At 37.8% G+C, this 144179-nt stretch overlaps 1 protein-coding gene across 4 annotated transcripts; it reads left to right on the forward strand.

The window, feature by feature from the left end:
* Nucleotides 1-11945: 11945 nt before the first annotated feature.
* Nucleotides 11946-76653, forward strand: GRB14 (growth factor receptor bound protein 14). 4 transcript variants are annotated; one of them, XM_061343862.1, is made up of 15 exons: nt 11950-12792; nt 14454-14586; nt 42871-42982; nt 47032-47188; nt 53566-53687; nt 55605-55679; nt 63529-63666; nt 64698-64808; nt 64999-65094; nt 65677-65757; nt 67909-68025; nt 68142-68199; nt 68287-68374; nt 72282-72375; nt 76354-76653. In XM_061343862.1, the coding sequence occupies exons 1-15, from the start codon at nt 12288-12290 to the stop codon at nt 76498-76500; spliced, it is 2034 nt and encodes a 677-aa protein (XP_061199846.1). In that variant the 5' UTR covers nt 11950-12287; the 3' UTR covers nt 76501-76653. The 4 variants fall into 4 exon arrangements, with proteins under 4 accessions (XP_061199856.1, XP_061199846.1, XP_061199867.1 ...); XM_061343872.1 differs by lacking the exon at nt 72282-72375 and having other exon boundaries at nt 11946-12792; nt 76354-76473; XM_061343883.1 differs by lacking the exon at nt 42871-42982 and having other exon boundaries at nt 12511-12792; nt 47014-47188; nt 76354-76650.
* The last annotated feature ends 67526 nt before the right edge of the window (nt 76654-144179 follow it).

A 144179-nucleotide genomic window follows, 5' to 3' on the forward strand; every position in this document is an offset into this window, starting at 1 on the left:
GAGGGAGCAGAGGAAGCCTGGAGGTAGCTGCCAGGGTCAGCCATGAGTCCAGATTACCAGACAAGTGCATAGTGAACAGGAACTGCAGCTCAAGTAGGGACAAAGCATTAGAACCTCCGATCAAAAGCAGCTCCCAAGGAAATGGACAGCCCTGACTACAGTATCCTTATTGAGCTGTCTGAAGATCTCCTCCCAAGGTCACCAGCTGCGATGCCTGGCCTTGAGCTGAGGGAGCAAAACCCACAAGACGAGGGAAGATGTGCTTTGATACATCAGGGCCTTGATACCGAAAGTATGCCCTGAGTTGAAGGAGCTACAGCAATTTAATACTCAAGATATGCTAGAGTTCACTCCTGGAAAAACATTTTACTAGCACACCAGACCTAGCAGGAAAAGAAAGAAGTTACTACACTGCTGTGGTTTACTCATTGCCCATTGATTCCCACCCACAAAACTGAATGCAGTAGGCAGTCTGGCTATACTTCATAGTCCCGCTCCCCTTTTCTAAAGTTATATTTGCACTATAGTCAATAACTGTGCTGAACACTACTGTAAAGCACCAGCTGAATAGAGATCATGTGCTTGTATGATGGGCGCTTCTGCCTACAAAAAAAGTAGCTGTCCAGAAGTCTAGAACAGTGAGAACGTATTGCCTTTAATTCAAATATTCTTTCTAGTCTGGCTTGCAATCCAACACAGTGTTTTATCCTGAACTATTTCTGCTGATTCATTATCAACTTACTCTGTATTGCAATGTTAAAGTGAAATGTTTCTTTAACTCTCTTTAAATGAGCTACCTTTGTGGCAGTAGTTTTAGATGGATCTTTTGATGCCTTTTTAATGGTACATTAAAACTTAATGAATGCTGAGTAACAGTAGAATCCCTATGAAAGCACATATGGCATCTACATTAATACTGAATGAATGCATAATGATCAGTAAAATTTCCTTGATTTCCACATGAATCAACAGTGATGAGCCACTTAGTGTTACACTCAATTACATCATGTTTAATTTATGTAGCATTGTTTGGACATTATGTTTAAAATGTCTTCAGTAAATCATTGAGACTCTAATTGAGCCTCCATTTCAGTGACAAATTGCACTGTAAACATTAAATTCATTTTTTTTTACACAACACTTAATTTATGTTGAAGCCTGCTTGCAAAGGGTCAACAATTTGATATATTCTCACTACTACTCCCTGAAAAATGAAATCTTAGTGTGAAAAGAAATTGTACTACCTATTAAATTATTTCTGTTCCTTTACAATCATAGAGTGGTTTGGGTTGGAAAGGACCTTAAGATCACCCAGTTCCAACCCCTGCCATGGGCAGGGACAGAAGTTTTACGGCTCGGCTCGGCTCGGCTCGGCTCAGGGTAGAACCGAGGCACCGAGGGGGTCTGGGCAGCCCGGCAGCGGGAGGGGCGGAGTCGCGGCGGGCCGGGGCTGCTGTCCCGGGATGCAGCTGGGACAGTGTTTCCCTTCCCATCCCTCCCGCCGGAGGCACTCGTGTTCCCCGCAGCCGCTCAGTATTGCAGTCTCCAATGGCAAGAGAAGCCCGTGCCCTGGCTACTGTGTACCAGCACCCAGCAGAGCCTGATGCTTCTCTTAGCAAGTCCCAGAACCGTCGCAGCAGCATTCCTGGGAGAGGATTTTGTATTTAATGGAATTCAGGCTTTGGATGATGGGGGGCTCTTTAATTTTGGAATTGCTGAACAAGGGAATTCTGTTCTGGCAAATCTGAGTTTCAGAGAATGCTCTCCTGCCATCTGGGGAGCATTCTGCAGTTTAGCCCTGTCCAGCCCATCCCAACTCATCCCAGCCCATTTAGCCCAGTGCAGCCAATTTTAGTTATGCAGCAGCCCAACACCTGAAACACATTCATTCTCTGAACTCTGGAAACAATGGCAATAACTCATTTGCTCTATATGACTGCTGCCAAGCAGTTCAGAAGACCTTTTCGGGTCACAGTACCTTGTCCACATCTACGCAGCAGACTCAGGAGAGTTCTCATGATGCCAACCTCACTGTGGTGTCAACCTCCCTCTCCTGTATTTGTGAGGGCCTTCTAGTACATCCATGATCCTCTTGCAGTGCACATATAGCACAGCAAGGTGGCCCAAGAGCTTTTGAAGAGTGACTGTGCCACCAGTCTGTCAGAGGTAACCAAAGAGGTGGTGAAGGAACCTACATCAAATGCCAGTGTTCTCCCATCCCATGCAGGACCGGGAAGCAAACACTTTATTCCTATAGAGTTGGTTGCCTAACAGCCTGTGCAAAGGAATATAATATTGCCTTACTTCCAAAGCATTACAAAGGTGTGAGGACCCACTATCTCACTTCATCTCCCCTGTTCTACCTTGTGACACACTGAAAAGGGGCTGCTGGTTGCACAGACCCTGGGGTAAAGGCGGCTCTGTAAAAGGAGGACTACTGTCTGTAGCTGTAGCCCTAACTGCTGCAGCAACAGAATCTGGAGTGAAATAAGACAGAGACTTATCAGAGGATGCTGTGCTAGACTCCATCTTTCCGTATTGGCTCCACATGAAGGCTAGAGATATGCACATATCTGATCACAGTGAAAAATAATACAAGTACATATGCTTTGTAAGGGAAAACTGGAAATAAAATACACATACTTCAAACCACCCTAGAAACATTATATTTCTGCTTGGCTTTTATTTTTTCATGTCAGGTACTTATAGCAGATAAGCTCCTGACACACTCTTTCAGTGGGTGGCAGCTACAGCTGTTTTTGGAGATGTTCTAAGGCAGGTCAGTAAAGATTCATTCATAGATTAAGGCTGGGGTTGACTGTTTTCCTCAATGAGCTCAGTTACCTGATGAGCCATATGAACTTGTCTGACTTTTGGCAGAGAGGATACCCTCTTCTGCTACTCTAGAAGGGATCTTGCATGCTATTCTCTCAAGTTGGCCTTTCTCATTGGGAGTTCAGGCCAGCAAGGTCTTATCAAGAGCTTTTTTGACTTTAATATTCCTCTGCAAATAGCTGCTCAAAATACAGTAAACTTGAGAGGTCTCAGCTTAGGGGAGATTTTACTTCTGAGAGGCTGTGTAGTCCAGCTGTCTCAAAAAGAACTGGCAGGGAAGAGAACTGGGTTTGGAGACAAAACCCTCTCAGCTATTTACAAACAAATTTGTCAATATATTTTTAACTTCTGCAAATATCCTGCATTAGCTTACGGCAGTAGGCACTCTATCCAGTTACTTTAGTTTATAGAGGATTTACCATCTGTGAGCATACAAAATTATCATTTTAATTTGACATTCTTTTTGATCTACTATGAGATGATCTGATAACTGGCAAGGCATCTAACAAACAGCTGACCAACAACTTTGTTAGAAGACCTATAGACAAAGAACTTTATAATGATAATGATCATAACAATAGCTGCTCTCATTTCTCTGGATTGCTGAAAAATGCAAATTCAGACCTTTAATAATTGCAGCTCAGGCTTTAATTTCTGACAGCAAAGTGAGACAGAAAAAACCCTTTCTATCCTAAGAAGCTGTAAAAGAGGCTATCAGCTTTTTTTTTGTTGTTTTAATTATAACTCGCTTCATTCTTGTTAGAAAAATTTAATAAACAAGTATAAGAGAGTAAGAGAGGAAAGATTCTTATGGAGAACCTTTTCATTTTGCTTTAAAAAGTCCTTTTTTGGTTTATGTCGATCATTTTAATGATTCTGTTCTCATGATTCTGGAATTCTATGCTGTATTAACTCAGCTTTAATGTGAATTGAATAAAATATTGACTAGCTTGCTGGCTATGATGATTAAATGCATGTACTGCTTAAACTGAAAGTGTTTGAAATATAAAAAAAAAAAGACTCTGAACTCCACTTCTGTTCAATGTATGCCTAATAGACTTCGGTGATGTAATTATTTCTAAATTGTTATGTAGCTATATATTTTTAGAGCCTGCCATGTAAGAATATTTCTTAAAATTGGATGTAATGAGCTTATAATAGTACTATAGTCTTTGGAATAACACCAATATAAGAAACAGTACAAGAAAATAATCAAATGTATGCCTTGAGCTACACGATGACTGTACAAACAGACTTCATGGCAAATTAGATTTCCTTGACTAGTGTTGTGGTTACAGTGATACAATTCATGTTTCATAACTCTGAAGAAATAATGAAGACATTGTAACTAGAAATGTGTCAGTTTGAATAAATTTATTATGAATTGCTTTGGTTCTAAAAGCTCCCAATATGTTTTAATAGAAGCCTATGTTCTTTCTTGAGAGTCAGCCAAACTGTAGAAAATGTAATGGGGTTTTAACATCTTAACAAATCACTTAATGGTAGATTTTCCCTTCTAAGAAACAAAAGGAGAAATGTTCTGAAGGGACTGTGCTAATAAAAGAGATTGGAATACACCTTTCTTTTAAAGCTGCTTTGAATGTAAAATGTTTGGAAGCCTCATATTTAGATGGTGTCCTTTTACTCCCCATGGAAACTCAAAACGTTGTTAAAACTGTACATTCACTTTTATCTAAATCCAAGCAGCAATGAAGAAAAAACTTAGCCCATGCAACAATTAACTCTCTTCACCCACTGCTGAACTGCAGTTACATTTGTATTGAATGTATACTCAACAGGCTACCTCCAGCTAGTGCACAGTAACTTCTCCAACTAAAACCATGCAGACTGGCAGAATGTAAATTGGAATTTAGTTAAGGCAGCATCTAACACTTGCATGAAGTACAATTTATCAGTTAGGAAGCTGGAAATATCACCTTCTACCATACATTCTGCCTTTGATATCATTTCTTGGTCAGAGGCTTGGTATTGGCTCTGAGGCTGTGGCTTGACAACATACTAAAATGGGCTTGAGGCCTTGAAGAGTTGCCACAGGAAGAAGAATCCTAAAACTCAATTTGTTAATTCAAATTTGTTACGGTTTTCAATGGGTTGAATTTTTACCAGTAGGCTTTTTCCAGATCAGATATTGCCTGTCCTCCCATGGCCTGCATTAAGTCAACACAGAAATGTAAAGCTGATACAAATTCTTCATCGTGTGCTGTGGCTAACTTGACAGAAACGTGACTGTGCGCTTATTCCTTCTGTGGAATGGGCATGTCATCTTGAGTGATTCAGTAGCACAGAAATCTGGTCATTAGAAAGAATACAAACTTTTGTGTCTAATGTGTTTTTATAAAAACCTGGATGTTAAGAAAGGGGCATGTATTAGTCTGGAAGTTCTTCTTGGACGATAGGATGAAAGTGCAAGTGGGTTAGAAATCTGAAAACTGCATTGCTGTTGTTTCATAAAATAAGCCCCCAAAATGTAAAAACTGTATTGTTTTCTCATACTTGAATTCTTAGACAAGTACAGTGAATTGAGCTAAATTTATGGAACTGAAAATGAACACGAAAGGTTGAATTTAAAAGGGTTGAGTGGCTATAACAATTTTCCTGATTTTAGATGTGATCTCAGTTTGTACTCCTGCTTCCCAAATGCTTCAGATACATCAGATGTTAAATGTCTTTGAAGTCAGGTGTAAATTATTTACGAACTTGCTCAGTAGCCAGCGTTTTTCTCATTTCCCCTCCCACCCCAAGGGAATGTTGTAAGATTTTTTGACTTTTAAGAAGAATTTACAGGGCCACTATGTGTAACACAGTTGTCTGGAATTATCTTGTATGTTATTATTAACATATTGTGTAATGTTTCCTTTATAAATACACAAAAGTGAACTAGAAGGTTGCTTACATTCCATGTTATGAAATTGTTCTATTTGTCGTGCTAAAATTAGACTATTAGGAAAAAAAAAAAACCCTTTTAAAATTTAGTAGAGTATCTACTAAACATCTCCAGAGCACAGCTTCAGTAAATGTGAAACCAAAGGAAAAGGTACATTTTTTTTCTGCAGCTCAAAGGAAAATCTTTTGGACCAGATTTAAAGCTGACTTATTGTCAGGAGTATTGAAGTATTAATGCATTTTACCTTTTTTATTTTTAGAAACAAAACCCCTTCATTATAGTTACAATGCAGGATGGCCTGATTGAGTACTAATTTTGGACTCAAAGTTTGCATTCCTTACTCAGCCACATATTTCATTAGATCTTGAGAAAATCACTTAGCAAATTAATTGCATTGTCTAATTTTCAACAATTTTGATGCTTAATTCAGAAGACAGTTCTCCCTAGGTTTCCCATTTAGTCAGAGGAAACAAAATATTGTTCTGGAATGGTTGTCAGCACTAAAATCCCCTATGTGTTTTCAGCAGACCTCTATACCTATATGTTAAATGGCCAGCCTAACTTGATATAGTGTCTAAAGTCAGGTACTCTGAATACCCACATAGGGTTAATTTTTAAACAAATTCAGGCACATAAAGATGCAAACATTTACTCATGCATATGAAGGGAATAAATACATTAAAATGTTAAGTGCACTGACGTTATGATAATTAGGTTCATAGTAAGTACTGAGATTGTCATTGTTAGAAAGTACAGACATTTGCATTAATAACCTTTTAATATAATAACTTCCAAGTAGTCAGCACAATGCTTTTACAATATGAACGGTACATTGATTTTTTCAAAGCTTTATCGAATATCTCATTCCCTGAGTATATATTTCTTAGAAAAAACTCTTGAGACAGGGCAAATGCCCCTTCTTAGTGTAAACCCTGTGGGATGAAATCATTCCAAAGAATACAAAATGTGCTAACAGGTGATGTATTTCAATGGTGGCAGGTAGGTAATCATAAAAAGGCACTACCTTAGGAATTCCAGCTGGCCAGATAAGTGCTTGTTGGTTTCAATTTCTGTCATTTGGGGGGAATGTAATGACTCCATCACTAAGGTTCAGCAGAGCTTTCCATTTCAAAGCCCATTTTCAAGGCATTCTAAATTGTACATACAGAGGTAGATTGATTTGGAAATTGTTTGCTCTGTCAGGACTATGTCATTCTAGTGATTTTGAGAAAGCTCCTCCTCCCCTCACATGTATGCAGATATGCATACAACCACATTTCAAATTTCTTATTATTCCCAGAATTAGAGAAAAACCTCCTTAGATGAAAGGTTCCAAAACCCAATTTCACAATGCAGTATGTCTGAAGTTACTAGACTTTTAATTTCATTTCCTAAAGTCATGGATAGTTGATTATGAACTGTACGTTGCAGCAGCAGAAAAGAGACAATATGAATGAAATTCAGACACCTAAATACAAGTGTTTGGTGCTATTTTTCTGGTGTTATGTTCAAGGATATCTGAAACATCCGCACTGGGCTGTCCTCTGTGACACAGAATGAACAGGAAACCCACTTCTTAGGTCATAGTAGAATAGGTATCTAAATTAGTATTAGATGCCCACATTTAGGCAAATAAATCTCTGCAAAATAAAATAAATCTCAATTTTTCAAAATAGAGAATTAATTTCATCTTTAAATTTCATGTATCAGCTTTGTACTCTGATAAGAAAAATGGAATGCTGCCTGTCTTGATTCTGACTAGGTATGTTGTTTCTTTTTGCCCAAAATAACTATATCTCCCTTCCTCTTTGCATATATCTGGAGACTCTTACTGTTCTTTGTCTGGTATTATTATCCTTTGCAACAGCTCAGAAAGAGCTGAGACTTGTGAGTGGTGTGGCTGTTTGTGAGAAGTCATTTTAGCTCTCCATTTCTTGTTGAGTTTTGTTTTGTTTTTATGCTTGTATTTTTTTCCCCACTCTACAAAATGGCTAGTGTTAAAGGCTCTTGAATCTGATTCCCCAGCAACTCACGTTACGGAAACTGAACTTCTACGTGCTGAATAAACACAATGAGTACCAGATAGCATAATCATCTGCACCGTTCCCTTCATAATAATTACCTGTTTGTGTGCAGTATTCTGAAGGTGTATAAGGTCATAAATTATGTTCTTTGTGTAAGGTGGAGTTCCAGAAAAAGTGCTGTAAAAAGTATCAGCAGTACTCTGCTGTTGTGAAACACCACCTGTTTAATTTACCTAAATATTTTATCACTTCTGTGATGTTCAAAGTTGGCCACTCTTCACAGTAGTAACTTCAGAGGAACTAATAAAACATTAATTATCACAAATATTTACAAGGTATTAATAAGAACAGAGAAATGTATTAAAAGAAAAATGTTTCTTCCATTACAATAAGATCATTACAAATGTTTGGCACTGCAAAATGAGTTCCCAGAGACTTGCCAATTCATTTTCATAAATGAAATTCATTAAAGCTGTATATTATGCAGTTCATTCATCTGTATCTACCAAGCGGATTACATCTAGTCCAGTAGATTTAGACCCATTAGATGAAGACTAACCACTGCAATCCATACATATGTAATATTCACCCTGGACTATTACAGTTCTCTCTAGGAAGGAGCTTTGTGCCTTATAGAAGTTCAAGGTTGGCCAGTGCAGATCGCATCACCTGATGCAGAGTTTATTACAGATGCTGCTGAACGACTGATTTCATTCAGTCCTTAGTGCAAGGAAGCAGAAGCCAGTATGTCACACTGTCTGACCTGCATCTCACAAGCCCTTCATGCCATTAGCTCAGCCCTACACTGAACCTAATTATTTGGTTTTAGCTATAGTGACCTTTCAGAAATCATAAGCTCTTGATTTGATTGGATTGATTTTAAGGTATCATTCTTATTCTAAAGCCCTGCACAGGATTTCTCTTCTTGTGTTACAGTTCAAGGCAAAACTCCAGCAGGGAGATATTCTGGGCAGAGGACAAAGCTGACACAGGGAATCGCAGAACTTGCTATTGAAATAGCAAACACTTTTGTCAAAGCTAGCAATAAAATCCATTCCTCTACTCAATTTTCTTACCAAAGTATGCTAAAGTTTTCATGCTTTTTGTCAGGTAAAAATTCCCAAGCCCAAACCAAACAACACGAGAAAACAGTGCAAATATGCTTCTTGATACTAAGTGCATAAAAGGAAAATTAAGTTGGGGGAAACACCAGAGTATTACTGTGCTGTGGTGTGGGTAAGTACACGCGGAGGGAGTTTCAGATTAGGTTGAAAAGCAGCTTCTGGAAATGACTGAGACTGGTGTTACTGATTTAATCCTTTGGAACCTTTTCTCATCTTCAACAAAAGACACAGATTTTAACAGTCATTTAAACTGTGAGCTATAAAAATAGGCAAGAATCCTCACAAAACATTCAACCATAGATAATTTTCAAAGAGTTATGCACTATTGCAAATAAGCTAGCTAGTGATGCCTTTACTTATGTTTATTAGAGAAATTTGTCCCCCCTCACCCCCAAGGTACTGTCCAAGAAATTGGTCAGGTTTTGAATTTAAAAATGGGCATTTGAAGTGCTCAAGAAGCAAGGATGCACAGCTCATTGCAACAGGACCATATATATGTATTCAACATGTTCTATATACATTAAGATAATAATTAAGACATGAATTACCGGATAAATAAGTTTGGGGGTTTATTTTTTTTCCCTTAAGGTTATTCTTTTTTATCATTACATTTGATGCAATTTATTTTGGGCTGCTGGTAGAGAATGTATTGGGAGACAAGACTTTGGCTTGGTTATAGCCTTGCACTGGAAAAAAAAGCTACTTCTGTAGCTTCAGTCTAGTACTTCAGTAGAGACAACTTTTCCCTGCTACTGCAGTAGTGACAGAAGATGGTGTAAAGGTATGATATTAGTTCTCTTAGTGAAACCATCATTGAGCAATTACAGTGAAGCTTTTTATGCAGCCATTATACACATAAAACCGTAATGAAGACATCTTGATAAAAGCAAGGGGAGATGTGTGGAAGGGTGAAATAAAAAAACCAAACCAAACAACCGCCCCCCCTACAGTTTTCATAGATAATCACAGGGAGTTTGAATTTTTTAAACCTTCATTTTGTCAGTAATAACTGTGAAAGTTTACTCTAATTAAAAGCATAATTTTGCCACATTAATCAAGTGCCACGGTTCTAAATAGCGCATGGGCTTTTGAGACCTGGAGCGCTTGATTTCCTGGAAGTGGGGTGCATACTGAATACCTTGAATCCATTGGGGTTTTCCACAATATATATTTTTAATTTTACCTCATAAGCACCTGGACATGATTAGGTCTAACAAACATTATTAAATAGAAAACAAAACTACTCGGTCAACAACTGAAGAATGCTCAGAAAATCAGTTTCAGGGAAATGTTAAGCCTTAGAACAAGGAACATTGTGCTGCAGAAGCATAGCAAGTATCAAAAACCAGACTAGGCAGCTTAGATGTACTTAAGACAAAAGGGAAGCCAAATGACACAGCTCAACAAATACTTTGGTGTCAGTGCTTAGAAGAAAGCTGCTAGCCTTTTAGTATCAACACTATTAATTGTCCAGAGATTACAGGTTTTGTACTTGTTCAAAGGAAGAGTTAAAAAGGGTTACACCTGAATTGAGTCTAGGTCAAGCGCTCTCAGGTATCTAGCCATGCTCTTGCAATTTTTTTATCCTTGCAGTTGTTTGCAAAGACAGTAAGTCAAGAGAATCTTTAGTTTTGCATTCTCAACTATGCAACATTTCCAATGCTACACTGGAGCAGCCGGTGTAGGTCTTTCCCTGCCTCAGTTTCCCAATGACTGTAATTTTCTCATACAATGGTATTCCCACATAAAGTACTGAAAGCAACAAGCATCAGGACAGATGATAAGAAAAAAAAAAGTGTTTTTAAGACAATGTTTTTTAAATTACTACATTCATGTGAAATTATAATAGCATTATATTTCTTATTGATCTTTCTTACAAGTGGCATTTTTCCTGTCATGACCCATTAGAATCCTAGCAAAGTTATTTTGAAACATAGAAGTATTTATTTCCTAGTATGCTTTCTAATTGTGTTTTTTATTTGCCTGCCATTTTAGAACACTTAAATGACTAAACCAGAGACAGGAAAACATACCATGTGTGTCAGGTTGCAGGTATGTAACAAGTTGCACTGACTGGGTGAAAAGTCAAAGCATATTTTCTTTTCATGGCTGAACTTTTATAATGCTGATTAATATCAGCATACAATTGTCACTTGAAGGTTTTTATCTCTTCCTGACCTCAGTTTTCTACCTGGAGCATCCAGACCAACTCTCCTTCCTTCCATTCTTTTGAAGACAGTGAGGTTTAACATGCCACATTTATGACGGTGAATCAATTGGTCAAAAACTAGTGGTCTGATCTGTGCAGTTGTGTAAAATCATAGCTGTTCACAAACAGTGATCAAATCCAGTCAATCATCTGACAGTGTAATATCCCAGATGTTTGCCAGTCTCTGTATGTAAGAGTTGTTAATCAACTTGAGCTTGCACTGCGGCTGCCAGTGTAACAGAGAATGAGCTGTTCAGAGAAGGAATCCTTCATTTCATTGAAAATAAGCGTCCTGCAAAATCATCTGTGACTCAGCCAAAATGAAAACTGTGAGTATTGTTTCTGAATCAGAAAAATATTTTTTCAGAATTGAAATTTTGGTGTGTGTGTCACTATTTCTTTGGTGGCTTCAGGAAAACATCAAAGCACACGTCCCACGTATTTTCAACACTGACTTCACAGCTATTGGCCCTGAGCACGCCAAGTACAATCAGAAGGCATCTACCTTCCGCTGTTTTTGCCAGAGGCTGGACTTTAACTATTTGACTTTCTAACAGACTGGCTGATTTGCACACTTTTACCCACTCTGGTGCTATCAAACTGTTCTTCATACAGTGAGGGGGTCATTTTATTTGTCAGTGGCAAGAATGCTGATAAGGGCGGCCGTGGAATTGCCACGTAGCATTCTGTGTACATAAAGGACAGGAGATGGCTTCTTCAGCGGTGCAGGCTGCTGTGAAGGAGCCCAAGGCACAATGATAAACCACTTTCCTCTCTCATTAGAGCTGCTGCTGAACGCGATCCCTCGGCCCGGCTGGGAACCCAGCCTCCCCCCGAGAGCTGCTTGTTTGGCACAAACGTGCGGGTCTGTCCTCCTGCCTTGTTCTTTCCTTATTTCTCTAAGGCATAACCATAAATCCCCGACCTCACAGAGGGATGGGGTTGCTTCGTTAATGATTTATCAGGCTCTTAAACAAGCGCCAGGCCCCTCAGGCAGTGCGCGTCCTGGCCCCGATGCGCGCCCGTGTGCCAGGGTCGGCCCAGTCGGGGAGAAGGTTACCGGCCAGGCCCGAGCCAACTCCTGAGGAGTCAAGGGGCAGCGCTCCCCGACCTCGGCTGCCCTGGCGCTCTGTCAGGCCCGGCTCGACGCTCCGGACGGGTCGGATGACACCGCGGCCTCGAGTCCCGGGATGAGGGAGGGGGAGCCGCGCACCTGCCGGGGCCCGCCCCGCTGTGCCGCCAGGGAGCGGAGCGCAGGGTACCTCCCGCCCCGGCGCGGTGGCGGCAGCAGAAAGGGCACAGCTCGGCCCCCGCCCGCCACAGCGTGGAGCCGGCGGCCGCCCACCCCCGCTGCCGCCCGCGCACGTGTGCCGGGGAAGGCGTTCGGTGCCGTTCTCCGCCCGGGCGGCGCTTCCCCTCTCTCCCCGCCACCTCCCCCCTTCGCAGCAGGAGCGGAGAGCAGCCTCCGCCCGACACGCCCGGCAGCGCCGGGGCCGCTCGCCGACGTGCCTCCCGCGCGGGCGGCCGCCCAGCCAGGACGTCGCCTCCGCCGATGGCCGCCCCGCTGCCCGGTGTGCCGCGCGCCTCAGGGACGGTGGCGGAACCGGAGGGCGGCGGCCCCCACGGAGCAGTGGGCTCCCCCTGCCCGCTCCCCCGATCCCCCGGGGGGGACCCGCCGCCCTCGCCCCCCGACAGGTAAGGCCGGACCCCGGGCGGGCACCGCCGGCCCTGCCTGCTCCCTTGAGGGCCCGCCTGCCGCCGTCTAGAGGCTGACCGGCGTCCTGCGGTCGGGAGCGGGGCCGGCGGGGCCTGAGAGTGCGAGTGCCCCGCGGCTTGGTAGCGGCGGTGTGGGGAGGGGGCCAAGCGCAGGAGCGGGGCGGCCTGGCCCGGGACCGGCCCGCGCCTCCCTGGAACTCCAAAGTTGTCTCCCGGCCCTGAAGACTCTTCCCTGCGCTGCAGATGAGTGGCGTCCGCACTCCCACTCCCCCCCCCCCCCTCCCATCTTCTTTTTAGAGGTTTGCCAGTTTTAGGTGAAAAGAGACGATGTTGGCGAGCCTGCCTTGTCACACCGAACCGAGCCTCTACTTTCTCTTTGCAGTGTCTTGTCTTACAATGTTCGTGAGATAAAAGGCTTCACCGTTAGCGATGCCGCTGTAATTGCTGTCAGCGAAGTGCACCGTTTGCTACCTCTGAGACTGTTCTTAAAGGCACTGGTCTCTATTCTTAGTAAGGGAAACTGTGAGCTAGGCTTTTCATGAAGTGTCTGATCAGTTTTGGTAGACTGAAGTTTGCAGAATCTTAAAATACTGCATATGGGATTTTTCACTCCTTAATGCTAGATAGCACTTCAAGTGAATATTCAGTGAGGATTTCCAGAAAGTAAAGTGTCTTCATTCTGCATCGTTACCTTACTCTCATGGTTTTTCCCACATTGTACCAATTAGTATGTGAAATCTGGAATAATAACAGTAAGGTAATATAGCTAAATACTTGTAGTCATCAACTCACACATATAGAAAATATGTAGGCAGACTGGGTGCTGCTGTCCAAATGAAAGCAAGTAGACAAAGTGCTGTTGAGTATTTTCTGTGAGAAAACCATGCACTGTAATGTACACAGCCTCTAAACAGCCATGTTATTAAGGTGATACTTTAAATCAGTGCATAACTGAGCTCTTCAGCAAGTACAGGAGTGAGTATCTTCACTACTCTTGCAAACGCTGGTTGGTGATGCTTCAGACACAATCAGATTTAAGGAGTCAGTAACTGCTGAGATATTTATTTTGTGGTGGAGCTATGGAGAAACAAATACAGAAGTAATTGAAAACAGAAAGGAGTGTATTGCTTTGCAGTATTTTGCCTTGTCAGTCACTTTGATTCCTGGTGAAGAAAAAAGTTTTCATCCATTTAAAATACAGTTGTGGTGTACTCAAGAAGTATTACTGAGAAGTTACATGCATCCAGTGTTGTAATATGTGTACATAGGGAATAGCATGAACACAGGGACAACAAAATATTTACTAATGTCCTTAGGAGCCAATATAAATATAACTGTGCTCCTGCTCTGCAAAGACTTAAACATATTCAAACAACTTTATATTCAGAGCTGTATACTTGGATTGCTTTCAAGTAGTGTTAAGCACTGTATGTTAATAGATTCAGCCTACTGATTAAAAAAAAATAACTGCATAAAGAAGCTAATTGCTGCAACCAGGAAGTATTGTGGTATTGATGCCTTAGTATTTCATGCATTGTGGTTGGATACTGCAATTTTAACAGCAGTTGCTACAAATTGATATATTTGTATCAAATTGTAACAATTTGTTATGTTTGGTATTATGTATTTTGCTGAAATAGGAGAAAACAGAAAGATGACAATATTTTGGAGATCTCATCAATTCCAAACCCTTTTCCTGAGCTCTGCTGCTCTCCATTTGCATCAGTTTTGTCAGCCAGCCTGTTGTCCAAGGAAACTTCAAGAAAAAAGCAGGTAAGATTTCTAAATTATTATTTGACAAATTATAGATTGGTTTCATGAAAGCTTGAGGAAAAAGCTCAGTTACCTATTAAGTTATTTTTCTAATAAGGGTGCTCCATATTTCTGTAGTTTGGTGAAATTTTCTCTGTAGGTCACTGGTGATTGTAGAAAATGAGGGTTTGGAACCTGTGACTCTAGATGTGACTGTTCTTTCACAGAGCCTACATGTGACTGTGAAAATTTTTTGGGTAAAGCGGAAGCAGGGGCAGGCAGGCAGTACTTTATGTCCTTAAATGAGAAGTAAATGTCTTTTCTTCCCTTCCTCCCAACCTCCAATTACTGTCATCAGTGCTGTAGCATAGAGAAATTTAACAGCCATTGAGCAGCTTCTTTTGTCTGAAGGTCTAATTTTGGTGGGATAATTGAATAAAACCAAAATTGATGGGGAAGGAGCAAATGCTGTGTACATGGCATATATTTTATATGCATGTGTGTTTATTTGTCTACAGCTGATGTTGCTGTATTTCCATAAATACATTAAAGTGTAAACCAAGGGAAGTTCTGAGTGGGCAGACAGACCTGGCAGTGCTTTGTCTTAGTTCTATTCACACACAATTTAAATGTTATCCTGAGCAGGGGTAGAGATTAAAGAGGAAATTTCCAATTAATGGAAATTACTGGTGTTGAAGATCTTTCACTCTAAAAGCTTGGAAAGAGTTCTGACAAGGAACAACTGTAGCATTAAGGGTACCACATCCTTCACATCCTCGGTGGTCTGCAAGACCCTGTCTTAACAGTTTTAGGGGTGATATTAGAGGTGTATGAACTTACACTGCTGCTAGTTATTCAGTTTTTAGATTTGCATGAAGAAATTGTCTGGAAGTTGAAGTTTCTTGTAGTTGCATTAACTTTTCTGAAGCTGACCAGTCATGGCTGTTTCCCTGTGCCTGCCAGAGAACTTTATTGACAAAGTCCTGGCTGGCACCTTAAAGAGGAACCTTATCCCTGCTTCTCCAGTGAAAAACATGTATGTGACTTGGAAACTGTACTGATTCTGTCTTGCCATATTTTGTATGTTCTCTAGAAATAGCTGTAGTGTCCTTCTAAAGTACTTTTAATGCTTTTAGTTCTTTCTTACAATAGTAATATTAATCTGAAGAATTTCTGGTTGGTTTGTATCTAAACGTTGCTGAGGCAGTGGCTAAAATTGTGATAGTTTTGTGCTTGGGCAAAGTAGAAGCTTTGACTGTAGAGGCAGGAAAAACTGTACTGGTAACATCTTTCTGAACATAAGGACTAGAAGCCACATTAAAGAATTAGTTTAGATTACACATGTTGCTGGCCTAAGTTGCACTTACTGTAGTAACTTTCGTGCTTGCAGCTGGTTAGTAGATTTCCCAAGCAAGGTTTAATACACTAAGGTCAACTACCTGCTTTTATGGCCTGTCATGGTTAACATTACTGACTGGCTTGATCAGTTAAGCCAGCCAAGTGTTAGCTTCAGTCTTTCAGAAGCTGGAGTTCATAGCTTTGCTGATTTCACATCTGTTTCTTCATAAATGTTCTTGTCGTACATTTTGTGACAATTTCTGCTCATAGTCCTGCCATTTCTGTTGTTTTTCCATTTAAGAATGTAGTGTTCTCTCTAGTAAAAGTAGGATCAAGAGCAGCTCGTTTACTGACACAAGTGAGCTAAAATGATAATGGTGCTAAAATAAAAAGAAGGGCCTGATACATTTTCCAGTTACCAGAAGAAATGAAAGGAGGCTTCCTTTTATTTTAAGGAGGCATTTTAAGAGGACCATGATTTCTGTCAAAAAGCCTTTCACCAAGGTATCTGCTTATGGCCACTACAGGATAAATAATACTGGGCTAAGCAGACCTTTTGTCACACTCAGCATGACTGTTCTTAAGTTCTTCATTTAAAGTTATTGAAGGCTGAGGCCAAATGGCAACTGTTTGAGTTAAACTTTTATCTTTGATTCAGGTTGAAGTCTTCTAATATATTCATAAAATTAAGTTTGAAAAGGAGAGAGGTGTGCAAAGAGAAGTGAACTGGCTGTGGCTTTGACTTACCAAAGTTGTGGAGGTTGGGCTTGGAAATATATTTCCACCCCATGTATTTTATTTTGCCAACTTTGTAACAGCTCTGTCTGCAAATACATAATCCATATACAAAAATTTCATTGTATGCAGCCCCCAAGGTCATGAATATTACTGTTACAGTTTGACAGTATCTGAACTCCTAAGAGAAACCAGCTACATTTAAGCACTTTTTAAAACTCTCAATATTGTTGGCAGCTGCCAGATTTTTTTCTGTTGCTTCTCTGATGATCTACATGTTTTTCAGTGACTCTTCTTTTAGACTGCTTTCTTTCTTAGTTTTTTTTTTCCTGCTGTGTCTTTAGTTTCAGGCATAATAGAGAAAAATTACAGAGTGAATTTCTACTTATGTCTAATAGGTAACTATTATCAAAATAGGCTTTTCTAAAAGAAAAAAAAGAAGTTATGCCTCTTCTGTCTTGTTTTTCTCTCCAGAAAAGATTTTCTACTTCCCAGGAAAAAAAAAGGTGTCACAAATATCTATTCTCTTATTCTTAACACCTATGACATCTGAAATCTTTTCTCTCTGAATAGATAATTAGCATTATTTTGAATTCTTGATTTTTCTAAGATGGAGTTTTTCTGTATTCTGATGATCTTTTATCATAAGCCTCTCAAAACATTGAACACACTGCTTGAACAGCATGTTTGTTTGCGGGGTCATCTTACTGGAAATAAGTTTATAAAAGGAAATTGGTAAAAGCCATGTAGGAGACTAGTGAGTTGCCTCTGTGCTTGGGAAGGGGGATATCTGTGTGTCTGAACATTATTTGGTCTGCCTCATCAACACAGCTGTCCATCTTCTTTACCTTCCTGCAGTTTTGAAAGAATTTTGTGTTATATCCCCACAGACTCATAATCATGACACGGTGAGAGTAATTAGAACAAACCTTGAGAGGTGACCTTGACTGTTTTGTTCTCTTTTAATTTAAAAAACAGATGAGGAATGGTGGAGATCAAAATAAGGAGTAAAAGTACAGAGTCAATATAGTGACAAAATATATTATCCTAGAGAAAGGTTTAGAAGCTGGGAGAATAGAAAGAACAGGCTCACACTGAGCTGCTGAGAACTGCAGGCTTCTGCGTCAGATGAGCTGTTCTCAGTGGAGCATTTCCTGGAGTTGACCCTATGGAACTGGTGTTATGATATCACACCCATGTTTGGGAAGGTGGAACTTTGAGATGTTTCACAAGTTGGAGTGGGATTATGTATTTAATGTCCTCATCCTCAAGGGAATGATGTAGAGATGAAACCTGAAACTGAATTTAGGGATGGCAAGATTACTTTGTGGATTGTGTAATCCATTCAAGTTTGGTATCCGTGGAAGAAATCTAGGAGGGACTTGGGTGCTTTGGGCATGAATTATGTTATATTTGTATATGTTCAGGTAAACTGCATTTTGTGCTTCAGGGTGCAAGACTTTTATTTAAAAAGACCAAAATCCCAGCTTTTTGCTGATGTTCGGCACATCATGATCAACTAGATGCATGCTAGGAAATGTTGGCTGTGGAGGAATTGGTCGTTTGCTGTTACTAGGTGGAGTTTGTGAACTCATGTGGAATATCTAGTTGTGTCTCAGAGTCTGTGTTCTCCCAGAAGTGACAAGATGCATAAAATATAAAACACTTTGTACTTTTGTCTCTAATTATGATCAAAATAGATATTGGTAGGGAAAAAATATTAACTGTAAGTAAACCTGTTCTTTAGTATGCTTTTGGTTTTCTTTGGTCAAATGAACTAAAAAGAGGTTACTATAGTTTTATGAAGGCTTAGTTTTGAAGTCTTTCTGAAATCAAAACCTGAATCATTGGCACCGGAGTGATAGTTTTTGCCCTGATCAAGGATAAGCCAGAAAGTGTTTCATCACAAAAGTAGTTCAAGGTAATTAGTGCCTTGTGTCTTTAAATTAAATTAGAAGTGCAAAAATAAAACTCAAGTAAATCTCAAGGTGAAGAACACTCAAATCTTAGGAATTTTATCTTGCCTCTTTTATCTTTTTTGATGTTCTAAACAAGTAGATATTTTTATCATTTAGTATCCAAATATACTCCCACAATGTTCTTTCCAGGAAATCTATTGTATAAAGAGATCTGAAATACATATTTGACTGTAGTGGAATGTCACTTCACTTTTTTGCATTAACAAAGATTTTCATCTAAAGCTCTTTGGCAAAGAAGAACTGAAAACAACTTTATGACAAAGAACAGATGTTTCTTTAAATGTGTGCTATTCTAAGTGTATGAATAATATTTAGCACTGACTGTTGCAGTTGGAGTGCCATTTATTTTCTTATACAGCTGTAGTTCATGGTCTTCTAGTGTACCCACTTGAAACCTCATTCTTACACATTTTTCATATAATTTTATTAGCAGGCATAAATGGTTAAGTATCTGGTACTTAGATGTTTTTATGACAGGGTGTTGTTTTGTGTTTTTTTTTCTGAAATACCAGTTTTCTCTTGACTTTTAATGCAAAAAGATTTTTTATTTAAATGTAATCATTCACAAATTTTTAAGCAATTTCCACTAGCTGAAACATATTTTCTAACCAAAGATGCATTAATTAAATTTACTCTGTAATTCCAGTCTGTCAGTTTCTCAACAGATGCTTCCAGGTTGGACAGCATTGCACATATCCTCTTTTATCAGTCCTTAGTATTTCTTCCTTCCAGTTTCTAAGCATATATACGTTTCTTCCATGTCTTTCCCTAAATTACACCAAAAAAACCCCCTTAGAGTTTGAAAGGAGGAAGGGAAAGGAAAAGGTCTTTCCAACCAGTTTACAGATGAACAGAAAAATATATCCTGTACAGAACCAGTTTAACGAACTCAAGGTTTTTACATGAAATCTCTAATATAAAGACTTGATTCAGTTGGACTCCTTTTCGTGGTGTCTCACCTGGTGGTCTTCTGCTCCAGTTTCTGTCCCCTGTTCTTTTTTTAAATGGCTGTACCTACCCTCCCAGGAAAGATTTATTGCTATTACAGCAGATTAAAAATAGTTAGACCCCTATTAAAAGTTGCTGTTTGAAAGCATGTAATTTTGTGCTTTGTCCAGTTGCCTTAACACTGTGACAGAAAGTCACAGGCCTATATAGGTAAAAATCTGGAGGCAGTCGAACAGTTTTTCAGTTTAGCGATAAGGAATATAACCTTGTTTATTCTGAAGTGGCCTAGCACAAGCTATCTGATACATCAGTCTGGGGAAATTTCAGATTAATCACCTGTTTGTGACTTTTTCTTTCTATATTTTACTTTATCTTCTTTACATTGGTTCATTCATTAGTGTATCTTTCTTACAGAGGCAAGAAATTGCTTTCTGTCAAACTTCATATCAACCCTCCATGTTATTACGCATTAATCTTGTTACTTTGTTACTGTCCTAAAACAACTCGAGCAAAGACTCTAAACATTCTAATTTAACAAAAATAGCATGTATTTTTTTTTTCCCCTTTCAAATGAGCACAAAACCAATTTTACTTGAACTTTTCTGGTTACTACGATATTGCCTCTGCAAGCTTGTTGTTTAATTCACATCAGGAAAATGTTAGGCTTAAATTTTTACCAAAGCTGCAAAAGATTAAAAAAACCCATCAGTACTGTCAAAGATTCTGGTAGACATTTTGCCAATATTTTAAAAATTGGGATGATTTTAATCATGCTTTTGATTTTGATTGGTTTTGGTTTCAGCAGCCTGAAAATCAAACCTGAAGTTTCTTATCTTTTTTGTTAGGACTGTTTTATCAAAACAAGAAACTGCCTCTTCTGTGCCATTTGGAAGTTATATTTTGAGCAAGAAACCTCTGGTACATTGCAGTAGATCTAATTCTTTGTGTAGAAAATGTCTGTAAATTTGAAAACTTTGATTCTCCCCAAAAACAATTCTTTAACATTAGTCTCTTGAATTCTGAGTTGACTACCTAGTATTTTGGTCCTGTGGCACCTCTCTAGTGTTTTGTAACTATCAGGTGGCTAGAGCAGAAAATGGTAAAATCAGTCTCAATTTCTTTGAATATAAAGAGGATTTACAGTTAAAGCCAGCTGAAACTGCAGGGAACTTCTGCTCCAATGTTGCTGAGTCACTTTTGATAATTCACTTATATTGAGCTGGGCTTTAAAAGATTAAATTCTGATGAATGGAGCTTGAATCCTTATGATCAGTTAAGAAGAGAATTAGGTGTGATAGATACTAGCATTGGTTTTATTTATAGTTTTTCCCAGAAATGGGTGCATTTCTTTAGGATTAGACTGGATAACTGAGAATTTAAGGTCATTTGTAGCAGCTCCATATCTGCCATAGACAGATGCATGATTAAATAAATATTTTATTGCCAGATCTTTTTTCAGGTAGCTTCTCGTTGGTGGCATTGTCAGTAAGTGATACTGTGGTTAAGTGTGGGATGCAAGACATCAGTATTGTAACAGCAGAACACTATTGTCATCTTTTTTTACTGACCACTGTCTGAACTGTCTTTTGACCAAAATAGGTAAACTTTCCCATCTGACTTCCAGGGACACGTCTAGGTTAATCAGAATAGTGTTGAGCAACATTCATAATTTGTATCATTTATTTGAGATTGATGTTATCACTGATACAGCTTCCACTTGGGGACTTCTAAACTTTTCTAGCAGCTGATTATTTTTGTGACTGGATATATCTCTAGCAAGTGGTGAAATCCTGCAACGGTAAGTGGGAGATCACTGGCCATGTTCTTGTTTGTCTTCAGCATGTTTAAAGCTCTTACTTCTGAGGGAATTCACACGTCTCTGTATGACTGCCTTTAATTTGAGAATGAAGATAAAGAGAAACCTTCAAGATGGCGTACTTAAGCATGTCTCACATGTTAGAGTCCTTATGGGAGTCACCTCAAATGGGAAGATAAAAAAGAAAAAAAGGCTAATCAGGCCAAAGAAATTTTTTCAACAAGGGCAGTTGTGGGAGGGAAAAGAAATTAGACCTCTGCTCTAGTAAGAGTGTGAACTTTCTTTTCTCCTGTTTCAGTCACAGAACATTCATTTGCAGCCAATCAGCTCATATTTTAGCCCAATAGTGTACTTGATATTTAGTACTGAAGTATTGGTTATCTTAGAGGTGTGCCTGTGCTTCTAATTAGGATACAGATGGATTGTTCCTGCCTATTTCTGGTATGCATGTATATACTGCTAACCAATGTATCTATCTATTTGCTTCTTAACTGGATATTATGTGCACAATAAAACAAGATACAGTAGATTGCTTTTTGAGCAGAATTGGATTTTTCAATGACTTAGGCATTCTTAGGCTATAAATACCCTTTTTATTTTAGTTATGTTATGATAACTCCTGTTACTGATTACATTAAGATTTGGAGTTTATGAACAGCTGCAGGCACTTGATAATGGCACAGAAATGGTATCAACTGTTGAGAAACAGGCTGAATGTTTGCAAGAATTTGCTGCTATGTAGTGAGGGGAAAGCCCTCAATATGAGGGTTTTCTTAAAACTTGATAAAACTTTGTTATCAGTGTGCTTTCCAATCAGGCTTGAACCTACTGATGGTGAAAATGGGCATCTGAAAAGCTTTGCGAGGAGTGTGCATAACAAGGCTTTAAGATCCCACAGGTTTGTGAGGAGAATTGAAAGGAAAAGAATCGAAACCTGCATCATGCTCTTTGGTACTGCAAAATGTAGACCTGTGTTAAAGACTAGTGCTCAGCTTTTTGCCATTGTTCCTGCAATGTGAACCCTTCCATTATCATTGGAACGGAGATGATTAATCTGGTGAGACAGAAGAGTTTGTCCAGGCTCCTGTGATTTTCATTATTAGGCTTTTCTCTAACATCAGCCCCTCTGGTTAGTGTGTTGTAGCATTAGGAATAATCTCTTCCATTTTGGTAAACAGGCAGCATCTGCCTAGTTTCTGTCTAGTACAATAATTATTTATTAGGGCTAAAAGAAAATTGTCCTTATCATGATTTTCATACTTTAACTTAGTTCACATATCTGTAATTTTGACTGGTTGCCTTCATATTTATATCTGATTATTCTCATGAGATTATATTTTAAAGTTATTTTCTTTTTTTTTCCTCAAAGTGTAGGGTATTTGTGCATCTGACTTGTTCGGGAGGTAACAGCTCTCAAATTTCAGATTGTCCTGCAAAGCTGTTTTGCTTCTGATGTAGTCATGTAGATGATAGGCTCTAGTCCATGATTACTGACTTTAATAGTAAACTGATTTCAGTTTATTGTATTTACGTAACTTCAGAACAGGGAGTTTTGAAAGTACATTGTTGTTGTTCCCAGTGTTGTCTCATCTGGGAAACTCACTGAACAATGAGATCCATTTTTCCCCAGTGTCTTCATAACTACTCCTTACTATGATCTTAGGATAATATCCTTGTCATTCATGGACCTGAAGAGCAGCCATGAAAAGGCTATGCTGTGGGTTTTTTTTTTTGTTTGTTTGGTGGTGGTGGTTTGTTTGTTAGTGTTTTCTTTCCACTTCATGTAAGATCAGAAGCCAGTTGAAAAATGTTTTGAAAAGGATACCTCTTGAGTTATTTCTTATAACTTTTTATACCTTGTACTTCTGCCCATGAGACAATGACCTTATTAAGTAACACTGAAGGTTAGGCATTAATACTTTTTTTTTTTTTTTTTAAATGTTAAGTATACAGTAGGAGGTTTGTAACTTTGTTGGTTTTTAGCAGGTATTGGGCAAACACATAGGTATGAAAGATAATGTCAGTTTTGTGATGTTATTAACAATTTGGAGATAACTGGTGAAAGCTTACATTAGGAGTAGACTTAATGGAAAATTAGAATATGTACTTGCTGTGTCAACCAAGCCATACAGAAGACTTAAGATATTCAAAACTAACGGGTCTTTGGAGCAGCTGAATGATGAATTCACAGAATCAAAGAACGGTTTGGGTTGGAAGGACCCTAAAAGTCATACAGTTCCAATCCCCCTGACATGAGCAGAGACACCTTCCATTAGACCAAGTTGCTCAAAGCCCTTCCAAATACAGCCACTGAGACCGACAATCTTGTTTTAAGTATGATTAGGGGTCAGTTTGACCAAGTTATATCATACTATTACTGGGGAGAAGAAGGAAGCTGACACATGGGTAGTTGAAGGATAACATTCAAAAAGGGGTTCAGAGTTCATGTAGTACCTGTTTCTTGGCCAGTAAAAGGACAACAGTCTTCTGAGAACTATGAAATGACGTATTTGGAGATGGTAACTTCTCAGGGCAGGATTTGGGGTCTTGCTTTGAGTTATCTTGATTTGCCCTTGAACTGCGCCAATATGCTGTATTGTTTGGAGCACCTGGCTCATCCATGGGAAGGCTAGAAGGGGAAGAAGTGAAACTATGAATTGTATTGGTTCTTTTTGTGGTGTGTTAGTCTTATTATTAAATTTCTATTAAATGCTTTTATATGTGCTGCAATATATGCATGTCTAATATTCCTGTGAGTACAATTCCTACAGGATCAGGATCCGTTACCACAAGTTGTTTTCTTCCAGCAAAATTTTGAAGCTATATTACAGAATTTTGAGAACATGTTCCCATAGGAAATAAAAACTATGTGCCTGAAAGGTAAAAACCTAATTGCAAACACTTGACATTTATTATAACTGTCTCTAGTAGAAAAGGATGTTAATTCTGTAAGATTTGGAATGAACACTTTAAACTCGATCTCTAGAATAGATTTTGATTCTTCTGATTTCTCAAATTAGTCATTAGAGTTTTGGACTGGAGCTTAAGAGACAAAGATAGAAGTAAATAGATACACCTTAAACCTAGACGTTCAGTTGCTATGGATCTCTTGCGGCTATATACTCAATGTAAAATGAGTCAAGTTAAAACTGAACCTTTACTGAGCCAAGAAAATGGATAATATCTGCTGTATTTTAACTGGTTTTGTGGTTTTATTAAAAGCTCTTGTTTTAAAACTGACTGAACAAAGATCAAATGTCTATCTGTAAACAAGTTCTCTTTGTGACTTGACATCAGTTCCTTACCAGTTTTTTTTTTCCATCCCATGTGTCTCAATCAAGGACAAAAGATTTTGAAAGTTTAGGGAAGTATTTACTTCCTATTTCTTCAGAGTATTTTATTACTGTTTGGGAGCTGCAGGTAAAATTTGAGTTTTTTGGGAAGGGAGCTTTGTTCTTTTTCTGTTTATGGTGTTTGGTGTTCTTGTCATCAACAGAATTTACCTACGCTCTACTGATTTTAGGATTTCAGGAAAGTGATTTAGCATGAAAATAGATGCTTTGAGTCCATGGATTCTGAAGTGTTTTACTGGTGCCAGGGACTTGTTATGTAGTTTTTGCCACTTGAAAAATTACGTAGAATCACATTGTTTAACTTGCCAGTGTATTGACATTTCTTATGTCTTGTAGATAGCACTTTTTTCCCTAGACATTTTGGGGTTACTATAGAGTGTGCTCATCTCTAATGGCTGAGAGGGAAAATGCTATCAATGTGATCTAGTGAATTTTAGCATGGATTGTTGTACTGTTTGCTAAGTCAGTAATGAATGGTTCTAGGACATATACATTAGATGTGTGCTACGTGATAAAGTAACTTCCTATGAAACTACAGTAGTCTCCATATCTGATACATTATTGCTTGAGATGTTATGAATACTTAATATAAATAATTTTAGCAGAATGTCTGCAATTTTCACTGGTGGTGAGCAAACTGATGCAAACTGCTTGTTCAAGAGTTATAAAAGAAATATCAAATGTCACAGTTCCAGCATCTGTTTAACAATTTGGTTTACAACAGGATTATTGCTTAGTCATGCTGCATAAAAGCAAAAAACTTTTTCTGCTCTAAAGCACATTATGAGACCTTTAAAAAAGATTATAGCATTCTTTATTGTATAAGGAATGGAAAATTCTACTCTTTTTCCTGAAGAATTAAAAAAAGCATTACTTAGAACCACATTAATGAAACCAGGCTTGGTATGCAGGTGTTTGATACATAAAGTAAATAATGTAAGCAGGTTATCAACAATTTGAGTTCACAAAACAGTCTTAAATTTCATTCACTTGTAACATTTTCCTTGCCACATTTTCAGGGCTTTGTTGCACTGCAACGGTAGAAATTGTATTACTTTAAGTAAAAGATGGGGTTTGCTGCTGCTCTGAGTAAAGGCAGGTAAGAATCAGAATAAAACTTTATGGATACATCTGTTACGCTCAGCTACTTTCTTTAAACCTGAAGATAGAAGCACTGAAGAGTACTTTGTTTGATGGGACAAGACAGGAAAAAAACCCCAACACTGTAACCAGCCAGTATCAAATGCTAACACAGTCTTTAATCATTTGGGTTTTGTTTTTTGTTTTGATGGTGAAAACAAGGTTCTGAGTGATAGAAATGCATATTCTGATTATTTTTATAGCCAGACATATCAGTGTTGGCCTTTCCAAGGAGAGAAGATGAGTTTTCAAGCTCTTTGATTGTTTGATTTCCAGTTAGTCGTACCCCAGTGTCTTCTGTAATTGGTTTTGAGTGGGTGTCATTTACTACATTCTTAGTCTTTTCTTTGCACTGACTGTACAATATTTGGGTTTTAAGAAGTTAGGCTTCAAGAAACATTGCTAACTACTTTGTTCTGCTTCACGTTATCACTTTGAAGGATGGTGAGTATTGTGAAGAGCAGACATGAGTTTGTCTTCAAGAAGAGTAATACTGCCTGCAGTTATGCCAATAGCTCTGCAGAAAGGGGTACAGCATTTACATCAGTCTTATAATTCTGATTTTAGTATGGGTTGGTAATACATGTGCTTAGTGTAAATCATGTTTTAAATAAATATATTTAATATTTTTTTTATTTCTCTAGTGTAATAAATTATGTGAGGTACATATTTACACAACATATGTAATATATGTACATAAATACGTGTTCATAAATGAATTTGTTACAGTGGTTTTTTGTTACTATAGTACCTTATACAAGTTGATTTTGCTTATAGATTAATGTAGGTTTTAAATATGAAGTGTCATAATGGGATTTCAGAATGTTAATATATGCCTCTGTAGAAGGCTATGGTACCGTTTCTAATGGAGGATTATTGGAGCCTGGTTCCACGGGGTTTACGCCAGCCTTAAACACAAAATACTTTTTTCTTACCCCTGTTGGCTAGCCCATTAGTAGTGGATGGCCCGTTACGTATTTTGGGAATCAGGGTAACACTGGACGGTGTTTCTCCATGTCTGCTGTAGCTTCCCTTTTTATATTAACTCACTAAAAAGTGGAAACAATACAAAATCATTACACCTACATGCGCTAGGCTTGCCTAGTGTAACTCTATGCATTGGGAGTATCTGTGAAGTTAAAAATACACATGGAAGTGAAGTACGGAAATATGACTCTCGATTAAGGCAGATATATTAACTTCTAAGAAGTTAGTTGTAACAAACTAAGTAATTCATTAGTTCAATTTATTTTGTAAATGTGCAGATATTTTTCAAAAATTCAGTGCTGCCTAATCTGCCTGAATCACTCTTAATAAATTATTCTGTAACTCAGAGGCTTTTAATATACCACCAATGTGAAAAATGAAATTTCACTGTTTTAAATGGTTCTCATGAACAATTTTCACAGGACATAGCATATACTTTTTATGGTATTGGCATAAGTCCAGCAGGTCTAAAGTAGTATAAACATGTAACTCTTACTGATTTGGGATATATGTTATTCTTTTAGATTGCTTCATTGTTTGAGTTGGAGGGGAAGCCTGTGAACATACAATTTTAGTGTGGTTGATTGGTACAGCTTAGATTATATTACTAACTTAATGACATCATATACTACTTTTCTGGTATAGTAACTTCTCTTTCAGATTTAGACGTGTGCATGATATACTCTTACACAGTTTTATCCTAATAATTTGGCCTATCTGTGTTACAGTTCTCACAATTTTAAAAATTGTGGTTTATGTTGGTTTTTTTTCTCAGCTCTCATCCTCTCAATTCTGTGATTCCGTCCCCTTCCTCTGTTCCTCCCCCTAACACCCCACCTGGTCTCTAATCTTCAGTTGTCATAGTTATTTTATTTTTGGCTGTTCTTTGATTATTTGTATGTTAGAAAGGTCTTTGTTCTTGCAGTGTGTAGTTGTGCTGGAGTTCTCCCGTATGCATACAGCAGTACTTGGTGCTATGTGGGCGGGGAAAGATGTATAACTTTGCTCAATCTAGCATTCCTAAGGCTGGGAAACCCGATTTTAACTGAATTGTGTATTTTAATGGATTTTCTTTTTTTGCTGTTGAGAGATAGGCATCATTCTCCGAGAAAACTTATGGGTTTTTCTCTTTTGACAAATGCATGGTAAGAACATCTACTGTGCATTCTCTCCTATTTTAAAACAAATATTTTCACACTACTATCAAATTATCTGTCAACAGTTACTGGCTTTACTTGTCGTTCTCTGTGCACTTTGCAAGCCAAATGGCAGTAGCAGGAGGAAGCTGCACAGGATGTTGCCTTAGGTAGTTATTGGGTTACACACAGTTGCAAAAATTCTCAAAGGAATGTGTCCTCACTGAGGTCTCATTGCCAAATTTAATAGTCCTGTTTATGCTTGCGATGTTTTTATCTACACATATAGAATTCCTCCTGTAAGAATCTTCTCTCTATTCAGAAAGTGCTTTTGTTACTTCTGTAGCAATAACCTAATTTCTGAAACTGGAATACTGCAGGGAGGGAAGGTAGGAAGGCAGGCAAGAAAGACTTGCTTGTAAGGGCTAACAGTTGGGCATACATGTGCATGTGTAAACTTGGGTTTGTTTCTCATGGAGATTAGAACCTTAGACATCCCCTTTAACTTAAAGTAGAGCAAAATCAATTTTTTGTAATGCAGGAAGAATCTGGAAATGTAAAAATGTTGTGTTAGCACTGCATGGTCAAGAAGAACTTAAGCTTTAGCTTATAAAGTACTATTTTAGGCTATTGAACATCCCCAATCATTATTTCTTAAATTCATGGGATGGGTAATTGTGTAAGAAGTCTCGTTTTATTGTGGTATTTCTCCTCCCTCACAAAAGGTAAAAGTTTGCATTATCAATGTGCTCATCTGGCTGTTCTGCCAATTTCTTGAATATGTGTTTTTCTCATTTTCATTCCACATATGTAATGTGTCTTGTCTAAAGTTATTTCATACTTCTTTCTGGTTTAAAATAGGTACTTGCCACAGTTGATGTGTTTTATTCTTAAGTAATACATTTTTAACTGAAGTTATAGGGCCTCATTTAGTTTCCAAGGGTGTTTTTAGCACAGGCAGAAAAATTACTTGCTTAATAAACGTGGGGAATTACGCATATTGAGTACTATTACAACCAGATTTATAGTGTGTTGAGACTAGACATATAATTAATCCAGCACAGTTAGAGTAAATGTCTTCTTTATGTTTTGTGTGAATAATTTTGTGTATTTGTCTAAAATGTGTTTGGTTTGTTTTCTTTTTTTTTTTTTGTTTAAATTAGATTCTAAAGGTCACAATGGATTCAGAACAGTGTTTTACAGTCAGTTAAAGACCAATCATTAAATAAGATAACAAGTCTGGCAGACTTGTAGGTGTTTAAGTATAGAAGAGTACTAACACACCTGATGTTGGACACAAGGTGTATAAACAATGAGGGTTGTAGTTTTTTACACAGGAGCTGGGAACTTTATAGCATACTAGGTTACACGGTGTTAAAAAGCCTTGTGTACATAGGTGGTAGGTGGTAGGTATTGCAGCTGAATAATTTCCAGTCAAGAGATTGCATAGTGTCTTTTAAATAGAAGAAATATTGATTAGAAAATGAAGTTATGATTTAGACTGTGCAAGTCTAGGAATTTTATAAGCATGCAAATTTCAAGATTCTCTTGCATCTTTATTCCATTTATTTTTCTGGCCTGAAATCACATGCTGCTTTAATCAACACTTGCGCCTCCCCCGAGGAAAAAATGGTCACTTAAGCCAAATTGTACTGAAAATTAGTGATGTCTGTCTGCAGGCTAAGAGCGTGAAAGTAATTTTTCAGTTTTGCATTTGGGTTCCCTGATATGAAAGGCCAACGTGCTAATCCAGGAATTTTAAATAAGGCACTGTAAGTGACATGGTAATGGTGTCATTAAGTGGGTACCTTTTATAAAATTACTGAAGGCAGACAAAGCATTCATGTATGAAACATCTCTTTTTAAGGACAGTTTTAAAAACAGTCATTTAAAGATGCGTAAACGAGATTTGTGCCCTTTTTGTCTTTTTTTTACAGAATAAAAATAAGAGAAATACAATAATAAATAATATAATACAATAATAAAAGAAAGGCTAACATCCTGCAATGATTTGAACACAAATGAGAGGTTTAAGTGAGAGATAGGCTTGAGTGTGCTTTAAAGGCTTTAGGAACAATGTTCAGAAGCCCTGTGGTTGTCAAGGTGAAGTATTTGAATCACTGTAGTGACTTGTTCTTAATGGAATGTTTTGTTTTGTGACTTACTGGGAGCTCTGAGAGATGACAATGGGGATAACCACAGGTAAATCAGTAAGATGGGCCTAACTGGAAATTTGGTATAGAATTAAATCTTAGAGATAGATTACTAGGATAAAGCATCAGGATATGCTACTGCTGGATCTGCAGTTTGATACATACAGTAAAGGTATGTAAAGCCAGAACAAGAGTTGAGGAAGGTTGTGGAGGAGGAATATATATGGGAATGGGCAGAGACCCAGACTGAATTCAGGAGACTTGTAGTGTATTTTTGAAATAAGTTTGTGTTTAAAATTGCTAGAAGGCCAAGCTGCTATGTAGGCTCAAGGAAAAGTCTTGTCATTGTTGGTGTATCTGAGATAGCTGCATTTGGTTTGGGGATATATGTAATTCTTGCTTCCTCTTAATAATTCATTAAAGCGTCACAAAACTAGTTTTGGAAGTATCTACCTCAGATACCTGTTCAAGGAAGCATGCAACTTTCCTGTTAGCTGTGAAAAGATTCATGAACTGCCTAGAATTAAGTCATCTGTCATACCGTACTTGCAGATATTGTTACCTACTCATGGTAGAGGCTCAAGTGATGCTAGAAGTTCAGTTTGTGGATGATAAGGAAGAAGGAGAGTGGTAGGCAGACATTTTCTGTCATTGTGGAAGAGGTCTGGTTAGGTCCAGGGACTGTTCAGGAGTCCCTATTGACGGGGCCTCCTCAGGGGGTGTAGCAGTCATATGCCATTTGCCAGTCATTTCCTCCTTTGAATAACATGAAACTGGTAGAACTTACTACCATTTTTATCATGTATAAAAATGATCCCACATTTCATGTAAATGAAATCAAAATGGCACTAACTGTAGGAGTCCTTATGGTTCAGCTGCTGGAGTGGAGAGGGAGGATTTTTCTATCCTGCAACGTTCCAGTCTCTACAAGCAATCCAGTTTTACATAATATTTTATACAGAAAATGGTCAATGAGCTTGGAGTTTAAAATGTATAGTACCTTGCTGCATAGTTGCCATGAAGGTAGATAGGGATGCATGTGTGTGTGAGAGAGGGTGAGTAGTAAGTGCACAGAGCATTTTAAAAAGTCTTTTAAAATCTCAATGGTTTAATACACTTGGTCATTACTTGTCCCTCGTATAGTTTGACAAGGTTTAGTGGCACAATTAACTTTGAACTCTATCTCCTCTCTGTCTTCAGTTCTTGAACAAATCTTTGATATGTTTTATTTTTTTCAGTTTCTTCTTGCCTTCTTTGAACATCTAACATTCTTCATACAGTAACCAAGGAAATTGGCAGTGTTTAGTGCCCTGTTCTGCTCATAATCCTTTTCTGTTGGCAGAAATCCTTTGGAAAAAAACAACCAACAGCTTTTTCATCAATTGAAGAAAGTGCTTGGCCATTTTCTAGCTCTAGTACTTTAGTCTCCTCTTGAATAAATTAGGCTTCAAGAAGACAGAACTTGACCTTCAGACTGTGTTATCTAGCCTTGAAGTAAACCAGGAGCTATTGCTGAATAGTTATCTCTGCTGATAGTAAACCCCATATTGATTATGCTACATTGCTGTATATGAAGGGAGAAACTCAACAAACCGTACACAAGGTGTTGGTGTCAGTCCTGTGTGAAAAATCAAATTTTCCTTACTTACATGTCTTCCTTGTTTTACTTTCAACATGCTACAATAAGCAAGTACCTGAAAAATTAGATTTTGTTTTTTATAAATTGAAGATGCATTAATAAATACCAATTAAATTCATTACCTTGCATGAAGCAATGCTTCATATTTAAGCTTGCTTTCCTCCTCATTTTCATGCTGTTGCTATGGGTACTGGCCATGCCCTGTGTCTCCCCTGCTCCTTGTTTTTTGTGCCTGGGGGTCAGGAACAGAGGCAGGACCAACTCATCAAAAAGCCAGCTGCCTTAAGGACCTAAAAATGAAGTTCTGACTATATTATCATACACTGTGTTTGCACGACAAGGTTTCAGTAGTGGGGGGGGCTACAGGGGTGGCTTCTGTGAGAAGCTGACAGAAGCTTCCCCTGTGTCTAATGGAGCCAATACCAGCAGCTCCAAGACAGACTCGCCACTGCCCAAGGCTGAGCCCATCAGCAATGTAGCATCTCTGGGATAATGTATTTAAGGAGGGGAAAAAACTTGCTGTGTGCTGTGCAACTGCAGCTGGAGGGAAGATTGGTAATATGTGAGAGAAGCAGCTCTGGAAACACCAAAAGCAAAATGAAGGAGGAGGGGAGGAAGTGGTGTCCCAGGTAAGAGCAGCAATTCCCCATCAGCCTGTGGTACAGACCATGGTGAGGCAGACTGTGCACCTGCAGCACATGGAGCTCCATGGTGGAGCAGATACCTGCAGCCCATGGAGGTCCACAGTGGAGCAGATACTTACCTGCAGTCTGGGGAGGACCCCACGCTGGAGCAGGGGGATGCCTGAGGGAGGCTGTGACCCTGTGGGAAGCCCGTGCTGGAGCAGGCTCCTGGCAGGACCTATGGCTCTATGGAGAGAGGAGCCCATGATGGAGCAGGTTTGCTGGCAGGACTTGTGACCCCATGGGGGACCCATGGTGGAGCAGCCTGTTCCTGAAGGACTGCACCCCATGGAAGGGATCCACACTGGATCAGTTCATGGAAAAAATGCAGGCAGTCAGAAGGACTGATATTGGTGAAGTTCATAGAGAACTGTCTCCCATTGGAGGGGCCCTACTCTGGAGCAGGGAAAGAGTGTGAGGAGTCCTTCCTCTGGGGAGGAGGGAGCACCAGAGACAGCATGTGATGAAATGACCACAACCCCCGTTCCTGGATCTCCGGCACCACTGAGCAGGGAGAAGGTAGAGGAAATCTGGAGTAAAGTTAAGCCTGAGAGGAAGGGATTAGTGGTGGGAAGGGATTTGAAGATTTGGGTTTTTTTTCTCATTATCCTACTGTGATTTTGTTTGGAACTAAACTAATTTCCTCAAGTCAAGTCTTGTTTGAATGTGATGGCAATTGTTCAGTGATCTTTCTGTCCTTAATTTGACCCACAAGCCTTTTGTCACATTTTCTCTCCCCTGTTCAGATGAAGAGGGAAGTGATAGAGTGGCTTTTGTGGACACCTGGCATCCAGCCAGGGTCAACCCACCACAGATCAAAACTTCTGAACCAATGTAATTCTAATGTTGGAAATTTTACCCTCGTTTGAGTCCATCTTAGTCTCTTACACTGGGTAGTGACTTCCTGAAGTTTCTGTTTTGAAGTTTTCTTCCTTATTCAAGCCTTTATTTATATTTACATTATTTCAAGGCAACCTGTTTTTCATAGTTTAAAGTAGTTAAATGGGAACAGATTTATTCTGGCACAGTACAGTGCATAATACACTGTAGAGTGCCTAGGGAACAGTACAAAGCATAGCAAGTCAAACTTCCCAGGTCAAACCTTCCAAGAATACATATCCAGCTTCTTGAGCTGGAGTTGATAGGCTTTCATCACATTTGTAATATTTCATCATATTTCTCATACCATATTTCATCTCCTCTTTCTGTCAGATCCTAATGGTGGTCTTGGACTGCTAACCTATATCTACCAATATACATGCTTGGGCATCAAAAACGTTAACTTCCAGAGACATCTTTGGTTCCTTTCTTACCCATGCCTTCCACATCCCTGCTGTTACAACTTCCTGCTATTTGTCTTTGCTGATACCTTTTCTGTCTTGCACCACTAAAATTCTTATGAGGGACTGAGACCTGGGCGGAAGTGTTCACTTGATGCCATTAATGCTTTTCCTTTACTTCTTAACTAGAATTCTCTTTTTTCACTATTACTCAGTGCAGTCTGATTTCTTCACAGTCTCTCATTACTCTTGTACATTGTATAATTTCCATCTCTGACCTTTGCCCTAACTTAACATTGTGCTTTTTTCTTAGACCACTTAGACCGCTTTTCTGATCCAGTTAATTCCATTCTCCAAGAGGTTAGCAATTAAATGGTATTTAGACTGAATAGCAATTGGAGCCCTCTGCTTGCATTATGTTAGCTTGACAACCAGACTTAAGTAGCTCATCAAATTATTCATCAGCTGCATATGCAAGTCCTCAATGTTGTTATTTTTCCTTTGATCCTATTAATTGTAACTTGTTGGATTGATGTTTGTCAAGACTTTCAAGGCTTGATAAGACTTTCAGGATGATCATAACACAAATAAAATACATACATTTATGCTGATGTAGACATGGCTTATATGTGAGGAAGAGAAGCAGAAGCCAGACAGCTCAGAAGGCCTCTGAATTTAGGGTATAACAGCATGTGTATAGCTGAGAAATGTGCTACTGACTTCTCAGTTTTTCTGGATGACTGAAGGATGTTCAATTTACTTGTCTCATTTTCATTTCAGAACAAACCATCAGAGGTAAATGCTGTCAAAATACACTGAATTACTAAAGTGACTACTCTCTCCTTATGTTGCATTTTAAGACCAGCCAGCAACCCAGAACCATGCAGCGTCTTGCTCACTCCCCCTGCCCCACCTTCCTCCCCTGCTCCCAGAGGGATGGGGAGGAGAACTGAAAGAATGTAATTCTCATGGGCTGAGATAAGAACACTCTGGTGACTAAGGTATAACAGAAATCACTAGTGCTACCACCAATAATAATAATGGTAAGGGAAATAACAAGGGAAGAGAATACAACCGCTCACCACCCACTGACTGACACCCAGCCTGACCCGATCAGTGATCTAGCCCTTCCAGGTAACTGCCCCCAGTTCTACATCCTGGGCATGACATGCTGTGGTATGGAATACCTCTTTGGTTAGTTTGGGTCAGGTGTCCTGTCTCTGCTTCCTTCCGGCTTCCCCTCCTCCCTGGCAGAGCACGAGGCTCACAAAGTCCTTGGTCAGAGTAAACATTACTGAGCAGCAACTAAAACCATCGGTGTTATCAGCACTCATCCCAGGCTGAAAGTCGAAAACACAGCACGACACCAGCTACTAAGACAGGAAAATGACTGCTACTGCTGAACCCAGGACATCTTACTACTATATAATCCACTTCATATTATTTTTCTGTTCCACTTTGTTCACTTGATTTAGTGAGTGTGTCCTGCATTAGGTGACTATTACGTTTTTTCCAACAATTTCAGGGCCTGCTTTCCATGCCCGGGTGCTCCTGGTCTTTCTCTGTTCTTGTAGTGGTTTGGATTTGTCAGTAAAATTTGCTGACAAACCTGTAATAATGTGACTGTATAGTGAAGTTTTTACATGGTTTGAGTAGACTTATTAGCTTTATTGCAGGATTTACTCTTTATTTGGATTCTGTGCTTAGGCTTGAGGGAACAATGCTGTGTGAACAAAATGAAAGCCAAGTTGAAAAGTGCTGAGGGATAAAATGTTCTGTCAGAAGCAGTTAAACCTTGCTGTTATGTACCACCAGTGATTATAAACAGATACCCAAAGACAGTACTGAGCTGAAGGAATGTGGTAGTCTGACTCTGCAAAGTGGGTTGTTTTGGGTTTTTTTGTTTGGCAAAGTGCTTCAGCATTCTAAAACAACTATTACAGTGGGTTAATGTATATAGCCTTTGTTGTACCTGCTCTGGACGTTCCCTGTACAACTCCAGAAATTCTGGGAAATTTCCAAACTGTATCTTCTTTAGCTCAAAATCTAAAATTTGTGTGGTCTTATGAAATCTACATTCTTTTCCTCCTCTAATGATGTCTGTGGGAATACATCAGTGATAAAGGTGGTGACAAAGGCACTCTTTGCTTTGAAGCTGTGTTGTAGCTCAAGCCAGAAGTTTGCATAAGATTATAAAACTGAAAGAAGGTTTTAAGAAATGAAATTATTTTTTTTCTAACTTAAAAGAATTATTTTAGGCCACTGTAAAAGAAATGAGAAACTAATTGGTCTCTTAATGGTGTTATTCAGAAACTTGGTCTTAGTTTAGCAAGAGAGCTATGGAGAAACCAGCAACACAGTGTGAAAACCCAGTAGAAACAATAGGTACTTCTTTTTGTAGCCGGTATCTTTTTGGAAACATAGAGTGCAGCCAGGACATGGCAGTAACAGATTTGCTTTCTCTTGTGCTGGAACACAGCATTCTATTTATCTCTGACAAGCAAAGGATATGTTGGACAAACTGCACTATTAAATACAGAAAGCCTCATTTAAATAATGTTTGTGCTTTGACATAAATAAGGACAAGCTATTCAAACATGAGGTGGCTGATAACATCCTGCCCTTAACTCTGTTGTACACAAACCCCAAAAAAACAGAAGTGCATTTTAGTGGCTTTGCATTAAATTTCTCCCCCGATCTTTATGCCTGACTTCTTTGGAAAGTAGAGTAGTATATGGACAATTTCTAACATATTTCTAGTTTCTACCATATTTCTATCATATTTTGCACTGGTGCACTACAAGCATTTTTAATTTTCTGTTCCTTTTATATTTCACAATTTTTATTATTTATGAATGCTGAAGTTCCTCATTCAGTCAGATTCTTTGAATCCTCTTATATGATTTTCCATACCCTTTCTCTTTTTAAGTCCAGTTAGTCTAACTGGATATTTTTTCAGTAAGTTCCAACCCCTCTGACATGGGCAGGGACACCTCAGTAGACCATGTCACCCAAGACTCTCTTCAGTCTGGCCTTGAACACTGCCAGGGATAGCACATTTACCACTTCTTTGGGCAACCTGTTCCAGTGCCTCACCACCCTTACAGTAAAGAACATCTTCCTTATATCTAACCTGAACTTCCCCTACTTAAGTTTAAATCCATTACCCCTTGTCCTATCACGACAGCCCCTGAGGAAGAGTCCCTTTCTGGCATCCTTGTAGGCCTCCTTCAGATACTGGAAGGCTGCCATGAGGTCTCCACACAGCCTTCTTTTCTCTAGGCTGAACAGCCCCAACTTTCTCAGCCTATCTTCATTCAGGAGGTGCTCAAGCCCCCTCATCATCCTTGTGGCCCTCCTTTGGACTTGCTCCAACAGCTCCATGTCCTTACATTGAGGACCCCAGAACTGCACACAGTACTCCAAGTGGGGTCTCAGTAAATATAATAAATATAATAACATATCATATAATATAATGTGATGTAATATATTATCTTAAAATGTAATAAAAATTAAAGCATATTAAAATACAGTAATGATCAGTATAATAAAGTTGTGTATTACTATTAAATATGGAAAAGCTATGTAAAGTTAGGGCTTAGCAGGCAGTCTGGAAGCAAAAAACTGAAGTTACTAATACCATAAATTTACTAATGAGGCTAATAAGCTGTTCATCTCCACTAAGTTAACTTTTCACAAAGAAAAGTTCATGTGAAAGTACTCTTATTAACCTTAATGCAATAATCAAGCCCAATCTGAATATTGATCTGTTTAATTCAACAATAAGGCTTTTCAACCTAAGGGACTTTGGTGGCAAAATATGAAACTCTTAGCAACTACCAAGATGAGTTTAGTACCTTGCTAGTTATTTTAGCAATTTTATATGAATTTCATGGGAAAAGGTAGCTCCAAGTAAAGGTCATGGGTCATGCAGCATGTACATTTAGCCTAAATTATGTAAGCTTTGTATTGTGAGCTGTATTGGTTGGACATACTGAGCTATAAGAAAAAAGTGTGATGATTCTGACACCAAGACATGGTGATGCATAGCTAGAGGGGAGAATAGCTTGTTAACTGTACTTGTTCATAAGCTGGGTTATGTTATGTTCTCCAGTGAGTTTTACATTAATTTCCCTTGGTTCAGGAATTTTACCCATGTTTCACTAGATTGTTGTTATAATTTTTCATATTTATTTATTTTTAGTGGACTGGCAGATGTAAAGCTGTCTTGCCTTCCTAAATGAGATCCACCTGTCTGTGTACTGGGTTTAGATTAACATGCAGACTGTGCACTGAAGTTGAGAAGTGACCTATATTTGATTAGCTGTCTGTAAGTGGTACATACAAAACAGGAATAGGGAACCTTTTACCTTTCCCATGGCCAAGAGGTTTGTGTCAGATGTTAGTGTATGCACTTAGCATTACTCAATCATGTAATAAAAAATAACTAAGGCTTATTTTTATCATGGATCATAAGGCGTAGGCTCTCTACTCTGACTTAAAGGTTAGTATGAGTGTGAGCCTGAAATAACTTGACTACAGCTAGCTGTTCTGAGAATGAACTGTTCATTCTCTTTGTCTTTATTTTGCAGTCTTTCACTCCATAACTGTTTAATTTTCATAATAGCTCTTCTTTTGAAGGACTTGGGAAAAGTTACTGATACTAATGAATGTGAACTGCATTACCCCACTGAGATTTTTAAGAAGTATGATGATTAATCTAAACCATTCTAATAACTGCTATGAACAAGATGGGGAAAAATTCTCATAAATTTAAGAGTGGATTTTCACAGAGGCAGGTTCAGGTAATCTTAGTAGGCTATTACCTATCTTCCTGGTAATGGTGTCTCACAAATTCGTAATGCAACACGCCAAAATCTGACACAATAGCCCTTGGGGTTTTCCTCTTTCTCAGGACTCAACAGAAGTTTATACACTATGCACATCAGATGGCGAAAAGATGGAGCCTAGGCCTCCATTTCTGTTGATGTTAGGATAGACCGAGGTTTGCCACTTACATTTCTTTACATTTTAGACTGTATAACCTTCTGATAACTATTTGTTTTTTAATTTTTCATTTCCAGCGTTCCTTCAATTTGAACTGGCAATTTTATTTCACCTGTAACGAGTAGATCTGGGAGAACATGTTCTTCTATATCTGTTGTGAATAATTAATGCAGATAAATCATTTAGCTGCTCTGCAGTGTGTTTATCTTGAATTAGTGATTCTTTGACTGCTTAATCATTTGGCAAATTTCCTTTCATTTCTGCTATTCCATGGAATTGCATTATTTTAAATTTTTTGCAAATGATGCTTAAATTTCCTCGCAGCTATCATACACATCTTACCAGTTGTACTTGAAATACCTTTTTAGCTGCTTTTGTTTGGAATCTCCATAGTCTGAAAAAAAATCTCTTGTAAGGCAAAATAATTTGAGACTCTATTCAAATAAATTGTTGCACCCTCACCTTTTCTTATAAATAATGTGCATCCTTTTAAGAAATGTATTGTGGTTTTGCATTTCTTACTCCTGATTTGGTCCTTTGTTGTGGTAATGGCTGTTGATAGTGATAAAACTTTCACTTTCTGTGTTTAATCTGCATGTTTATTACTGCATGTTTATTCTTTCTTTCAGGATGTTGAACTTCACAACATACCTGTTACTTAGTTCACCAATCATAGTATAGTATTGTGTAGTTAACAATAATCGCACTTTCTGCTGTAGAAGTAGTTGTAGTATGAGTTAATTGTCCAAAGTGTGGAAATCACTTTCTCTATGTCTTGCCTTTTGTTCAGTTTTATACAGAGAAATGAAATCTATAACTGTTTGATTGCTATTTATAACTATATTTTGCTTCTGCTAGCCATTATTGAAAATGTGAATGTATCAAATTCATGATTAAATAATATTTATATTTTAACTTTCCTGTTGTCTTTCAAACCTTGTTTCTTTTCAGTTTTACTGACATTGTCTTTGAGATGATTACGTCAGCTTTGTCCTCATTCTGCCATTTTTTTCTAATATCATAATGTGATTGTCATAACCTTCATTTGAAAGGAATTTGGTGGTATATTTTCGCACATAGTTTATTATAATTTGGAGATCTGCATAATTTAACCTCCCTTTTTATAATAGAGCATATTTACACATCTAAAGCAGTAGTCCTATGAGTAAGTCTAAGTGCTTTATAAATCCTAATGAGTTCAATCTGTTACCCTGCTGTACAGCAACACATTTCAGTTCCCGTGCCCCATTTTACAAAAAGAAAACTGAGAGACTAATATTGACTTGCCCAAAATCAGATGGCAAATAGAGGACTGGACCTTTTTCCCTATAGCTAATCTCAAATGTTTTTATGTTACTTCTTCACGTTGCTGTTTACTTCCTTTTTCATGGGATGGTCAGTCTTGTGCCGGATTAGGTAGGGCACAGAAACAGTACTAAGCTTTTGGGGGAAGGGAGTAACTGTGAGATATTGACAGCTGCTCTAGTGCCCAGAAAATAAATAGAAATTATTTTAATTGATAATGTGCACATACTGCTACCACGAAATTAATCATTTATTTGCATACCTTCTCACAGAATATTTATGCCTAAAAAAATCATGTTTTGAGTCAAGAAATCAATGAATTGTTAGAGAATTTGAGCTTGTCAGTGGTTTTATGCGAATAAAGGCTCACAGAAACATGTACAGGACAAATTTGGGAAAGCTTCTGTTGTGTTGATTGAGAAAATAGTTGCTTTACAATGAGCAGCTGTAGTTTACCATCATATGCACTGTGGGTTTGATTTGGTTTGGGTTGGGGTCTTTTTGGCCTAGAAATCCTCCCCTTGGATGGAAATATTGGAAGCTGGCCTTTAAGCTATAGACAGGGATACTTAAAGGGGAAGTCTTTCATTCACACCTGGTAATGAAGACGGCAAACTTTATAACTTTATTGACACTCTTATTTTTTTTTTAACTGGTTGGGAGTTACACTGTCCTTAAACGTTTTTATGAATGCAGAATTTTGCCAATTCACTCTAAAATCAAGACAGACTATTTCTAGAAGACATAAAATACTTCAAAATGCTGGAAATTTCCAAGTACTTCCGTTGTAGCTCAAATACACTCCAAATTCCCCTACCCTTTGCCAATATCAATAAGCAAAAAACTTTATCTAGCAGGGGGCAAGGTTGGAAGTTGGAGAACAAATGCTTCAGGCAAATAGCCTGTTAGCTGGCACTAAAGAGAGAGGTTAGCACACTATCAGACAGGATCTCAGGGGAAGTATGGCACCCTGGAGTGTAAGACTTTTTCAAGGCCTGGTTTTGCATACAATAACTCTACATTTAACATAAATGTGACTGAAATTGTAATGTAAGTACAAAATGTGCAATGTTTTATTCATGGGGGAAAAATAATTGTAGAAATGATGAGCTAAACTTAGGAGCTTGTATCTTTATAAATGAAAGTGCCCTGATTTTTATTTTTTGGGTTTTTTAAAGGGTCTGATTATTGATTATCCATACTGTCTTAATGGCTGTAAGGGAGCATTAAGAATCATGTAAATGTCAGGCCATTTTGATGCAGGCACTTAAATATGGACTCCATGTGCTGAGTGGTTCTTTTTTTGTTGGATCTACCTGGCTTCTTTCACATGTTAGAAATTATTTTGAAATTTGAAATTCCTCAGTGCAGGGTACGGTCTTTCCATATGTTTGTGCTGTTTCTGCAGATTGGAACTTTCAAAACAGATGGCTTGAAAATTTTGAAGAATCAGACTTGGACACCCTCTCTTAAAAGTGTACGAAACATATTATTTAATTATTGTAGTGGAGATGATGATTGAGTGTGAAAGAAGACCTGGGGGAGTCCAGCCTTCTATTGCTCCTCCTTCCTCCCACACTGGTTGCCTTATGTGCTCTTTTACTTATTCTCTTAAACAGTTTCTGGGTTTTTTTTTCCCCATCTGATTATTTTCTAGTATAAAAGCTCAAGTCTTCTTTTTCCTTTTCCTTTTCTGTGTTAAATACTATATTATATTTGTCAACATTGATTTTACATTCTGAGTTCAGACGATTAGTGAAACACAATATATTTTAATTTGAAGCAACATTTCTTAACAAAATAATTTTTTGGAGGGATAAACATGCATTGCACATACTTCTGGGATCTTGGCTGATTTTTAAGATACTGAAAAATGGAAAGAGAAAGGCTGTAATTCCTTGCCTGCTCCCATAGGCAATGAAAATGATTAATACTTGCCATGCTCAGCTTGGTACTTTCTTCTTATAAGAAGACCTTGGAGTTGCTAATTTCTTACTTCCAGTGGCTTAAATGGAATCTATTGAGATGTTTCTTTTTCTGGCTCTGGGAACAACTAAAATCTCATATTTATAAAGTAGGCAAGAAAGGGAAAATTTGAACACTACTGAGGCAACTTTTTAAAACTTTCTATTTAAAGGTATAGTCAAGGGAACTTAAATAGCTTGAACAAAGCTTGAGAGTGTGCGGTAATGAAAATGGTGATGACAGCTTCTCTTCAATTAACAATTTTTTTGTTGTGTGTGTCCTGGGTTCAGCAGTAGCAGTCATTTTTCTCAGTCTCAGTGGCTGGTGCAGTGCTGTGTTTTCGACTTTCAGCCTGGGAACAGTGCTGATAACACCGATGGTTTTAGTTGTTGCTCAGTAATGTTTACTCTGACCAAGGACTTTCTGAGTCTCATGCTCTGCCAGGAAGGAGGGGAATCCGGGAGCAAGCAGAGACAGGACATCTGATCCAAACTAGCCAAAGAGGTATTCCATACCACCGCACATCATGCCCAGGATGTAAAACTGGGGGCAGTTACCCAGAAGGGTGAGATCGGTGCTCAGTTGGGCTGGGTATCGGTCAGTGGGTGGTGAGCAGTTGTATTCTCTTCCCTTGTTGTATCATTATTATTATTGGTAGCAGCAGTGGGTTTGTGTTATACCTTAGTTACTGGACTGTTCTTATCTCAACCCATGGGAGTTACGTTCTTTCAGTTCTCCCCATCCCTCCAGGAGCCAGGGGGAGGAAAGGAGAAGTGAGCAAGTGGGTGCAGGGTTCTGATTTATGGCTGGGCTTAAACCAGGACAGTGTGTTACTTCTCAGTCAAATTTTCAGGGAAAGAATAGAAGAGAGTGGGAATGACTGGACAGCCCAGTACATGATGGTAACTGCTAATAAAGAGGTGGTCACTCAGATTTCCTTATCTCTGTGGGAGGTGCGTGTGACTGCATCTTTAGCATAATCCTGCCACCCTTTAATTCTTAGAGCATCCCCTATTTCTGGCAAAAGAAGTATTTATTGCAACATATTTCAAAGGAAATATGGGATTTTGAATTTATCGTTATTTATCTAAACCAATCCCCATGGGACAAATACATTCCCAGCAAATCCTACCGGGGACTTTCCTTCAACACAGCAGAAAGCACAGAACGAGCAACTTTTTCTAATTAAAAACCTGTCAGAGGTCGCTCTAACTCATGAGATTTACACTTCATAGTCAATTCATTAAAATAAGATTGTAGCAGAAGTTCATAAAGGTCTATTAGATGACTGTTGTCTTCAGCTGTATTTGACTCCCTTGCAAGGAAAGAAAAAAGGGCACAGCATTTGTGTTTTATAAGATAACGTGTCATAGCTGTGAGCGGGGGTGATCCATTGTCCTAGACTCGCTCAGGATTTATTTCACTATGCTGAGAAAGCCAAGTGAAAATACAGAGAGTATAAACTGTGTGTGGTTTCTTTTTCCCCATTGTTTTTTTGTTATGTTGTTTTGTTTTAGCTGTGCTCCTGTAGTCCAAGGCCACCTCCAAGGCTTCCCACTCCCTGAGTTGAATGGCCGCAGGCAGCTCATTATTATGACTTGTGCTGCTGTCTTCAGCATTTTAAAAAGTCTTTTTCTATTTCCTCAGCAATAAGAGTGTAGTCATTTCTACTGCGACTCTTAACCCTTTTAAAAAGAATTTCTTTAAAAATCATCTGTCAAGGGCCTCAGCTTGGGCTGTACGTGCTCTTGCTGTGAAACAAGCACACCACCTAACTTGATGAATACCTGGAGAAAACTACAGTGGCTAGTACATGTTGGCAGGCTCCCTAGCCAGGGCACTGGCATGGATTCTTACCCTGCATTATGGAGAAATGATTGAGATATACAGTATTTTAGTTGAAAGGGACCTACAATGATCATCTAGTCTAGTACTAGGAAAGTCACTTTAATTCTCGCCTTTTCTTTCCCCTTCTATACTGTCTCTCTCCTTTCTGGCACATTAGCTTGTAAAATCTTTTAGATTCAGCCTCATACAGACTAACTGAAGAGGCTAATGAAGCTGTCCCTGACCTTCAGTGCTGCCCGGAGTAGGACATGTTTTAAGGTGATGGGTTTAAGGTGTCCACTCACGTATATAGCCTCTACCTCATTCACAGCACAGCATATGAGACACTTCTTTTAACTTCATATTTCAACCTCTGTAAATACTGCAGGATTTTAAATAATTCATACTGCTTTATCCTGGACTGCAAAACATCATTTCTGTGTGACTGGAGCAGGAGTTTGGTGTGTCTGTGTGTATGGGACATGACCATACCGCAAGCATGCTGCATTGCTAACCGGTCCCACTTGGGAATGCTGCCAAAGCATAGATATCTTAGAAAGCCAACCATGGCTGCTTTGGTAGTATTGGTCATTCAATTCAATGTCGATGTGGTCTTCTTGCCTTTTGTATTGAATGTTAGTAGTGGGATGCAGCTTAGGCCTGTGGAAACCTTGGATCTACTTTCTCCATATCTGCCTCTTTGTGGGAAGAGTCTTGCTCTGAGGTGGTCGATTCATGAATAGAGGCAGATTTCACCACTTTTAATGATTACTGTATCCTGGAGATTGGTGTTGTGGCAAGGGTGGCTGAACCTTGTGTGGAGCTCTTGAGCTGTCATCACTTATTAGCTGAAATATTAAAGCAAATCAGTACAGACTTCATGCTGATCTAATACACAGGGCCAAAATTTGTAACAGAACTGGCATATATGTAGTTCCATAGTGAAAAACAGGATTATGAAGAGGAGTAAGGCCATCAAGGTGCTTTAATCACTATGTGGTTTTCAAATGGAGTCCTTTTTCCTTGTTCTGATGTTTAGAAATCATGGGTGAGCTGACCTGCTTTGGGGTGGAGGTCAAGGGAAAATTTTTGCAGTTAGTGGGAAAGAAGCACATGGCAGGAGATAAAGTTGTGGCTTTTTGCTCACTTACCTGCCAACTTTAGCACAAAACAGCGGGAGCTGCTGTAACAAGTTAGGGCAACAATACATTGCTGATTATTCATTAGATGCTTGAAATCAGCATGTGTTTAGTAAGGCAGCAAATTAAGGACTGACTGACAATAACATGTTCATTTGTCTTTAAGAATTTGTCTAATGAAGGGCTTACAACCGTATTTAGGTTTTGTGTATAAAGTTCAGGTGAGGTGTGTGATGTATTCTGATGAATATGGATGAATTGAATAAACTGAGAGGATTTGGGGGGTAAATTCAAAACATCTTTGATGCTCTTTGTCTTGATGATGCCCCTGCTTTGGCACAGACAGGGTAGGCAGGGTAGTTTAACCTGTGCTGAATTCCTTGCTGCTGTGGCCACTGTGACTAGCAAGTGAGCTGCTTAGTTTTTCCAGTGGCACAGTACACAGCAAGCACTGCGCTGGGGATGGACATTCAGACTCTCATTGTTTTGGTAGAGAATGAATAACACTGTTACTTCACAGCACTGGAAAATGTAAATATTGGCGAATAAATCTGATTCTTGAGGATGAATTGTTATATTTACTTCCCAGTCTCATGACATTGAGCAGCTTTCCAGTGAAAATGCTTGTTTGAAAATACAAGGTACTGCATACCAGACCTGATAACTTAGTGTGTTTCTGAGTACCTGGAAGACTTTTATGGCATGCTTAATGTTGCATCAGATCTTCTATACCTGCTGTTCATGTTTATCTGCCCATGTTTATAATAAAATATCAAGTGTCTCTTTTATTCTGGGGACTGTGTTACCATTCCCACATATAATACCACAGATAGGAGTTGATCCTTCTGTGGGGACTGTCAATATTTTTCACTGTTTGTATTTTATCTACTTTAAAAAAATGCAAAATAGAGGAAATCTAACAGAGTACTGGGTTTCTTGACTTCTGTGAGGAATACAAAATTATTTTCTACTCCTATACCAGAAAAAAAAACCTTCTGCGTTGACCTTAATGGGCTTACTCACTGTGGGGATTTGCATCAGTTCCATCCAGTTGAGAGATTCATCTGATTCATTTGATTAATTCCCCTTCAGATAAAGAAAATACAGAAAAAATACCTAAATGGTCATGCCTTCTTTTAATCACTATGCAGTAAGACTTCCTAAACCTCTTCATTTGAAACTAAGCATCAGCAGGGTTACTTTCACCTCTTCAGAAAATGGACACCCATTCTTAAGGACTCTTAAAATATGTAGCAGTGAGAAAAATAACTGACATTTAAAAGTGAAGATGACAGGATAACTCATGAGAATTTGCACTGCGTCCTCTTCCTCCCCTCCACACCTCCTCCAGTAGAATAAAGAAACTTGGAAAAAATACTGAAAGAACACAACAAAAACTGCATATTTGTGATAAGATTTTTTGCATCTATGTCTTTTACAACATTCTGTTTACTTCTCTGGTCCTCATATGATGGTAATTTTTTTCACATGTATGATATTTTTCATTCTTTATGTTTGTATGTCTTTTTATGAGCTCATAGCTTCAGTTCTTGCTTGTGAAAATCTGAAGCATGTCTGTAGCATTTCTCATTTTATTGTCTATAGAATTATGAGCTTCTTGAATCTGATTGTTCTCTGAACTAACTCTATATCAACTCCTACAGTTCTGCAGTCACTGAATTCTTGAGTTTCACGGTTTATCCTCTGTGATTTCTTCTTTAGCTTATGTAAGAATGTACGTTTTCACCAGGTTTATTTACCTCTCTATTATATATGTTTTTTTAAGTGAATGCAACAATCTTTTCAGTGTCTTGTGGCAAAAGATGACCAGTAGCCAAACTTCAAAGGGGGATACGCTTTACTCAGCTGTTATGTCCTCAATTACATCATGCACTAGAGAGAAATGGCTGTCTTTAGTATTGCATCCTATATGTATAGGTTCTTGTCTCAGTCATGAATATGAGAGAGGAATGTATTTGAACTAACTGAATCAAAAGTTAAACTTATGGATATTTTAGTTTTTTTGTTTATTGCAGGTAATTAAAGTATATAGTGAAGACAATACTAGCAGAGCTTTGGAAGTACCAAGTGATATAACAGCCAGGGATGTATGTCAGCTCTTGATACTGAAGAACCACTACATTGATGACCATAGCTGGACTCTATTTGAACAACTTACCCACACAGGTTTAGGTAAGATTAATACCATACAATTGTATGGCAGTAAACAAGGTGTTTGGTTTTCATTTTTGCATAGAAGTACAATTGTTATAGAAAGGCTTGGAAGCTAAATGATGGAGGACTTGTGTGAATTTATTCTTTTGGGGGCTTGTTGCTTCTGTTTCTCTTTTTGTTGAAAGCATAGCTATAAAGTACATTTTGTCATAGTGCATTTGCCTCACACTACTTTTTCTGCATCTGTAAGAATGATTTGGAAGATGCTGCCCATTTAAGGTTCTCAATGCAAATTTTTTCTCACTCTTCCTTGCTTTCTTTGTCAGTTCTTTTTTTTTTACTGGTATTTCCTGCTTGTCTAGCAAGACAACAAAAGCTTTCCTGTTTCCAACACACCTGGGTGAAATCTCTGACATCAAAGACAGAAAGCAGTTACACACTGCTATTCTATCTGGACAATAGGACTCAGTATTCAAAATCAACTTTAAAGTAGGCTGTCAGTATTTTCTTTTAATGCACTCAGTTTGGCTACATCTGTTGTGAACTCTAGGACAGGATTATTTAAAAGGCAGAACAAAACCATTCTTCTAAACTCCAGTTTTGGACCAATGAGCTATGTTGAAGTGACGTTATGCTTAGTATTTTAAGTTGCTGGAAATGAAACACTCTGAACCCCTTCGACATCATCAGTACTCCTTCTCTTTCTGCTACACAGTTTAAAAGGTGTAATCCATGGTTTCACATTACAACTATGGTTTTGCCTTCTGGTCTCTGTACCTTTTTCAAGTGTAGAGATGTAATTTTGCAGTGTAAAAACACATTAAGATAAACTAATACAAGGACAAAGGGGATGTTTGCAGAGACGTAAGAAATACAGAACACATGAAAGACTTCACTCAGCAAAAGATGAGTTTAGAAGTCCACTGCTAGGATGTGGTATTGCACTGATACTCTAGTCAGACAATCTTACTTTTACAGCAGTACTTTTCAGTTCTGTATTGTGTTTGGTTTTGATAAGGAACTATATCGGAAAAATTTACTAGAAGACAAATACCATTAGAAAAAAAAAATCTGCTTTAAAAAAAATCTGCTTTCAATTTCATGTCTCTGAAAACTTCCATATTATTATTTAACTTTGGCACTGTACTAGTTACCAAATATAGTACTTCTGCAATTTCAAAAGCAGTTCCAGCTGCCCAGTGCAAAGCGCTGCTTGAGAAAGATAATGTTTTGGGGCCTTCCTGCATCCTAAAGCACATAGAAAACTTCTTGGAGTCCCTAATTCTCAGAAGAGACTGCACTGATATCTGGCAACTCCAATACTGTAGATTTTTGAAAAAAAACCTCACCATCAACAAAAAAACAAACACCCCCTCCCTTCCCCCCCTCCCCAACCATGGAGATTTATATCCATGGAGATTTATATGGCTAAAAGCCATTGTTAAACTCTCTTTCTGTGTATTTACCTAGGGAGTCTGGGCTTGCGCATTTGTTTAAAATAACTGTGCAGCTCTGACTGTATTATGTTGAACAGCCATATTTTAAAGATGAACTACAAAAGCTAAACCTGTTTTCTGCCCTTTTCTGGTCCTTTATCCCATGAAGGCAGTCACAAACATTTTTCATCTTTGTTTTTGTTGCCTTGTAACATTTCAAAGATATTTAAAACCTTTTGCACTGAATGTATCAGTTGTAAGATGCTTCCAGCTCAGAGTAAGGTCAGAGTTAAATCTGGGTTGAGCACTGCTACAGAAGAGGAGGTACAAAAAGTGGATTTAGACAGCACTACTATATAAATAGTAGTAGTGTTTTCTGTATTTTATAGTGTGGCTGGTGTTTAAGTGGTGTGGTGTTTAAGTGGTGTAGTGTTTAAGTAGTGTAGTAGCTATTGAAGAAGACACTTTTGACAAACCATGCCAGAGCAACAGTGGCTCATACACTCTTTGTCCTTAGTCTGGAGGATTTCTTGGAAGATTTCAATATAAAATCATTAGTGAAGTTGCTTTTCCTAAGATTATGAAATCATAAAAATTGCTTGTGTGCTTAGGGCATAATTTTAGAAAGAGACGAACTAATAATTTCTAAAATAAAACAATTTCTTAGAATCGCAGAATCAACTAGGCTGGAAAAGAACTTTAGGATAATCAAGTCCAACCTCTACCCCAGGACTGCCAAGCCCACCACTAAGCCATGTCACTAAAGGCTGGTTTTTGAACACATCCAGGGATGGTGATTTGACCACTTCCCTGGGAAGGCTGTTCCAGTGCCTGATCACCCTTTTGGTAAAGAAATTTTTCTTAATAGCCAGTCTAAACTTCCTCTTATAAATGGCAATTCAACATTACTAAGAGCAACATGAGATTTCTTCTATGTTTTTAATGATACTGAATAATAATAGGTTTATTTTTATGACAGTGTTAGATTGGTTTTGTTTGAAAGACTTAACATATTGATCTTGACTTGCTTCAAGTATGTTCTTAAGCACTGGATGAGTAGTGTGAACAAATATTTTTCAAATGATGACTTGATTTTGGACTGTTTGCTATTTATTAATTTGTTGTGTATTTTATCCATGGAAATTTGGACAGTCTTTTTCTGCTCCCAACTTAAACAAATAGATACAGAAAGGAGAAATGTGTATGTTTATGTAAATTCCAGTATTACAGGGATTAATAATTTATTCATCTATTAGTGAACATTTTCTTTAATGTCTAACAGCTGTCTGAATACTCCTGAATTAGATATAATTGCATGAATCTTAGTGAGCTGAGCACAGTGTTCTGCTTTTAATCAAGACAGACATTAATTACTTGACTGGAGTGTTCGTTCATTTCTGTGTGGAGGTGCCTGCATGTGAAAGTTAAAAAAGAAGGAAAAAAAGAATTCCACCTAAACCAAAACCTAAATCCACAGTCTGCATATTCCTGTTTTCACAATCCTATATGCCTTTTAGTGTGGAAATGTATTGTTGTACATTAAGCATCGTCGTGTCCTCACTATGCTGCATGGCAAGCACTGACCAAGTGGTGTTGACTCAGGGCAAGTGGGCAGGTGAGATGGTTCCTCCACCACCTCCCTGAGGCACTGACTGGTGTACTCCATCTGCCTGCCTTTTGACACCCATCACAACCCGCTGCCTTTGCCCTGTCACCTCGGATGCTCAGTCTTCCTACCAGCCACCAAAGTTTTGCAGTAGCTCTATTTCAGCTATCCGAAGTACGAGAACTATTACAGCACTATAAATCTCAACGTATTTCAGAACTGTGTGCTTCTGATATGTTCCCTCTTTGTCCCATTGTCCCAGGCTACTGGGAAATTCAAAGATTCAAAGATAAATTCATAGATGTTTTTCATCTTGTCTGAGATTATTAAAGGCTGCTGAGGTATCCCTGGATGCAAGGTGTCCCTGCCCATGGCAGGGGGGTTGGAACTTGATGATCTTAAGGTCCTTTCCAATCCTAACTATTATATGATTCTATGATTTGGATGATGCCATGTCATCCCTACCGCTAGGTATCTTGGTGTTTGGGTCACGTAATTCCCCTATAGAGACAGGGCAGGCTGTGAAAAAAGTTTTCCATAGCTGTTCTCCTTTGAAAGAAAGTACTATCTTCATGCTGAAAATTTTTCTTCTCTAGTGAGAAATTTTTGTGTTGACTGTAAACATTTTTCATTTTGCTTCTGCAGCTCAGTAGACTTGCATTCTAGGATTCCTCTGTGAGTAGGCAGTAGTGGTTTGGCCAGGCACATCATTGTTATGTTTGACTGTCTTGTTTTGATTTCACTATCTGCATTCTTTTAGGTAGTCTGTGGGAAGGCTCACAAAGCATTATTTGTGCAATAGTACCGAGCAATGGCTTTTCTGGTTTTCATTTTGTTTAATCCCCTCCCTGATTTGGGTGCCTAGAGGGACCATTTGAAATGCATTCTGTCATGGATTTCAATATTAAATCTTCTTTCATGTGCTTTAGTTATTTTCCATAGTTAAGGAGACTCTTTTGGAGAAGGTGGTCCTCATGTTAGAGGTAGTAGTAATAGAGATGGTAGAGAAGGAGGCAGAAACTTTGCAATCTAGCTGGAAGAGAAAAAATGATCTAACTAAACCAAAGTGTGGCCTTTTCATAGCAATATTTAGGGATTTGATTAGAAGGCTGTGTTTTGGAGGACACTAACTTTGTATTTTGGTTCCTTCAAAAAAGCAAGTTGAATAAATTGTAGAATATTCTGTGATATGTCACCTTAAAGAAATACCAGTAGCCTTACCCATCCATTGGGATGATAGCGGAATTTCTTATATTTGTAAAGAAGTAAGTCTTGAGGAAATGGTATTTTCTTAAATGTCATAATGCCAAGCATTCAGGAGTTTTAAATGTCATCCCAGAGGAGCACTTTCTCTCTATAAAATTGAAAGGAAAAAAAAAAAAGCTGGTTTTGAGGAAGAGCTTCAGTTCTTTAGTGTCTCTTGCACCTGAAGAATGTGTTTTGCAGTAGAGCAGCATGTACAACACTTTTCAAAGTCTCACTTTATTTTGGGGGTATTTTTTGTTTTCTGGTTTTGTGTGCTTCATTTAATACACTTACAATATGTGAGTTTCATGTAGCATCCTTAATTTCTGTCTTTATGGCCTAAGCAATGAGTTAAATTCAGTAGAAGTTTTAACTTTGCCCTGCTTGTTCGTCAGAGTGCTTTGTCTTATGCCAGATGTGAACCTGATATTTTCCCACTGAGGTGAAATTTAGCTGTATGAGTGTATTATCTCTAATTTTGCTAGCTGGAAACTTCATAAAGAAGCTTATAGATTTGTGGGCTACAATAAAGCTGTTACCCAATAGACTGGACAGTGTGGAAGCATGAAGCAGTGACTAAGATTAGAAGATCAGTAGAAAGATATTGTGGTTCTAAAGAGGTTTTAATGATTTCAAATGAGGTTTGATTTTTATCTGTTAGGATGTTGTCCACACTACACTTTAGGAAAGTTAGGCTATTTGTTTAGCCAGGACCACTTGCAAAAATTTACCATTTATATTAATTTAATGTTAAGCTTAATTAAATTTGGGTCTTTTTTAAAAAATACTATTATTTTATGTGTTAGGACTTTTAAAAACAATTTCTAATAAAATTTCTCTAAGTGGAGAAAATGGGATTAGAAAATTAGGATCACAAAATTGTAAGTTGCGTGGTTTTTATAATGAATTTTTAATTGTCTTTTCCGGTTGAAACCATGATCAGAATTGGATGTTAAAATCCCATAACTGGCAGAGAGACGTCAGCTTAGAAGTCAAATTTGTTCTTAACCTGTAACTCATTGTTGGAATGTAATTTAAATTTGGAGGTGCCAATGATAATTTAAATAGAAATCTACAACTTTGATAAATTCCGTTATATTCTCATTAGTTTGAGTCCACAACAAAATATGAAGAACACAAAAACTGTGTGCTCATTTGGAAGCATGTCCATTGTGGGGTTTTTTTTTGTTTTTTTTTTTGTAATATCAATTCACAAGCTGATGAAATGTACAAAAAAAAAGGGGGGGGTATGCAGTATTAATAATATTGTAGACAAATTGTGCATATATGCATAGTCTTGAGGACTTATGCTTAACTTCCTGCACTATGAGTATTCCTGTTGCATTACTCAAAGTATGCAACATGTCAACAATCACCACACATATACTGGAAAGTTCTTAAATTCTGTGTCTTTCCTTTAAGTTCATTTCATATTGCTGTAAAATGGAAAAACTCACTCAAGAATCTAAATGGCAGAAGCAGTCTAAAACAGTGAGAATACCGTTTCTGTTTGCCAGTGCTGTGCTACAACTGAATTCTTTGCTTTTTCTTCCCCTTGCCCCACTGCAAAGACAAACTACACATTAGGATTCACTTTGTAGGTTATTTTTGGTTTGGTTTTTATTTTTTTCATGGCTTACTTTTACCATTCCTTTTGCATATTCTAGTCCTACAGCTGCTAGGAAGACATTTCCAACAGAAACCACAGACAGGCTGAGTGAATGGCTGAAGTGGTCTGCTGACTGCTGCCCCATGCATCACATAGCAGGAGCTGCTTGGCTGCTGCAGGGAGAACATGGATTTGGCCATGCAATAGGATAAAGCCTTCAGCTGCCCCTTTAAAAGAAACAAAGCACAACAAAAATAACCCATGTGTGACCTACCTCAGAAGCTGGGCCCTACTGAGGTGGAACAGCAGTTTGGTGTAATATGGACCTAAGTAGCGGACTGTATTCAGGTTGCTTGTTTCGTTGTTTGTATTTGTTTAAATTAATATAATAATATTTTTATTACCTGACCTTTATGTTTTCACATTCTACTCTTAGGCTCTTAAGGTGCAGGTTATGTGGGTTTTGGTTTTATTTTAATTTGTTTGTGTTTTTTTACAGGAAGAGCTATAGAGGACCATGAATTAGTAATGGAAGTCCAGTCAAATTGGGTAATGGAAGAAGAAAATAAACTGTATTTTAGAAAAAATTATGCCAAGTATGAATTTTTTAAAAATCCACTGGTAAGTCCTGACATTATGTCTGTGAAGTGGTGCAATTGCTGTAGTTACAAGAAAGTCTTTTCTGTTACATGTGGATAGGCAGAGTGTAAAGTTATTAGTGAGTCAAAAGGAGTAACTGGGAGAGAATATATGAGATATAGGAACATACGAGTTGGCCATGTAACTGTTGTCTAGTCCCTTTGCTGCAATTGTAAAACATCCCTGTTCATATATTTAATTTTTGGGGGGTGAGGGGGCAGGCATGCAGACATGGGCTTAACTTTATGGAAGTTTGCACATAGACCTGCAACAAAATAAAGTTATTGAAATTGAATGAAGTTGCCATCAAGTGACAACAAAACATAAAATGAAGCAGTGTGAGGAGGGGCATCTGTAGCAAAGATGGATTTTATTGTTAAAGTGGAAATCGAATGTTATGGGCCAGCGCTGCCCAATGACAGCTTCTCACAGCTGCAGCTAAATGACAGCTGACACAAAAGGCTGTGAGCAGCTATAATCTATTACAAGTAACTGGAAGTGAAGACAGAGTTATGTATGTAAAGAATGGAAGGAGAGCAGAGACAACTTGTAATTCAAGCATGTTGCCAAAGTTTAATGTTGCTAATTCAGACACTGGCTGATGGCAAAGGTCATGGAAGCAGTCCTGGCTCAGCTGGAGAAATTCACCATCTGGTTGCCCAAATGCATGGTGTATTTGGATCACTCCTAATGCTGTCTCTTATAAAGCCAGCTTGTTTCAGATGTCAAAGGGAGAAATAGCAGAAATATATGAGGACTTGAAAGGTGAAAAGTGGGAGGGAACTCAAATTATCTACCTGTGAAAAGGATGAAAAGGTAAATATTAAGATAACAAAAGATCCAAGAGATGAGTTTTTTTTCTTTCTCCATCTGTGTTTCTCTGAGCAAATCATGTACTCCCCAGCACAGAGGTATCACTGCACCAGTGAAATATTCTAAGCTTCAGACAGTCTATGATTAGCTGGGTACCTTTCAAAGAAGTGTGTGGTTAACCAGTGAGTGGAACCAGCTGTGGAGTGTGGCAGACATGCAGCTGTGACTAGCATAAGCAACTGTGGTTGATCAGAGACCCTACTGTTTCTGCTGAGTCATTCTTCTGGGTACTGTGGACCCAGGTGTAGCAGGGATGCTTTATCAGAAATGAGTTGATATGAATCAACCCTGCCAGTAGTTCAGTTTTATTAAAAATAAAGGTCACTGGACATTGGATGATCAAAGGAATATTAGCTTCAAACTTGTCTGGACCTTGAGAAAACTTCATAAGTAATGATCAGATTTCTTGTCTTGTTCATATTTGCGTGGCTGCATTGAACTCCCCAGGTGCAGGTCTGTCCATAAACTACCCCATAATCTTCCCTTGATAATGAAATTGACACTTTAAATGCGGACTTTTAAACCATACCATATTGATATAGTCAGATTTAACTGATTTTCATACACAAAGTGGACAGTTAGATAAAAACTGAGAGGACTTATTCTCTATTAATGGAAGTTATTCCAAAATATTTTGCTGGGTTTCTAGTGTAAGCAAAGCAATAGAAAACAATGTTGGCATATATTGCCCCTACTTTGCAGCACACTGAGCCCCAGGCAACTCTTATACATCAACAGCGATAGAAATTACTACTAGAAAAACAGCACTAAGGGCCAAGTACTGGTGTATGAAACCCTCTTGCTTCCAGAAACTGCTGATGTTTTCTCAAAATTCTTAAGATTTTCAGAAAATAATGTATCAGATGCCACAAATTTAGGAATGATATTAAGGTAAATGTGAATTACTACATCAGAGAATCTGCAGTGTCTTGCAGGGCATGGAGAACTTTAATTTTACATCCAAAAGAGATAGGAAATTTTATGTTTATTTTTATTGAACTCTGATACAAATTGTTATTGTTCCAGAGCTTTTTTCCAGATCATATGATATCTTTTCCAAGTGAGACCCATGCAGCTGTAAGCCACTCTGGGATATTACAGGTATGTAATCTTTAATGAAGATGAGCCAACATAACATTGCCTGTTTTGTTGTAAGCATAATTCTTTGTCACTGCTGGATCTGTTCCTAGGTTTTGAATAACTCAAAATATGGTTAATATTTTTTGTTTTTTCCTTATGAGATATGAAGTGGTGTGTCCCTTCTAGATAGTTACTGTATGACCACACTTGGAAATTTACACATTCTTTCAGAATCACAGAGTGTCAAAACAGAAAATGAAGTATGAAATAGTTAATGCCTTTACTGGGTATTTCAGGTGAAAGACCGTGTTTCCTTAAAAAGTTGGAGTGCTGCAGTACTTGGCATATACTTAACAGCAGGTATTGGTAGACTAATGAGGAAATGGTAATGTGATACAACTGGATATAAAGAAAAGGCTTAAATGGTTAATCTTAATGAGTAGAAAATTTAGTCTGACTAGTATGATTTGTTAGCTTGAAGGCTACTGTAGCCTTTGGGAAAAAAATGGTAGGTCACTCAGTGTTAGTCATCTTTTAAGCAGACACAAGATTTTAATTTACAGTGGGAATAATTTCACAGAATGACCATATCAGGGATCATCGACTTACTTCCCAAAGAGGGGAAAAATGAGTAATAAAGGTGGAAACATACTCATCACTCTTGTTTGCTTGTCACTAGAAAAATTAATTAATAGAAGAACTTTCACTAGTCTTAAGACAACAAGCCTATGTGTGAGTTTGGGGATAAAGACTGATTGGAAAGGCAACATAATAACACCAAATATTTAAGGTAAAACTAAAGGAAATATTAAAACTAGGTTGTTGTTTGGGTTTTTTTTTTAATTATATAATAAATTCTACTTTAGCATCTGCCAGTAAATGAAAAACATTAAACAACTAATTCTCAAAACATTCCTCTGTATTAAAAAATTATATCCTTATAAAAGTGGATGTTAGTCAGGAGGTTAAGTTAACCCCAAATGGAATAAAAATGTTTCAAATTAAATATAATCGACTCATACTAGATTCTGTAAATAATTTTTACAAACCTTAAATAAAAAAATTAATTGCTACAGATGCTGCATATCTAATGAAAATTGGTTCACTTTTGCTCCGCAAATAGCAAATAGATTTTGCAGTCTAACATAAACATTTGATTTAGATACTCTTGCCCATATATGATATATAGCGAATGTGCAGAGCTTGTGGGTAAGATTAAGAATCATTCTAAATAGGTAATGGTTACACCCCATTTTGGTAGATGGAAAAATCTGTTGTCAACACTCATCTGTTGCTATTTTATGTTGTATTGTCTGTTTAACTATATTTTGTTCAATAAAATTTAGGAGGCATAAGGTAGAGAATACCTTTGTGGATTATGCAGTCGTCGCACACGTTTCAGCAGAAGCTGTTAGGTCAGTTGTTTACAGCCAGTCGCTCTACCTTTGGAAACTTTCATTAAGATGAATTAATAGTCTTGGTTATTATTTGTGATGTGCTGCTTGATCAAGTATCAAGCAAGACATTCATTTTAACAACTCAATGCTTACAAATGATTAAAAAATAACTTCTGGTACATCTATAGTTTTTTGTGGATTGAGCAGTGAGCAAATAAAATATTTTTCAAGTATGTTTTTCTTGACTTTCATCAAAAGTGAATATTTTGGCTGATGACTTTAAGTCAGAACATCTGAATAGCCTCAAAACAAAAAAAAAAAAAACCAACCCAGTTCACCTGTCTCCTATCATTTAGCATGTTGTAAGTAAAATTGCTAGGTCTGACATATACCGAATGTCTGTGTATACCAAAGAGAGATTTGACCTACAGCCAAAAAAAATGTGTCACTATTAGAATTAGAAGCCATATTTATTAGAATATGGCTGCTTTGGGACAACGCTGCATATACATGTCTAGTGGTAGGCAGTATGGATCATCTGGAAGTCTTACTGTAGATTATTTTTGCAAATTGGATACTTAAAAACATTTCAAAGCTCTTAATTTGAGGCCTCTCTCATTCATGACAGCACTTCCAGTGAATAGAATACACGGCATAGAGTGTTGACAGAACTGAGTTCTTAATAGGTGATATCCTGCCCTCACTGAGGTCAATAAGGTGTTGGTGTGTTTTTTTTAAATTCCTTTGAAGGGTCAAAATTTTGGGTTTTGGGGTTGTTTTTTTTTGGTCTGTGAATAACATTTCTCCAGTTTTTAATTTTGAGGATTTTTATATTTAATTGTAACAGATTTTTTTTTTCCCCCACTGTTTTAAATTTAACAGTGACACCTTCAAAATAGGAGGTTCTTTCTGGTTTTGTTTCTAAGAGTAGACCTATTTCCCTTCCCACTCCACACTCTTTAGTAGGTGCAATTTATATTCAGATTTGGTCGGTAGACTTCAAGTTCAGAGTTCTGTTCACCAATTTGGCTGCTTCTTCCTAATTGCTTTTTACTTAAAAAGTAAATACATTAGAAAAAGCTACTGTAGACAGCACATGTCCAACCTGTCTTCCAGAGGAATAAAAAAACCCTTGCACCTGATGTAGGGTATATTAAAGAAGAGAACATATGCCTTTCCTAAATAAGCATAACAAAATAAATTTTATATAAATTTGCTGCTAGAGGATGTAGGAAAGCTGCTAGGATGGCTAAGGCCTCCTTGGAATTAAAGCTGGCGAGAGGGGTCAAGGACAGCAGAAAGAGCTTTTTCAAATACATGGCAGGTAAAACTAACACCAGAGGCAATGTAGGCCCGCTGATGAACGGGACGGGTGCCCTGGTGACAGAAGATACAGAGATGGCAGAGTTACTGAATGACTTCTTTGTCTCTGTCTACTCTGCTGGAGGCAGTCCTGAAGAGCCCTGTACTGCTGAGACCCCGGATGAAGATAGGTCAACGGAGCGGTCTGCCTTAGTCGATGAGGAATGGGTTAAAGACCAGTTGAGCAATCTGGATATCCATAAATCCATGGGTCCAGATGGGATGCACCCGCGGGTGCTGAGGGAACTGGCTGAGGTCATTGCCAGACCGCTCTCCATCATCTTTACCAAGTCTTGGGAAACGGGAGAGGTGCCTGAGGACTGGAGGAAAGCAAATGTCACTCCTGTCTTCAAAAAGGGCAAGAAGGAGGACCCGGGTAACTATAGACCGGTTAGCCTCACCTCCGTTCCTGGGAAAGTGATGGAACACCTTATACTTGGTGCCATCTTAAGGCATATCAAGGATAAGAGGGTTATGAGGGGCAGTCAACATGGCTTCACCAAGGGGAAGTCGTGCTTGACCAATCTCATAGCCTTTTATGAGGAAATAACACGGTGGATGGATGATGGCAGAGCGGTGGATGTGGTCTACCTCGACTTCAGCAAAGCGTTTGACACGGTCTCCCACAGCATCCTTGCGGCTAAATTGAGGAAGTGTGGTCTGGATGATCGGGTAGTGAGGTGGACTGTGAACTGGCTGAAGGAGAGAAGCCAGAGAGTTGTAGTCTATGGGGCGGAGTCTAGTTGGAGGCCTGTGTCTAGTGGAGTGCCTCAAGGGTCGGTACTGGGACCAGTATTATTTAATATATTCATCAACGATTTAGATGAGGGAATTGAGTGTACTATCAGCAAGTTTGCTGATGACACTAAGCTGGGAGGGGTGGCCGACACGCCAGAAGGCTGTGCTGCCATCCAGAGGGACCTGGACAGGCTGGAGAGCTGGGCGGGGAATAACTTGATGAAATATAACAAGGGAAAGTGTAGAGTCCTGCATCTGGGCAGGAACAACCCCAGGTTCCAGTATAGGCTGGGGAACGACCTGTTAGAGAGCAGTGTAGGGGAGAGGGACCTGGGGGTCCTGGTGGACGACAGGGTGACCATGAGCCGACACTGTGCCCTTGTGGCCAAGAAGGCCAATGGCATCCTGGGTTGTATTAGAAGGGGGGTGGTTAGTAGGTCGAGAGAGGTCCTCCTTCCCCTCTACTCTGCCCTGGTGAGACCTCATCTGGAATATTGTGTCCAGTTCTGGGGCCCTCAGTTTAAAAAGGACAGGGACCTGCTGGAGAGAGTCCAGCGCAGGGCAACTAAGATGATTAAGGGAGTGGAGCATCTCCCTTATGAGGAAAGACTGAGGGAGCTGGGTCTCTACAGTTTGGAGAAGAGGAGATTGAGGGGTGACCTTATTAGTGTATATAAATATATAAAGGGGGAGTGTCACGAGGATGGAGCCAGGCTCTTCTCAGTGGCAAACAATGAAAGGACAAGGGGTAATGGATACAAATTGGAGCACAAGAGGTTCCACTTAAACCTGAGAAGAAACTTCTTCTCAGTGAGGGTGACGGAACACTGGAACAGGCTGCCCAGGGAGGTTGTGGAATCTCCTTCTTTGGAGACATTCAAGACCCGCCTGGACACGTTCCTGTGTAACCTTATCTAGGTGTTCCTGCTCCGGCAGGGGGATTGGACTAGATGATCTTTTGAGGTCCCTTCCAATCTCTAACCTACTGTGATACTGTGATACTGTGATATGCAAAAAATTAAGTTAAGGACACAGCAGGATTATCAAGACCGGCACTTATCATTTTGTTAAAGGTAGAATTCCTGATAGTGACTTTTCCTTTTGGCCTTCCCCATTGCCATCTCTTGCCCCGGCCCCCCATGTTCTTAGTTGTTCTCATTCTCTGCCTTCACAGATTTAAGAGTCAAGCTTTCTTTCTCTAATCATTCTGCCACAGAAAGTCTCTCTTTCCCTGACCAGTTTCCCATCTGATTCTGTTCCAGATTTCAGGCTGAAATAGCCATGCACAGAATTTCAGTCTTTTGTCAATCTCCTAGGCATGTTCCAATCTGCTGTTCCCCATTTTCCATTCTAGGTTTTTCTGGCCTTTCTGCCAGTCTAAAACTCTCAGACTGACTGAAGTCAATAGGAGACAATACTGAGAGTCAGTAACAGTTCTTCACTGGAACTACTTGGTGCCCTAGAATTTATCAGCAGATTTAGGGAAAAATCCTGCTCATTCCCAGTAGCATTGGGCTGGATCATTGCCAACTGTCATCACATCTTTGAAGAAATCAGTCATGGAATTCAACTTGATTCACAGAGCCTTAGAAAAATGTTGGCTTCTTTGACTCCCAAAAACAGTGTGTAATGCTTGAGAAGCATCCACCTAGCAAATATTTTCTATGTTACTGCAACCAGTCTTAAATTAAAAATGTTGAAGGTGCATACAAATAAGGTTTATAGTTATGAGTATGGCTCTCAAACTTCATTGTATTTAGTGACATCTAGAATTTCTGATTTTTTTTTATTATTCTATTCATCTGAGACAGTGCAATGTTTTTTCCTGTTCTGTTTTTTCACCTGTTGATTGATTTGGTTTTTTTTTACCAACAAAAGGCATTTATTTTGCTTTGGGTTTTGTTCAGCTTGGTTTTAAATTGGTTTTACAGCTATATACAGTCATAATTGAGTCCTTGGTGCTGTCATATGCTACTATCTGAAAGACATGGTGACATTTGACACCACCCTACAAATCATGTTATATATTTCACTGCATGGGAGAGAGGGCACAAGCTTATTTCTGCATATCATGTGACCAGTAATCCCTGCCTGCAGCATACCATCATTTAACTCTCCACAATTCATCTTACTATATTAAGGACTTTTCTTATTTTTCTTATATTAGTTGTATAATGCTTATCTGTATGAACAGGGATCCATTCCCCGAATAATAAATTTGCATTACCTCCATTAAAAAAACAAACAACTAATAAACAACCAAAACAACAACAAAAAACCCTACCAAAACCAACCCCAAACAAAAATCCCAATGAAGTTGTCTTTTCTACTATCTTTAGTTTTAGGTGTTTATTGCATTCAGTTCTGACTGAAATATTTTTACTGCTCATTCCTTCTGACAGTTACTAGTTTTAACTTCAGTTTCCTCATGTTGTATTTTCTCACACAGTCCTCAGCTGTCTTAGAAATAAAAAGATGGATCTGGGATTGCCTTTTTCCTAGCATTATTGCTACTTTATTTTAACTGATAGCATGGGCACAGAGATGACTGTTGAAGCTGAGCTTTGTATTTTGTATTCCACTTTGGTCTGCTGAGTAAGAAACGTGTTTTTCATGACAGCACTTCTGGTTTGAAGCTCTTATGGCAGAAATCCTGGGAAAGACACTTGTGCGGGCTGCGAGCCAGCCACTCCTTTCATGTTAAGCAGAGATACTAAAGCCTAAAAAGATGCTGTTCTTTTTTTACGTAGATTGACTCATTTATATTTTCCTAAAGCTTCCAGTTGACTTTGTTTATGCAGTTAAAATACTTCTTCAACTCAGCCTATATATTTGCCGTCAGTGAACTTGTTCATTCGTGGCAAATGGGGAGAAAACAGGCTGGAACACCTACCAGAACCTACCCATCTGCTTCAGTGTGGCTGAAATAGCTTAAACTGCATTTGCACACAGCTGTGTGGCAGTAGCCCTGTAGATAGATGTACCTACTGTTACTGTAATTTAACTATTCAGGTGAATAGCGGTGAAGCTATGCATAATGCATTCTTTGCTGTGAGCTAGAGCACTCCCCTGGCAAGTGAAGCCTGCCCATGTTACTGCATTCACACCAGCTGAATTTAGACTGCAAGATAGGAAAACAATAAAAGTGAAAGCAACCTTGTGTTTCTTTGTTGAACTGCATTATTTAGTGTCTAAAGAACTTGGTGTGCTTCCAAAATCACATTCATTTCATTATTTTACGGCAGTCCTGTACTGGCCATTCTGTCTCTTGCCTGGTAATCTGCTGCTTTGTGACCTCAAATCAGATTTTCCAGAAGTGGCAGTGGACAGGAGGAAAATGCAGCAGTGGAAACTGCAGATGCCAACCAGAAAACCCTTTGTTCCCTACCCCCATATAAGTCTAGATAGTATTTATGATACTACAGACCAGCCTGGGGCAAGTTTCCTTGAAGACCCTGGTAATGACATTGGTTCCTTTGCATATATGGAAATTGAAGGATTCTAGGTGAGCATGCTTAGATGTGAGTTGTTCTGAGCAGTTTTACTGGAAGAAGAATAATAAAAATGAATGCATTTCATGGAATTAGCATGAAGTTAATATGGTTGCCAGCTTTTAATGGGTGCTTCTGCAGTTTTATTCTGCAGAATGAGTAAAACTGTGTACTTGGTCTTTGCTAAGATAACAGTATCTTGCTGGATAAAAATTGTGTTGCACTCTGACGATGTCTGGTTGAAATGGTTAAAGCGAAGCCATTGAATATCTTGAGCAGGAGTTGTCTTGATGGTTGGCCCAGCTTCTGGCTTTGGCTCCTAAAGCTCCTACTCAGGCACCACTGCAGGTCCCTCCTTTGTCTCTTCCTTTTGAAAAGAGTAGCATCTACCTGACCTGCATGGGTTTGTGATTCAGTTTTTGTGATTTCTTTGCTGAATTAATTTTAACTCTGATCGGTTCCCTTATCTGGTTTGTAACACAGGGGGAAGGAGAGATAGCTTTTTTTTTTTTTCCTGCTTCTTCTTCTGTTGGTAGCATTCATTTGCAGTTTTATATAAATAGGGTCTGAGGCATGGGATCAGAACTTCTTAACACTGGTTTTGTTGCTGAAGTCAACATATTGCATAACTAATGCTCTCATTTCAAACCATATGTTCCATATAAATATGTAACTTGCTTAGCATACCTTGGAGTTGTATAACACTCTACACGTCTTAAGTCAGAGGTACTCTTAATGGGATTAGATGCAATCATAATTGAATTACTGTGGGTGATACTGGATTTAGGGGTTTATTCCCCTTAGATCTGTCTGAGTATGTTAGTGAAATAGAAAGCTGATTTCAGATGGAAAGAAAAATGCATATCTGATGTTTTCTTTCAGATGTTCCTAAGCTCCAGCACATATCCTGAGATTCATGGTTATTTGCATGCAAAGGAGCAGGGGAAAAAATCCTGGAAAAAGTTGTACTTTCTTTTGAGAAGATCTGGCCTTTATTTTTCCATTAAAGGTACATCTAAGGTAAGGGAATAAAATAAAAAAAGAAATATAAGGGAGAACATAATGAAGTTAGAGCAAATATGTATGTATTTAAAATCTGTTATAATAACAAAAATTTTACTTTCAACTTACAATGATAAAAAGGAAAAAAAATAATTACAGGTAAAATCTAAAGTGATATAAAATTGGGAAAGTATTGTCTTAAAAACAGTAGTTGCTTTTTGTCTAACTTTGCTTCATTCTGATCACTATTTTTCCAGTCAGTTAATAAAGTACCCTTTTAAAATGAATTTTTAACTAGTAGTTAAAATGCTGAAGTGTAAGTAGATGCTTTGAAAAGTGGTTGTCTTACTTCATTATGTAAAATAAACAAAACCCTGTGCATAAAGGGATTTTACAGGAAGATTTTGAGAGTTCCCACATTTTGTCACTGTACAGTTTTCCATTTTACTACAACTTTCTGGTGGCAGTTCTTTAAACCTGATAATTTTAAACAGGATAAATTGGAGTTTAGACACCTTTTACGTAAACCACTTAAAGTTTTTTCTTGTTCTGAATTTTCTGTGTTAACTGACAGAGTAATCATGGAGCTACTTTTATATCCTTCAGCAAATTTCTTTTGTTTTCTTCCTTAGCTTAGTTCATCTTAGAGGATGGAGATAATGGTTACAAACAGTAGTGGACAGTTTTCAGATTATGACAGTACTTTTTATTTTGATGTTTGAAATACATACAGCTGTCAAAACTTGACTCCTACTCTGATATTATTATGGCTTGAATTTAGTGGATGTTTTCCCAGAAGTATCATCACTTGTGCTTTGGTTTTTCTCCCTCTCTGGAAGAATGAACTCTTAGACTAGTTTGATGTGTTTTTCCTCTGCATTATGAAATTAATGCTGAGTTGTCTCTTTCTAGATTTCATGATGTCAGAGTTAAAACTACAGTATGTTAAGAGTATTTTGGAACAGGATAACTACTGTATCTCCTGAGTTTATTATGTGGAGAGGCTGGCTAAAAATAGTCTAACTATAGTACATTGCTCTTCTTTTTAGGAGCCAAGGCATCTGCAGTTTTTCTGTGAATTCAGCAATAGTGATATGTACATGTCTTTGACAGGCAAAAAGATTTCTGGAGCTCCAACAAACTATGGATTCTGCTTTAAGGTACAAGCTTATTATTCTGATACATATTAAAGTAAGCCACAATTTTTAGGTAAGCTGAAGATACTTTAAGGTTTCTGAAAACAATATTCAGCTGTCTCTTATAAAATAGGAGAATTAGTGGCTTTTATTTCAACAGGTATTATCTTCAAGATATGCATTAATGCTAAAAAAATGTGCTGTGGCCTTCTAGCCTAACAAATCAGGAGGAACCAGAGACCTGAAACAGCTCTGTGCAGATGATGAACAAAGTAGGACCTGTTGGATGACAGCAATTAGGTTGCTCAAGGTAATTTTTCTGTGTGGAGTTAGCTTCTTGCTTAAGTTTACTATGTGAAATTTTGATATTGTGTGTAGAGGAGTATCTAGGTTCCTATGCAATAGCAATATCAGCTTTCTACTTTGAAATGTGAAAGCTTATTATATTTCATCCCAATAAATGAAGACCAAATTACTGAAATCACTGTAGGGCATGGGATGATGCCTTGAAGCCTCAGTCCTGCAAATACTTAACTGTAAGCATATGTTTGTATGCAACCATGTTGAAGTCATTGAGATTATTGAGTAATATTGAACAAAACAACAGGAATACACAAGAACATTTTTAGTATGCTTTCAAAATGTGTCTATATGTGACAAAATAGGAGTAGGTCATTTGTTGTATTAAACGGGTAGTGTTTAATTCAGAGTGTACGTTTATAAAGGCAGCAGCAACAATGATGATAATATGCATTTCCTTATCCTAACAGCATTTGTCCCTCAGTTTTAATGATAAAGAAAAGCATGTGTTATTATTTACATCTGGGAAAAACAATTTGCTTGGCTTAGGTTTATAATTTAAAATGCTAACCATGTTATTTTCTGGTTTTAGTATGGGATGCAGCTGTATCAGAATTACATGCAACCATATCAAGGTAGAAGTGGCTGCAGCCCTTTGAATATAACACCTATGGTATGTCCCACAGTAGCTCCATGAATGAATACATTGTTTCTGCCATCATGCTATTTTTAAATAACTTGTGTCAGTCATCCTACTGACCTGATCCTGCAAATCTTTGCATGTGCAAATGCTTGCCAAAATATTCAGGGCTGTCAGGGTTGAATACAGAGCTAATTAATTACTTAATGCAAGTCAGGTAGTTCAGAGCAATTAAGAGGTTTTTTTCCCTTTGTCAAATCACAAGTATTTTAAGAGTTCATCGGCTTATTATCACAGTCAAAAAGAGTGGAAATAGGATTTTGGAAACAGCGGCAGAACTATAAATGCGTTTAAAAAGAAGCAAAGTGTTTAAGGATACACATGCTCTAAGTGCTGTATAAGAAAGCTGTAACAAATCCTTTTTGATATACAGTAATACTTCCTTTTTTTTTTTTTTCTTTTTAATATGTAATGTTAAGTACTTGAGGTGAATTTCAGTTGATGCAATACTGACTGGACTTCGGAGGAGCACTCTAATTTAGCAGAACTGAAATTTGGAGGACAGCAGCCTATACTAGATGCTGTGTCCATCTCCTCAGTCATATAGTTGGGATTGGCTCAGGTTGTCTTTCAATATCTTATGTTATCCCAGTTCTTTATGAGTCATTTGATTTCAGACTTTTTCATGGATGATTTATATCACTTTTTTTTTTGTTGGCTAATTTGAATAAAAGTTACTTGTTGTAAGGCCTCATGACAGTGATTTTGTGGTGGATTTTTTGAGCTTTTATTGTAGCTCTTGCTGTTAAAATGCCTAAAGCATGCATTTGCCATTAAAGATATTAAAAAAATTAGTTTTCAGTGATATTGCTAATAAGCATGGTTTCAAAACTGTGATTAATACATGGACCATGTCTTCATTTCCTGTTATGTGAAGCTGTTACAATAGCTAGCTGCTGCTTTTATAATGGATCTGAGAGCCATTACTGATTCTCTCTTCTCTTACACTACTACTGCGTGCTTTTTAACTCACACAGCTTGTAACACAGACGGGATCTATAACCAATATTAAGCATGGCACTGTTTTTCTACTTGTGCATAATTCATGAATTAAACAGCAAATTGGATAAACTTGGGAATTGACTGCACAAGCTAAGGAACATACTTCACAGGGAACCACTTCCATGTTTCATATTCCTCAATAACTCACAACCATGTCAGCTACAAGGAGTTCCCTCCACTCTCCTAGAGACAAATGTTTTCTCTTATTTCACCTGTGGTTTTTACTTTTGCAGAGTTCTCTTCAGGTTACAGCTACTCAGGCAGACCTTAGGTTACGATGTCAAGAATTACAGGGAACTGTAATTTCTAGTTACATTCATGCTTGTAACCAAACAGAAACAAAACAGAGCTTCTTTTTTTTTTTGGACTGGGAAGCTTTGCTAGCCCTACAGAAATTGGGGCCTCTTGTGTTCCAGATTTTACTTTAATTCATACAATGCTAGAATGTTCTTTTAATCTTTTGATATTCCATTGCCTGCCAACATTCAAGCCATTACAATCTGTATTAAACTTGATTTTGTAAACCTCGGTTTCTGATAAATATTTTGATGAGTTTTAAGGCTTTTTTGTCAAACATCGGTGTTTTTATTCTGTTGCTACAAACTTGATCTTCACTAAGAGAAAAAGTATAGCGGATCCTACAGTTGTTAAGTCTGTAAAATCCAGTAAACTTTGAGTGAAAATTTATATTAAAATATGTTTATAAAATGTATAATGAAATATTCCAAATCTTTGTTAATTTGATGGTTGTGTATAAGAATTTTGTATTTTCTCCTTTTTTTATGTTACTTGGACAACTTAATAACAGTTTTCTGACCTGTTTTGACATGCAAAGGGCTTGTTATAATTAAATATATAAATAGAGTTTTGGGTAAATTGATTCACTTCTCATCCATTGCAGTAAGGCAAAAAGATGATCTCTCCTGCCAGACTGTAAAATTGCAGTTTACAGCAGCACTGGAATTGCAAATGCTCCCTTGGGTTAAATGAGTTTGGCTCTGATGGAAAACACTGCAGACTTGAAACACCACTTACAAAACATAATGTTTTTTCAGAAGCTGACTTCTCAATGATAGATGTTTAAAAAAATGAACAAACTAAATCTAGTTTTCTTTGTTGCAGAGAAGCATTTCAGAAAACTCTTTGGTAGCAATGGATTTCTCAGGACACAGAAGCAGAATTATAGAAAATCCAACAGAAGCCCTTTCAGTTGCAGTCGAAGAAGGATTAATGTGGCGGGTATCAACGCCTTTATCAGAATAATATTTTCTGGGTTGTTTTTGTCTGATTGATTGTTTTTCTAACAAAAAAAAAAAAAAGCTTTGAAATCATGTTTTTACTTCTCTCTCATACAGAGAAGAGGTTGTCTACGACTCAACTCACATGGTAGTCCTATTGCCATGTCTAACATGGGTACGTGTGAGTTAATTGCCAGAGAAATAAAATAGCTGGTTCTTTCAACAAAGGCAAAACATTTTTAAAAGATCTTTGTTTTTACAGCTATACACAGATCTCAGTCGTGGTTTCATCATAAAATATCTAGAGAAGAGGCTCAGAGACTTATTTTGCAGCATGGACTTGTAGATGGGTAAGCTAATTCTTTACATAACTTTTCTGAGACACATTTCTAGTCAAAAGCTGCTATTTTAATGTACTTCTTATTGGGGGAGGGAAATGGAAGAAAAAAGAGTTTGCACTTACCTGATAGAAGTAAAAAGTATTTTATATAGGGCTATCTGGGGATCAGTTGGTTTCTGTTTTATATCTTCTGGAAGCAATAAAATGGTGATCTAACACTTTGATTCTGTCACTGACCGATTACTTATGTCTGCTCAGTGCCAGGCACTTGAGCTCTGTATTTGCACAATATTCTCTGGGAACTGTCAACTTTGGCACCAGTGTCTTTTGTATCTCTTATTAGTGATGAAAGAATGAAAAAAAAAAAAGCCTGAAAACATTATTCTGAGATGAACTGTGGAGGGACAGCCATTGAAAAACTTATGCTTTTCCTCATAAAATGACTAAAAAAATCATATTATCCCCTAAAGGTAAATAATAAATGGTAGGATAAGACTTTTTTCTCTCATTTAAATATTAATTTTTTAAAAATAACAGTAAATAAGTATTTTATGTTCAAATCCTCCTATTTTTCATTTTTATGTTTTTATCCTTACTCCTGTATTAAATGTAAATTTGGACCTCTTTTATTCAATGAGTAATTGCATAAAACTCTTTAAGTTTCTCTGAGTCTGTTTCCAGTTAGGTGGCTGTAACATCAGATTACTGGTTAAATTCCTTCAGTTTTAGATTAAGTACATGGTAATACTGTTTTTCTACATCTGCAGAAAAGGCTCTAGGAAAAAAGGGCAATGGAAAGTGAGTCCTACTCAGTAAGGATGGCTAATTGGACTTCTTTTTTATTTTTCCTTCCTTTTCCATGTAAGGGTTCCTATTTTTAAGTCTGTCTAATGATCCTGAAGCTGTTTCTGTACTCTGCATTCATTTTGTATTTGTTACATGAGAGGGACAGGACATGGAAGTGACTCAAACAGGTATTTCCAAGCAGTGTATAATTCCAGGGCTGATGAATCTTCCAGTGTATTTCAGTGGGTACACAAACACAGTTAAATGAAACCCAGTAGACTTGGCGAGTAAAAAGCAGTGGTGTTCAAGATGAACATGCAAATACCTTGCTAACATTAGTTTAGTACAATGTTCTTTATGTTATATTCTTGGATCTATTAATAGGTGTGCATGGTTTTGGTGAGGATGATACTCTTGTATGGAATGTCTAGAATTGAAGAGATCATGGTACTGAGCACTTGTGCTGTCAGATACATATTCAGGAGTTACAATGAAGTCATGAATACATTACAGCATGTGACAAATGCTGTGCTTCTTGACAAGCTGAAAGAATTAATTATCACTACAAATACAAAAGTTTTTAATGAAAAGAATATTTTTGTTCCTGGGGGCAGAGGGTGGGGCAGGGAAAATAACCCATGTTGAGCCTTTTAAGGTGATCCTATGCAGGGAGATATCCTGCTTATATGACAGATGTCATAGGACCTCTTTAATACCATGTGTACCAACAAATAGTCTGCTCATAATGGCTTATAGAAGACAAAGGGACTATTATAGAAAGGATATACAGTAGTATCAGTATTTGAATAACCCAATAGCAGGGACAGCAACAGTCTTAAGGTGTGCTATGAAGGAATAAAGTTTTTGGATCTACTGTTCCAGTGTAAAGCCAAATTTCTTAACTACCAACAAATAGTCTGTTCATAATGGCTTATAGAAGACAAAGACACTATTATAGAAAGGATATACAGTAGTTTCAGTATTTGAATAACCCAATAGCAGGGACAGCAAGAGTCTTCAGGTGTGCTATGAAGGAATAAAGTTTTTGGGTCTACTGTTCCAGTGTAAAGCCAAATTTCTTAACAGACTTTATGTAGCAATTTTATAGATTTCATACTTCACCCCCTAAAGGGCATTTGAAGACATTTCAGTGATAAATGATTGACAGGATTGCAAACTGATTGGCATCTGATTGATGAATGGGATAATAGCATTACCAAAAGCCCCATGACAAAATGCAACTGGTCATTCAGAGAATTCCTGATAAGTTTATGAAGGAGTAGTTGTTTGGAGTCATCCAGCATGTCTGAAAAGCTTCCTTTCAACTAACATTTCTAAGATTCTGTGAACTACAATCCTTTCTTCATAATAAAGTTATTAAAAGTACTTTGACAACTAAAGTAGGTCTATTGTGATAAGGTTAGAAAAGAGTAAAGATCTTTTTATGTGAAGGAGAACAAATGTTACTTGTCTTTGCTGTTAAAAAAGGAAAGAAGTAAGAAAATTAACTTTAAAAAAAATGATGAATGGGAACATAAGTCCTAATCAACCTGAATTTCCTTTCCTACCCAATGTGATTGCTTTGTGTACTGTTTAATGTGGATCCCAGTACTGACATTTGGCAACTCCGTTTTGGATATCTGCGAAGTGCCACATTCTTATAGTATTCTTTTTCTGAAGAAAAATAAAATGCCGGTCCTTAATGACAAACATAGAAAACATTCAAGTTTATGCGAAGGATCTGTGTAACTGTGCTCTGAACATTTTTATTTGTCCTGAAGACGGTGAAAGGCCACTAGGTGGTGAGAGAGAGCTTGTTAAGAGAGCCTGAGTCTACTGAAGTGTCTTACCTATCCGTATATTTGCTGTGTGCTCTTACCGCATGCCGAGTTGGCAGTTATCCCTCTTTGATAACTAAATTAGTATCAGAGCTCCGAATTAGAATGTATGGGGATTTCGATGGAAGTTATAATGATTATGGACTCCAAAATTCTTAATTCCAGGTATTTTCTTACCTTGTAAAAATAGAACTCTCAAAAATTTTGAGGATGAAATTAGTAGTTTGCATCCATGCCGTTAGTGAAAATCCACTGTAAGCCTTTTCTGCTTTCTTCTCCTGAAATCCTTTCTTTTCATATAGCAGTTATGCTCTCATTCCTGGTACGTGCTTGGACAAAAGTAAGTGGCGACTAGTGCTTACATGGTTGATACGTGCAAGTCCATCTTACCTGTTTCTTTTGTGACCTGAAAGAGCAATAAGCTTTCCAGTGGCTGTCCCTCCATTTCCCTTGTTTGGTACATTTATTAGCCGTATCTGTTCCAGACCTGCACAACAGAGTTTGGACTCTGTCCACTACAAAGGTGTGAATCGGGTACTTCCCTCTGTCCTCCAAACTGTTCTCAGCTGATATTCCAAACCCAGTAATTCAGTGAAAGCTGTGTCTTATTAGTAATCATCCTTAGCCTATACCAGGATTATGGCAAAATTATGTCTGTCTACAGCCTGGTTGGAATACGTTTTCAGTGAACTATTTGCAGTGACAACTGTTAACCATTGAGAGTGTTGTGATTTGAATAATGATACCATAAAGTGAGCAGAGTGTACCTGTGTCTCAGTGGGAATTGTGCTGATGTGCAGGAGTGTGCATTTATAAACATTGGCCAGATGTGAAAGTCATTCTGCAAGTCTTGCATTACCCTTTCTGTAAACTTCCTGTTAAGCCACCTTTTGAATTCCCCCTATAACATTTGTGATTTAGGTAACACAGTTGCACAATATTTGGGTCAGAGCCCAAATAAAAATTTTGTTCAAAGCACAAACTTTGAGGGTGCTTTTCTGTCTGAAGAGATGCATTGTAATTCTGTGCAGTGTAAAACCAGTGCCTACAGTGTCATTCATTCTGAGAATGCATATTTTTCAGATAATAAGACAAGGTGAAGAAGAATTTAAGAAAAAGTATTTCCAGTGACACATTTGCAAAGAAACACTGATTATAAGCATGATGTACATAATTAATGTTATTTTTGCTTTTCACTAATACTTACTATAATGAATTACAACAGTTCTAACTGGATGTTCCCAAAAGGATTTCCAGAATGCTCTTACTGTGAACATTTTCAATCTCTTTTAGGGTATTCCTGGTACGTGATAGCCAAAGTAACCCCAAAACATTTGTATTGTCATTGAGTCATGGATTAAAAATAAAGCATTTTCAGATTGTACCTGTAAGTAAATATTTCAGTTTATATATACAGTTGTAAACCAAAACAATTGAATAATGATGATAGAATATTGATGGATTTTTTTTTCATTTGCTCTCATACAGAAGGTGTAAGCATAATACCTGTCACTAAAAATAATTAGTATTCCTGAGTAGAGCTGAACATTTGTGAGCTTTGATGTTTGATCTGTTACAAAGCTAGACTAGTATTGTGAAATTCTAATATGTGTCTTAAAGAAATAGACAAATCCATTCTAACTGTAGCAGAAGCAACCCTGATGGGAGAAAATCTTGTATTAATAAAGGTCATATTACCTGTTCAATTTAGATATGTGCACAGTTTGGTTTTAGTCATCTGTTTAGGTGGCCTGCCTATGACGTGTGTGTGTTTGTGTATCTGACTCATCTGTTCAGGATAGTTTCTGTCAATATTTTTCAAACTTTTTTTCTGACCTCTCTTCTTCATTTGTGTTATTGTGGTATATTCATGGCTAAGTCTTCTTCAAAGGGACAATTTTAGCAAAAAATTGATATCTTTATTTACCTCAGCTACTCAGATGTAAGCTGAAATTTCCTAAACTGAAATCATATTTCCATCAGTTTTCATTGAAGATATCATCCAGTTATCCTACTGGAATGGCCAGCTTTCCCCATCTCTTCCACTCTTTTCTGAGGTGGTTTATGCTGGTTTTTGTACAGGATGCTCCTGTTGAGATGAAAAACTCTTTAGTGTTATAGGTTTTAGCCACATAACTGAGCAGGCCTATAGCTTTTTATTCTCTCTTCACAAAAAACTTTCTTCCAGACCACATAATATTCTAGCCTCCAGGTTCCTTCCTCCTAAAGTTTCTGTGATACTTTGCTGTTTCTCAGTAAAAATGAGTGTAGTGGCTTTTGTTTTGTTTCTGATCTGGTGATCCACTATAATCATTCACCAAATTTCCATATGCCATACCTAGGGCTTGTAGCTGATATTCTCCCCTAAAAAAGTTCCTGTAGAATAAAACTGAAGCACTATTTCAGGGGAGGAAAGGAGTGAAACAATGTTAGTTACAAGAATTGCCCAGGATTTTTGTTGTGTTTAGGAATAAACAATGGAGGATACCTTCATCCAAAAGTGTTCTGGATTCCTTGTGAGCATCAGTGTATGCTCTGTGATTAAAATCCCAAGTGTAAAATCTCTGTGCTACTGACTGTGGTTGCTTCTATTATTTACTTTGGAAAAGTGTTGTGTTGCTTAGAAAACCTTCTGAACTCCATACAAATACTGTATGATTCTACTGCATTGGGATGTCATTGAACTCTCAATTTTAAGAGACCACTTTTTCTTTTCCTATCAGGAAAGAGAACCTCTCTTCTGTGAGAGCAGAGATAGCCAGAAGCTGCAGTTATCTTCAGTTTTCCCTGAGCTGGATAATTCTCCTCTTCTCTTCAGAAAAATTACCCAGTCAATTCTTATGTTCTTCAGATGTAAGCAGTGCATTTGAGGAATTAATCATATACATGCATGCTAAAACCTTGCTCTCCTGTTGTAGGGTCTTTGGAGAAGCCAGGAATTCCTTGTTTTGACATACAGACTTTGGTCAAATTTTCCATGCTGATAGTCTAGATGCTTGTTCCACTTCAGTGCAAATTCTATCTTACTTGAAGGACTTTTTTTTAAGTTGTTGTTAAAGTAAAGTGATTTCTTCTGTGTTAGTTACCAGGGGCAAAAATAAATATCTGTAATGAGAACAACTTAATCTGGAGAGAGAATGTAAATATGGGTCCTGTTAGTTCACCAAACATAGACATATTTCAGTTCCTTTCTGTCATCTAATTTGCTGTTGCATTCAATACCCAGACTTATCGCATGTTCACTTTTTGCTAGATAATACTCTTCAAGGAGTTCCAAAAAGCATTTTTTTGAGGGGAGGGGTGCTGTTGATCTTCTAAATGAAATTATTGTTTTTCTAAGAAACAAGGCATTTTGTGTTACTTCAATAAATTGGTAACTTATTAGTTGAAGATCAAGGTTATCTTTTTGAACTTCAAATTTTACTGTTATTCTAAACTCTTGCCTTTTTCCAGTCATTGGGAAAAGAAAATAATTTTCCTACTAAATATAAATAAATAAATGGCATTTAGAAGGTCTTTTTACAAGTTAAAAATAATTCAGTCTCTAAATGAATGATTTTTCTCTTACATTTTAGGTTGCTTCATTTAAAAATACTGCATTTAAAAATGTCTCCTTTCAGATAGGGCATGAAGCCTACTAATTCAAGCTTCCTCTACATTAATAAGTGCATCATGTTAACATTGGTAACATGTGCAACAGGTTTTGCAGGTGGGTGGCAGGGAACTGATTGCAAAAGATTGAAAAGAAATCCTTTGGGGTACATTTAGGATCCCATACTGTGAAAACTGGAGAACTTGATATCTTAAATGTATTTTTCAGCCTTACTACTCTGAGCTGATACAAGTTAATTTCAGTGTAGAAATTACTTGTTCTGTAGTCCATGTGAAGGAAGAATGAATATACATTTCTGGGACTGTCTTTTTCCACTAAAAGTTTTTTCATAATAGCCTTCTTAGCTTGCAGAAAATGTTAGGTTCTTGAGCAGCATAACTTTGATATGAATTTTTCCTTTGCAAAATAAAGATTGCTTTAGAATTAGCAATCTGGTATTCAGTTCAAGCTTTGGGATTAATTTGGAGGGGGGATAAACAAGCTGAAAATTGAATCCTGTTCAAGAGGCTTCTGAATTGTCAACTCTTCCTTGTCTTCAGTGTGTTGGCAGGAAAATTGCATGCAGAAGAAAGTCCAATGGATGATAATCCATTTTCAGGTTCTTAGCTGGAGCACAGGAATTTACACATGCACGCATTGGTAATTCCTTAACTAGCAGTGTTTGACCTCAACTCACCAAGTCTGAGAATAAAGAATTTGCAAACTACTTCCAGACATGGTAGAAAGGGGTAGAATAGCCATAAGTTGTAAGCAATTCAACAGCTGCTTCAGATGAGAAATCTTAATTACAGGTAAGAGAGCTAATTATATCTTCTCCTTTCCCCTGTACTCCAGTAGGATAGTTGCATCTTTGCCTCACATACCATCTGCTGCTCTACACTAGCCCTGCTTCAGGATCTTCTGTTCACTACTGTCCAAATCTTGTAAAGTCTCTTTTTTCCCTTTTCTTTTTTAAAAATAGTTTAAGTAGAGATTTTTATCCTCTATTTACATTAGTACTAGTTAGTTACTGTTGCACTGAAGCTTCTTGATACTAGATGCATCAGCAGTAGAGGAAATAAGTCAGCAGTGCAATACAAACTGGCCAAGAGCTAATGTTCAGTAACCTAGAATAGGGAAATACTGATTGTAAATTTTTAAGCATCTGAAAGTCTAAGGTAACATTTCAAGCTATGTTTCTCGGTTTCTTCTTTCTTTCTTGTATCTATGCTAATACATGCATTTGGAGCTGCATCTGTTCTTTCTCCTACAACAAAGAATATATTACTACATCAAGCATGTTATTTTTGCAATGGGCAGTTTCTTTGGTAACCCATATCATCTTGTACACAAATGAAGTAGTGTGCACCTTATAAAGTAAGTTATATAAAATGTACTAGTTAGTTAAACTTGGCTGTTTTGTGTCGTTCTGTAAAAACTCAGTGTTCATAGAAACTCCAGTTATCATTCCAAAGCAAAGGCATAAAGAAGTATTGTTAATGCAGAAAGAATATTATTTATATTATATTTATTTAATTGTTCTTTCCTTTTAGGCACATAACTAAATTAAAGGGGAAGTTGAAGAATGCTTTATCTTTCTGTTGTGAATTTTTGATCTTGCTGTGAATGATCACTGTATTTTTCCTTCTCTCAGCAGTCATGAGATTAAAATATCTTGATCTACAAAGAAGGCTTCTCAAGTATGTCAAGCATAAAGAAATACCATAACAAAGGACAATTTTATTCTATTTTTATTTTTTTCCATTTTTACAGTTGGAAGATGATGGGAAGCTATTCTATACCCTTGATGATGGTCATACCAGATTTACTGATCTCATCCAGCTAGTCGAATTCTACCAGCTTAATAAAGGAGTACTACCTTGCAAGTTAAAACACTATTGTGCACGAATTGCTCTTTAACCAAAGTACCTGTTGTTTCATCAAAGGGAAAGGAAGATACTGGATTTTTTTTTCCCATAAAGGCAATTTGTATAGTAAGAAGGGAAAAAAGCATTACATTGTAAAGAGTCTATGTTTAAGCTGAAAAAAAAAAAAAAAATTCTATATAGATAAGAACTTTGCTTTGTGACAACAAACTTTATGGTTTAAAAAAAAAAACTAATCTTCTTTTGTGTGTAATTCTTTATTGTCTTGGATTTCTTTTGGGTTTTCTTTTTCAACTGAAAACAATTAAAAATGATATTGTGTAACTTCTGCAAAAGTATAACTGAAGGGAAGATCTTTGTTCTTAGGTTTAAAATTAACTTTTTGTCTCTGAATGCCTCTCAGTTTCTATACATCACATAAAAATTATATTTACTGTGGTGAGGATAAGAAGCTGAACTGCACATTTTATTTGTAAATAAAATGAATAAATATTTTGCACTATATTTTTGAATGCAACTTTGAGGATTATCATATCCAAAAAGTGAAAAATCATTAAAACCACTTCTAGCTGATCAGTTGTATTGGGTTGTGCTATTACTATTGTAATATTGTAAAGGACTTTTTTTCCTCTAATGACTAAATCTATATCATTATACAAAGCTGAAGTGTCACTTGCTTGCCTGTGATACATATAAACATGCAGAAAGTATCATGTAGTGTATAACATGGTTTGGTATATACCTACAGTCTCTAACATAGATGGAGAGAGATCTGTTCTGTGGATTGTTGCAGAGTTAGGGAGAGAATCAATTTAATTGCCCTTAAAAAATAAAAGTACCATTCAAAGATTTATGAATTTACAATATTTACAAATAAAGGTAAATCTAGTGAACATTACTCTTTGCTGAAAACCTGGTGAGAGTGTATTTGCAGTCAGTTTCTAGCTTGTTTTATTATTTATCGCAGAGTAATAATTTCAATATAGCTACCAGTCAACCAGTCTTTAGAGATTGAGAAACATGTAACATTTGAGCTAAAAGGAAATGTTTTGGTAGAGCAAGTTGAATTTTGGATCATAGTGTTAGAAATACTTTTGGCATCTCTGTTTTGAAAGAGAGGTGATGCTGATCTTTGAACAAAGACTTGAGTGGAACGGGACTTGGATTGAAAGAGGCATCCCAGTCATGATGCTTTGCTGCCCAATAGGTTTGATCTTGTTATGAGGGTTCAGGATCTAGCCCTGGATATCTTTACTTGGGGTAAAGTCTGGAGTGCAAAGTAGTGCTTGGAGATGGACCGTCACACTGAATGCAGCCCCTCCTGCCTGTGCTTGATTCAATTCTCTGACTGTCAGACAACCCAGCTGTTCTGCTGTTGGAGCTCATGAGAAGGTGAAGGAGGCCTGTGCAAGGGACGGAGTAAGATGGACCAGAGGTGCAGACTAACAGTGTGCATTAGCTGACAAGGTTATGTATATGGAAGCATTAGAATAGTATGGTAACTATGGTTTTGTTATTGTGTGTCTGTGGAAGGCAATCTTAATAACATAATACTGTGATACTTAATTTACTGACTTGATCCACACATCACTGACCTTTTCCTCTGGTATGCAAATGTGTTTTTTAAAGCTCATTAAAAAAGCAGCTCTTCCTAACGTGTACCAAAGATACAGCATATGCGGTGCCTAAGCTCATTACATTAGGAATGCCTTGTAAAACTCTTCACAGTCTAATAAATTTAACACTTAAACCTTGAATGTAATTACAATTTGAATTACAAAAATATACTTTTAATTAAAACCTCTTCAGATTTAGTTTAATAATGTGATTACTTCTCAGGCCTAGTATTATTTCAGAGACAGGTATAGAATAAGAAGAAACATTCCCCTCTGCATCCCTGTTTTTTTGATCATCTGACAAATAAAATGAATTGTCTACGGTACTGCATTTCTACTTGGACATGTGAAAGCTTTGCCATAATTTTTATTTCTATTTATGTGTTTGCTAGCATGCTTGGTAGAGAAGCTTAACTGCTTAGTGAGTGAGGGCCTTTGGGGACCTATCATTAAAAAAAAGAGAATGTAGGGATTACATGGTGGAGAGACATCAAAAATCTTTGCCTGCTTAAGCTTTTTAAAAAAGTGAAAAAAACCACCAGAACAAAAAATCCCACCCAAAAAGAACCACCCCCACCCCCCCCCCAAACAACACACACACAAGAAACCCCCCCCCAAAAAAAAAAACCACAAAAAGGAAACCTCAAGTAAAACAGAGTACTCCTGACTGAACAGGTAATTTAGACGTTTTAAACTGGCAAGTACTCAAAGCATTCTTACTCTGTAAAGTGTTGTCTCCCTCATTTTGACAGCTCTCTATTAAAATCTAAACTGAAATTTTGCTGGGAGTAGAAAATCTTCTTTTACAAATGTGCATACTTTTCCTGAACTGTATGGTTGGTTGTGACTATCTCATGAAGACCAAACCAATAAAAGTAACTAAATCTAGTTTGGTGTTTAAATGCCTTAACAGGCTACCTCCTTGTTTAAATATTACTGAAGGAAGAACCATGAAGGGAGGTAGTCTTAATGTGTAAAAACAAGCAAACAAAACCACCAACAAACACACACACACACAAACAAACAATACCCTTTGATATCCCAGACTACTTTAAAACATGCTAAATGGTACAGGTGGTTGATGTATGACTTGCAAGGTCCTTGCTGGCAACCAGTGTTTTCTTGTCAGAAAGATGGCAGGATTTTTTATGATACCACCCAGGTTATGTCTGAGTGTAAAGTTCTTTGAGGGTGTAGGCAATACTGTTTGAAACAGAATTTCTGTGTGTTAACTGAGGCTTCTGATTAGGAATACTACACTAAAGTGCCCACTGTTACAAAAATAATTGGCTAATCAGGAGTTGTTAACAGCTCAAGGAGAAAGCACAACTATTTTGGGAAAGCCAGTCTGTGACTCTCCAATGGTTTACTTCTCTAAAAATTGTGGAAACTTTTATATTTACCTCATAGAGAATTTAAGGATTTAAAAAAAACCCAAACAAAACCAAAACAAAAAAAATCCACCCCAACCAACCAACCAACCAAAAAAAAAAAAAAAAAACAAACCCAAAACCAGGAAAAAACCCAACCCAACAATAAAAAACAAACAAAAAAACCTGACCAAACCCTCCCCCAAAACCAGCCAACCAACCAAAAAACAACCAACCAACCACAATTTGGTTTGGTCGTGTTTGTAGGGGGCTTTTTCAGTATGTAACGAAGTAATGTGTTTTTATCTTTACTTTGGGCAGGTTAGAATTTACAGTCTTAAACTTCTTGATGTTTAAGTGTCAAAGCACCTAGGTTTGAAGCATGATACGTTAAAAACACAGCATACTTTCTTCAGGTTCAAAATTTAATACTTCCTTGAGTGTACCTGTGTGGTGTAGTGCAGTGCCAGGAAGAGAGAACTGAGTTTGCCATGCAGAGGTACCAGAAGCAGTGTAACAGTACAAGCCCAGCTTTCTATCTGGGGTAATTAACCCTGCAGGAGTAAGCTCTAAAGATGTGAGCTAGTTCAGGGATTGGTCTGAACTTCAGCTCAGCATTGTATTTGTTGGCATGCCCTTTTGTGCCTTAGTTTCCAATCTTAAAATCTTCTTGGCTCAAAGGAGATTAAAAGTTAATTCGCTGGTGTTTCATAATGCATATACATACAGGGCTGGAATTAAGGTTCATGGGCAGCATTAGATGACATTTTTAAACTTGAGTGTTTTTACCTAACAATCTTATTAAGTCATTTAATGAATTTTTTGAAATGTAGCAGGTCTTCAGTTCATCAAACTAAATATTTTGAAAGAGAGCTTTAACCCGTTAAATAAAAGCGGATTACGTATGTAGCTAACTACAAGTGGGATCTTTCAAGGATAATTGAATTTCTGTCAAATGTTGTCTGTTACATCCTGGTTTAAGAATTACAGCGTTTTGTGCTTCCTTGGGGGTAGAGCTATTCTGTAGTGTAAGTGGGTTTAGGGTGTCTTATTTTAAGGCACAGATCAGCTTATTTCAGGAGAACAGCCTCTTTTTTTTTGTTGTTACATTGTGTAAAAGCTACTCATCTTCATCCAAATAGAAGCCGCTCAGCCACCAGTTAGTTTTAACTGTTTAAACCTATTTAATAAATGCATCTTGCAAATGAGTCTAGCATTTGTCTGTAAGGAATCTTATGCAGAATTTTTGTCATCTATATTACTTTAGTTTATAAAAATACAAAGCAACTTACAGCTTACGTCAGCCTTTCTGTTTGGTTAACAAAATAGTTATCACTGTTCTGATATTTTAGACTACTATTCCTCAGCACTGTAATGCATTCCATTTCTAATTTCAACGTTGTAGCTGAAGCTTTCACTGAAATCATCGAAGATGGAACATACGCCATTGCTTGCAAGCTTTCAGAGGTTAAACACTTATGGTCTATGCATAATCAATGTGTATGGTAGTGCAATTAATGTTAACTTTAATGAAATGCATGAATATTTAAAACTTAATGGATCTGGCTTTGCAGCATGCTTTACAGCCTGCTTCACATATGTGAACAGTATTGACTGTTGGCCTCTGGATGTCAGCAGTGTATCGCGAAATTCCTGTAATCAGCCGCTGTTTTCCTGCTTCCTCTCAGAAAAATATCTGTGACTTGTGGTCTCTGCACACCTCCAGAACACCCAGCGCTTTTTCCTCTTATAAATTATTCACTTACTCTGTACCAATTAGTTCTACCAGTTGCTAGGTTTGTTATCAAGTTAAGCTTCAAGACAAGAACCTGAACTCAATGGGTGATTAAAAATTTATTAGCAGAGATGATTAAATATGCAGATAGTCTGTGAAGCTTGTTCTTGAAACCATTATATTACCTTTTTAATACTAATGATTTGTATAATTAATTTTAAAAAAGCCTGAAAGTCTTTAAAAAAAAAATCAGAGTAGGACATAAAAGGATTAAATGCAGAGGAGGCAGTGAACCTGAGTATTAAAACAGCTCATTCACATGTATGGGCAATAAAGCGATTTCTCTACAGGAACAGTCTGTGGGTTTTTTCCCCCTCTGCTAAGTTGATTATTTTATTAATCTTTGAAGCAATTTGGGAAAACTATCAACTAGTGAGTCATATTTTCAAAACAGAACTTTATGCAATTAACGCTGATACTACGGACAATTCCCCTAAACCATACGGTTAGAAACTAAACTATATGAAGATGCGGCTTCAACAAACATTTAAGCATATGCTGGATTTTTGGTGTGAGAGTAACCCGTGGGTTTCCATGGGAGATGCTCAGGTACGTTAATGCCACCAGGGAACAGCCGGGCAGTGCGGTAAATGCCAGGCAAAGGTCCCTAAGAGGGGCTCTTCCCGATGCTGTCCCTGCATGTGAGGTGGGTGGTGAGAAGGGCCCAAGGCAGCAATTAGGCAGGTTTGGGGATGGGGGCAGTGGGATCCTCTGGAGTCCAGGGTGAGCAGGATCATCCTGGTGCTGTTGAACCTGCAGGGCTGGCTTTGGAAGAGATCGGCTGTCCTCCCTCCCCTGGGGAGAAAGAAAGTAAGTGACTTTATTACCCATTAAGGGAGTAGCTAGGGCAGAGAGGCAGCCCGGGGGCCTGGCTCTTTGCTTTCCACCTCCCTGAGAGAAGCAAATCCTCATGGCAGCATAGGAGCAGCCTGGAGAGCAAAGGCAGCTACCACTAGCCAGTGCTGTGGCATGGCACAGCTTTTGGCATCTGCTTGCGTGTGGCCACATGCGGTGCGTTAGATGTTTTGTAATGGCTCTGAGATGCTAAGAGAGATGACAAGACCTGGCTACGTACTGGGAGCTGGAACAGGCCAGGGCTGTGGTTGAGGCTGTGTGCTGCCACCCCTCTGTGCTGGCACACAGCGGGGCAGGGAGGGTAGATGGTAGGCAGCATCCCTCCACGGCTGCACTCCGCAGCAGGGAGAGCTGATGCATCACCACTGAAGAACATGCCTGATGACCCCAGCACGCCATGGGAGTGGGTTGCTGTGGATGAGACTTGAAGGAAGATGGGCGCCTATGTAAAGTATGGTGTGAATAGCCCAGAGCTGCTATGTGCCCTTTGCCTCCTGGAAAGGGAGGAGTCACACCTCAGGTGTGACTGATGAGCCCCATTAGCTTGGGCTTGTTAGAGTTAATGAGTTGCCTTGGGTGGTCTGTGTTTAGCTTGTAGGTGTGTGTTTAGAGAAGACATGTTCTGCAGCAATTTGGAGTCAGCAGGACTAGTGAGTGAAATTGTGGGTTTAAGACTTGGGTTTGGTGTGGGGAGGGATAAAGCATGAGGGGAGGTTGTATGTACCTGTTGTCCATTTTTTTTTTGTATTGTATTTATAAGTTAGAATACCTTTATTTTCAAGTCTGCAACTCTGTGTGGTATCCTTAGGCTTTAGTAATGTGAAGTGTAGTGTGTATATCTAGCTCTGACTATAATAGGCAGCAGAACACAAGTGTGACCTTGCCTAGAGTGAGACCCAAGGAAGGTGTTTGTATTGCTATCACCAGAAGACTTGCATGGCTAGGATGTTGCTGTGAAGGATAAGTCTAAGTAAAGATGGCTTTTCTTTATCCAAAATAGCAGGTGTGCCTCTTGGATGATGTGAAATTAGGCTGTGACCTAGGAACTTCCTTATCAGAGCACAGTCCTGGAAACATTTCTTTAGTTCTCTGGGAGGTGCATTGACTCAGATGTACAACCTTCCTTTCTTGCTTTCTTCTTGCTCTGAACTAAGTCGAAACACTGCTTTTTCACAAATCTATTTCAGCTTCCCCTTCTATTATGCCAGCTACCTACTGGGGGAAAGAGAAGGAGCAAAGGAAAGAGCATCAACTAGGGTAAGCAAGTTGTTAGAAGAAATTGAGAGGATATTGAATGTGTCGCTTCTCGCTTCCCTCATTGTGACTGAAGCTGAACAAAAGAATGAGTCCTTAGTCTTGCATTCCTGAATATGGGGTAGGCTGATGTTTTCCCAAGTGGGATCATAAGTTTAGGTAGGTTTTTAATGTCAATGAAAACTTTCTAACATGAAGAAAAATCCTTAAACTGAAGGAAAGGAGAAGGTAACTTCAAATCTTTTCACAATGGAATAAGATTCAGGTGAGAGGCAAAAAAATATATACTTGAGGTTTTCACAGGCTGGGTTTTTTGTTTGTCTATTTGTAGTTTGCTTTGGTATTTTTTTTACCAAGCAAACCTTATTCTGTTGAATTGTGTGGAGCTCTGCAATTACTCTACTGCCTATGCTAGATGTTTAAGTTCTGGGAAATAACTTATGGAAAAATATCTTCTGATGATGGATGTGAGGTCAGCTATTCAAACTAAAATACTTTCTCCCCAGTTGCATGGTATAGGGCTGTGGTACTCAGACCATATGCATAGTTAGTTATTTTTAGGCATTTAATGAGAATGTAAAGGAGGTAGTATGTGTAGGAGGGTGGAAGGACAGGGAAGGAATGTTAGAGAAAGAATGCTAAGAGATACTAGCACTTAGAACAACAATAGGTATCCTATTGGAGTGATTTCTTTTTCCTAACCTGTTAATATCACATTTGAAGGGCTTTTGTGCTTCCGTACTGAACAATTAAGTCCTCATTTCTGAAATTATACATATGCTTGTTTGTGCTGTACGTAGTGCTATGGATTTCAGTATGCTTAAGATAATGTAAGTGTTGGCAGGATCAGAGTCAAAGATGTCAAAAATAACTTGGAGGGCTTGTGGAAATTCACAAAGCGTTATAAGGTGATACTTCACTTGGTGCTGAAGTGGAAATTGTAGCTGATATTATATTTAATGATGGACTGTGGTCCCTGGGTTCACTCTGACTGAAAAGTATCCATTTCTGGTTTTGGGGTAAATGAACAGGATATGTAGTTGAACTAAAAATTAAGAATGTTTTTCCTCCTTAGCACTTATACATTGATAATGCTGTTTGCACTTATTAGCCTGTATGTTGTGTCTAAAAGAAACCCAAGAACAGCAAAAAAAAACCCAAAGACTTTTTACAATAAAGGATTTGCAGTAGGAATCTATATTTGAAGTCACCTTGGTCTTGTGAAAGTGTGAGATCTACAATACTGAAGAAAAAGCTACTCATTCTTCAGCACTGTAGATTTAGGAACTGGGAAGCATTATAGGAATGATCTAATTGTTTCTGTTGCTTTGCTAGAAACAAAACTAATACACTAATTCAAAGAAATAAAACTAATACACTAATTCAAAGAGTATCAGCAGTACAGGTGTCCCTTAAAGGGCTTCCCCATGGCAAAGAAGTTCAACTAAATTGTGTTACCCCTTTGCTTAAGATAATGGCGTTTTGCAACAGATGAATTCTAGGTTGCTCTGCAATGAAGTGAAACGCTCCTTTGTCTGCAGGAATGTGTGTTCTACTTCTGCTCCTACTTCTGCTTGAAATAAGGCACTCAGCATGAATTTAAAAACAGAAAAATGAATATGCTTTTGTCGTTGCGTTGGTCTAAGGAGCTGCAAAAACTATTGATATTCTTAGAGTCATAGAATAGTTGGATATGGCTGGAAAGGACCTTAAGATCATCAAGTTCCAAGCCCCCTGCCATGGGCAGGGACACCTCGCTCTAAACCGTATCACCCAAGGCCTTGTCCAACCTGGCCTTGAACACTGCCAGGGATGGAGCATTCACAGCTTCCCTGGGCAACCCATTTCTGTGCCTCACCACCCTCACAGTAAAGAACTTCTTCCTTATATCTAACCTGAACTTTCCCTGTTTAAGTTTTAACCCATTACCCCTTGTCCTATCACTACAGTCCCTGATGAAGAGTCCCTCCCCAGCATCCCGATAGGCCCCCTTCAGATACTGGAAGGCTGCTATGAGGTCTCCACGCAGCCTTCTCCAGGCTGAACAGCCCCAACTTTCTCAGCCTGTCTTCATATGGGAAGTGCTCCAGTCCCCCGATCATTCTTGTGGCCCTCCTCTGGACTTGTTCCAACAGTTTCATGTCCTTTTTATGTTGAGGACACCAGAACTATACACAGTACTCCAAGTGAGGTCTCATGAGAGCAGAATAAAGGGGCTTTAAACTTTTATTTCCCTCTGTACGTAATTCTTTCTAGATTGTATTTTTTTATTCCTTGCAAAAGTTCATACCTTTAATTATTTCTTTTGTCATTTATCTTCCTAGAATTTATCCTTTTATAGAAATGAAGAAAAACCCCTCTGCTATATGGAAAGCATTGTTGGTTTGCCATTTTTTAACAAGTTTTTGATGTAATCTGGAAGCAACATTGGTTCTGTGTCTACAGTTGCTAAATCTAGTGCTGAAAGCTTGATACTGAGCGGAGTAATGCACATGTACTGTTCAAGGATGCTTTCAAAGTTGTAACAGTAGAAGAAAAATGTACCTGATGTTATGCAGGCTTCTTACACAGAAATGTGGTGGTAGAGCAATTCTGCTAATACTAGGTTGTTGTCGTGGTTTGAGCCCACAAACAATAAAATCAAACTTGAGGTAACTGAGCATCTTTAAAGTGGAGTGGTTTGCCTTTCTAGCATATCATATTGGTTGCTAGTAGTTCAAGAGAAGAAAAATGTAATAAATGGAGAGCTCTGAACAAAACTGTGATGGTTAAGGTGTTGGAGGAAATGAGCTCCAAGTAAAACTAGAGAACCATGGCAGTTTAGCCAAGTAGGGTGTGGCAGCTTCAACTCCGAGAAACACTGAGAAACGGGAAAGTGAATGAGAAGATGAATTGGAATGGAATAAGTTGAAGAAGAACAGTGACTTCAGCTGCTTGGGGTAGGCGCGGAGTCTGAACCTGTTGACCCATAATTCTGAGGCATTCTTGCAGGTATGCGTATGAATTTGAAAATAGTCTCCAGCTCTGTCAGTCACCTGTGGAGTCTCATGGAACAATTCTGAGCTAGTGAAACACCGGTATCTTTACTAAACAACTCTGAATTCATCATATGGCAGCCTCATGTTGCAAGGGAAGCTTTGCTCTGAGGTGGAAGTGTGTCCTCTGAATCTGATCTTATGCTCTAACAGAAACAACAACATAAACTGGAGACAGGTAGAGGGATGGTGAGACAAAGAAGTGAGGTAGACACATAATTGTGGTGTATGCTGCAATTATGAGGCTTGACCAAAGATGGGGAGACTAGTAAGAAGTCTTATTTCTGTTTAGTGTAATGTAATGTGACACCATTTGCTGATGGTGCGTAGTTGTAAACAAAAGGTGATTGTCTTGTGACTTTTTTTTCTTGCTTAGGTTTCTTATGCTGAAGGTACAGATCTATACTTGATAAAGGTTAGCTAAAGCAATGGTTACTTGAACATTTCATTGGAAGCTGCCTGACTTCAAATAGTTGAATGCACTGTAAAGCTTTAAAGTAAACTTTGCTGTGATGCTTCTGCTGAAGAGTAGATTTTAAAGAAGTAGGTGGAAACTACATATGTAAACATGTTAACTTGTTATTAAATGAAATCATTCCATGAGACCTCATTAAGCCAGGACTATATTCTAAAAGTGAATATACATGTTGACAGCTACACCCATAAATTTGAAAACTGCAAACATGTTCAGCATAAAAGCCATTTTTGAAAAAAAAAAAAAAAAAAAAGAAAAAGCTGTTGCTCTGCCCTTGTACTAATTTAAGAATTGTTCTTTCATTCTGATTTTTATAGTTTCTTTTCACATATAGAACTGGGACACTTTAAAAAGTACTGTAAAGAATCTTTCATGATGTTGCAAACTTCATAATGAAGACTATTTTTGAAAATGCACACGTTACATAATGACTTGAAGTGTCAAATAAGCACACTAATGCCATTTTTGTCCTTTTAAAAGAAACAGTTACCTGTCCTCTGTACAGTATTCCTGCAAAGAGCCTCTGTTTCCTAGGAGTAGGGATAAAAGTTTAAATATCTTGGCTCCAGCACCAGCCTTGGTGCAAAGCTTCTCCTCACAGTGAACCCAGATACATAACAAAGTCTTTGCAGCGAACACGAGATCTCTGACAATCTCTTGGTACCTTTCTGTCAGCGTACGTTCAAGGTACATGCATAGTTAGGTTGGTTTTAGTAAAACAGGGACTTAGTATTAACCCAGTTTGGAGAAGTGTAATTGATACAAAGAGACTTGAGTAGTTTGCCTGTGGATGCAGACTCTGAGGAGCAAGCAACAACCAGTCATGACCTCAGGCTTGTTTTGTACTCAGTGTGGGAGGGAGGAGGAGGACTGAAGCACTTGGTCTGCACTGTGTGGGTGGCGATAAGATGGTATTCAGAAGCTAGAGTAATAATTTTAAATGAAGACCTGCAGTGAGAAATCCCACCACAATGAGCATGGGAAGATGGCAAGAAGTCAACAATAACAGAGGAGCTGAGCAAGCAACAGGAGCATGGGTTGGAATGGTAGAAGGGTTGGAATGGAAGGAACAGTGGTTTGATTTGTTTGCTTTGGTGTGTGTGTGCGTTTGGCTTTTTTGTGGGTGGGGATGGTGGTGCACCCTTTAAGTAGGTAGGGGTTTTGTGGCTACTGTTCATATCCAACATGCGTGTGTATAATCTGTTTACTTGTATTTTGCTGTATTTAGCAGATTCTAGGCTTTACATGATGATACTTTGCTTGGGAAGGGATTGCATTTCATACTTAAAGGTGCATGTTACCTTAGATCGTCTGAAAAATGGCCAGTCTTGTTTTCACTACTGCTTGAGTAAAAATATTTTTCATAGAAAATGAATTCCTCTGACTTCCTGAGTAGTGATGTAATGAGGACAGGAGAGACAAAGAGCTGTTGCCAAAAATCATTTGATGACGTTTGAGGTAAATTAGTGACATACCAATAGAAACAGTATTTAAGATAAAGGTTTTGATATGTTGACTGAAATCTGTCATAGTGATTCAAAAGTTTTGGTCGTTAGATAGCACGTTTACACTTATAGCAAAAGCCAAGGTAGGACTATAAAGCTAATCCTTAACAGCCAAAATATGCAATTTTGCTGCAGAAAGGTTGTCAGATATGTTACACTGCAGAAATGAAATCTGCCCAGAGTAAAGGAAGTTGTAAAAGCCACAGAGTTCCCAGAGAGAACTGTCACAGAATCTTTCTGATGAAATTAATTGAGGATATAGTGGTGCTGTTTCTGGCCTCTTCTAATCTAGCTGAACATAAGCTACTCCAACAGGCTTTTTATTGGTGATTGTTAGTGGAAACCATCTGGTAAAGGAGAATCTGTTTGTGCTAAGTACTACTTTATTTCTAATTAGTGGTCTCAAGCAGATTTTTGTCTCATTTATAATATATGTGTATGTTATTTGTGGGTATGAGGAGTAAATTTCTCTAAATCAAGCCACCGTTCTGTCAGTCCCAGGGCATTACTACTCTCCTCTGTATTGAATTAGGCTTCTGCCTTGGTTTTACGTTTTGTAACACATTATGGTATCTTTGACATAAGCAGGGGCAGTGAAACAACTCTCAACATGAGTATATAAAAATAAAAATCTTTTTTAGGTGATGAATACTATTAAAACCCCCTTATTCATCCAAAGCAAAGAATTCATATATGCATAGGAGATGCTTTACATAGTAGAAACCCAAGAGAAAGCGAGGCTTTAATGAATACTAGCTTTGGCACATAATCTACAGCTGACACTTCCAATATTGTATAATGATTACACCATGGACTTCCAATAGGAGATCTTGCCTGTAACTTTTTAAGGCTTTTGAATGTGGGATAGAGCTAATGAAAAACCCAGACATGGGCAGCTAACAGTTTAGGAAAAATAGTCGTGACACAGAAAGGACTAGAATGATGCTATATGACAGTAAATGACACTAGCACTTGAGAAGAGAAAGAAAGTAACACAGACTACAGCCAGTAACACATTAGTCTCTGAAATTCTTGTACATTACCCGGTCTTTGTGCTGGTAAAAAAACATCTTTAGAAAGAAGAACGATGAAGGTTCATTATATCAAGCTGCTTAATATAGAATAAATATAGTGACTAAAATTCTTGTGTAAGATTTTCAGTTTTCCTCTGCTGACTGAACAAGATTAGAGTGTTCTGCAGATATATTAGAGAGCAAGAGTGCATGAAACTGGAAGAGAGTGCAGAGATCTAGGGGCCTGACACCGAATGTGTCTTCCACTTCGTAACTGAGATATCTGCCAATTTACACAGTGTTGATCTTGGTGATACATGGAAAAGTTGTGGTGGTGTGGTACACTGAGGTCAGATAAGGAGGTGTGCTTTGGGTTGTTTGCTCTTTATTGAACATTAGCTAAACTTTTTAAGATGGCAGACTCAAAATAAGTGCATAGAACTTGTTCAAGTGTTATACTACTGGCACACAGCAGGAAATATTCTCAATTATAAACTATGTACTGTGTACATATTAACAGTGGATAGCGGTGCACCAAATATATCAATGTGCAATTAATACACTTAATGGCAGTCAGCTGTGATTTATTGCATACAGACTTTAAAAAAAATGTTTGTAATGCACAGCATATGAGGTCTTTGGGTAAGCATTCACTTTCTGATTTTATGCCAGATAGAAGACTTATCAGTTAAACAAGTAAACAGCGACATTTATAGCTGGGTGTCTTGGGTTCACCTGTAACAGCTATTTTTCTTCTTGCTAGTAGCTGGTGCAGTGCTGTGTTTTAGTTTTAGTCTGAGAACAATGCTGATAACACACCAACGTTTTAGTTGTTGCTCCGATCAAGGACTTTTCATTCTTCTGCTCTGCCAGTGAAGAAGGGCACAAGAAGCTGGGAGGCAGCAGAGACAAAACACCTGACCCAAACTAGCCAAAGGGGTATTCCATACCACAGCACGTCATGCCCAGTATACAAACTGGGGGGGGGTTACCTGGAAGGCCCAGATCACTGCTTAGGTTGGGCTGGGTATCAGTCAGTGGGTGGTGAGCAATTGTTTTGTGCATCACTTGTGTTTATTGGAGTTTTTTTTGTTTGGGACTTTGTTTTTTTTTTTGGTGTTTTTTTTTTTCCATTTAAGTTTTATATTCTCTGTTCTTATTATTTCCCTTGTCATTATTATTGATAGTAGTAGTAGTTTTATATTACTTTAATATAAACTTTAGTTATTGGATTGTTCTTATCTCAGCCCTTGGGGTTTTCATTCTTTTGATTCTCTTCCCTATCCCACTTTGGCTGGGGGTGGAGGGTTTAGCAAACAGCTGTGTGGTTCCAAGTTACTGACTGGGCTTAAACCATGACACTGGGCTAACAGGTTTTTAAATGATGCATTATACCTAGAAGAATACCTTTTCATTTAGTAGTTTGAGTGTTTTTCTGTACAAAACAAGCTGCTGTTGTACTAGAGAAGAAAATAGATGGAGCTGGGCAACTGAGCAAATATGACCATATGGCAGCGTATCCTAATGTATCCTTCCAGATTCTGCTGTAGCAGCAATAGCAGTAAGACTCTCATGTTATAAAATAGCTTGTATATCCAGGCCTTTTTCTTAAGGATAGTTTAAGAAAACATAAACTTTTCAGTATTGATTTCATAGTCTAGTCAAAACTACCCAGATGTGTATAGTTCCGTGTTAAGCCTCCTTTTCCAGTCAGCTTACTTCCATTCTTTAGTTCCTGAATACTTTAGTGTGTAAATGGAGGTATGAGCCCATGAAGATTAGTTGAAAGCTGTAATTTCCTTTGGGTCAAGGAAGGATTTTGTTGTTTCCTCTCTTCTGTGAAACCTTCTGTCCCAAATTCCTGCACCTGGACAACTGCTAACTGCTAATGATTTTCAGAGGTGGAAATGCAGGCTTGCTGGTTCTATATGAAAGGTGGTGAAAGCACAACAGAGCACTGAAGAAATGAAATTAAAGCATTGAAAAAGACAAGTACCCTTTCCCTCTAAAAATAGCTCCTTTGACAGCAAGAATTTTCTTCCCCTCATACCCCAAATGCTGAGTGGGGTGGAGAAATGTTCATTCATATTTTTTGGTAATATCTCCAAATACGTTTAAGTCAAATAGACTCAGTATTAACTTCCTACCAGTGGTCAGCCATAAAATGCTGATAGAGGGAGTGGGAAACAGGAACTGTATTGAGGAACCCTTCCTGTTGCTTGTCCTACTGCAATTGGTCTGTCACTAGAGAACTTCCTCACACTACACTGCACTCTATTTTTGGTGTCTGTTGAACATTCAGCTGCTGTTTTCAGAGTGGTAGTATCTAACTTGTGGCCAATCACTGCATGTGTGTGCTTCAGGTTATTCTTTCCCATTACTTTGAATTCAATGACACTTTTTTTAGTTTTCTATTAAAAAAAAAAAATCTTCATTACTTTGAAAGTAGCTTATGGGTATACATGAAAGAGAGGTCATCCTGTGTGCTGTATTGTCCAGTGTTGTCCCTGGTGTTGTCTGATGTAACTTGAATATTTTAGAAGAGAAGACATAAAGTTTGGGATTTCACTGTTCTGAAAAAGTCCAGTGAACAGCAAAGGGAAGAGACAGACAGACAACGAAGAAAAGAGAAACTGGCTTTCTTGGAAACAGATGGCTGGCCTGGCTTTCTAAGTGAGGAAAGTTACTGATCCTGAAAAGAGAGGCTGACAAATCTAGGATTCTACCAAAGAAAGCAAAAGTGGCATGAACGAAATGGTATGATCTTTGGCTGGAAGAAAAGCAAGAGAGAGCTTGGTTACGGAGAAGTTTGAAAGTAGAAAGTTTTTTCTAGTTTGGTTCATGGGATCATTTGTGTACACTTTTACAGATGCCCAGTAAATTAAACTTCTGAAAATTGCCATTTGTAACTATTCCAAACTGCCAGTTTGAATGGGCTGTGAAGGTATCTTTCCATCCACTCCACTTCCTCTGCCACTTTCAGTTAAGATTGTATCCTGATGGATAGCATCATTTTGTCACATTGTGGCACTTTATAAATAACATAATGCAGTGATGTACAGTGCACTGAGAATTGCAGTTTTAGTAGCTATTGGGAAAGGTAAAAATGAACATTTTCCATAATCTAGATCGTTTACTTTGGTGGCGGGGCTTTCTGCACATCTCCAGTATGCATTCCCCTAAGATATTAAAAAAGATGTATATGTTTTTATTATATTGTGTATACACTTTGGTAGGTGTAAAATAAGTTTACATTTTAAGTGTATTTGTGCTGCTATCAGAAAAAAGCAAAACAAAATAAATTGATGCCAGGGGAAATGTCAGGCATGCAACACAGATTTGTTAAATAAACATTACTGTGTGGCATTAGCTAATGTTATTACTTTGTTTCCCTAGTGGCTCTTTTTTTGATTATCTGCATTTCTAAAGACTGTGTGCATTTCATACACACTAAGAACAGAGCGCAAGGATTCTGCTTACATGAAGAACCTATCAAAAATACAGAATATGATGGCATATTTTTATATGCCATCATGCCTTTATAGCTCTGCTAAAAACATGTTTTGATTTTTGTTGTGGAAGAGATAATGTGAAGAAATTTAGCTTTTTAAAAACAGTATAAGAACTATATGTAAAAAAAGATAAAAAACAAAATAGAATCTCAGGGATTTAAATAACTGTTAAAAGTTATCATGCTTTTCCTAAATATCTTCCAGAAGGGAAACAAAAAATAAAAGTCTGATTTGGTGTTTGTTTAAAAGTTAGCATAGGTGTGCTTGCAACTATGAAAGGTGATGTTATAACTTGCACTTTGTTTTTTACATGGAAATGATTCTTATTCATAGAACAGGCCTGCTGAAACCAGTATGTAGTGTAGATAGTTGTAAAGAGGGTAAACATGGGAAACCTGAATAATTCTGTGGGTGGGTAATCCTTCCCTCTGTGGGCAATTCATATCCAAGAGCAGAGACTGGAGTACCTGCAGTGCTACTGCACCACTTATTTAAACAAGCTGGACTTATTAGCAAGGATTCATTGTAATACCAGCTAGGGGTTGGTCTATTTATATATTTGCTGTTACAATATTAGATTGAGTAATGCGTGTATATTTATTCTACGACCATAAAGCTCATCTTCAGAGTTTTCATAATCAGCATATTTCAAGCAAGTCTGATGCAAAAAAAGTGACTGGGGTAAAAAAAGAATATCAAAGCTGAATGTTCTTATCATCTCTTCAGTTTATTTCATATGTTGTTGCTGGTCTTACTCCAGGTCAGAATGGACTTGTAGCCATACTACAGCTGATATTAGTTGGCCTGCCTTTAATCTGCTAGTGGAGGAAAGACTGAGATGAGAAAACTCATCTTGAACATGGCTGAGACACACTCACTAAAGTATTTAGAAGAGAAAGCTTTCTCTGACATTACTGTCTCAGGAAGACAGCCTCACTTGAGCTCAGAACAGTAGTTTGGATATGTGTAATTGTCAGTGCTTGTTTAATGTAGTATTTCTTCCCTGTTGAATGTTGACTTTGCAACCTAAGTGCTATTTCAGTGTAATTAGTTGGTTTTAGTTGGTTTTGACTGTAAAGTAGATAATACGAGAGAATTTGTATGTAAGGAAAAACACTGACTTCTTTCTTGGCCCATCCATCAAGTACGTCCTGCAGTATGAAACTTTGCTTGACTGAATGGAGCAACTTGTAGAAGTAGCAAAAAGTAGTAACTTAGAAGGAGAATACTTTAATCTCTGAATGAGAATGTAGAACCTAGATTTTGGGGATGTTTTTGGTTCATATTTTTGATGTGTATGTTGTATTCGTGGTCTGACTTTTTGTGCCTTCAATTTTCATCTATCACACTCTGCATTATGGCTGCTGTTGCTTTCTTTTCATGGACAGAAGGCTGACAAGGAGTTAGTCTCTTCTCTTACCCTTGTTTTTGACTTTCTAATTATTGCACTGTTCCCTTCCCTAATATAATATTGACTTGTATGGGGAAAAATGAAGAATGGTCTTCCTGGTTTCATATCCGATGCCTGACAAACCTTGTTCTTAGTGCCCAGAAAACATTGTAGCTTGAGTCTGACTTCTCCAGATCCTGGCATGTTCAGAGCAAACACACTTTCAGAGGACTTTGACTGCCAAAATACAGCAATTATTATTATTTCAGTATGTGCAAACTAAATATAATCAAAAACCTTGCAGCTTTGTCAGAACAGGTGGAATTCCTGTGCAGATCAGGGCAACTCACTTCCCCAAATCTCATGTTTCTCATGAGACAATAAGTTCTCCAAGATTGAAGTTGATTGGTTTCTTTTCTTCCCTCTCTCTCTGACACGCCCCCCTCCCCCCACCCCGAGGTAAAAGATATTTAAGCAAGTAATGACCACCCCATGAAAAAAGGTAACTTTAGGTAAGTTGTCTGATGAATGTATGGCTCTATGATGGAGAATGAGACATGTTTAACTATTTTATAAAGTGTATATATGCTGGAGACCTGATGAAGAGAAATCGCCTTTACTTTGAGAACATGGCACGTCTGGATGGGCAGTTGTGTCAGAGGTTCATTGGACAATATAGTGAACCTGTGTTACCTTATTTTAAAACAAAAACTTCAGAATGCTTCTGAGTTTGATCCAGCTGAAGATGATAGTTGGTATACTATTCATTAATTTAGGAGCCGGATTCCTTTTGTTGCATAAAACTGAAAAAGAATAAATTGCTGTAGGTATGAAATTATTTGCCACAACCCTAATTTCCAGTCTGGTTTCAACTATAAAAAAAACCCCAAACTGTATAAAAGTAACCCTTTTTTGTTATTGTTAACCCTATTAATGGATTCTGTCACCTAGTGGTAGGACTTTAATCCCAGCACTCACCCTTTCCCATAATTTTCCTGAAATCTATCATTTGCAGCATGTGGCAATGGAGACTCTTATATAATGACATATATTTATCCTTAAGAAGCAGGTTTTGCTGAGGTTTATACTCCAGTCTGTTTTTCTTATCTTTCTCAAATGGCCGAAGTTAACTGATTTAAAAGGGCCTCATTTTAAATTGCATTCATTCAGTGAAAACAGAAATTAACACTTAAGAGACATCTATATGCTAATGACTGTAGCTCAGGGAATACCCTTCTAACCTTTTCAAAAGGAGTTGGTAAAAAGCCATTTCACTTGAAAGCAACTTAGTAAAAATGGTAGATTAATTAAATACAATAAAATTTCCCTAAAATCTTTATCCCATTTATCACTTATCATTATTTTTCCTTTTCACATATGGTACCTTAGCTCCAACCGGAATCTTCCAGGATACATTTATTAAAACTGTTTTTCTGGTGACATCTATTAGATGCTGAAAAACAGAGGTTAATAATGTCATGAGTTGTAGGGATGGCATGCAAACAGAGGTGAAAAAGCAGCTTCATCTATCACAGCACATAAGATACTAAGTGTATGAATTTTGGCAAAAGGGTCAAAAATGTGTGAGGAAAAGACTTTCTGTAGTCCTTACAGATGCTAAGAAATGAACTGAACAAGAAGATCCTAAGCTTTCAGACCTTTTAAGTGCTATGTATCTACATCCATTAGAGAGTTTACTGTAAATGCAAAATATGACAATTACTGCTTATAGGCATATTTATTATAGGTGCAGTCTGTGTTTGTTCTTGACTCTGTTTGTAGGAGGTCAGAATTCCTGAAGAGGATAAATTGAGTATTGCACATATTAAGCTGCTTGTGCACATTGGTATTCTACCTCGTAGTACCTGTGTTACTGCCTTACATGTAACATTTCTTAGATAAGGTCACTGCTGTATATAGAGGACTTGCAGGTCCTTGAATCTTGCATTCCTCTTTGGAAGAAAAGGAAAAGCTTGTGGAAACAGTTTCCCTGTTTTTCTAACACTGACTGCTATTCATGTTGTGGTTGTTCTTAGAGGAACAATTTCTATGGAAAAGGCCTAAAAAGCTAATGCCTGAAGCTTCTTTGAAGCTACCCGTCTGATTAGTCTTGTAGATCCTGATGCAAAGTCAAACTAGGGTCAAATAAAGTATTAAGCCCTGGAGTAAGATGTGTCTGCCCTAGGCTAGAAGCAATTTGCAACTCATACTTGGTTTAAATTTAATAGCAGTAAAAATCCTATTGAAACAAAATGTGGCAATTACTGCACTTGAAATTCCAGTGCAGAAGAGACTGGAGAAAAGTCACAGATATGTATTTGGTTTATTGTTGAAAAATCTGTAGATGTGAAGAACCAAAAGAATCATAAGCTTAACAGTCAAGTAGGTGTTAAAGAACAACTTTCTTTCCACCAAGCAGAAGAGAAGACTTCCCGGTTGACTGAGTAGTGCATCTGTAAGGTGTAAGGAGGCAGGTGTAAAAGCTCATGTTCAGCTCTACCTTGAGAGAGAATCAAATATGCTGAGCAACCAGACAAGAGAAGATAGGTGGTGACGGTCCCTGGGCAGAGAGGGACACTTGTGACTCAAGGATTGGAGGGTGAGATTTTTCTGCAGGAATTGAGGGAGAAAACTAAAAGACTGGGTGATACCTACCTCCTACACAGCAAAGGAAGAGAGGCTGGGGATCTTTCGACAAAGAACTGCTAACAGGTAATATGTGATTAAAAAGGAATAACTGTGCCTTGAAGACACACCAGAAGAGTATGCGGGGTGTGAGAAAATGGCTTTTGCAGGCTTTATTAACAGCTCAACTGTACCCTAGGTTTTTTAGTGTTATCAGAAATGTAATGATCTACACTGCTGTGTTTTTGTCCCCTGGACTGCAGAAAGACAGTTTTTAAGCAGCTATTGCCTAATGTCACAAAAAGCTAACATGACCTGGGATCAGAGCAGTTATGAACAACTGGGTCTTTGTTTTTCAGCCTTCTGAGCCGGAGCTGTTCCTTCTGCTCTTACGACTTCAACTTTCCCCTGGGTTTTAATCAAAATGGTGCCCCTTTCAAAAACCTTCAGAAGGGGGAAAACATCCTATTTGAGCTGGCAGCTTTTACAGGGGAGTGTGCGTGTAATAAGGTGCATATTTACAATGCTAAAATGTCTCTTGGTCTGTTGTTTCTGCCTTGCACAGGAGACTGGACATCTATTAAAACTGTGATTCTTTAGTTTTGGAAACGTCACTTATTTTTTCCTAGCAGCCACTGAATTGCACTACTTTGGCTCTAGGTAAAACATTATAGTTCAGTTCATTATCTTAGTTAATTTGAGATGGTATCCCTTTCTTGGACAGTTGGTACTCTAGGTTCTAGGTTGGTCTAGCTGAATAAAAGCCCTGCTGTCTTGGCTGTTACGTGGGGTGCTCCAGAACTGTTAGAGCTGGAGAGGCAAAGCTTTGTCCTTGTTCTCTTGCAGTTCTCACATCAGTGTTGAGCACAGCAGGGAACTGTAACATACTCTGCTGCTGGTCTGCAGTCTGAGACTGGCTACAGGCTTTGAGCACTCTTCCTGCAAAGGGAGGACTGAGAAACCAAACATTTGTAACCTAAACTGTTTGGTATGTTGTAAAGCAACAAAGAAATGCTAGTGGAGTGCATGACTAAATAATAGCAGTAAGTTCAGAGGTCACCATGCTTTTGTAATCATTGCACTGATTTTTGTAGTGATAGTTAATAAATTCTCTGTATTCCATGTATATCTATGACTTATGCTCTTAAATGATAAGCTTTGAGTTTAATGCAGCAATTTAGATGTTTTGATCACAGTACTTGTGCAAATGTGTGGAAAGGAAAAAATATAAATTGCATATGCGATGGAAAATTATTTTCCATGCACCGTTTTTAGTTAAGAAAAACATGGTTTAACTACTGTTTCCCGTGGCTCTAAGTAAGGGCTGCTGTGCAGTTCTGTTGCTTCAAGGCCTTTTGGTAATGAAGGATGTGTGGCTCCCAAGGTAGTGAGTTGGTGTGTGTGCATGTGACCAGTCTGAATTAAAAAACAAACAAAATACCAATCAAAAAACCCCTCCCAGAACCCCACAAAGAAGCAAACAACCCCACAAACAACTCACTCATTGGTCCTGTGCAGAAGGAATAGTGACAAGGTTCATAAAATATTGCAGAGGGTAAAACAATTTTCAGCAAAGAGAACAAATAAAACATGCTGCTTTTACTGTACCTTCCATGAAATGATATCTGATACCTACACCATGTGGGTCAGATTCTGCATATCTGTACACACATTATTTTGTTTTCCATGGAGGCAAATGTTATGCTTTGGGCCTACTATGAGATTAGATCTTGGCTCTCAGTTTTTATTTTCCGATACTTGCATTTTCTGATAGTTTGTAGTACAATTTCTATAAAGAGATAAGAATATTTTGTTTGTGTATGCATGTACATCAGGTTTTCCATTTTTTTTAAGGTAAGAAACTGGTTTAAGTCTTGTGGTCTACATGCTACAGCCAGTTATTGTACAGCTGGTGGACTAGAAGGAAGTGCAGCAGAAGAGCCAGGAGACTTCCTTGGATGGATGAGGAGCTGCTAAGGAAACTTTGAAGGAAAAAAGAGGCTTCTAAAAGGTGGAAGCAAGGACAGGCAGCCTGGGAAGAATACAGAGATGTTGTCTGGGAAGATAGGGACCAGGTTAGGAAAGCTAAGGCCCAGTTGGAATTAAACTTGGTTAGGGATGTGAAAGATAACAGGAAGGGAGTCTGTAGGTACGTTGCAAATAAAAGACAGACTAGGGACTAGATGGGTCCTCTCTGGAAGCTATCAGGAGAACTGGCTACCCTGAATTTGGAGAAAGCTGAGGTTCTCAATTACTTCTTTGCCTCAGTCTTCACTGGAGAATGCTCCAAGCAGACTACCCAAGTCTTGGGAGGCAGATGCAGGGACTGTGAGAATAAAGACCTTGGACCCACTGGATTGGGTTCAAGATCATCTGAAGAACCTGAACGTGCACAAGTCCATGGGTCCTGATGCAATCCATCCATGGGACCTGAAGGAGCTGGAGAAGGAAGTTGCTGATCCACTGGCCATCATATCTGAAAAGTTATGGCAGTCAGGTGAAGTTCCCGATGACTGGGAAGAGGGAAATATAACCCCCATTTTCAAGAAGGGGACAATGGATGATGCAGGGAATTACAGACCAGTCAGTCTCACCTCTGTGCCTGGCAAAATCTTGGAGCAGATTCTCCTGAAGGCATGCTAAGGCACGTGAAAAACAGCAAGGTGCTTGGTGACAGCCAGCATGGCTTCACTAAGGGGAAATCCTGCCTGACCAGTTTGGTGGCCTTCTATGATGGGGCTGCAGAACTGATGGACAGGGGTAGAGCAGTTGATGTCATCTACCTGGACTTGTGTAAAGCGTTCGACACTGTCCCACACGACATTCTTGTCTCTAAATTGGAGAGACATCAATTTGATGAATGGACCACTCGGTGGGTAAAGAACTGGCTGGATGGCCACACACAGAGTTGTGGTCAATGGCTCAATGCCCAGCTGGAGACCAGTAACGAGTGGTGTCCCTCAGGGATCAGTGTTGGGACCGATCTTGTTTAACATCTTCGTCGCTGACATGGACAGTGGGATTGAGTGTGCCCTCAGCAAGTTTGCTGATGATGACACCAAGCTGTGTGGTTCCGTTGATACACTGGAGGGAAGGAATGCCATCCAGAGGGACCTTGACACGCTTGTGAAGTGGGCTGGTGCCAACCTCATGAAGTTTAACCATGCCAAGTGCAAGGTCCTACACCTGGGTTGGAGCAATCCCAGGCACAGCTACAGGCTGGGCAGAGAAGAGATTCAGAGCAGCCCTGCGGAGAAGGACTTGGGGGTGTTGGTCAGGAAAATGAACATGAGCCAGCTTCAGTGTGTGCTTGCAGCCCAGAAAGCCAATCGTATCCTGAGCTGCATCAAAAAGAGTGTGACCAGCAGGTCGAAGGAGGTGATCCTGCCCCTTTACTCTGCTCTCGTGAGACCTCACTTGGAGCACTGTGTGCAGTTCTGGTGTTCTCAACATAAGAAGGACATGGCTCTATTGGAACAAGTCCAGAGGAGGGCCACGAGGATGATCAGGGGACTGGAGCACCTCCTGTATGTAGACAGGCTGAGAAAGTTGGGGCTGTTCAGCCTGCAGAAGAGAAGACCTCATAGCAGCCTTCCAGTATCTGAAGGGAGCTTACAAGGATGCTGGGGATGGACTCTTCATCAGGGACTGTAGTGATAGGACAAGGGGTAATGGGTTCAAACTTAAACAGGGAAAGTTCAGGTTAGATATAAGGAAGAAGTTCTTTCCTGTTTGGGTGGTGAGGCACTGGAATGGGTTGCCCAAAGAAGTTGTGAATGCTCCATCTCTGGCAGTATTCACTGCCAGGCTGGATGGAGTCTTGGGTGACATGGTTTAGTGTGAGGTGTCCCTGCCCATGGCAGGGGGATTGGAACTTGATGATCTTAAGGTCCTTTCCAGCCCTAACTATTCTACGATTCTATGATTCGCTGTTTAATTAGCAAAGCACTGCTATGAGTGTACTTGGTATTCATTCCTGGACTTGCCTGTGTGGTGTTTTTTTAATTATTTTTTATTATTTCCACCTCTTCTGCTAAGCAACAAAACTGAAATTGAATCTTTGGAAACACCTTACTATAACTTCACATACTCTAAGTGCTGTTAACAGCTTATTTATGGCCTGTAAACGACTTGATTAATGGGAAAAGACTGTCAGCTGAGGACCGACCTTTCTGAAGAGAAAGGAGAATAAAAGCAGTGGAATGGGAGTGCATAAGGTAGAGAATTTTATGTTACTTTGCTCTAAGACCCAAGAGACTTTTTTTGCAGCTCAGAGTAGTGATTTAGAGGTGGGCATGATATCTGGTAGTTGTCCTTGGTGGGGTTATGTAGAGCTCCTTGTACAGTGGTAGCAGGAAATCAGGGAACTTATGGAAGTAAGGAGCTTCCAGGGATGCTTTTTTGGTTGAGGCTTGTCTTGTCCTCTGCCCTGAGGCATGTGGGTGCTGTGGGACTGGTGGTGTGAGCTTTGAGCACCCTGGAGGTGGTGGGGATAGGTGACTAACTACAAATACCCTGAGAAGGCTTCCCATGTCAGTCAGTAAATCTACCCACTTCTGATTCATGGTCATGGTGTGCCAGACAGGATTGCTTTCTGCAAGTGTCAGACATTTCTTGTTTTCAGCCTGTGGTTTATAAAACAAAACCACATATAAATCCCTCTGGCACTGTAATAGAACTGGATTTGCAGGAGTTTAGCAAGCTAAAGCAGATCCTGCGAATTGAGCAGGTATAGATTTAAAACAATAGAAAAACCTGACTGGAGTAATTTCATAAATGGTGTTTGAATGCATCAATAAACCAATTGTTTGGTTTGATATGGTATGAAAATTTAGTTAGCAGAGATAGTTATCAGTCTTTTGAAGGCTGTACTCTCTGCAGCAAGATGAAAACTGACTGATGTTGATACTATTTATGTTAATGAATATATTTTTAAATGGGTAGCTATATTATGCCTAGCAATTGTCATGGTTACAGCAACAAAGAGAAGCCTATCAAACTTTCAGGATGTAGATAACAGTGTAAAATTTCAATTGCTTAATAGTTTATGATAAACTAAAGCAAGAGTCAGTGCCATGTTATTTTCAGTTGGTGATATTCTGCTTTACTGTACTTGCGGAGGTTGTGGCATAGGTTTCTAAATCTGCAGCACAGATAGACTAAGCTTGATAGGGAAATGTTCCATGGTGGTTTGTTATACTTGTCAGCTGCAGTTACTATTTTTTTAACAGAATTATCAATTTAACTAGCATACTGTTTTTCAGGCTTATTTTAGAGGTGTCAATAGAATAAAATTACATTGCATTTGTCTGTGCCACTGACACTGTCTGGAAAAAGGTCTTCAAGGTGCTCCGCCTTTCCCCTTTACTTTCTTGGGGCAATAATCAAACCAGTATTTCAGTTGTAATGTTGTGAATTTGATATGTCTTGGTAGTTAAGCTATTGAAAAACATATTAAGTCTTAAATTGCCCCGTCCAAATCCAGTACTTAGGCACTTGTGCATCCTTTTGTAAATGAAGTGTTAATCACCATGTGTAACATTCTTTCATTACCTGAGCTAATGCAGATATGAATGCAAGATTATACACTGTTAAACATTCCCATTATAATACTAATATGTGTTACTGGCATCAGATTTCAACTGCATCCAGAAGAAGCAAAAAAAAAAAAAAAAAAAAAAGAAGTATGGGGCTTTTGATGGTGTGGGTTTTTTGGGGGTATTTTCTCAGATCTTTGAGATTCTAATTAGAGAGTTGAAAGTAAATTCTCTGATTTCATACATTTGGTGTTTGTTGTTTTTTTTTTTTTTTTTTTCACTCCTGTGAATCTTGATGTGGAATTGACCATTGTAAATGGCTCAGTATTTTGAAATGTTTCTTTAAAATATAAAACCCCAGGGTGTTTTGTAGTCAGTACAAGTAGACTTCTGATACTGCTCCTAAGCAAGTTTTAAGAATCAATTTTCTTTAACCAGAATGTAGAGAAAAAGTATCATGTTAAATCAGATGTAATTTCAGCTGATTCACTTGGAAAAGAAAAAAATTGGTTCTCTTGGCTGTCTTGTATGTAAAATATAAACCCTAAGATGACTACTGTGAGCTAGTTATTTAGAATATTAATGCAATGGAAATCAGCTTGGTCAGGGTGATGCATGTTGGACCCAAGACTGAGTATGCAGTTACCAAAATGAGAGGAAAAAGGGCTTCCTGCATGCATAAGTTATATATGTGCATTACATAATGTAAGTGAAGGAAGATGTAAGTTTAACATTAATGGACTTTTGGAAAAAAAGTTGTCCAATTAGCTCATTTCTACTCTGTCCTTAGGGGTAGAGATTTATTTGTCTTTGCACTAGGCTTTAGGTATTCTGTTCCTATAATAAGAGCATAGCAGTGCCATGTAAGGACAAGGAGAAAGTCTCTCAGGAGGGTAGAAGGACACAAGGCCAGCTTTGAAGGTTTGGATTTCCCATGCTGCAACCAGGCACAGAGCCAAACATCCAACTGATACCCAGTGTATCACATGTAGGGGTGACAATGAGTTTGTAATCCAGCCACAACAACATTAGTTAATGACATAATGAATTAGAGCAATCTGTAATTTTAATAAGTGCCTTATGGAAATAGATCTTTTAGGGAAGTTCCAGGGGTTTAAAGTTTTCATATAGGAGAATATGATGAGTTACTTAAGAAAAGCACAAGCATGCACTGGGTTTTGGTTTTTGACATGTGCTATATGTAGTTGGGTGATTGTATGGATATTTGCATTAGCTCTGTGTGACTGTATCATGGATAGCTGAGTCTTGAGGGTCATGTGCTGAGCTGTATCTATACCTTTTTGGACCATCCACCCTCTGCCTTCACCCAGTCTTCTCCCAAAACAAACCTTAGAATTACGATTATTCATCTAGATATCTGAAAAGAACACTTCATGCTGGCACTGCTTATAGTAGAGTTTGCTTACCGCAAATTCAGTGCTCTTAAAAGAAAAGGCAGGTTACAGCAAAAGGAAATTGCATTTTCTTTCCCCGTCTTCTTTGACTCAGCTTTTAGGCTCTGTAGACAATACTGGGATTGCTACTTATATAAAGCTTTTGAGACTTGCTTCCACCTGACCCTTTCTGCTTCCGTCTACCCACCAAAGTACTTGTGGGACTATTTGGAGATTACCAAATGTACTCCATTAAAGCCTAGTATCTCAAAGCCTTCATGATTAAACAATACAGGATGAAAAGGAAGCACATCAATTGGATATCAACAAAATACATCCTGCAATCCATAATAGCTTGCTCAAATGAAGCAACAAATCTAATTTTTCACATCCTTCTGTTTAAATTTAATCTCAGCTGTAATCCAAGCCTAATGGGTAATCTGCTGTGGTTTGAGTGTGCAAAAGCATCTGTATCTCATTAGACCTTGATGATGTCTGCCACTATTCTGCTTGCTCTGTGCTTCCCAGGGTAAAGCTGAAAACAGAGCTATTGAGGAATTTTTTTATTTTTTAAATTATTATAATTTTTTTAATGTTCCCAGTTGCATCTACTTCTTTAGCATTTGGATACCTCTGACATGGATTTGCCTGTGATAAAATACCAAAGATTGTGCAAGCTTGTCCTCATCGTAACACTACTAAGGTACTAAATACCTGGTGTGAAGTGCAGGCACAGTAATCTGAAATGGACAGTAATGTATTTGATGCAGAATATTGCATGTATGTTCTTTCTTTGTTAGTAGATATATGGAGGAAAACTGGTACTGCTCTATACATTATGTATTGGAGCACACTCTGCTAAAGGTCTGGGATTTCCCTTCATGGCATACTTTGAAAGTAGTATTGATGTTACATCCTGGGGTGTTACTAGTTAATGATGTGTCAATGCTTGTCGTTAATTATTCTTAATCTGTCATTGCACTGTGCTGAGATGCACCTATGCTGATTTATACACACCATAGGTAGCATTCCTGTGCTTTGGGAGGAGGTGAAAAGAACAGTCTTGAGCAAGAACTGAGTGGAAGAGAACGTGGAATAGACAGGAGAAAGTGTTTATAAATACTGCAATGCCTGTGGACTACGCTTCTGACATAGTCTGTAGGGATTTAACACTGATAGTACCATTTGGTTAGAGAGACTGCACAATGTCATGGTAAAAAGAGCATATTTCTGACTCACTGCAATGGGAAAATTGTTCTTTGATATCTTTGCAGTATATTTTAGAAATTTACCTGTGCTTTTCAGGATAAGCAGTGCAGGTGGCAGTTTTCTCATCTCACTGAAGAAAATATGCTGAAAGATTCATGCAAGCGATGTCTTTGCCAAAGAAACTACTATTAAATATACAGGATGAAAAGATAATTTTCATACTGATTGGAGCTCTGCTCCTCTGTAACAGTAATGAACTTCTCATGGTCCTGTATCGTTTTACAAAGTATGGGAATGATAGCACAATACAGACAGTTCCAGAAAGTTGGTACACTTTTTAATTGTAAAACTTTGTAATAAAAATTTCATAATTTTGAATGCTGCCCATAGAATTACAATTGGGACCTGAAATGTTTTTGGTAGTCTCAACAGAAAGGCCAAAAAATTACTTTTCTTGTGCACACCTTCAGCCTTTTGGATTGTATTTAAAATGTTATCTTAAAACTGGTTCTCTGTCCTTATTGTCTAAGATGACTTGAATGTAACAGGTCCATTTACTTCCCTTCATGAGGCTATAAGGCTTTCTTAAGAGGGAAGATGACAGTCTTCAAATTCATCACAGACATAATTCTGTATTAATATAGGTAGGAAGCCAGCACTGAATACCAAAAGGGGAAAATAGCCCTGCACCTAGGAAAAAATTTTCCCGTGTATCACGTGGGATATTATTTGTAACACAAACAATATGAGTATACTTTGCTTTTTACCCAAATTCAGTTGAAATTCATTGGAAAAATATTGTGTTCTATCTATGACAGTTTGGACTGAAAATTTTAATTAGTTTGTAGGGTTTTTATTATTTTACCTTTTCATTTTTTTCAGCATTTTTTTTTGCTTAGTTTTGTGGATGTGCTGTATTTGCATTGTCAAATAACTTGCTGGATGTATTTGTCAAACAAGAACCCTGAAACCATCACACTGGAGTACTGAGCCTATCTGCCTATTCTGTCAACAGGATGAAAGTGAATCTCAAGCTTTTTTAATTACAAGGATAACAAGTTCGCTCATCTAATAATGAAGATGGTTAGCAATTTTAAATTTTAATAATCAATTACTGAAAGTAATTCTCCATTAAACCACAAGAGAGCCATTAAATCTCAAAAGATGGAGCATGCTGTATGTAACAGTAGCAAAATTTCTATTTTTAAATATCATTAGGGAATATCTGATTTTCATTTCTCTGCTTTCCTTTTACCTTTTTCCTCATACAGACCATCTCATTTTCCTCAGGAAGACAGCACATGAACTTATAAATAATAAAAGAAAACCCTTGCAAGACTTGATCCAATGTGTGAAATATGTGCTAAAAATCTAATTTGTTTCAATCCAACATATTTTGACTGAATAATAAGGAAAGTGACTAATTAATATCTTAATACGCTGAGGGCTAGGTGGCATGGTGGGTTTCATACACTTTCCTTTCACCTCAGGAGACTGAGTTCAGATCTTACTGATATTGCAGGTGCTGAACAAAGTTTAGCAGTTTCTCTCTTGCTGCTGGTATAGCTGCCATCTAATTCAGTCCTATTGGCAGCTTCAATTATAAGCGTGTTCACAGCTGGAAAGCATGGGTACTACAGTTCTCAAATGGCTTGATGTGCTTACATGAGGATGCCTATTCGGTGACAAGCAAGTTTGCAAACATAAATTGATATTTGTTGCTAGCAGAAAGAAAATAATCCCAAAGCATTGAGAAGGAGGGAAGCAATAGTTTAGTATTGCCTCAGCTGCAAAATAGCTGTTTTTTTCTTTTCAGGGTATTTAAAATGGAAAGTTGCAGAAAGGATTTGGAATGGTTTGTTGATAATGTTGGACTATTAAAATATATACTGGTTAAGTTTATAACAGTGAAATACAACAAATGTGTAACTTGAATCACTTTGTGTGGCGAAAGGACCTGAAACATCAGTGCTGCTTTGAAAGAAAAATAAAGCTCCAAAATGAAAAACTGATACAGTGATTAACTTCCAAATTATACTTAATCTTCAGTCAAGGATACACTGGTATTACAGAGCACATGTGTCTTTCCAGCAGATACTGTTGTATATTAGGACTTGCAAAGTTCAGCTTGGCTCTTTGGACCCCACCACTGAATTATCCTGACCCAGAGTTCCTGATGGCCCAAGGTTAGAAAAGTATGCAGCTGAGGGACACTTACCATCACTTGGCATCAGTTCCCTGTACTCAGAAGGGAAGGTCTGTGTCTCTGATGGCTTGGCTTCAAGAAGAGTCTGATAACGTCAACAGAAACCTTATCAGTCTTTTCAGAGGATCTGAGATACCTGAGGAGCCCAAGGTTTGTTGGAAATAAGGTGAAAAAAGGCTTAAGATTCTGCTGTGTACCACTGACACTTTTTTCCTTGGCATAAAGCCTGCTGCTGCAGTCATGATTGGTTTGGAGATTGAGGTGGAGGAAAACATGTCAACATGGGACTCTGCATCAGTCTTAGGACTACTATCATTGCATTAGATACATCTGGTTTTTAACTTTTGTTTTTATTGATCTAGAAAAAATAATTGAAGGAAACTATATGGTGCTCTCCTTTCTCCCAGAAATTCATGTTACAGATATAAATTGACCGTTTAGGTAAAGTTTCCGCATATCTGAAGGCTTAAGAAAGGTAATAACAGCATGCTCTCAGCTTTTTGGTTAGTTTGAACAAGTTTATGCCTTATCTCAAGCTCTTTGAGAAGACTGATACGAAAACAACTGATAGAGCTGCAGCGTTGGGGGGGGGGGGGACACGACACAAACAAATTTTTGAACACAAAGCCATTCTGGTCTGAAATAGAAGCAAAAAAAAGAAAAAAAAAAGGCCCCTTCCGAATTAAATATAGGTTGAGAACAATTGCTCTGAACCTAACTTGATTATGTTCATCAATTAGGCAATTTGAAAGAAAAGGTGACTGAACCTGTGGAGCAAAGGGGAAGTAGTAACAAGGAGAGGGGTGACAAGGTCACTAACCTCTGTGGCACAGAGAAAGAGAAAGACAATTATCATTTGTGGAATATTAAGCAAATATTTGGGTGTAGAAGGTTGGTGAATAAACTCTAATATTCCAAAGAACATTGTCACTGTGTTGTCACTACTGTTGTAGCTATGGATGTATAGCTATGCATGTTAGTTCTAGTCCAGTTTCTTACATGTTTCTTCAGCTCTTCCTCACTTCAGGGCTGAGAAGTTAGATATTGAATGGTTCTTTGGTGGGAAATACTGTGCAGTAATTATTAGCATATCCATCCCTTTTATCACTTTTCTATTCACATTTAGGTTCACAGTGGCTGTCAGGAGTTATGTTAGCTGAAACCATAGGTGGCTTTGTAAGAGGCATAAATTATTTTAGCACCGTGTAGTTATGGCAGTTAATGGTCATATTCTCTCTTGGCTACTCTGTGTTTGCCTGCTACTGTTAGGTAATGGATGGCTCATGGGGTGTTTGATTCCAGTGATGTGTTTTGCTTTAGACTTTATGGGGTTTGCAGAGTAGAAGCAGGATCTTCCACTGTCAGTGAACTTGAGATGTGATATTCTCGTAATATAAATTGTTAGTGATCTTCTCCTAATATAAATTGTTATGGCTTAATGATGCTTCAGGAAAGGCTGGTAGATGGCAATCTAGAATATGGATGCACTGGGTGCTTCTTTATCTTGAGTATGTACATAATACATCTTTGAAGGAGGCAGACATTGACTAGAGGAGTTAGGAAAGTCCCAAGAGTCTGAGTTGAAGGAGTATCTGCAAGGTGTTCTGAGAGCAAGTGTGGCAGTGCTGAAGAGCCTGTCTTTTCTCTCTGGCAATTTTTAATGCGTTTGGAGGCTTGAGGCTTTTGTGGAGTAGGTCTGTGGCTGGTTTTGCAGCTTGGGTAGACTGTGCTTTTGAGGTTACTGTTTAAGAAACTGTTAGAGGGATTAGATCATCTCTTTTAAATTAATGAAATGAAGCTTGCAGTGATAGCTCTCAATTTAAAACCAAGTTGGAACACCTGAAGAGCTTCTGTGCTTGGCAACTTGTCTGGCTTCTCACCATGTTTAAAAATCCAATTTTGCGTAGTTTGAAGAAAGCTAAATTTCTACAGAAATGTTATCTCTTGTACTTAGAACTGTAGAATACCATGAGTATAACAGCAGTGCTGTTAGTGAACAGAAGTGCATAAGGATATGTGGAGACTCAGGTCTTCTCCTGAGTGTTTAGTCTTGTGCATGAACTTGAGGAAATTTTGCATCTGGACATCCTGTAATAATAATACAGTAATACTGTCATACTATTAGTGTGCCTGGAGAAATGCTGCGTTCTGTTCTTTATTTGTTCACCACAACCTTTATGGTTTAACTCTTCTTGTTCTGAAATACTTGCCCCTCTTCTCTGTGATATAGTTGGTTGGTGGCGATTTTTTTTTCTCTTTTTCTCCAACTGTACTATTTCTGTCTGATTTTGAATTTTTATAGCACTTGTCAAAATTTGAAATACATTACATCTAATGTCCTCTATCCTCTGTGCAGCTTCCCTGCTGGCTCTGCTAACCTGGCTGGTGACACAACTGTTCCTCCTTTGATGTCCCCAACCTTGTCCTACTGTGCTTTCAGTGCTTTCAGCTGTTTTCTGCTCATTGTAGAGTGAATATGATTTTTCAGAGTACAGAGAGAGCTTTTAAGTGTAGGCTTACACACAGCAATGGCAAGAAACCTAGAAATACTTCGATATCACACAGATAAGCAGAAACACCACAAAGTTTAGCAGTTTCACATCAGTAAGTATTGCCCAGCTCTTGACAGTACAATCTTAACATCCCCTCAAGAGTTATTGGTTGTGAAAGCTATCTTGTGACAGGCTGCAGGGAGGGAATGATTAAATGATTGTTTAATGGTGTCTGAAGGGAGATGTAACTATTGGCCAAACAAATCAGCTGCTCTCCAGGACTGCACATGAGCTGTGGTGTAGTGAGGTTTTTCTCATGCCACAGGTAAGCAGTACAAATGCATTTTTATTAGTTATATGTAGCAGTGTCAAAATGCAGGAAGAAAATCTGAATCTACAGATGCAACAGCATAGCCTGTTTCTATCAGCTAAACTGGGACAATTTTTTGTTTAGATGTGACTAGAAAGTGTTCCGTTATGAAGAGATAAATTTTCCTTTCCTGATTTCCTCTTATGATGTTCAGAGATGGGATTATGTTCTGCGTAATAAGCCTGCTGGCTGTTAAGAAAAACAATATGACCAGAAATCATCAGAAAGAGAAGTAGTTATCTTCAAGAACCTAGGATTCATCTAACTAGGTGAAAGTAGTGGTATAATCTACTTAAGTAATTATGCCAATACTATGGACATGTTTTGAGGGAGAGTGGGGGAGAAGGGCTGCTTTTGAGGTCCTGAGATGGATACAGTTGATGGGAGAACAGGTTTCTTCTCTTTGTATCCCCCCAGGATGTCTGAATCTACCCCTCATCATGTCCTCAGAATGTGTATTAATTATTTTTCAACCAGACACTTGCTTAACTCCACTCCTACATTCACTTTTAAGCACAAGTTCTGGCACCTTCCTGTACTGCTGAGATGGACAGAGAGCGCTAGCTTTTCTTACAGGGAGAGGAAGGGTTGATGCCAAAGGGAGCTGTGGGGTAGAAAACTTTCTTGTAAAACTTTTTGCTGCCAGAGTTTGGGGCAGGAATTGCTTTTGGGTGTGATGACAGCTGCTTCTTGAGGTGAGCACTCCAGTGTATGTTGTCCCCTCTCTTTGAGACCAAAAGGAATGTTGTGGAGTGATCTGGAATTGCTGACTGTTGTCTTCTGCAGCACAAGAAAGTTGAGAGTGGCTTGTGGTGACAAACTTTATACTTCTAATGCTTTCAAGAGGTTCTGGTGTGACAGATCCCTTGTTAAAGTCTGAATGCTAGTTACTGATCTATTGGCCTTTTTGGGCTCAGGACTGTAGTGTACTAGAAAATGTTAAATTTTGCTGAATATGTCTTCCAGGTGAGGCATGAAAAACAGACTGAGGATCAGGATTGCTCTTGTTCAAAATCTGTTTTGGAGTTTGAGTCCCTTCTAGTTCTGAGGCTGGGTTGGTTTATAATTTAGAGGTTGCCTGGGTATTGTAATGATGTGTTATGCTCAGTAATACCTTGTGATTTGTTGAATAAAGCAACTGAAAAAACCCCACAGTTTCTCCCTCCCCTTTGCCTTCAAATGAATGGCTCTGAATCTAAAAATTAATTTTTTTGGCATGATCAGCTGTCTTCCTTTTTGGCCTGCTTAGTATATGCTCAAGTGTTAGTGGTGTGGAACCCCTGGCGTCCCTCCCTGTCCCTCCTTCCACCTCCCAAGATGAGGTCCAGTCTGCAGTGAAGGCATGTGAATTTTCTGAGACATAAAATTAAAACCTCTAAAATTTGGTTTTGTTTATTCTTGTTATATATCACTTAAGGGAAAGTATTCACTCAGTTTAGGGGCTCAGGGATCAGATTGTGTTAGGCTTTTTATTTTAAATCTTTCTTGACGTTTGAATTTAACCAGAAAAACTACCCTTTTGCCAGCTCAAGACTTTACTTGCCCATACATACTTGTATAACAAATTTTAGGTCTTTCAGATGATGCAAATTTGAGGTCCTGACCACCTATGGTAATTAAAAACTTCATGGAACTTTTTGTTTTCCCAAGAGGAGGAAATTTAATGCCAGTAACCTGGCCAAGTTCCAGGTTTGGTAATTGCATTCTGCCTTCATGAAAATATCTTTGGTGTTTTCAAATGGAAAAACCTACTCTTCATTCTCTTTCCCAAAATATTGTCTGGTCATGCTAAGTGCTGCAAAGAACCTTCGGTGTGGATGAGACAGGTTTAAGCATAGACTCAGACTATTTGCTTAACTCTCTATAGAGCTGTCGACCTTGTGCTAAACACTTGCGCACACACAACTAGCTGAAGAGTTCTGCATAATCCATAGTTGAAGTTTGAATCTCAGCATGTAATAGCTGCTTTCATGATGAAAGCATTTGTATCCCAGAGGGTTTTTACTATTTGTCTCATATTTCTCTATGAAGTGTTCAAAGCACTTTTAAGAATGTTTGCTACTCTTTCTGTAAAGTTTCTTCTCCTTTTATTTATTTATATATTTATTTTCAGTTCACTCTTATGGCCAGAAAAAAAAGAAAAGAATATTTGGGAAATATTTAGAATCTAATACTACTGCTTGGTCTGTCTTTTCCAGTTCTGTCTTTGTTATGTGAACAACCATCAGAATGTAATCACAGAGCACCAAATGCCAGTCTTGTATTGATTAACGCAAAAATAAAAATCGTTGTTCCTCAGTGTTTCTCGCCATTATACTGCCTTCTATCAGCCCGTTGTTGTTTAGTATACGTATATTTCAATAAGGCGTTTTCTGAAGGTTTACTTTTATGGGTAAGCAAAGGATAAGAATGTAAGGGAGGTGATAAAATTAAGTCATTCAGTTCAGCTTTGCATTTGAAGGCAGGCTTAAGTAAACAGCAGATTATGTTAATTTAATTTAATTAATGTATTTAATATCTTTTGAGCTATGTAGCTAATGATTAGGCACTGAAACTTTTGTGCAGGAGTATAGCTGTGCAGTTTTTGTGAGCAGAGGCTTGGGGAGAAGTTTGCATAGTGTGCTGGGATGTGCCAGGAAGAGTACAGTTCACCTGAAGAACTTAATAAAATGTTTTAGAACTTCTCTAACCGTCTTGGTCTAGTTAGTTTTTACATTTTGCTAATGAATTCCCCATACACAGGAGCTTTATAAATAAAGCCAATTTCACCATAAATTAAAAATAACACTCTTCTTAAAACCACAACAAAAATTGAAAGTAATACACTGGGAATAATCTTAGTTTGCACCCTATGTATGTAATCAGTGGAACCTACTGAAATGTTTCAAGACTGCATCTGTTTCAATGTAAAAAAAAAAAAAAAATGGAAAAAAGTCTAAAAGTAAGAAAATAAAAAGCAAATTGTCAGACTCTGCAGTGCTGGTATAATGATTGCTGGATATATGTATTCAAAAATACATTTGCCATTTCTCAGCATGATCCTTGGAAAACATAATTTCTTACTGCCATGACTGCAGTTTTGTTAAGTAAAGCTTGCAAAATGCAACACCACAAACTTTGGAAATGCAGCTTTAGCACTGTTCTGTGTTCAATAATTAAATACAAAATGCAAGAAGTTGCCTTCTTGACTTTTAAATCATACTTTTGCCACATCCAAAATAAAACATAACTGCAGGGTACTAATAAAAGCAGGCATGACTAGGCAAGGTAATTTCCTTCTGCATTAATCTTAAGTTCTTGAAGAGTCATCAGAGTTTTATTTCACTGATTCTGGTTTAAATGGTCGAGTTTAACAACACATTAAAACTTGCACTGGGGAGATCAATTTCAAACAAATGCTTCATTTGCAGTCATGCCTCTATGAAGAAAACCAATCTTCTGTTGATCGGAAATTCAGTGTACTTCAAAATAGCACTTGAAGGTGCCAAGTGACTCTTGTGTATGTTTTAATAAGGCTGGATGGTTGATGTCCCCCTGTTTTGTTAGGAGCAGTTTAATTTTAACAGCAAGCGCTCAGGACAATGTTTCCTTCTGCTCTGAGACTTACTGGGCACAGAATGGATGAGTAGCTGTCAGGGAGCAGGCTGCAAGTAACCACAACCAAAGTCCTGCTGTGCAGTAGATCACTCACAAGCAATTTTTTTTTCCCACTAAGTGACAGTGTCTAGCTCAGATCCCAAAGAAATCAAACATGCTTTTAATCTGATTTGCAAATTTACCAATCTTCCCTTCTGGGCTCCCTTTTTTCTGGGGAGTGGTGGGATAAAGGGCCCCAGTTTAATTTCCTGAATTAAGGAGAACTCTGGGATGAGGTCTTCTTCCTGTCCAGTCTCTGTGTTACAGAGGAGATAACCTTATCTATGCTACATTTGAAAAAATAAGGTAAAGTAAGATTGTCATGCAACCCTTGTTCATTTCTGTTATCTTAGTATGGGTAAACATATTCTAGTCAATAGAAAGGAGGGCAAGACAGCCCTGTTGTACGACTGTGTAGGTGTTGTCTTGTGCTTTGGTACTTGGCAATTCTTTAGCTAATGAAAGAAATATATAAGAATAAATTGCTGTCATAGCAATCACACTTCCATTTAAATAGACTTAGTAAAATCTTTGCAACTATTTACATGGGGTAAGTCCAAACTTCCTGATTTCTGAATTGTGTTATCTGATGTTTAAAAGCAATATTTGAGCCAAGCAGCCAAATGTAATTGAACTTGACTTCTGTTGCTTAGTAGCATGTATATAATTTCACATTTATGTTTAATTTCTCAGTGTTGTTTCAGCTGACACCAGTGCAGAAGTATTCTGTGGGGAGACTAATATAGGTCTTGCTGAGTTTTTATGTTGCCTTTTGGCCTTGACCACGTGAATTTGGTGGCTGATGGTACCTATGTGGCAGATACGTCTCTGTGACAACAATGTAGATACACCATCATTAGAGCCATTTCTCATCAAAAGGCATGGGATAAAATTTATACAGCTTTCCTCCCAGTCTGGTCTGTGAGGCTTCCCCCCACTTCAGGGGAAGTTCAGGCTAGATATAAGGAACGAGCTCTTTACTGTGAGGGTGGTGAGGCACTCAAACAGGTAGCCCAAAGCAGTAGTAAATGCTACATCCCTCACAATGTTCAAGGCAGATTGGACAGAGCCTTGGGTGACATGGTCTAGTGTAAAGAATCCCTGAACATGGCAGAGAGGTTGGAAGTAGATGATCTTAAGGTCCTTTCTAGCCCTAACTATTCTATGACTATTTGCCCACTATCTGTGCTAGACACCTTAGTGATAATGAATGCTACCTTAGCAAATGTGTTTAGATTCCCACCAGCTTCTCCCTTTGTTCTGACAACAGCAAGCACTGGGTCTGTCAGCCTCTAGCGTCCTCAGCAGTAGGAGCTGGTAATTTTTCAGTAACTACAATAAGTGGTCAGTGATTATTTTCAGGCAACTTTCAAGTATGCATATTAGGTAATTAAATTTGCAGTAAGTGTCACTCTGTTATGCTAATGTTAAACATGCAACCCCTTCCCTGTCCTTCTGTATTAAGCCTTTTCTAAAGTGATGTGTCAATAACTAATTTTTCCAGCTGTTACAGGTCAACACTTTTTACATCACAGCTCAGGAAATAAAAAGCACTTGCCTCATTTATACTCTATACAAAAGAAATGTAGCACCTTCAGAAGTCAGTTATATTCAGGTGTAGTAGTCTAGTTTCTAAAATCACTTTTCTCCTTTAGTAGCACATGACACTTAAAGGTATATGTTCGTACTGCTTCTATTTTGGGCCTTTTGAATCCGTCAAGGTGTAAGACCAACAAAACTTTAATGTAGAAAAGAGTCTTAAATTATTAAGAGACTCTCTTGTACTCAGAAAACTTTACTAATTTCAAGCAATAAAGTTTCAAAAATATAGAACTCTCTTCCCTTTAACTGCTACATTTTTTCTTCTTCAAATAGTTCCCTAAGAAGGAAATTGTTCTTATTGGGGTATAATCCTTTCAAAAAGCTGTTTATGAGATGTTTTGCTCTTCAGATTTCCTGAAGAGCAGGACTCTGAGGTTATTCTTACTTGAGTCTTATCTCCAAATGCAGTACTTGTAAGTTGTCCATGCAGAGAATCAGGCTATTCAAATATCACCATGTTTAGTGGTGGACTTGGTAGCATTACGTTAACAGTTGAACTCAATTATCCTAAGGGTCTTTTCCAACCTTGGTGAGTCTATGATTCACCAAGATTCTGGCAAGCTGCCTGCCAGATTTGTGCCTGCTTCTGCCATTCCCTTAAAGTTTCATAGTAGAAGCAGTAACACACTGTCATTTTAAGAACTTGTTCCTTCAGCCTTCCTTACTACAAATTTTTACCGAATAGATAAAATGCTGGGTTGTCATAATCAGAATTGAAGATGGTTTCCTTGATGAGACTAGAAGGTGGGGTAACTTCCATAATGGGGAGTCAAGCTGGACCTCTGCCTAAGTAATCTTCAAAGAATATTTCTATGTATTGTGAACTCTTCTTGTCCCAACAAAAGAAAGAAAAATAATAATAGTTATCCCTCTTGACTGTGACCATTTGAAAAGCAAACTTAATCTTACCTCATAGTTCTTAAAACAGTGTCTACTAAGAGATGCTTGGTAAAACCTGGGATGATCCTAGTAACATACTGTTAGCAGTGGCAGTGGTATGCCCTGAAGATATAAGTCTTTCCCTCCTGTGGAAAACTTATGGACTTAAGCAGCAGCTGTGGTCCAAATTTCTTTTCAGCTGTCACTGAGGACTCCCTTAGGTGCAACAAAAAATGTGGGAGCAGGTAACCAGGCATTTGGCAGAATGTAAAGATAAACCATTTTTTTTCTGCTTGGTTTGCTATATTCTAGCATGGTATTCGTTATTGTATGTGTACACTGTGGATGTTCTAGAAGACTTTCTCTGCCTGGAATATGTAACATACGATGCTGCATGTGTTTACTTATAGAAGGTACATATTATGACTGAAACCAGAAGTGACCATATATTTCAATACTCTAATGTAGTACATATGCATCAGAGAGCAAAGTTTGTGTGGTGTGTGCAGTCTCAAGCCTTGTCACTTCCTGATTGTGAGGTCTTTCCAGCACAGCCTTAATGGAAGGCATCCCTGCATCCTTGCTGGACTTCAATTTGCTCACCCAAATGGGCTCAGGCTTTTTCATGTGGCTCTTTTGATGTAATCACAGATAAGGTGATCCCTATGTTTAAAACAAAACAACTTTGAGAAGAACACTTCAGCAGAGCCAATTTCTTTCAACAAATCAACAAACTTGACTTGGGGAGTGAAATGTCTGCCCTCAAATGACTAAGCCCCACTTCTGGGAGTTCTGACCCAGACAAGTTCTGACCATACTTAAATTGGAACAGTGATAAGGTGATTATATGCCAGCTTGATGTCTTCCTCAGGATGGGAAAAAAAACGTAGATTTTTGTGCAGAAACGTGATGAATGCTCTAGTTTTTCCACATTAATATAAAGATAGGTATGTGCATGCAACTGTCCCAAAGGAAAAATTCTTTATGAAGATAGTAGCTTTGTTGTACGTTTAGTATACAGAGGAAGAAAGGCCTTTTTCTCTTCTGTACCTACCAGTAAAAATACAAGAATACAAAACTCTAGAGTGACTTCTTAATACTGATGTTATTAGGTTTACCGAGCCTTACAAGGTGAGCTTATAAAGAAAGCACAGTTACCAGTGCCATGTAACTCTATTGATTATAAGGAAACCCCAATCACTCCCCACCACTCGCAACTTTTCTCCTTGTTCTGTCTGGTTTGTGATTGTGTTGCTTTGACGAATTATGAAAATTCCCATGTTGACATAAGCCCCCTTTTCCAAAGGAAGCCCTATGGTGTATCAGAATTAATATTGAGTTAGTCAGCCATGAGATTCAAGGAGAGGTTTAAAGTGCTTCCAAGTCCTCTGTAGGGCCTATAGATTTAGTTGTGTGTTTGAGCCTGCAGGTATAAATGCCCTTAAGAGTCACAGTACAGCTGTTATGACACTGAATGCAGCAATGCCTGACATGTAGGGGCCTCATTTGCAATATGAAACCTCTACTTTGACTTCTCTGACTGATAGAGATTTACGGATAGTGTAAACCATCAGATTTACTGATCTCTTCTATACAAAGACACTTACAAAGCAGCCATCTAAATTAGTCAATAAGAAATCATGATTACAAGTGGTACTGAAGCACTGCATTAATTTTTCAGAGCTTGGACATCTACCTTTATGTGATATTTATAACCTTAAGTTGCCTCCTGGTGTTTGATCCTTGAAGCTGTTTCTTTATAGAAAAGCAAACCAGGATATTCCACTCCTGAAAGGGATTTCTGTCCACTGGTATGAAGTGTTCAGCAGAAGGACCTTTGGTCAGGCTGGCAGACTTAAACCTTCATCAGGTTTAAGCCCATCTCCTTTTCTGTGTGAGGCCTTGCTACCTTATATTAATCTAGATTGCTCTCCCCCTCTGTTTCAGGAAAGATGTGTTGGCCTGAAGGAAACAAGCAGGATTCTTGGCTGGGAAGTAGTCTGGTAGGAATGGAAAATCTGTGCTCTGCTGCTTGTTCCAGTGACTGTATTTTACCCATTAACTATTTCATACAAAATACAGTTTCCCAGTGGGCTATATGAATACATGTTTTTTCGGTGTTCAAGAATAAGATGATTCTTATTCTAGGTATATTTAGAGTCAGAACAAAAAAGTAAGTTTCCATAGTAAAATGAGTGTTGTGAACAGATGCCTGAACTAGAGGCTAAAAAATACCTCACCAAAACCCAAACTGTATTAGCTGTGGCTACTCCAGTTATGCTAATCCTCACATCTCAAGAAAGCTAATATGGTTATACTGCTTCTGGTATCTGAGATGCCCTGGGAAACTTATAGGCTACTGCTGTGTCAAAATGTAGATACTTTGTGCTGTTTCAGACAGTCTTAGAGCAGTCAATGTACCTGTGCGTGGCCAGAAAATACAGTATGGGAAACTCACGTGTCTCTGAAGTAGCAGCTGGAGAACAGACAAAATATTCTAGGATTCCTGCAAGTGTAATGGGAGGTAACTGAATCCCATTCCTGCGCAGAGCTTTGGGCATCTATGGAATTAAGCAATCATCTAGAGGCTAGTACTGTTAGATTTCTGAATATGAATCTGCCCAGTACCACACTAGTCTGTCAACTATATACCTATGGCTCCACAAAAGTGGAAGAAAAAGCATAGGCTGGGGTTCCTGGCAGATGGCTGAGCTGCCCCCTGGGAAAGTAGGAGGTATGGATTTGAACCTTGTCAGACAGCAGAGGAAATTGATACCTTACCACAGTTTAATAAAACACTTGAGTGTCCGCTCAAAAGCACCTGCTGGGAGTGTCTAAGTTGCAGAACAGATGCTGTCATAGTGCAACTTGCAGTCTTACTCCCTGGTAGTCTAAACTGAATCCTTCTAGTTTGACTGTGAACTTAAGGTTCTCTCTGACAGCACTGCTCCAAGGGGACCCTACTGAAGACCTCACTCAAATCTGCAGTCTGAACACAGCCACACGTGTCTTTGTACCAGCAGGCACAGGGGGGCTTTGTCTTGCAGTGCATATGCAGTTAAAGTGCTTGAATTAAGATACCTGTGCAGTCCTGCTGTGCTGAACCCTCGTATTTTCCTGTCTGTAAATAACGCATACTTAGGTGGCTTATAGATAGATCAGATACTTTTTGCCTAGTCTGTGCTCAGCTTACACTGCAATGTCTTCATGCACAGAGCGTGCAGGTTCTTCAGTACTTTAGTATGACAGGACCATAATGTATTTTGAAGTTTGGTTCATTGAGCAAAAAAGTTACTTCCAAAATACTATGTGTTTTGCCCCAAGCTAATCAGCTTTGAGCTCTTTGGAGCACAGCTGAATCTTTACTAGATATATAGAAAGGGCTTCCCATGACAAAGACTCCTATATATCCTTGGCATATGGGTACTATTTTAAAACAGAAAGTATTGCCATTGTAGTTACAGTTCTTCAATGAAAATGGGAGGGAATAATAAAACTTAAAGATTTAACTACAAAAGATGTGAGCTTTCATTGTTTACAAAATTGTGCTTTTGCAATGATGCATAAAAATGCCGTTTTCTCAAGCTGAAGACATAATTTGTATATATTCTTAGGATGACCCCTTTTCTTACTTTTTGTTAAATCAGAGGTAGACATTAGGAAGAAGTAAGCTTCAAGTGTCTTATTTGGGGTTGTTTTTCTTTAAAGCTCCTTAGTACTGTATGAACTACTTGTTCAGGCAACAGCTATAAATACATAGTGGCAGACAAACTGTGCAAATGAACTGTGAGCTATATATATAAAAGAGAAAGAAAGGTTTTTGCTCTGGTTAAAATGGAAAAAAGGAACATTTTTCTGTGATACCAAAATACAGCTTGATTGAAGGCATGCATAGATGTCCAAGCATGCACAGTTACTGTTTCAGCTTATGAAAATGTGGCTCTTAATATCTGTTCTAACCTCCATTAGGAATATTATAGAGCTGCAGTCTGCATCTATATTGGTTATTTAACAGTGATAGTGCATATTGTAATTGATCTGCATAAAGATGTTAGCATAAAGTATGGCAGATGTTCTTAAACTTGATGTCTCTATGTGGTCATATTGGCTGATGATGGCTTAATTTTTCTTTGAGCTAAAATGTGCAGCTCCACGTTGCAGCTTGGTGTATGTTTTAAAAGCAAAATTCTGGTACATCTCTATTTAAAGTGATATAGCTTTTATCAAAGAATGCAGATAATGAAGTGCTGAAACTGAAAACCATCTCGGTGTGAAGAATTCTGCTGATTTTGTGTGCGTGATTGTTTACAGATTTCCTTCTTCATTTGCTCCCAAAGAATACACTTAAACACTCAATCAATGAATAACCTACAGCAGTTTGTTGTAGATTCAATAATGGGGAATGGTGCATTGTACCAGGATAGTCAGATATACCCATAGGGAGTGTCAGTGGTCAAAATGCTTCCATTGCCAGAAGGTAGTCTGAAAATGGTCTAGAAATTCAATACAGCATTGACCCTACATTGTATACATGATCTGCAGTCAGTTTCTCAAGCTCACTTGAAGTTTATAAAACAGCCATTTTAATTCTAGGATTAAAAAAAAAAAATAAAAATAATGTTTTGGATTAAACTATTTTTCCTTCTCTAAAGTTGTAAGTTTAAGAGGTGTTCCTGCCCTCCCGCCTTCTATATATGTACCTTCTTATTGGGTTTTTTTTAGCACAAAAAGATTTTATGACAAGGAGGTTTCTGAAAATACAGTCTTAGAAAATTGACACACAGTTGTATTGTGTGTGTCGTCCATTCCCCCTCCCCTCCCTATTGTCAGAATATTTCTACCTGGTGAGTTGCTGACACCAAATGTTTTTTGAAATGCATAGTGATACCAAATCACAGACAATAGGTATGTTGCTGGACTTAACAAGAGCTAAAGCTTTTCAGGAAGCTGTCCTGAGGTATGAAGTTCACAAATTCTGTCCTTTAAAATAGAAGGTAATTTAAAGATTTCAGATTGAAACAATAACAACATTTGTTAATATTGGTTGAAGTTTATATTTTTAATTGGTTTAGCACAGCACACAGAATTATAAATATCTTTTATTGTATAAAAGAAAACTTAAACCCAATTACATCTATGCATATTTTTATTCTGTTTTTTTATTATATTTTTTTTTATAGAGTAGGAGTAATATATTTCTGCTTACTTCTTATGCCCTAATGGTTCCTCTGCTGTGACTTCTTGGATGGAGCAAAACCGTCTTCGCTTGTTCTAGTCTACTGACTGTTCTAGGTAAGTCAGACACTTTTATTCTGTGCTGTTTCTTATTTTCTAAATTGCCATTGAAGATCTAAAGCAAAAGTGTATATTGCATTGTCCTGTGCTTCAGTGTAATGCATATTAAATTGAGTGTTACTACTAAATACTTAAAAAAATGGTTATTAGACTTACTGCCTTGAGTTACGCATATATCCATAAAGTGAGATTATACCATTTGCAATTCTTAATGTCAGAATTTGGACAGTGTCACAAGTTGGTTTTCAGAAAAGAGCACACAACTCTAGAGTTTGGTAGTCCAATTGTTTTATTAAAATAGCAGACATCAAATTTTTTGTTTAATTCAGATTTTTAAAGAGACTTTCTTCCTTGAGATTTTTTGTCATGAGATATTTTAATGGATGCAAATGTTTTGTAAAAGCAAGAGAGCAAAATAATCTTTCAGCTTTTTCTAAATTCTAAAAGTGTTTTGTTTTGCCAGCTGTCTATGAAAGTTCAGTGCATAAAATGTTAGGAGCCTGACTTTTTCTTGTCTTGTATATCTTTGAAAAATTGGTTTATGGCGAGTCATACATCATGTAGCTAAGACATATGGGAATAGTTAAAGATTAAGGTAAATAGACAAATTGAACTGCTTTAAATCATTTTTCCCTGTTTCACTTTTATGAAGGAGCTTATGAACAAAAGTTGACATTAAGCAATCACAATAGGCTATTCTATATATTTTAGACAGTGGTAAAGACTTTAGTGTCAGAAAGTGTTGCATCACTGATGCTTATATCAATTTGATTGGTGTCCAAGTTTTAAAAATGTTACTTTGTCAAGTCATAACCTTTTCTGAGTCTTTCATTTGTCATAGTTTTGAAGATTATATCTCAAGGGGAAAAAAAGTGTTCTGTGCTTCAGGAATTGTACTGTATGTAGCTCATAAGACTTTTCTTATCAATTGTTTGTATAAAATTAGCATTTCTGTTATTATGCAGTATGATTTGCTTAGATATTGTGGTGTAAATGTTTCATTTTAAACACAAAGATTAGCAATTTCACTTGAGATATAGAAATTAATTTTCATGAAATGTCAGAATACAGTTTGGCTGGCAAAGTCATAAATGAGAAGATTTTAGTACCACATAGTCACCGGACTCTGGCTGTTATTGATAATAGTATTGCCATGAACTGGGGCCTTCCAGACCAAAACCAAAAGTGTCAGCTGACCAAGCAAGGTAATTCAGAGAATGAACTTGACATAGAGAGTTATTTCTGTTTTTATCTTAACTGACCAAACAAAATATGTCTCTACTGTAAATAATAAATAACTAAGAGGGAATGGATCTTTTTTTGCCTATTCATGTTCTTTGAGTCTTTGGCAGAAACTTGGCAAATGAGAAATAATAGGAGTTTGCGCTAAAAATGTAATCTGTTATTCAAAATGTTGTTTCCTTTACTTTGTGATTTCAGAGCAATTATTTGTATTGTCATTCTGAAGGCCTGGGAGCTGGGGTGGGCGTTCAAGTTGTTACTAAGATGAACTGACCGTGCCTAAATATTTCTGTGTACTATAGGAAACTTCAGGGAGAATGCAGCCATACTATCAGTAGGAATTTTTTTCAGATCCTTGGGGGAAGCTTAGCCAAGCGACTTAAAATTAAAACATCAGTTTCTTCCAAAATGGAAGCTAAATATAATGATTGTTGTCATGCTTTTACAGCTGTTGTGGATAATGTGACTATATAGCTACATGGAGTTTTTACTCCTGTACAATATTTTCTTGTTACTTGATTGAAGGGATATTACTGTTGTAAGTATTTTTTGTAGTCCTTATATTTTTTTTGTCTAGTACTAGTCATGTAAGGAATAGCTAATAGCTTTTATTTTTTGGCTGTATGAAGTAATACTAAATACACTAGTAGTTTCTCTGGTCATATTAGAAATTGGTAGTTTATATCAATATGTCTGCATATAGACCCCAGAAGTTCTGAATATCAACTCCTTTACAAAAGGTAATTTCATTTCCAACACAGATAAGGGACAAAAACACAAAAACAAAATAAGAGTTAATCCTGGGAATGTTCTTCTGTATAAGATAATACTGCTTTGTAGCCACATTTAATAAGTCACATTATTCTGAATTAGAGGATGTATTTGGACTGTTTCTGTGTGCTATGTGAAAAATAGGCACTGATTATTTTCATTACATTTGGTATCAGTGCAGCTTTTGGCCTTTCTGGTAACAAAGTACTTGTTTCCTTAAATCTATTGCCATCTTCCCTGTCACATCAGCTAAAAGGAAGATAACTGAACTGTACTATGTATTTTATATATACATCTAAAAATACAAATATATATATTTATATATATGATTTTTATGTATGTGTATATATATAAAAAATCTCAGGTGAGTTACATTGCTTAAATTAATGAAGAAATTACTCTTTTTTACTTTTCTAGATTAAATGTGGATATGAACCTCGATTATTGAATTGCATAGCAGTTTTTTAAGTTAAAAAGCAGTGTTAACATGATCTCCTTGTAAGGCATCTTCCGTCTTCCTCCTTTTCTTAATATAGGTTATGAAAAGAGTGCCGGTAAGCCTAGCATGACAGCTAAACGTAGCAGTTTAGGCACGGGAGCTTTGACGTTTCAATCACAAGAGGGAGCTGTTGGAGCTAAAACTACCAGAAATGCTCACTTACGCATTGCCGTTTTAATCAATACCGCTCAGTTCTAAATATTTAATGAAATACATTAACAATTATTAGTTTCCACCATCACACCCTATGACTACCACTGACATGCATTTTCTAAGAGAAGTATGAAAACAATAATTAAAGTGAATAAACCTATACATTGGCAGTAACATATTTGGCGTGTGTGGGGGAACAACAGCCAATCTTTTCCCCTTATGTTGGTGACAAGCTTAAATCTGCTTCAAAGCAAACAGGCTTGTCAAGCATTGAAACATTACTTTCTTTTTAGAAACCTTTGTTACTCATTTATGTTGTTATGTATGGAAAGTCTGTGGGTCCAACTTTTCTAGCGGCTCTGATAGGAAATTGAGCACACACATTGAATGTCATATGGTGAAGAATGTCAGTTTATATGAAAACTGAAGAATTATCTGTTTTCCCCCTGCAGTTATGCACAAAGGCATCATTGTCAGTTGTCTTTCTTAGGCCTTCCCTGCAGGCATGATCAGACTCAAGCAGACAGCTATTTTCCTTTAATTTTCCACAGCAAGCCAGTAATGCTTATGATTATTGTTAAGTCAGGAAAAGTTTAGTTTCATCAAGTGACATGTAGTGTTGCAATTAGGTACTTAAGCACTTCTTATAAAATTTTCTACGGTAGTATCTAGCTTGTCAGATGCAGCTAAATATTAGCATCTTGTATTAAACAAGAGGGTAAAAACTCCTAGCAGAAAGCACAGCTGACAGCTCTCAACATGAGCTGAATGATCACTCACAATTGTAATCGATTCTGTAAGTACTGAACACAAACCCCCAGGCAATTGAGGAAAATAGGATGATGAAGGACTGCAAACTAATACGTTACACATCTTCATTGATTAGTCATTGATTAACCATTATTTTTCTGAATGACAAACAGCTAGTGGTAAAGTAACTGAAGCTGATGATTTATTTACATGTTAGACAGAAGATGACTTCTTTATTCAGCTGATTGTGAGCTAATGCAAAATCAGAAGACAGCAACAGTTTAAATGTAAAGGCAGGTTTATAATCTTTTCTGACAGCATTCCTCCATTCTGAATGATTTTACTGGAAAGAAATTTAACTAGACTTTCAAGCAACACGTGAAATTCAGATGCGGACCATCCACACGGTACCTGTAGTATAACTACATTTAAAGAGAAGATCATTTTATAGACTTGGTATTTACAAGAATATTGATCAGTGTTTATTGAACTTTTAATTTAATTCTCTGTTTTGTTCAGTGCCTTATTGGCAATTAAGCACAGCTGCAGAAATGGCAGAATAATGGTTTGCAATATACCTGCTATCTTTATTATTCTGAAGATACTTCAAACCCTAGCTTTGAACATCCCATGGAATTAGGAAACACATAATTAGGAAGCAGTCTATGCATTTGGTGATCATTTTTTTCTTTAATACATATCAAACATCTAATTATAATCAGCTCCTACCAATACAGTATGAAGTAAAACTGATTACAGTGGGGGGGGGGGGGGGGAATTTGGAGTGAGGTTTCTGCCAGTCCAGTGGGCTTGAGAGTCCAGTTGACCTTTCCCTCCTCTGTTTTGTTTTGTACCCTTCCCCCACCCCGATCCCCCTTTAGAATAAAAAAAATAAAAATAAAAAAAACATAATATGGTGCTTGAATCAGTTCAATTAAGGAAAGAGGCCTCTGGTACTGTCTGAGAGATGCCTTGATAGCCTCCTTCAGCTATGAAAACTGTTGTGGACAATGCCTCTTATTTGTTAGTGATGAATCATTACAATTCTTCACTTTTCATTATTGTGGCATTCTGTTGAGCTTTTTGCAAGCATGTGGATGTGCTTCTTCGTAGGAATTATGTTTTAAATTAGCAGTAATTAATGTGTACTTAATATAGAGTGCTAGTGGTCTGTGATGTGCATTAACTAGCTATCAGAGAAAGTTTCAGTGGAAGATGTGTGCTTTCAGGAAATATGAATGTATATATGAATAACTATTTAAGGGGAATTCGTCACCATTGCTGGATTTAAAAGTTAATTATCGCATCACATAAATTAAGAAAAAGAAAGATGGCAGTATGCCGTAGAACTGCAGTTGAAGTGTAAATGTGTTTGACACTACCTCTAATAACTGTTCCGTTGTTAGACATACAATTGTGCAATTCTGTTGTCTTCTGGTCTTCATAGTTTTCTAAATCTGTAAATTAATACATTAAAGTATCATTATGCACTTGGCCAACTCTATATGTCAAATTGCTTCTCTGCATTTTATGATAATTTATCATACACATTTTCTATTCTGCATGTGTTTCTGAGAGGCCTACTTACAAGTGGATAGCAACTGATATTCAGCTGGTATCTTCTGAACATATTAAGTATGAAACTGCTAAACTGTTAGCTTTGCTGTTAAAACTTTTGCCAACCAGCACTAAGCATGATCTCATTTCAGGTTTTGAGGATTTTTTACATGAGAAACAATAAAATCTCACGCTCTTTGATTCAGAATTGTATTTGCTTGCAAAAGAGCTCTGGGACAGCAGTCAATTTATATGACTTTTATTTTTGCCTTTCTGCCCACAAAGTTGATCTAGTTTGTCCCTTGGAATATGTAGCTGTCATCCCCTAGTTTCAGGAGTGGGTTGGACTGGGCAGCAGAAGCATTTTACCAAGCACCAAGTTGCTGCTTGCTAGGCGATTCCATGTTATGAGACCTGAAATGATGGTACTTATCAGTTTGACAACTCTTAATTAAAAAACTCTACTTCCTCATGGCTAATCAGCCCTGTGCGTTTCTGAGGAACCAGCAGCACTCCTGCCCTCCCAAGTGCTGCCTCGTGCTGCATGCCGAGCATTCACAACTGGGCAGCACTGATTGCTTTAACAAGTCTGAAAAATAACAAAAGAAAAACTGCTCTTGCAGTAAAACCGCAAGGAAAACCTCTAGGACAAGGCAAGAAAATACACAGTGTCATTCCTGTTACACCTGCAGTTGTAATATCTATTTCTGATTCTCTGTGTAAAAGCAAATAAGAAATCCTGTGAATCCTTATATAATTTTGTGTCATATTCTGTGTTACCTATTTAAATTGTCAATTAAGGAGACTATTCGCATGAGCAAGAGTGTGAGTGGCCTACTATGTAATGCTGGTACATTGTAATTGAAGAAAAGAAAGAATCATTTTGGATTTTTCTTCTCATTTTTTTGAGACCAGATACATTATCACAACTACAGACGGGGTGGAATATGCCTCAGTGTCTTCAAGCATATTTAATATCTTTAAATTTTTAAACAAAAATGTAGCTGTCAATTTTAAACTAATTTGGATGGACAGCAATAAAATGCAAACCTCACTTCAAATTAGAATTTTCAGTGAGGATTTCTAATGGAAAGTAATTGCTGACAATAGGAAATGACAAATTACTAATTACTTAGTTCAATTAGACTTTTGTGCCTTTGGTCTTAAGTGGCAAGCATACAGCAAATCTTGCACTTTTATAACAATTAATGACACTAAAACTATTTAAACTGCCAACAGATGTGAGTAAGAAGACACGAATTGAAACTTACTTAATTTACATACTATCCCAATTTTATTTCAAGTAAATGGTGTTTAATTTTTATGTCACAATTAAATATCACTGCATGGTGTAATTTCTGCAGAACACTTCAGAATAAAATAGTTTTGCTGAACTGCTAGTGCTAATGCTTTTTTTCCTTCCCCCCTCCTTATCACAGCACTATTTATCTTAAAGTGACTCTAAAATATATAGGGGCAGTGGGTGGAATATAATTTTTTTAGAGCTTGTACTAACAGTTTTCCTGAAGTGGGATGTAGAATTGCATCAACTAGACTTACTGTAGTGTAAGATTTTGAATTCTGTTTCTAATTTATGGGTGAAGACAAAACTTCATCTGGTGTATAACATTTACAGTCAGTCAAACATTCCATGTACTTGCTCTCAATCTTTATTAAAGTCCTTCCAGATTTTGTATGTAAGATATTGTGGATTTATTAACACTTATGACATCTTTTAGTAAGTCTGGAGTCTTCATTCTTTGTCACATTTTGCAGTTTAGGTCTTTTGAATTGCTTTTGAATATGTTTCTACTGAATATGAAGATTGGCAGACCATAAATTGCCTATAATGGTTTCTGTCCAGTCTTTAATATATCTATGCACAAGTATGTTTTCCTGGTTATGTTTACCATAATTTCTACATCCCAAAACATCTAATATCAGATGCCTAAAGTTAGATGCCCAAATAAAGCTTTTATGCTTTAGGAAGTGCTAGCTGCTTTTCAATGTATTCCATGTGACTGTTGAGATTTCTTTAGGTGTTTAGTACTCCTAAGAACTGCCACTTGTTTGGATATACAAATACCTATCTTTTGAAATACTGCCATTATATATTTTTAGTCAAGAAAGAAAAGATCCTAAATTCTGAAGATATTAATCCAATAAACCTCCATTTGAATTTACAGATTATTTTTCAAAGCCTTTTTTTTACTTTTCCCATTTGGGAAAAAAATAATCTAAAGGCAACATTTAAAAAAATCCATTAATCTAATAGTAATATATGATTACTTAGCTTTCAAGAAGAATCTTTTGTTTTGTAGCAAGATATAAGGCAGTAGAAGGTGGTGTAGCAATGAGTGTTCCTGCTGAAAAGATGTATAGATAGAAGATAATATTCTCAATATGGGAGTAGAAATAGGAATGTCTTTATAAAATATAAGTGAGAAGGCTACAAGAAAATTAAAGTGTAGGACCTAAACCAGGAAAGATTTATAGAAGTGCCTACATTAAATTTAAAGAGTTTTCTTGAAGATGGTGTTTTGTAAGGAGCATTGTGCAGGTGTGTAATTTTGGTTTACAAAAGAATGTAAGTACTGGTAATGTTACAATAGCCTTAATGCAGGATGCTTCAAGACAGGCTAAGTATGAGGCTGAATATACAATTACAGTATTTCTTCCTTCATGTGCTTTTACCTAAGGTCTTGGCAAATGTCTGCCAATTGATCGTCACTTTCCTCAGTCTTCTTACACTTTATGTACTACCTCAAACAAAATAATAAAGTTCTTCTTGATTTGAAATATTAGGTGTCAGAAAAGCTGAACTGAATAGATGTAGAGGGTGTATATTACACAAGGGTTATAACCATACAGTTGTATACTTTAAGAACTAGCTATTCACCTGGATTATGTTAGTGAGGTTTTGTTGTTAGTAGAGATGCTTCCGTCTACATCACTTGAGTCTAGCAATTTCTGTTGTGCTTTACTATGTTATAATCCTCTAAAAAGCAGCCACACAGCTTAGGCTGCCTGTGAAAATCCTGGCAAAAGGATTTCTTCAAGTGCATTTCTCAGAGAGGTTTGTCTTGGTGTCGTTTTTATTTATTTAATTTAATTTCTAAATGTAGGCAATAAAAGCTGAACAAATAAAGCTGATAACTGAATTGAATTGCCAGCAGTAGTTTTGGACAAACCTATGTTGTTTCACCTCAGCTGTAGTTTTCTCTTTCCAAAAGCTCAGTGAACTTTAGAGCTAGAAATACAAGAGAGACCATACCTCATAATAGAGGAGAAAGGAAAAGCTTAGGCAGGGGGTAGGAAGCCTGGGCAGGGACAGAGGAAAGAAAGACTTTCACAAATCAGAAAGAGGCAAAAGAATGTGGCATTTGTATTGTGCTCAGAAAGACATAGTGTGGAAAAAAGGTGAGAGCAGGGACAGAAGTATACCTGGACCAAGGAGGACAGAAAAAAAACAGAAGTGGCCTAATTAGAAGAAAAAAAGACAGATGATGGGGGAGAAGCAAAAGAAGGGTCAAAGATAACAAGTAAAAAAAAAAAAAAAGCTAAGAAAAATTAGCAGGACAGACATAAGGCAAAAATATGGTGTCTTCATTCATACCACAATGAATCATGAAACTAGAATGTTTTGGCTGATTTTTAATCATCCACGGAGTGTATCACTTCCTTTATAGCTCCATCATAATTATTGAGGTGCTGGAAACAGATGAAATGTGCATTTCCTGATTGTTTGGACAACTGAGGAAAATGAGGATGGAAAGGACAAAAGGCAAGAATACAAGTATTTATGTTTAGTCATAGTTTGATTGAAATATACGGATATAAGTGTACCTACAACTTACATGAAGAGATACCTGTATCTTTAGTGATAAATTTTTTGAAGCTAGATTTCTAATGACAGTTTCTTGACAACTAAAAAGAACTGAGAGAATAATAATTTACTTCAGTGGCAGTATGTTGGTTTTTTTTTTTTTTTTTAAGTAATAAAACATACTGGGTTACGTTAAATTCCTATAAAATGGAATACTACCGTAAACTTTTCCCTTAGCAAAATATTGTTTTAATGATAAAAGGGTACTTCCATAGGAATTGGGAAATACAAACACCAACAGTCCTTTAGGATTTAATGAGAAATAAAAGATTATTCAAAATTGCCATGATTTCTTAGCTTCTGTGGTCCAGAATATTTCAAAATGACCAAAACTTGCTTGTCTGATGTGATTATTCTAATGCACTTTTCTCCAAAATGAAAAACAATATGAATGAATTTATACTGTGCCTTCTTGCAGGTAATTTCCCGTTATCATAGCAGTGAAAATAGTACAGGATGATGCTGTAAATTTTTTCTAGCATATGGAAGTAACAATGTGACTAATCCAATAGCTGGCTTTTTCAGCATGGAGATTATTTTTTAAGACTAATGAGTTTTAACTAGAGAAAGTTTACTGGAGATCTCTAATAAAAACATTTAATTCTTCTTAAAAAAAACATAAATCACTGGCAGAGGGTCTGCTATTCCAGTGTTTCTGAATAGTAAGCAAGCTTCCTCCTCCTCCCCACCCTTATCTAAAAAAAGAGAGGAAATCTGAAGTGTGAAAAGAAAAATTGGTTTCATTTAGAACTAAGACCCTGATTCAGCAAAAATCGGCTTGTCTCCTGCACTGGGCAAGGCCACTGAAGTCCTGAACAATTGTTTTTATCTACCTACATATACAATGGAAGACACATGGTTATTTTGTTAAATGAGGTTCAGCTATCTTAAATATGCTTAAATAAAATGTTTGTTTAAAATTTTTCAGTTAATAGCATTAAACAATTGTTCATTATTAGGAAGACATTTTTTTTCCTGATTGACAGTTGTCTTGTACCTGTGTTGCATGAGATATATCTGTCAATTGCATTTGTTAATGAGCTAAAAGTTTGTTAAATTGCACACACTTGTTTAAAAAAATTTTCTATGAAGGGTGACACTTTTCAGAAAAAAGAGCAGCTACAAAATAAAAATGTAAAAATAGGGCACGATGTGGTATATTCTACAGCTATATTAAGGATAAAACACTGTCATAAGTGTTGGCTTTAAAAATCCATATAAAATGTAGAAGAAAGCAACTGCTCTTTTTAAGGTATAACTGCATAAGAGAAGAATAGTGCAATAAAGAGAATAGCAGTCTGTTGGAACAAACATGATAAGAAGAAATGCTTTTGGAATCAATAGATAGGTTTTAGAGGGTGGAAAAAAAAAAACCCAACACTTTTCTAACTAAGGTAGAGGAAAAGAAAGAAAGTGGTGAACTCAATTACTGCTAATGGCTGGAAGCTGGTGTACCAATACAATCGGAGAAAATGCAGATTATGGGTATAGATTTTGTTGTCACTTTTGTAGTGGATCTGCTGCTGTTGTAGACAAAGTGAAGCAGGATTTTCAGGAAAAAAACCCAGTCTGTTTCAAGAGCTTAATGCTAGAAGCACTGGACATGGCAATGCTGAAAGTCTTTGCCTCTTGATGTGGCACATACTGCAATTCATCATGAGGAAGTAAGAGTGAGTAAAGCTTCTTAAGTCTGGGCTGTGCTTTTCTAAAGAGCATTGCCTATTGACATCCCAGAGAGGTGGAATCAGCTGTCAGACTGTCTCAGAGCTTTATGGCTCTACCAGAAAAATGGATTTGTGTGGCATTAAGTTGTTCTTGCCCCCATTAGGTTGCATCAGTACTGCAGCCAAAACCTGCTTTTAAACTTCTGTTGTGTTTGATCCCCTGACTTACATCCCTCTCACTGTTGTAAATTGCTTCTCTGGGGGAAGGAGAGGGGCTGGCCATGTCTGTGTTGTAGCTCTTAGTAACAGGTGTGTTCCACTTCCTTCAGTGATGACTTTATTTTATTTTTTTTTTCTTAAAAAGAAGTCTTGTAGATCATCTTTTTTCTTTGTTTTGTTTGGTTGTCTACCAATTGGTAGATTTAGAAACTGCTGATCACTTAAATTGCAGAGAATGGGTAAGCTTTTGTTTTAAACTTTCAAAAATCTAATCTAACATCATCAGCAATGGGAATTAGTTAATCTGAATTTGCTACAGCTCGATGCCAGGTTCTCCTCCTTGTTACGCTAGAGTAAGTCTGATGAGAATTTTCTGACATTCATCATCCCTCGGGATTTAGCAGGGAATGACAAGTGAGAGCTGAGGAAGAATTAAGCTCTTACCCTGAGATAGTCTGAGCATGGTATCTGGATCCATGTCCTGCTACTTGTGAGAAGTCTGATGAGCCTTGGTAGAAAGAAGCAGCTTCTGGCTCCTCAGTTTCCACTTCTTCCTTCTCTTTCCTCCTTCATCCCCCCATTCTAAAATCACCAGATTCTTTTAGTGCATATACTTCTAATTTAGAGGTAATCCGTAATTGCTTTTTGTCGCGTATTATGTTCCCTGGATGTACCCAACTGTTTTGTTTTGATGGGAAGGGTTGGCTCATGAAGGGTCTTTTCCAACCTAAGCGATTCTATGAAAATAGAAAGTGGAGGGATAACAAACCTTTTATATCAGCTTGAAAATAGAAGGATCTGTTACATTCCCACACTGATAAATATACGTTTGTAAAATATTTTTTCCTCTTAACAATAAGAAAAAAAACTTTAAGACCTGCAGCTTGTTACTGAAATCTGCCTTCTGTACCAGAGGTGTGCGAGTGCTGAGACACCCTGAACCTGGCTGGGAGTAAGCTCTGTAACCCGATGTGGTACAAGTAGTCTTTTCAGTTTTTCTAAATTCTTGATTACTCATGAAAGGTAATTTAACTCTAACCGTAGCAAGATCCACAGGGTTTTGGCAGTAGTCTATTGATTTTATTTTTGTGTGTGTGTGTTTTATTTTTTATTTACCTCTCTGAATTCCATATGGCTTTCGATGTAGTTGTGCTGGAAAAGGACAAAGAAAAATCCCACTCTGGTATGTCAAAAACTGCACTTTGACTCAATAGGGAATGATAAGGGGTGAAAGACATTTTTCTGTGGGCTTACAGAATGCTGTAGTTGTTTCAATAATGCACAAAACCACCAATGTTTATAAACTGTTGTCTTATACCAGGATATGGAGTGTGTACAACTGCAAGGAAAAGACAGATCCTGCCCCCATGAACTTGCTGTCTCCCCATTTACCTCCTATAGTTAGAGAGTTCCTTAACTTTCATTTATTGATTGGTTTGTTCATTCTAGCTTGTACTAATGTTAACACTGGAAAAGAGAGGGTTTTTTCATCGGTTTGGTTTTTTTTTTCCTTCCGCCCCCCCCCCCCCCCCCCCCCCTTTCCCGAACAAGCTCATTTTATTTTAGGACTTGTTGTCCTTCCTCTGTTACTGAAACAGCTTTCAGTTTCCAGGCTAGCTAGCTAAAAGACTGTTTGTGGCTATAAAAGAGCCAACCCAGGGCTCAGTACATGGATCTGAGGAGGATTACTAAGGATTCTAGGGCATTTTGCTTCTGTCCAAAATTACTTTAAGGCATAGGTGTCAGATAGCTTGGCTATGTCTGATGGATCAAGGGGACGGAGTGAGAGTGAGAAAGAGAGGTGAAAGGGATAAGGAATGGATTGAGGACAAAAGGAAGATCAGAAAGCAGTCTGGGTAGCGAAGGGAAAGACAGGAACAGTATCTTACTTGTGAACTTCTATTTCTAACTCTTTGAATACCAAAGGTGAACAAGAGAATTTCTTCAGACGTATTGACACAAACTGGAGACAGGTGGCTGATTTTAAAATTCATCACCGATTGTGTATTATCTACATAATTTTAAAATTACCTCATTTGTCAGACTTTAAAAGTAGCAAGGTATATTCTTATTTTGAGTCATAAGTAAAAAATCAAGTGTGGTTTTCACTGTGGGTCTATTTTTTATTTCATTCATTTTGATAATTCTGACAGTAGCTGTTCAAGTAACATTCAAAACCACAATAAGCAATGCTGGGGGTTGGAGCTGTGTGTGAAGAGGAACATCCTGACTGTGCTGTGCGTGGCCATGGGCACTGAACAGGCTAGCTGCCATGAGCCCCAGTAGCTGGCATGCTCTCTGCCTGGCACCAGGCACTTGGGTAAGCTCATTTGGGAAACTGCTACCAGGGCATCTGCACTGTGATGCTGATGTTTCTGGATCTTACTTCCTAGCTTTGATTGCCAGTATCTAGCACCATCTAGTTCTCTGGGTTTTCTGCAGAAGTAGTACTTGAGTAATTTTGCAAAAGCACAAGTAGGAACTATAGGGTTATAAAGTCTCCCCCAGCCCCTCCTTTCTTGAATAAAACCGAGACACGCTTGTTCTAATGTAAGTCTATGTGCACTAGTTTACAAAAAACTAGTTTCACTATCTCACTGCTTGTCTAGGGATATACAGCTAGAAGAGAGGGCTAAGTTTTTGCCTGAGCACAAAAATGACCTTGTATGCATCACAGGTGCTCTTAATCTCTGGTTCACCTGGGATAGAGAATGATTTGTTAATTATAGGGGTGGCAATGGAAAATCCATACCTATATCTGTTTTTAGTACTTAGATATCAGGGTGACTTAGAAGTACCTAAAATGTACAGATAGAGAGTCAACAACAACCAGGCTTCTAAATATGAGTGTTTATGGCACAATGGGGAGAGGAATGTGAACTTTAATATAGTGGGCCAAAATTTGTCCTTGTGTCTTTTAGATTTGGACTGCGTATTTACTATTCTCTGTATTTTACCAGTTGAACTCAGACATGTGCCTTCCCTTTTCACTCCCTTTCTCTCCCCACCGCACCCCAGCCTTCAGTCTATAATCATATGCCTTTCCTAAACTTCTAACCTAAAAATTATGGCAGAGAAATTGTTATGGTAAAGTTTTACTGCATCCTGCCACTCCCAGCATTTTGTCTGAAATGTATGAAGTTATTGTGCAATCCTGAATTTTTGCTTGTAGAAGAAAGTGATAAAACATATCAGAAGTTTTGAAGAACAGCTTTTATTTTTAGCAGGGAAAATAACACTGGGGGAGCCAGCAAACCATTCAAAACAACTGACTGGAACTATGCTATCTGAATTTATAAGAATGTATAAAGCAATAAAGAAGTCCTGGTGGAAAATAATGAAGATACCGGTACACCTATTTTCAGAAGCAAATGGCCTTTTCCAGTGAAGGCCTGTGTGATTCTGCATGATCCCAATTTTGTCAAGTCTGTCTCATGGCTGCAGAAAATGCATATGAATTTACATCAGAACTAGACATAGAACTGGATTTGGGGGGACAGGGGGTAAAACCCCCAAACAGTCTGAAACCTGGCAAAACTGTCTGCTGAGATAGTAGTGCATATGTAATTAATATATGCATGTAATTATCTCTTCTTGTATTTGGTTGGGTTTTGGGTTTGTCTTTTTTTTTTTTTTTTTTTTAACTTTAATCCCTCGTATTTGGTCAAACTGCAGTTTCATTGCTGGATAATATAGTAAAAACATTCATTGTAAGAATTACCTAACAACACTGGTGGTGTTGATGAATAGTTGCAATTAATACATTCCCTTAATTAGTCTGATACCCAGAAGATGCACCTGGCAGGTCATTTTAATACTACAATTGATTTATTGCTGCTAGAAATGATTTTACCAGCTATCTTCAGAGAGCACAATTAGAGAGGATTTCAATTTTTTTTAAATGCATTTTCACTGAGGAATAAACATAAAAGATCTGTGTAATTCAGAACAAAGAAGCTATAATGTACTAATGCTTTATGGATTTTATTAATATTTGTCTAACATTAGAGGCAATTTTAGAGAATAGCAACCTATTTTCTATATGAAGTATTCCATTTTTAGTATCCGAGTGCTTTATTTAAAAAACAAAATCAAACCATCATATTTTAGATGAGTTACTATTATCATGTATGGGAAATCTTATAAATGGTATAACAGTAAGAATATATAGATAAATGTTTTTGTCTATGCTTTGTTGCAGTGTGTGATATATGTGAGATGCAGAGATTCAGGGGAAAACCTGTACATTATGTACAGTTTTTGAATCATGATGAAGTCCCTCTAAACAAAAAAATGTTTTTCTGAGGTTATTGTAACAGTGTAACTAAATCAGTGTCAGCTTAGTGTGTCATTAAAGTATCAACTTCTATTTTTGTATTTTTAAACCTGTTTTTGAAATTGATCTTGAAATTAGCTTGTTCTACCCTCCCCCTTACTGTATTTTGCTCCAGTTCTAGTGCTGCAGCAGACAGCATGGCTGCCTTTTGTTAGCTTCTCTGTGCACTAATATCACTGACACTATTGTGGAAACATCCAGCGGACTCCCTTTCCACATCTGAGAACAAAAGGTTGTTTCTTCAGCAGCAACCTCTTAAGTGCTTAAAAATTACTTTTTTCGTTTCTTTTTCCAAGTGACAAAATGTTTTCTCTTGGTAGAGAGGGGAAAAACTGTTCAGGGTTTGGGCAAGAAACCTAGCTGCATATTGTTTGCGTGCTCAAAGTTTTAAATCATGGGGAATTTGCCATGCGGCAAATGCAAGATGTTTTCTACATTTTAGGCTTATTTGGATTCACCTAAGTTTTACCTGTCCTCTGAACACCTTTGTCTCTCCCTGGGAACCAAAGGGCCAATATTTGCAGAGGACTTCTTCATGATCCTTAATGCAGGGGTGTGATGTGAGGACGCACACGTTCTCTCTGCCTTAACATCTTGAATTGAGGGATTTGGATTTGGAAGTAAGGTTCTGGGTTTTTTTTAAGATTAATGCACTAGTTGAATAACTTTTGACCTTGCAATGAATGTGTGAGAAAATAACTAGAGTGCAGTATTTATGGGTGGTATTTTACATCTCTCCAGAGTGCATACAAGGTACCACGTAGAACAAGTAAGAAAACATTCCCTTTCATCTTTGAATCTTCTGGTCATTTTAAGTGTGAGCCAAAATATGGTGTAGAGCTCAAAAATGAAGTAGGAAATTGCTGCTAAATAAGGGCATGACTTATAACACAGTTAAGATCTGGCTTAAGACTCCCTGAAATCAAGGTCTGAATCTGGGATCTCTGCTCTGAGAACATGCAGCCCAGTATGCTGGAATTTCTCGTTTCTGACTAAAATGCTCTGGGCATATACCTACATTGTTTTTTACTAGAGTTACTTGTGAAGAATGCTTGACTGAGAATCTGTTAGCAGCTTTGCAGACAACCTGTCTGAGGGCCAGGCAAATACAGTGGGTGAAATGAGGAGGCTTCTTGGTAGACGTATGGATTTGAGCAGCTCATAGGTGAAGTAAGAAGGCAGTTTGAGGATGGCAATATAAATGCGATAGCAAGATATTGTCTACAAGAAATGATGCAAGTAATGTCAAGACTTTCAAGTGCTGCATGTTGGGATGGGGGACCTGAGGGCAATTCAAAGTTATACCTATCGTGGCCAGATCACCAGGATCATCCACAGTCTGTGTTTTTCTTGGCAATCAGGAGAAGGGGGATGCTCTATACTGATCAGAGTAGATGAAGATGCAGTGATCACTGATTGTGAGTGACTTCAAGGAGTTTCTGCTGAACAGAGTCCCTTCCTGTCCGTTTAGATCATAAAGATGCTGACGGATACTAGAAATACTCTGGAATATTAATTTCAGGATATGGATGCTGCACAGAGGAGGCATAGGTTAAAGTTGAAAGAGAATTAAAAAATGAGTTGGGTTACAAGCTGAAGTAGCAAAGAGATAATACCTCTGGATGGTTTCCCCACTCTCTCTCCTCTCTCCCCCCTCCTCCCCCCCCCAAAAAAAAAAAGATATCTGTTGGGTCTTTGTTTTTGTTTTCTTTATTTTTTTTTTTCCCCTCTGGCTCGAATTCTCATTAGATTTGATACCTAAGGAGTGAAGATTTACAATTATCATAGGACTCTGTGCAGTTTGTTTGCTCCCCACAAAAGCAGAGATGATTTTTATTGACCAATCTTTGATCCAAGAGATTAAAGAAAGTACTGTAAGAGCAGTGAAAAGGATAACACCATGGGGGTCAATAGGCTTACTGCTACTTGGAAATGAAAGTGAAGCATTCCATTGGGAGAGGGGGTAATCTAACATTCTTACTGGGAACTTGAGAGTTGTTTTTTTTTTTTCCCTTTTTTTTTTTCTTCTTTTTTTTCCAGGGAAAAAAATATTCATCTTACTTACAGTTTTCTCCATGACTTAATACCATGGCCATAATATGAGGTCATTTAAAGGGCACTAGATTTGCCCAACATAATTCTGCACAATGCTTTTTAGCCCAAATAGCCTGGCTGTCACATATTCGCACTCTTGATTGAAATGTTTCTGGTAGACTTTTGGAATGCAGTCTGAGGGCTTAGTGACTCAATATTTTCAACATGAATACATTTCCTATCTCATACAAAGTTTCTATGAACTACTGCGGAGTTAATATGTCTTTCTGTTGTTTCTTGAAATGCTGTGAACTTTGCACAAATCCATGCCTGCTGAAAAGCAAAATTTGTCTCCTTGAAATACACACTAATATCCCACTTGTTGTGTGTTTTGCCTTTTTTTTTTTATTATTTCTTTTTCCTTTCTTGTGCAGGCAGTATGATTTTTGTCTTCTGTTTCACTGCAGAGAATAAGTGCAGGAAGAACAACATCTGGTATGACTTTGATTGGGGATGCACTGAGTGCTTTTGTTTACGGAATATTCACAGAGACACATGAGCCCTGGCAGAGTACTTGTGCCATGCTTCTTCCTGCCTTTGAAAAGTGGCCAAAGGAATGTGATTGAAATTGGCCAGTTGTATTTATTTTGCTGTTAGCCAGAGACAGGTTTGGAGGCTTACATTGTTTTTAATATTTTATTTCTTGCAGGTAAACAGTAAATTAACTATTTTTGAGAGCGAAGTGGGCTCAAAAAGTTCTCAGGTTTTTGTGTCCTATGAATCTGTGCCAGATATTACTTAAAGAATGCATCCAATCATTTCACCCAGGAGGCTGATTTGCTTAGTCATAAGGAGAAAAAATTATAGTTGATTTATCTGGTCACAGCTTGTGAAATTTGGCTTTTCTGCTGGTGTAATGGAGGGTAAACTTTCCTTTCTTCCAAAATCAGAAAACACCCATCTCTGCTTCCAAAAACTTCTCAGAACACTAATGACAAGGTAATTCTGCTGAGAACAATCGCAGAATGCCCATGAGCTTAACAGGAGCTATGATGCTCTTATTTATATCTGTATCTATCTATCTATCTATCTATCTATCTATCTATCTATCTATCAATCTGTCAATCTATCATTTATTCTTTTTTCCCCTAAGTATTTTCAGAGGACTAGTGACTTTTGGTACTTCAGTTGTAATATGAGAATTAGACTTAAACAGATCATAAAAATTCATGAAGTATCTATCTAAAACAACTATTCGCAGTCAGATGATGTGGTTTGTTTTACACTGAATTTTCTATTTGCAAGTGGTTGTCGTCAACAACGCTAGATACTTTAAACTCTGTGCTCTGTTTTTATGTATCCAGATTATGCTAGCTTTTGTAGAAACTCATCACCAGCCTTGCAGTTATTCACTACTTGGTCATGGGTGTTTTTTCTAGGGTTTTGTTTGTGTCCCTTGTCTAGTCAGGAAATTGTAGTTCTTATTTTTGTTAATAATTGTCTTCAATTAGAGCCCAATGAGAAATTTGACCTTTCTGAAAGTTTGCAAGACATATTTATTCCCTTCCTCTTTATTAATTTTTTTAGGTTTGGTGTTCTAAAATTACACATTTCCCCTGACTCTTTTGCTTTAGGGTAACTTGCATGTTTTCCATCTCTTAGCTGTAGAAATGGAAATGGGCTGCTATACTGTTGTTCATAGATGATATGGCTGACTTCCATCCTTTCTTCTGATCTGTTTGTTTCACAGATCTCACAATATTTGAGTTCTGGTTCTTTGGGTTTTTTTTTTGGAGGTGGGGAAAGGCAGAGGAGGATTTTATTTTTTCCTCAATCTCTATAACAGTGGGTTTATATGCAAACAATCAGCTTGTTTTCTTTTTCTTTTTTCTTTTTCTTTTTTTTTCTTTTTTCTTTTCTTTTTCTTTATCTTTTTTTTTTTTATTTTAATAGTAAGAGATTAAAACCTGAAAATATAGACTTGACTGAACTCTAAAGCTTTGAAAACTAGAAGACAAATAGAATGAATCCTGAATGTGCTATGGAAAAACAAAGCCCTTCATATGGAAGAACCTACCTTTTTGAATGCTGCTCCCTCGGGGTGATGCTCAGTGAACCTAGCACCATTGCATGGTAGTATATTCAGGAGCAGGATATAGGCAAAAGCCCCTAGTGCAACAACAAGGATTAAGGGGTTTACTGGTAATGACTTGAAATAACTTTTGTGCTCAATGCTGCTTTTGGGTATAGTGGACAAATCTGATATTAACTTTTGTGTTCCCGGAAATCATATTTTCTCCAAAAGATTTTTTTTAGAAAGCTGTTTTTTGTTGTTTTTTTTTTTTTTGTTGTTGTGCCTTTTCTTTAGTTGGAGAAAAACTCTGTATAAAATTTGTAAAACATCTAGCAAAAATTCTGCTGTGTTTACAATTAAATGGCCCTTTTTACTTGCAGTGGTTGCTAGCATTATGCATGTTCCTGTAATTCTAGTTTGATCTACAGACATTTGAAAAAGGGGAGGAAGGGAAAGAGAGGGAAGGAAAATAAGCAGCACAGATTTTGGGGTAACATGACTCGGTTTTAATTTTGCATAATGAAACTTCATTGCTAATCTCAGGCTGGTGCAAAAATAAGCAAGTTTTTTTATTGCATCCTGTAATTAAGGCACATAGATTTTTCTTGCCAGCAACGTGTAGGGTTTTGGCTACAATAAACTGAATGATACACCCCATGTTATCAAAAACTTCCTTTCTTGTTTTCCAATTCAAAACTGAATGACTTATTTTAGCAGTACGGAAGAGCAAGAAAAGCGTTAAATTGAGCTAACGGAACATTTTCAGAAATTGTGAAAGACATAAAAAGTAGGTTAAGGACATCGTTGAAAACAAACAAAAAAAGATGGCAAGTACTGTATACTGGATTCCTTGTGCGGTATTATTCCATTGAAACATTTGGGTAGGGAAGCATTGCTGGTTATAAATTTCAACAGCAGCTGACTTAAAATCTGTCCTGGGATTTTGTAGTCCAGTCCGTCTTGGTCTTCATCTGTAGACTTGCATCTTTCCTTTCAGAGGTTGGTTGCCATAATCCATTTAATCTTTGTTGTTTATATTGAATCATTAGCCTTTCACCAAAAGTAAACGCTCAAGGGAATGATGGATACTATAAAAGGATCAAACCAAAGTGATTAGGACTTAGCTTTGAAATGTATACTGATTATTTCAGTTAACATGAAACTTCACAGGCTGAAGTGGGATTTTTTTGGGTGGGTTGTTTTTCCAGCAAAAGTTTGGGTCTCTTATTTTCAGAGATATTTCTCTTAAAAACAGACCTTACTGTTAAGTTTTCCTACCGTATTTGGCAAGTGTGGAGTGTGTGTTTGCTAATTTGATATCCACCTCAGTATCCCAGGTTCTCTACAAGGTGGTGAGAAATAAAAGAATTATCCTTGAATGACCTGCAGGGTTATGATCTATTAAATTCTGTAAAATTAAATATAGAATCTAGAAAACATTTTTATAGTGAATATACATGTTAGTTACCTCAGTGAAGGAGACATGGGGTAAGGGGAGAAGAACATTGCTGCTCAGAAACAGTCCTTTAGGGTGTCAACTTCAACCAAATTAAAAAATGTGTGCCAGCCTCAAGTTGGCACGCTTGGGTTCACTTCACTCCAGTCAATGAGGCACCTTAGCTCAGTAAGCACAATAGAGACAAAGAGATGCCTTGCAACTGACAGAGAGAGAAAAGAGTCTTTTGAGATGAAATGTTAACAGAAGAAGTGAAAATGGTTTGTGGTAGTCTCAAGCTGGCTCTTTTGGGTTCACTTTCCTATAGTTACTGAACTATAGTGCTGTACCTTAACAGAGGAGTCTCAATAAAATTAGAAAGATATCCTAAAAAGGACAGAAGACGAGAGAGACTAAAAGAGAAAGGGAGAGGGAGAGTTCTTTTGATAAGAAGCTTAACAAAAGTGGAAAAAATGGTTTATGTGAATGTTAGTTTTCATGGCAGTCTCAAGCTGACACTTGGGCTCCCTTTATTACAGTCAGTAAGCTACTTTAGCAAACAAAGGAGAATGGAGAGAAGGATGGCTGGAAACAACAGAGAAAGGGAGAGAAAGAGAGACCTCTTTGACAGCATCTGAAGCAACATGAAATCTCTGCCTCTGTGTTCCCATTTTTGAAACATTTTCTGTAAGGCAGAGAAACACAAATGGTTGAATCTTTGTGATGGTACTTCATAGATAATGAAATGCTGAGATTTTAAGTTTGCTTAAGCAATACAGCAGCTTAATTGTGCTTAATTAAAAGATGGGGTGAGGGTTGCAAACTGCCTTCTTACCTCTAAAAAAGATTTTTTTTCCAGCATGCTGTTTTCTGCTATTAGTAAACGGCATCAAAACCAGGAAATTGTACTACAGTGTTGTATCCATTTTAAATCCTCTTCATATATGACAATATGTGATGAAAAATATCACCAGAAATAAAGTGTGGGCTTTTTAATACTGTACTCAGTAGGGTTGAAAACTGAATGGGTGCAGGCTTATACTTACATGATGTGACTGATGATTGAGTCTGCCTTTCTAAACAGGTGAAAGAAAAATTGCTAAACCATCTTTTCTCTGCATTTATTCCACTCCTTTGAGTTTTAGGTATTCAATTCAGTCTAGTATTTCAAGTTTAAGTATTAAAGTTCTGCCTCTGACCTATGGTTCTCAGTTTCATTTGAAAGGAAATAGACTTGATTAGCTTCCTCAAATTTATGTTTTGCAAGGTGAACATGTGAGTAAAAAAGACTTTAGGCCTTTTGTACCTGTTAGGTAAATATATGAGGTAAACCAAACCATATCCATCAAAGCTGTAATTAAAAGACCCATTAAAATTGGCAGATTTTGAACATCATCTATTCACTGTGAATGGGCCATTAGATATCTAGCTGACAAATGTTTTCATTCTGAACCTAATGTTCACTGACCATACGTCATCTGCAGAGTTTGTAGAGGCACACTTTGGAAAGGAAGGGAAGTCACAGTCACAAATTATTCTTGCCCTCCATTAGGCAAATTGTCAACTTTATGGAATCAATAGAAGATTCTTTATAATATACAAATTGGTATGCATCCATGAGCAAAAACAGTCGAACAACCAAGGATGAAGCTTAATCAGAGCAGAACTTGCTTTTAACAATATTGGATATAATGAAGATGCACTTCTAAGCAAGCAGAATTGAAGCTTCCAACTTCATTTTGTAATGCAAAATCCATGGCACTACAACTCTATTTGTCTTTTAATAAAATTTCTGTATGGAGGGGAAAAAATGTTTTATATACTTAAATGTTAATCTATTAACCAAGATGATTTAGTTTACAGAAGCATAATCAAAGTATTCTAAAGGTATGCAATGACTAAATTAACAGAGTATTTGCAGATGGACCGGTGAATAGGAAAATAATGACTATGTGAACAAAATTCCGTGCTTTTTTGTAAATTGTTCAAATCAGCCTTATGCTCTTTTTCATATTGCATGATTGTTCA

The sequence above is a fragment of the Neopsephotus bourkii genome, unplaced genomic scaffold (genome assembly GCF_033783945.1).
Source record: "Neopsephotus bourkii isolate Nb327-2 ecotype Australia unplaced genomic scaffold, CSIRO-AGI_Nbou_v1 NB_196, whole genome shotgun sequence".
Classification (NCBI taxonomy): domain Eukaryota; kingdom Metazoa; phylum Chordata; class Aves; order Psittaciformes; family Psittacidae; genus Neopsephotus; species Neopsephotus bourkii.

Excerpts from the sequence above, each read along its gene's own strand:
- GRB14 (XM_061343862.1), top strand. The coding sequence starts at position 12,288 with ATGAGGGAGGGGGAGCCGCGCACCTGCCGGGGCCCGCCCCGCTGTGCC. Across the intron at positions 42,983-47,031 it reads TTTCCTTATCTCTGTGGGAG|GTAATTAAAGTATATAGTGA; the intron begins GTGCGTGTGACT and ends TGTTTATTGCAG. Across the intron at positions 65,095-65,676 it reads CAGCAATTAGGTTGCTCAAG|TATGGGATGCAGCTGTATCA; the intron begins GTAATTTTTCTG and ends TTCTGGTTTTAG.